At 39.2% G+C, this 144,179-nt stretch overlaps 4 protein-coding genes across 4 annotated transcripts; 2 read left to right on the top strand and 2 right to left on the bottom strand.

The window, feature by feature from the left end:
- Positions 1-2,523: 2,523 nt before the first annotated feature.
- LOC128736855 (uncharacterized) lies at positions 2,524-3,189 on the bottom strand. Its single transcript, XM_053831353.1, has one exon. It carries the CDS (start codon positions 3,187-3,189, stop codon positions 2,524-2,526), a length of 666 nt encoding a protein of 221 aa, XP_053687328.1.
- Positions 3,190-7,489: 4,300 nt separating this feature from the next.
- Positions 7,490-14,254, top strand: LOC128737579 (alpha-N-acetylgalactosaminidase). The gene is made up of 7 exons (XM_053832252.1): positions 7,490-7,822; positions 7,886-8,060; positions 8,125-8,219; positions 8,280-8,441; positions 8,500-8,712; positions 13,874-14,035; positions 14,108-14,254. Exons 1-7 carry the CDS (start codon positions 7,490-7,492, stop codon positions 14,252-14,254), a joined length of 1,287 nt encoding a protein of 428 aa, XP_053688227.1.
- A 6,371-nt stretch (positions 14,255-20,625) lies between these two features.
- Positions 20,626-25,120, bottom strand: LOC128738381 (uncharacterized). The gene is made up of 2 exons (XM_053833460.1): positions 24,995-25,120; positions 20,626-24,125 (listed from the first exon to the last, which is right to left on the bottom strand). Exon 2 carries the CDS (start codon positions 24,083-24,085, stop codon positions 21,245-21,247), a length of 2,841 nt encoding a protein of 946 aa, XP_053689435.1. The 5' UTR covers positions 24,086-24,125; positions 24,995-25,120; the 3' UTR covers positions 20,626-21,244.
- A 29,071-nt stretch (positions 25,121-54,191) lies between these two features.
- Positions 54,192-137,624, top strand: LOC128736854 (uncharacterized). The gene is made up of 17 exons (XM_053831352.1): positions 54,192-54,344; positions 66,744-67,273; positions 80,965-81,092; positions 81,263-81,405; positions 90,125-90,464; positions 90,659-90,712; positions 91,007-91,288; positions 91,498-91,626; positions 92,287-92,360; positions 102,767-102,867; positions 112,015-112,266; positions 112,435-112,544; positions 119,992-120,212; positions 120,449-120,545; positions 121,101-121,246; positions 121,507-121,743; positions 137,454-137,624. Exons 1-17 carry the CDS (start codon positions 54,192-54,194, stop codon positions 137,622-137,624), a joined length of 3,168 nt encoding a protein of 1,055 aa, XP_053687327.1.
- Positions 137,625-144,179: the final 6,555 nt, after the last annotated feature.

The raw sequence follows: 144,179 nt of genomic DNA, 5'->3' as shown, positions 1-144,179 counted from the left end.
CATAACAGAATTAATAGGTAAAAAATGTGATTGGAAAATAGAATTAGAGGGTAAAAAAGAAAAGCGAATGAGCAAAACAAACAAAACTAGTGAAAACAAATGATAGGATATGGAGAAGAAAAAAATGCACAAGCAAAAAAAAAGCAAAAATGTATAGTATACAACCAAAAAAAACGAGTTGAGCCCGCAATCAAGAAAGAACACGTGAAAAAAGTAAAGCTCAAGAAACAACAAATAATGAAAATAATGACAATAAAAATGAAGATGAATATCGAGATATAGAGGAGATAAAAAAAGGCGAATATGATGTTAAAAATGCTTATTATGAAGACTAAGATTATGAAGTGAATGATGATGTAAATCATGATGAAATTAATAATGATGGAAGTGTTGATGAAAATGATAATGGAAAGGATGAATATGGAAATGGTGATGACTGAAAGAATGATGGAACTGATGGTGGCAGTGATGATCATGAGGAGAATAATAATGATGCAAATAATGACAAAAATAATGATGATGGAAAGGACGATAATGGAAATGATCGGAATAATGATAAAGGAAATCATGATGGAACTGATGATGACGGAAATGAGGGTAAAGATAATGGAAATGAAGACGATGGAAATGATGATGTCAAAGATGGTGAAAAAAAGATGATCGAAATAATGATGATGGAACAGATTGTGATTGAAATAATGATGAAAATGTTGATGGAAATAATGATTAAAATAATGACGGAAATTATGATAGCACTGATGATGACGGAAATGGCGATGGAAACACGGTACTACTAGGTAGCCATGTTTTTGCAGTCTAACCATTTGCGTAAATGAAACAGCATGACACTACTATACGTTCTGTTCGTTTCTGTAAAGCCGGTATGCTACCAGATGGGTATTATTTTCAAATCTTAGCCAGGTTTCGGCAAATAATACCCGTACTGGCAGTAGAGGTTGGATACTGTCAAACACAGAGTAGCGATAGGGTTGCCAGTCCCTAGGATGGAAATGAAGACGTCAATGATGATGATGATGAAAATGATGGAATGATGCTTGAACTAGTAATGATGGAAATTGTGATGATGGACATGATGGTTATTGAAATATTGGAGTAAATTTTGATGAAAATGATGAAATGATAGTGATGGAAATAATGATGTTGATGATTAAAATTATGATGCTGGAAAGAATGATGATGGAAATGATGATAGAAGCAATGATATTGGAAATTATTAAAATGATAGAAAGGATGATGTGATTTTAGTTTGTGACAGTTTTAGCGCACTTATGTGTAGTCGCATTTTCAAATAGCGGAATCCGGTTTAGTGAGAAATTCGGTATAATAATGATAGAAATTATGATGGAAATGGTGATGATGAACATGATGATGATTATGAATAGGATGATGAAGTTAATAAAAATGATAAGGATGATTTTGAAGATAATAGTGGAGTAAAATAGTATAAAAGACTGTTAAATAATAAGTTCATTTGATTATTTATGTATAAAATTGGATTTAAGACATTACCAGAGAATGTTCGCATTTAATTATATGGAACAAACGTAATAAACGTGAAAATTCTATTGTTATTGTAATCAGCGGTGTTATAGCGGTGATGCAGGTTACACTGGCATAAAATTATATAAAAATAAGTATATGATTTTTTTTATTTTTATAAACAAAACGTTGCCTTGGCAAATTTTAAGACATCTTTCGCAAAAAGAGTAGAGAAGGGGAATATTGTAGGGATTATAGTAAGGATTGAAATTAACTGAAGTTGAATTTGCAGTTTATTGTGGTAAGTCGTTTTAACGTGTTAATACATGAGCGTTAAATTCTTAACGCAGCCTAAAACATTTGCCCAGTTCCGAACTGGCAGTTCAAGCTGACAAAAGCACACAAGAAGTGAGCGAAAAGTATTGACGCGAGAGCAGCGCAATGCCTTTATAATAGCTGCCAAAGAGAGAAAGGAAATGGCACAAATGTGTAGAGCGAGAGAGGAGCTGAGCGTTGAATAGGAAAAGCGAATGAGGATGAACATTCGACAGGTATCTGGGATTCAGTTGACGATATTTGTGTGAGAAGGATGTAAATGCACAGCAAGAAAAAAAAGCGTCACGACAGGAAGTTCTCCGTCTTTTTCTATTTCGTGTGTAAAGTGTATGTTCCTATGTGTGTCATTCTTGACTGCTAGAACAGTTTCCAGTTCTTCCTTTTTGACTATGCTGAAAACATCGTCGACGTATCGCCACCATCTTGTTGGGAGTGCCTTGTTTTGTTCCAGCTTACTTTCAATGTTAAAACCATGAACAGCTCACACAGGAACGGTGATAATGGGTTACCCATCGGTGCACCTTTTAACTGTTTGTAATAGTGTTTTCTGAATGTAAAGTAATTCTCCTCCATACACAATCGTGTCAGCTTTAAATAACCTGTCTTCCAGGAGGCTTATCGATTCTTTAACGGGTACGCTTGAGAATAAGGCCGTAACAGCGAAAGAGACCATTATGTCGTCTTCTGCTAGTTCTCCCGATGTTTTAGGTGCTCGACGAATTCTCGTGTGCTGCTGACAGAACGGCTCGGGAATTTTATTGGCATTCTTTGGAACTCGGTTACCAACCACTTGGCAATCTTTTCCGTGGGTGATCCGTTTGCCGTGATTATTTCCCGCATTTCTGTTTCTGGTTTGTGTATTTTGGGCTGTCCTTTAATTCTTTGTAATGTAGAGCTTGATGTCCGTAGTTTTCCGATGCAGTCTCCTAACGCAGGTTGGCACTCTTTAATAGTACGATTAGCTCGTTTAACTATTTCGGGTAGTGGGTCGTTTCTTTGCTGTCTATATGGGCCGTTGTTGATTTTATCGAGCCTCTGATTATCGTAATCCTCCTTGTCCATTATAAACACCTTGTTACCTTTGTCTGCCTTCACGTAGTATACTGGTTTTTCTTTCAGTTTCTTGGCGACGCGGACTTCAGGGTTCCTCTTCTTTTGATGATGATAGTGTTCTCTGATGTTTGGTGTCGTTGTTACTGCGTAGTTCAGTCCCATGTTTAGTGTGTTGATCTGTTCGTCGGTGAATTGTTGTGATGACCTGTTGACTACAAAGTTACCAAAGTAGGTGAACCTTGGGTATTTCTTGTCATGTGTTGTTGTTGCGTTGGAGTAGTTGTTGAAATTTCTTCTCATCTATCTTCCTTTTCCTCTCGGATTCACATTTCGCGGCGATTAGTATTGTCATGTTTTAGTCTTGACCTTGAAATGCAGTCATACATATAGATCAGTCTATTTCATAGGAACGGGGCCTTCCCTCGGAAACCCGCGCCGAGAATCGCGGCTAACACACGCTGCCAGACGAACAACGTCACGTGCAGTACCTTGCAAGTCGTAAGGGCCTGCATAGTGTCGTCGTCCTGCCTGTAAAAAACAGTTAGATTTAAACTTCTCGCTCGGTGGTAATCTACAATAGACGTAGGAAGAGGCATTTGTGTCTATAACCCAACTAGACGCGTCGCTACCTTGATGAGTGGGTTTTGCAGTCTCCCTTTGTCCAGCGTCTCTATGGTTCAAAGGTACAAGTACCAGCGAACCGCATGCCCTGGCGGGTGTTGTGGGTTCGAATCCGGTTATAATCTCAGATTATAGCTTGGTTCGACTTATGCAGTCAAAACGACTACTTGTTAAGCGTAGCTACCAATATCCCCCCATCCTCCTCACCTTTCCGCTCTTCTCCCTCCTTCACCAAAAATTTTCATTTCTTTCCCCTACCGTCCCTTCATCAATTGTAGAACCATCGTTTCAAAAAGTATTAACAGTGGGAAGCTATGGGGGTATTCATTCGCCATTTTTGATAGAGGTGATCGCATTCCAAAGTTTTAATGTTCAGCTTCCTATAAAAGGTCTTAATGCTCTCCTTCGTCCACTGCGACTCGATGCGTTCAATAAGGTGTGAATGGGTTGATTTGCTGGCTATAATTCTATGACTAACTGGAGCAAGGTGCTGTTTTAGACACCTCTTCATAAAAGCGCTGCCCTTGTGTAATCTTGCTGTGGCCTTTTTGAGTTCGATGAATTTGTCTGGCTCGGACGCGTCCTAGTCACAAGATATGGCAACATGCTCCTCTTTTCCGAATTTATACCTAACGGTGGTTCCAGCATGCTTAGAGAAATAGGAAATAAAGATTAGAGTATTTTGACTGAGGACCGTGCGGTCACCTTATTTAGCCGAGAGCCGGGGTGGCTCTTGCCGTATCAAGAATTCCTCTTCATTGTACTCGGTTCGTTGCGCGTCTCGACACACGCAAGTCGGCTTCAACCTGTTCGAGCCATCTAGCACGTTGAGCCCCTCTATTCCTGGTGCCGGTGAAGTTCTTGAAGAGAACGAATTTCACTACACAGTCGTCCGGCATCCTTGCGCCGTGGCCGGCCCACCGTAGTCTCCTAACTTTCGCCAAGTGTACGATGGGAATCTCTCCAAGCAGTGCCTGTAGCTCGTGATTCATACGTCTCCGCCACTCTCCGCTTTCCATTTGTACTCCGCTAAAAATAGTCCGTAACACCTTTCGTTCAAAAACGGCAAGTGCACGTATGTCTTCAAGTAAAGTTACTGTCTCAAGTCCACCCAGTGTGAACTGGGAGTGCGCCGTAAATTCTAAAGATAGAGCAATACTTAGTTCAGCAATCTTATGGATAATAATTTACTCTATAAATGCCCCATATATAATATTTTCGAATTTTCGGCTGATGCGTTACAGTAAAAAAAAGTAAAATAAGTTCACTGAGTGCAGGACAAGCCTGGTTACAGCAGTCTAAACGGTCGCCCTTTTTGTAGATGGGACAGACTACGCCTTCCATCCACTCCTCCGGTAGTTTCTCTTCTTCCCAAATCCTTGAAATCAGCCAGTGAAGTGCCGTTGCTAGGGGTTCTTGGCCATTTTTGTAGAGTTTTGCCGGGAGTCGGTTGTTTCCGGCGGCTCTATTATTCTTCAGCAGACCGATTTCTCGTCGGATCTCTTCGAGATCGGGAGCCGGCACACTGGTGTCGTTTGTAGGTACTCCGAGGTTAACATCCATTGCGTCTCCTGCTGCTCATCGAAGAATTGGTTCCACCTGTTGACCACCTCCCGCTCGTTTGTGATTAGATCCCTTCCCTCGTCCCTACACATGTCAGGTTTTGGTGTGTGGGCCTTGCGAGTTTGGCTCACCTTCTCGTAAAACTTGCGGGTGTCTAGCTCTTCACGATCTCTGTCCTCCTTCGGAGCTTTTTCCTCCTCAGGATCGTGGTCAACTAATTCCTCGCTCGTCGATACTTGGCCAAATTCTCTCTCGTGGATATGCTCAGATAGTTTTCCCAAGCTCTTTTTTCCTCTCTATCGCTTCTTGGCATTCCCCGTCAAACCAATCATTTCGCGCACTCGAGGTTTTTACATCTAGCACAGCGGTTGCGGCCTCGTTGACGGCCGAGCGTATCCTACTCCATCCGTTTTCGAGGGTCGAAGCATCTAGCTCCACAGAGGAAGGAGGAGCTTCATCCAGTACGCGCGCGTAGTTTTCGGCAATTCGAGGGTTGTCTAGTTGCCGAATGTTTAGCCGAGGAGGGCGACTTTGTCGCGTGGTATAAACCGTCGATAGTTTTGAGCGCACATGTACTGCTACTAGGTAGTGGTCCGAGTCAATTTCCGCACTCCGTAAGGAGCGTACGTTGATGATGCTCGAGAAAAACCGGCCCTCGATGAGAATATGGTCGATTTGGTTCGAGGTTCGTTGGTCAGGTGATCTCCAGGTGGCCTTGTGGATATCTTTGTGGGGAAAGAAGGTGCTTTTGATCACCTAGCCTCGGGAAGCCGCAAAGTTGATGCATTGCTGGCCGTTATCGTTCGTGTCGGTGTGCAGACTATGGGGCCCGATCGCCGGTCTATACATTGCTTCCCTGCCGATTTGGGCGTTCATGTCGACGATGACGATCTTGATGTCCCGTGGTGAGCAGCTGTCGTACGTTGTCTCCAGCTGCGCATAGAACCCTTCCTTCTCGTCGTCGGGTCTACCTTCGTGTGGACAATGCACGTTTATGATGGTGTAGTTGAAGAAACGGCCCCTAGCAGCACGAACATTGGGCTCACGTAGCACTACGAATTCAGGTACAATTAAACAAATTGTTGTGCAAATTTAAAATTTACTGTTTTGTAATAAGCGCTCCGAAGCATTACGATACATTTGATTGATGAAGTCAGGTTTAAATTTTTTAAATACCCATGCTTTGTAGGTATATAATTTATATCCGTTTCTTAGAATTTGTAGTTCCGCTAAGGGTGGTGATTGGCGACGCTATCGCATTTTTAAAATTTTTGTGTGATTTGTAACACACTAATCAAATCTATGTAACCAGTATGGCTTGAAACTAATATGCTGTAAACGAATGTTAACTGGCTTAGAAAATATAGAAACTCCAAGCAGAAGTATAGCAAATCATTTAAAGCTAAACTCTCAGCGAGAATTACTGATTGGCCTGAAAAGGAGTTTTCTATTTGAGAATAGCAAAGTTCCTCAAATTAACGATCTTGAGTGAACCAAACATGTGAACTAACTAATAGGAAATGTGTTCGCAGTCCTTCAGAAGACAGAAACTTTAAATTTAGAATGTTGTGTAATGAAAATACAGTTACAAAATAAAAACCAAAGCAAAAACATGTTCAATAATGAATCTTGATCAAACCTTAAAACAATTTTGCTTGTAAATCAATCAGGCTCCCATACGAAACACACGCAATCTGTTCACCTCATAAAGACGCTTCTATCGTTCTATTCTATGAGTCGGAATATCAGCCACATTGCTTGTTCCAACTGACGTTTTATAATAGCATAGCTTATTTATCGAACAATAAATTTAGCAGACTCGATACTAAACGGAGTAAGTCAACAACAACGGGCGTGGAATCTGCTGTTCTACAAATTCTTACACTCAGGTTTTACGATGTGTAATCTTTCACTTCAGCAACGTTACTTTTAATCATTACTGAGTTCAATGTATTATCTGTGACCTGGATCAAAGTATCACCACCGATAGTGTTCATGTAACCCAATTGATTTGAGTGGCCACCACGGATGCCGTGGAACGAGGCTGAAGATGCGTTAATGTGAGGAAAAACATGTTTAATTCAGGTGAAAATTTATCAAAACAGCTAATTCGGCATTGAAAAATGGAATCGACGTTACCTCGACCTAATAGCAAGCTGAATAATTTTCGATAGTGTAACGAACTTTGTTCTAAAGTACACATAAGAGGGTCTACAATATTAAGCTGTATCCTATCGTAATCGCCGCAGGAGTTCTATCCATTACAACAGGGCGCATAAAGTACTGAGATAACAGTAATCAGGTTTACTACTGTTGGTGGGTTTTGTGGGCTACGGAGAGAGTATATAAGCTGGTATGGAGAGCACTAGAAGGCTTATAGTTCTGATTAACTGTCGCGTAGTGTGGACTAGTTAAAATGAAGTCAATAATAGTTCTAGTAGGAATAATTCTAATCAGCTCAGTAGTGCTAGGTCTTGAAAATGGTTTGGCACGAAAACCTCCGATGGGTTGGATGAGTTGGGAACGGTTCCGCTGCATTACGGATTGCAAAAAGTACCCCGACGAGTGCCTTAGTGAGCAGTTATTCAAGCGGATCGCCGATTTGATGGTTTCCGAAGGTTACCTGAAGGCGGGCTACGATTACGTGAACATCGACGACTGCTGGTCAACGATGGAAAGAGATTCCACCGGCAGGCTGGTTGCCGATCCGCAACGGTTTCCGAATGGAATGAAATATTTGGCGGATTACGTACGGTGGCGAAGAAAGTGAAAGGTTGGGAAGGTGTTTAAGCTTGTGATTTGTTCGTTATAGATACACTCAAAAGGTCTGAAGTTTGGCTTGTATCAGGATATCGGAACAAAGACGTGCGCCGGTTATCCAGGGATGAAGGACTACTTCGAAATTGATGCTCAAACTTTCGCCGATTGGGATGTGGACTTCATTAAGATTGATGGATGCTACGCTGACGAGTTGAAGATGGTTGACGGTTAGTGATTTCATTAAGTTCATAACAGTGAGAAAATAATTAACGTTAATATTTTTTTCACAAGACTACATTCTATTCGGAAAATTTCTGAACAAAACCGGAAGACCTATTTTGTATTCCTGCAGCTGGCCGGCTTACCAAGAGTACAAAGGAATCATTGTAAGCTTTTCCATTTCCATCACATATTACATTTTTTTTACCTTTGCGAACAATCAACAGCCAGACTATGAGATTTTGAAGACAACCTGTAACATGTGGCGAAACTGGGGAGACATCGAAGATTCTCATAGTTCCGTTGAGACGATCACGAGGTATTTTTCGGACAACCAAGGTCGCATCCAACCGCACTCGGGACCTGGCCATTGGAACGATCCGGATACGGTGAGATTGATTCTTTGCGCAAAATTTGAGCACACAAAAACGAGCTTTTTAAACACAGCTGGTGCTGGGAAACTATGGCCTAAGTTACGAGCAAAGCAAATCACAGTTCGCCGTTTGGACAATATTGGCCGCACCTTTGCTGCTGTCTAATGATCTTGCCACCGTAACACCGGACATTAGGGATCTGCTGCAAAATAGGGCCGTTATTGCTGCCAATCAGGACTATCTTGGAATACAGGGATTGCTACTTAAAACAATGAACAAAATCGAGGTGAGTAACAAACTATTGTTCCATAATCGTTCGAAGTAGATTACTTAACCCAAAAAAAAAACCTGTTGAAAACTCCAGACGTTGCAGTTGGAGCTAAAATCAATTATGAAATTAGACTAGAACGTGAAACTGTACTTGAAATTAGATGAAATTGAACTTGAAACCGAAATTGACTTAGGACATTAAATTAGACTCGAATTTGGACTAATTTGGGCTTGAAGCTTTACTTCAAATTAAACAAATTGGACTAGAAATTTGAAGTAATTTTGACTGGAAGTTTTACTCCGAAATAGACTTGAAATTGGATTTAAATATGACTTGAGATCAGAGTTTGAATTAGACTTAAAATTGAAATTAAAATTGGAATTAAATTAGCGTGATGTTGGACATGGACACGAGATTAGAGACGAAGTTTTAGTTGAAATTAAGATCGGTATATTTCATCTTACTCTCTCATTTGTATTTCCTGTTTTCTATCTTTTTCAATTTTTGTTCCATTTTTTTCCTTTTGTTTAGGGTTTTTTAGTTTTTGCTTTCACTTTGTTTCTTTTTTCTCATTTTCTATCGTTTTTCTTTTTTATTTTTGGTCTCGTGTTTCCTGTTTCATTGATTCGTTTTCTGTCCCATTTTTTCTTACTTCAATCCTATTTTTCCTCTTGCTTTTTACTCATTTTTCGACTTTTCCTAACTCTTTCTCGTTATTGGACTTGGTCTATGCCATTTTTCCTCTTTTAGATACACCGTTTTTCCTTCTTGTTTACGTTCACGTGTTTATTTTGTATCTGATTCCCTGTTTGCCCTTCACTTTTTATTATTTATTTGCTGTTTTTCATCTTTTTCTCTCCCGTTTTACCTTTTTTGGTCTATTTTTTCCTGTTTATATTTTCTTTTTCTTCTGTTCCATTTTCCCGTTTTTGGTTCCACCTGTCCCTTTTATATCCCGCTAAACTTCTTTTACCTCTTTTTCTCGTTTCATCGGTTTTCGTTTGCTCTCTCGCTTTTCGTCTTTTGGTCTCACTTGCTTTTTGTCTCGTCGAGAAAGGAGGGATCTCATTCGTTTCGGGGCCGAAATCGGTGCTTCGTATTTCCTCTTTTCCTTCTTGGTTTTCGTTGTTTCCTGTCCCGTTTCGTCCTATTTCCTGCCGGCTTTCACCTTTTTCCTTTTTAACTCCTTTTGTATTTTGTCAGTTTTGGCTGTTCAGTTTGTCTTCTCATTTCTATCTTCTTTTTTATTACGTTCTGTTTTTCTTTTCCATTTTATGAAAATATAGTTACAACTTAAAATTGGTATTGATATCAGACTTGAATTTGGATTTAAATTTGACTTGAGTTTATACTTGGGATTAAATTTGAAATTAAACTGGAACTGGATAAATTGGACTTGAAATCAGAATTTAAATTTGGCTTGAAATAGAACTTAAAATTAGAATTAAATTAGACCTGAAATTGGATTTTGACATGAGATAAGAGCCCAAGTAACAATTTGGGTTTTATTACACTCTTATGATGGCATTTAAGACCAAAATTGGTATGAAAACCGCCATAAGAGTATAATAAAACTCATATTGTTGCTTGGGAGATGTAGTTTAACTTGAAATTAGCATTGGTATTTTTCGTCTTACTTTCTCACACGATACACCTCTTCTTTGTTCCGTTTTTTGTCTTTGCCAATTTTCATTCAGTTTTTCTCCTTTTCTGTGGCTTTTTGTGGTTTATGCTTTCATGTTTCTTCTTTTTCTCCATTTTCTATCGCTTTTCTATTTTCTTTCACCTGTTTCTTGTTTCATTGTTCCATTCTTCTTCGTTGATTTTTCCTTCTCTTCTATCACGTTTTTTGTTTTTCGTTCCCTGTTTGCCCTTTGGTTTTCATTATATGCTGTTTTTCGTCTATTTCTCTACTATTTTACCTTTTTCCGTTTTTCTTTTCTTTTTATCTGTCTCATTTCCGTGTTTTTTGTCCCATCTTTCTCGTTTTATATCCCGTTTGACTTTTATCACCTTATTCCTAGTTTTCTTCAGTATTTATTTTCTTGTCTCGTTTCTCCTGTATTTGTCTCGTTTTCCCTCCTTTCTCTCTCGTTTTCCCTTTATTCTAACGGTTTCTATTCCTATCATATCCTGCTTTTCGCATTGTTTTTCCACTTTTCCTTCCTGTTTTTCGTCATTTTCTGCCCCGTTTAATCTTACTTCCTTAGTATCCCTTAGTCCGCTTAGTCTTCGTCTGTTCCATTTATTTTTTTAATGGACCGTTTTTTTTCTTCTTTTCTGTCATGTTTATTCTGTTTCTAGTTCACTGTTTGCCCTCCGATTATCATTATTTATCTGCTGTTTTCCAAAAAGTAAAACACTTTTTCAATTGGTCTGTTTATCCTATTTTTCTTTTCGTTTTCTTCAGTCCGTTTTTCCGTTTTTTGTTCCACTTTTCTTCTTTTATATCCTGTTTGACGTCTTTTATCTTTTTTTCTCATTTCCTCGGCATTCGTTTACTCTCTCGCTTTTCTTCTTTTCCCTTTTTGTCTCATTTGTTTTTTGTTCCGTTTTCCCTGTATTTGTACCGTTTCCTTTGCTCTTCCTTTTTCTACCCGCTGTTTCCACTTTCCCTGTTTCTCGTTCGATTTTTGCCTCGTTTTTTTTCTTGTCCGTTTTGTTTTTTGTGGTTTTTTATGGTTTTTTATCCTGTCTCCACTTTTTTACCATTTTTCAGTCCCGGTTGTCATTTTTTTCCTTCTTAATTCCTTTTCAATTTTTTCGTTTTCAACTGTTCCGCTTTTCTTCTTGTTTTTTTTTTTCATTCGTCACGTTCTGTTTTTCTTTTTCGTTTTATCTGTGTTGTCTGCCGATTCAATTTGTTCTCTTCATTTTCTTTTTTTCTCTTTTTTTCTGTTCTCGTTTCTCTTGCTTCTATATTTTCTCATTTTCTTTTCCACCTTTTCTATCTCGTTTTTATGCTGATTTGTTCGCATTTTTTCGTTTTTTCCTCCTCTTTATCTTATTTTTCTTCGTTTCTCATCCCTTTTCATCCCTATTTTGCTGTCCAGTTTCCTCTTTTTCCCTTTTTTCTCCCAATTTCTTCTTTTCAACTTTGTTTCTCTTTCTATATCCCATTTTCCCTTCCATTTTTTAAGCCAATTATTCGTTTTTTCTCTTTTGCGTTTGCTTCTTTGCCTCTCCACATGTATGTTTACTTTTCTCACTCTTTCTTTTATGCTCTTTTACGTTTTTTTTCTCCTTGTCATTTTTTCTTTTAAACTTCTTTTCAAGTAAATATTCAGGAAGACCGAATTCTTCGGCCATAACTCAGAAAAACAACAAATGTGATCATCTAAAAATAAAAAATAAGAAAACTTATCCAATTTAATTCTACTATGTGTTTTTTATTCAATGACAGATACGTATTTCGCCTACGACTTGCAGGCTTCCTCAGTGTCTGTTTTCGAACTGAGGAAGCCTGCAAGTCGTAGGCGAAATCCGTATCTGTCATTGAATAAAATACACATAGTAGAATTAAATTGGATAAGTTTTCTTATTTTTTATTTTTAGGTTTCGTATTCTACTAAGACGCTCCAAAAACTTCAGTCAAATGTCATCATGAAAATTTTATCATCAAAAGATCAGAAATTGACAAACAATAAAAAAAATATTTCCAAAGATTTGCATGTAACATTTGGTCATGTGAAAATTTGGCAATATTTAACATTAATCTGTTTGTAACAGTAAATCTAGATCGCATTGCATGTTTAGTTCTAATTCTTTGAAGATTATTTCCTCATAGACTTGAAACTGTATTTGAAGTGAAACTTTCAAGGATATAAAATTGGACTTGAAATTACTCTTGAATTAGCACTTCAAAATTTGGTTTGGTTAAATTTGGACTAAAAATTGGTTAAAATTAACGGTGGGGCAAATTCCCCAGTATTGCCCAGCCTGGGCAGGCGGGTGTTAATAAGCCATGCTAATTATTTGAAACGGTACAAATTCCGACGGGCTAAATTACAGTGCACTACTTGTGACATACAGAACAAGTATAAAAAACCGATTGTCACGCTTAAATTTTCCGGTTCAAGCCTTGTCACAGTTTCATAAATTAGTCACAGAATTCGATGCGGGTATTTAACATTGAATTTGCTACGGAACATTTTCCGGCGACATTTATGTATATTTTTCCACGCGCGATAAGCGATGTTTGTTTGCATTCCGCGGACTATATGGAGATAATGAACCAAATTGCTGAACATCGATGAAAACGTGGTGATGGTAGTTGGTTATCCACACGATTCAATTAAAAAAGTTATGTATATGATACACTTGCAGGACTAGTTATTATCTACCATATTGCCGAAATAACGAAATAAGTTTTATTCCCAAAGAATATCTACAAACTTTGCATGAAAATATAATCCCGAACAAAGTAATTCCTAAACACATCTTTTTGGTAACATTTTTATAGCCAGGAGAAAGGCAAAAAGCAATGCACACAACGTTCTACCGATCCAGAGTTAATTGAAACGAAAACATTCGTATTTATTCATTCAGTCCATGGTCACGGCCATATGTACAAGATGCATGTTGTTTCGCAACAGATAAACTGTCAAAGATCGGTGCTGTCCATTGGAATTCGTTGGTTTGCACTGGACACCCACAGAAACGCTCAAACGTTGCTCAAAAACAAACATCAAAATGTATTTATTTATCTGGTTGTTTAACAATTTATCCAGCCGAGCAACAAGGCATACAAACAGACCAGTACGGCACGGACGGACAAAGGAAACCGAAATCGTTTCAACAACGTGTTTAGCTATTCCGAAAGTACAAATGTTTCGGCATTTTAAGCATTCCAGCCAGTCAGCGCGCGTGTAGGACCGTAACCTTCGATCCGACGAGAGCGGTCCCGGTTATGAAAGCACAAATTTGAATTACAAAACAGAGCTATCTCTATCTGTCTCGGAACAGCTACTTATACCTCTTCACATTCGGCGTGATGCTGACTGCCGAAAGCCAACTATGTACCTATATTCGTTCGTCCGGAGACGTCATCTCTCTGGAGACGCGACGAAGCAAGAGAAATTAATTTTAGCATCCACCTGCGTAAAACCTGATATCACTCATTAAGCCCCCAACCAAACCACACCACTCATTGGTATGCGATTTTTATCACACACAGATTTGGAAGCGACCGATTCTGCCCCGGGTTAAGGATGAACTGACGCAAGTGATTGCCTTTGTAAGCCGCCGCGCCGACGGTGCGCCCTACGCCATCCAAGTGAGTCTGATCGACGATCTGGGACTTAGCAACAGCACCTATATCAAGGGATATGAAATATTTGTAAGCGTCTATTTTTGGTGGCTAAAATTATTGATGGATTTGATGGATACCTAATGAAATTCGCATTTCTAGGATCTTTTCGATAGCAATCGTAAACCCGTTCACGTTCGGCGGGACGGTCGTTTTGAAACACGTGTCAACCCGACCGGTGCCAACCTGTACCGGTTCGTGCCTAAGTTGAATGTTATTCTTCGCAGCATCACCGATGATGATTATTAAAACCAAAGTTTTTCTTTGTCCAGAATAAACGTTTACACTTTACAGAAAAGTCCGATGACTAATGGTGCGTAGACACCAACATGGTGATTCGAATGTCACAAATATATGATAATTGAGCGGATTCGGGGGATTCCATCTGCATATTTTATTAGTATGTTAATAACTATAATGTTGTATGCTTTGAAATACTAAGAAAATACAGAAAGAAAGATAATTCACTCACGTTTTCTGTCCACGTAAAAAAAATCGGTCGTAAAAAAAGAGGACGTCAATTCAAATTTTGGACGTAAAGAACTGGACGTAAAAAGAAATCAATAGATTCTAGTAACTAACTAAAGAGCGCCAAATGTTCCTTAGTTCCACTTTGAAAACTTGATCCTTCTGTTTGTTATTTGACGCACTTCGCAGCCGCTGTTAGTATACAAGACTTCTGTGCTACTTGTGACTCTAATGGCCTCTCCCAGCCAAGATTCGAACGTCGATTCGAGAACTAGCTTGTTACAAGAGTGGTATACTTCGAGGCCAAGCAAAATTCCTTTGGGTTGTACGAAATGGTGGCACAGAACTCGAGAAACATAATCTGTACTGTTGCTTTTGATTCTTCTATTTATTTTTTATGTCCACCAACGTTTTTTTCGTTACGAATTACAATAAAATCGCTTTTTACACGAAGAATGCATTCCGTGCAAATTGAAACCGTGGCAAAAAAACGCATACATTCAGAAATTCACGTGAACACCACCATAAATTCCGAAAATCGCGTATAACAAGCCGCTTAAATTCCAACCATATTTGACCTTAAATTGGAAGTGACGATAAATGGAGCACTCGATCAGGTTAACGTCACGGCGGTCGCTTTCAAAGTTTATTATTTACTTTTCTATCAAATTTTTGCTAGAGTGCAAAACAACTGAGAATACAAATGGGTTGAAATTGTCACTTGCATCGAACACCTAATCTGCTTCAATTGAAGCTTGCTCGAAAGGTTCAATTGAACAAATGAAACAAATCGCATCAAAAGTGAAGCGAAGGGAAGAGCTACATTTGTTGGTTTCGAAGTTTTTGGGGCCTGCTCACGATAAGCATGTGATTCGAGCATCAATCTTGATATCTATTTACTATGTATTGCGACATTTGCCTCTACTTAGACTACCCCGATTTACACAATTATCACAGTCGAATCTCGCACACGATTTCGCTCTAGGAAAATGAAGTGAAAAAGAAGAGCAAGAAGGAAAAAGAAGTCAAACTCATAAGTTGATTAAACTAAAAGCCACTCTAGTGTCAAATTACCAGTGCAAGGTGGGGTATGCTTCATTAAATGATTATCACAGTAGTCTAAATAGTCATGAAAAGGGGAAATATTTAAGATACGATTTTTACACACAGAAAAATTGGGCTGGTACCGAATGGCCGAAACACAAATGGCCGAAACACAAATGGCCGAAACACAAATGGCCGAAACACAAATGGCCGAATCACGAATGGCCGAAATCCAAATGGCCGAATTCCAACAACAGTCACTACAGAGATTATAGATTATTGAGGATTACCTACGAATGGCCGAAACACAAATGGTCGAATCACGAATGGCTGAAACGCAAGTGGCCGAAACAACAAATGGCATACTATACACTCAAAAATATCGGCACGTCAAGTTTACGTGAAAACATACGTAATTCTCATCCACCACACTGTTCACGTAACGTTCACGTGAATTGTTGGTAAATTGCACTCATACTAACCGGTTTACGTGCGATCCCGGTAAATTTTATCAACTTTCCCGTTAACAAGCACCTGAGTTTCATGTTTTTTTTTCATGTGTGGACTCATTACTGCGACCAGTATAGTTGATCTATTGTAATATCGCCCGGGTGTTTGCTGTATGACCTGCACTGCATTTCTTTTTGTTATAATCGCTATTGAGTGAGCGATATGCTTGTTGAATTTTTTATACGTGCTTGCGTGTATTGGGGTTTACCCTTCCTTCAAAGCTTGATCTACTTTACCCACTTATTCCTCGCTTATACCTTATAGCCGTCGCTGGTGAGGACTCATTCGTACCTCTGACCAATACACTTAACTATAGGAGGGACACTTGCACTGTCAAGAGGCTTCAGAGGGTAAATATAGAATTCAGCACGAAGGAATGGTAAATGGTGGGGCCTGAGAATAAACCCATGCTAAAGTCACTTGACATCGAATGGCTTGATTCTACTAAGATTCGAATCCACGACCACTCGTTTGTCAAAGCAGACTCGGTAACCTTGCGCCTACGGAGCCCCCCTGAGTTTCATGTAAGTTGCTGTACAGAAGTTTACATAATTTTTCACGTGGATGAGGCGTGTCGGTTTATAGAGTGTATATAATGGCCGAATCACGAACGGCCGAATCACAAATGGCCGAATCACGAATGGCCGAAACACAAAAAGCTGAAACACGAATGGCCGAACGTCACATTCGGCCGAAAATAATCACGGCCTTCAGCCTGCACAAATGTTGGGTATATGCTGTCCATACTCGCTGCCGCTCGTTCGGACTTAACTAAGGGATAATCCCTACTAGTCAGTAAACCTAGAAAAATGCATGCACCTAAATAGTAGTGGTTTATGCGGGGCTGCCGCAGCACAAAGATTTAGTTCGTTCTCGATCGCCCGCCCACAAAACCGGCTTGATAACTTCCCACGAATCTACTTGCTAACGACGATAGACGGCGAAAGATTATCTGAGAAAGCACTTTATAGGCGGCGTTGAGAATAGTAATAGCTCGATAGTTCTCACATCCCAACTTGTCGCCCTTATTGTATATTGGGCATATTACACCCTCCTTCCACTCTTCCGATCAGGCTTACCATTTCCTCACTCATTGTGCAAAAAGAGCACCTTTTTGGTTCAATACAATGAGCAGAACTGCTGCCACAAATGAGAAATCCATCCACGCAAAGCGAAACAGGCCAAAAATAAAGAGAAATATAAACAAACTTTAGTTTCTCATTGAGCGAAAAAGCAACTGCACGGGAATTCCAATATTACCATATCTATCATCCACTATCGTCATGTGCAGCATTTTTTGCACTGTTGCCGCTGCAAGAAGTCTAAATAGTTTTTATTCTGAGGAGGAATCATCCCTGTGTTCTGTTTCCCAGATCCTGACTATCAGCCGGTTCAGACAGGTAGGCAACCTATCCGGGCCCATCTTGATAAGCTCCGCTGCGATGCCGTCTTAGCCAACTGCCTTGTTGTTCTTGAGCTGTTTGATGGCTTCGATCACTTCAGCTATTGTGGGGGTCGGCAAATCACCATCATCCGCCGTACTGATGTAGGCATCCTCTTTGCTGTCTTGGTACTCCGTCTCTGCACCATTCAAGTGCTCATTGTAGTGCTGCTTCCTCGGACAAGATCCTTCCGTATCTCGACATTTTTCCAAAGCCTTTGCGGGATACGTTCAGTTTCTTGTAGAATTTACGCGTTTCCCGGGAACGATACAGCTGTTCCATATTCTCGCACTCGATTTCTTTCCATGGATTTGCTGTCTTCGTTTCTGTCTATATCATTTCACGTTTTGATGATCTCCTGCTGCAGCATTGACTGTTGCAAATGATTTTCCAGCTAGATAGGGTATGTGCTGCTTCGTCGTAATTGCCTATTCCCGTCCTATCCAACACAAATTATTAAAACTATCAGCATTTTTATGACACACAATGCCAAACTAGTTATTTCCTAATATTTTAGTTTGTTGTCTATCATACACGATCAATCAAAGTGAGCTGAGATCTATTTAAATGCTTTTTATCATTAAAGAAGTCCAACCAGCCAAATTTCCTACGTTTTTTCGTGCGACGAAGAAGAAAATATCGACTAATTGTTTTAATTTCCGTCATTCATAAATTAAAATAACTCACCCAAGGCATTGTCGTTATTCTACAGCCAGGAAAACTTGTCTGAACTGCGGAAATTTTGCAGAATAACATTTGTCATGCCGTCCTATAAAAATGCATGCGCGTTAGCTTCGTAAACATTGGTGTGATTTTTAGTTCGGACGATGAAAATTTTTGATGGACAGATTTTAAAATGGTACGACGAATTTAAGAAATAAAGTCAGTTGCGTAATTTCAATAATATGCTTTAATAATCGCTTTTCATTGATTTAAAAGTTCACGGATCGACAGGCAAGTGTGTTTTAATCAAATCGACGGGAATTAGAAATAAAACTTAGTTAAACTGGAATATGTTCAAAGGTCTTCTGTTCAAGCATAATAGTTTGATATGATGATCAGTAATTTTCCCATCATATTTAAATTTTTTTTTGTATACAATTTATTTGTTGTATAGTTTATGTTTATATTTTCAATATTTTAAATTAATCTTCTAGATTCAGATAAAATTTTAGTTCAGCTACGTCTACTAAATCACAGATGTGAGACTAATTGGTCTCTGTGCTTTAGGACTTGTCCTGTCACGTTTTCCAGTTTTCGAAATGAAAAAAATGTATCGTATAGTATCAAAATAACCCTAAGCATCTTTTTCAGAAAAGGAACCGTGATATCCTGACACTTTTGTAACAACACTGGATAAATTTCATCTGATCCTGGAGACTTCAAGGGCCTTATGGAATCCACTGCTTACTCAACTCCGTGAAAATAGGAATCGGAAGAGGTATGAATTGAGCCTGGAAACTGTATGTGTGTCTATCATGATACTAAGCAATTCCTGAGAATCGGTTGTAAACTGGCCGTTTTCATTTTTTAGACTTCCGAGTCCATTAGTGTGATCTTTTGAAAAGGCTTTGGGGAGTGTAATGTAATCCTCCAATCCTTTCGTTTAGACTTACGAAACTCTGTTAGACAATCTCTATAACTAGTCCAATTAGAAGTAGACTTGGCCTTATTGAAAATTTGCTAAGCCTTTCAAGGGCGGATGAATCTTCTTACTCGTATTATTATCAGCGTGAACTTCATCGCCGTCAACAGTCACTATCAGCGGGGGGCGACTAGCGAGTTACTAGTGGTTCTTTGCCATTCTCCTACAGTTCTGTCGGGAGTATGCCCAGCTGATTTACCGCCGGATCTCTTCTAGATCGGGAGCCAAAATGCAGTTCTCGTTGTCTGGGTAACTTCCGTTCCATCTCCTTCTGTTGTATCACCATTGAAATTGCCCATCCAAGAACTGCTTCCACCTCTTGTCCACCTCGGGCTCAGTTGTGACCAGCTTTCCCCCTTCGTTCCTACACATATCAGACTTCGGTGTGTATCCGTTACAAGATTGTTTCACCTTCTCATAGAACTTGCGCGTACCATTAGCCCGGAATAGTTGTTTTAGTTCTTCACAATCTATGTCCTTCTGGCTCTAGCGCAGTATTGTGGTCAACTCATCCTCCGATTTCTCCCTCGAATTTCCTTGATTGTTTACAGCATGGTTTGGGTTTCACATTCCTCACTCGCGGGGTTAACAAGAGTGGTATCTTGATCTTGACAAACGATCCTAAAGTAACAAAAAGGTAGAAACGGAATGATTCAATGAATACCTAAATGGCGCCCAGGCAAAGAACCATGGCGGTAGGGAAAGCCATTCCATCTGTGCGACAAACCCAAAGTCAATGAAACCATCGAGCAGCCGAAGAAAACAATAAAGATGGCATCCTAATTAGCGGAGCATATTGTGATAGGTCTTGGAAGGCTGGCCACTTGCCTGCGCCACTGACGGACTGAAAGAATTTGGGAAACAAAATCAACGACGAGTCAAGTCTTCACACTGCAGCAGATCCCTTGCAAAATAGGCGCAAATACAGAAAACCAGGAAGCTGACGGATTGAACCTGTCAATGGATGACACGCAATGCTATGATCGGATTACGAATGCATTGTCGAATTCATTCAAATCCCCTAGGCCGCTTCGTCAAGGTGATGATCTCTCATGCCTGCTGTTCAACAGGATGCTATGAACCGAGCGGACATCACGACGAGGCGCACGATCGTCTACAGTCAGATTAGTCAGCTTCGCCGATAACATGAATATTGTTGGTTGACCATCCATATGCGACGGTGACTGAATAGTACACCAGATAAATAGATCCAAGGAAAAAACGTCGATGCCGCTAAATGACTAACAAAGAGAATTGTTCGTACACGACACGACAAATATTCGAAAACATGCAGAGATCATCACATCACCTACATCGGAAAGGACTGTTTTGAATAAACGCACGTTTCTTCAGTTTCTTCTAGTTGAAAGCAAAGCTTTGCTATTATACTAGTCTCCTTTATCAACCGAGCATCTAACAAGCAACCAAGCTAGTTCTTCTTTTGCATTACAATGAAGGTAAGAATATTCGGATTGTTTAGTACGAACAAAATGCACATTTCCTATCAAAGATCAATAGTATGATGAAAATTTATTGTTTGAACAGAAGATTGCAACAAAGACTGCGAATTTCGTTGTGAGTTTGGTTTCTATCAAATCAATAAAAAAAATACTTCCGCGTCATTCCGGGTTACATCCATATCTCAAAAAATCTGATAAAAACCGACCTGCTACCGCTGGTTTTCCTAATTATTTGATTAAACTATCAATTATTAGTATGTATGCCTAGCTACCGTTAGAAGTGTGTATTGTTTTCTGCTACTGATTTAGATTTTTAACCTGGAATATTATGTGTCACTGATTGCCAGCTATATGTGAAATTCAGATACTAATGACCAATCAGTCTTCTAAAGCAATTATAATATTCAGAATAAGTACCATCGAAAGCATTCAGTGAATTAACATAGATAGATATCGGATTCAAACCATTTGTAAAGAACTAAATAATTTATTACCAAAATTTAAGCTACCCTTCAAACATAACAAGTGCTGTCTCAAAACTGTCTAAACAATGCTCAATCTGCTGCATTTTCAGCGTAAAATATATAACCAAAGATCTATGTATATATTGTCATACTTTCCCTAAGCGCGTTGAACGCCATTCCCATCCGCTCTGCTCACCAGCCCGTCACTAGGAGGTACAGTTGGCATGATTCGTCGTCGTCCTCGCCGGCGGCGTTCGCTCGTAGCAGCGTCGATGCATTTTATCCACCGATTTTAGGTAGTACGTTCCCGGAAACAGAACGTCCACCGGCTCGCTTGGTTCGTACGGAGCCGCGTGATTGTTTTTCTCGCGAACCTCCATCAGGCGGGTGAATTCCTCTGGGGCTACCTTTTGTCTGGCGTTCAACAGTGGCTGAACGTAGCTGAGGTGAGCTTTGAATGCACTAACGGTCGCTGCATCCCGGCTTATGGAGATGGAGTACATCGATGATGCTAACCCTGATCCATAGGAGAAGACGCCCACTTTTTTGCCAGCTAACTCCGTCACTTCACTGTTGATTAGAAGCGATACTAATCCGCCGTACACGGATGGAGTGTACATGTTGCCCACTTGGTTCGCCAGATGCAGGGAGGGTTTCGTCTTAGAATTAAACACTGGGGTGTAGTGTGTCATGAATGCCTTTTCCACCTCCCGATCGAAATAAGTGTCTTCGAGTTTGACGTCCGCAAACTGCTCGAATCCGGGATAAACTCCAGTGCGTTGGTTTGCCGGTGTCAGTACGAAGTCGTTCAGTCCTAGCCGAGCGAGAGATTTCTGTACTAATTTACAGTACGGAGTGTGAAAAATGATGGCATCAAAATGGTTCAGATTAATTGCACTGGTGTTTGGGTTCTGCTCAGCATGTAGCTCTCTGTAAAGCTGATAGCAGTTATCCAGTGCATTCAGGTAGCACTGAATGGATAACTTTCCATCAACGACCGGGTATTCCGAGCTTAGATCCGGTTTATAAAAGTCGTACGCATGCTTCATAAAAGTGGCGCGAAGTCCTCTATCGATAGTTAGCGGTGCATTTGGTCCAACCAACATAGCAATTGCACCAGCCCCACCAGTGGGACGTGCTGATCCCTCCGCATAGACAGCAATATCAGCACAGACAACCAGTGCCAATCGTCCTTTACAGCTTGAAGACTCGACCCAATTCACAGCATTGAACAGAGCCGCTGTCCCACCGTAGCAAGCGTTCGTAGTGTCAATTCCCTCCAGATTAGTCACTCCATTGTCTTCAAACAGCTGCATAAGCATCGTCTTCACACTTTTCGATTTATCAACCAGAGTCTCTGTGCCAACCTCCAGTCGACCAATCCTCGCGTGGGGAATCTGATGCCGCTCCAGCAGATTATTAGCCACGGTTAGACAGAGCGAATTAATGTCTTCTCTATCGGAGCAAAATCCCATTCGACTTTGACCTAAACCGATGGTATATTTTCCCGCAGAAACCCCATCGTACACTTCTAGTTCCGTTTGGTCCACAAATTGCGAAGGGAAAATAACTTCCAGCGCCAAAATGCCCACATCGGTGGGCCACGATTGTGCAGGAACCTTTTCGTGCACATGATTGTCTTCTATGAACAGGTTTAGCTGCTTCGTACGGTTATCTGCGACCGGGACTCGTTCGTACACCCGTCGATGCATTTTATCCACTGAACTGAGGTAATAGGTACCGGGAAATAGCACCTCAATGCTGCCCGATGGCTCGTACGGTGCGGCATGGTTGTTTGCTTCACGAATTTCCATCAGCTGGGTAAATTGTTCGGGTGAAACCTTGCGTCTTGCGTTCAGTAGTGGTTGCACATAGTTTAGATGATCTTTCAGTGAGCTGAGATCTTGCTGGTTGGAGGTTACAGCTATAGAATACATGGTTGAGGCAAGTCCGGATCCGTAGGAGAAAACTCCCACCTTCTTACCGGCCAGTTCGGAAACGTCACTGTTGATTAGCAGTGACACCAAACCACCGTACACGGATGGTGTGTACATATTGCCTACCTGATTAGCGAGGTGCAGAGATCGTTTCGTTTTTGCGTTAAATACTGGGGTAAAATACGTCATGAAAGCCTTCTCTACTTCACGGTCAAAATATGTTTCCTCGAGCTTCACATTTTCGAACTGTTCGAAGCCCGGATAGTTGTTTGCTCGTTGCTCGGTGGGTGTCAGAATAAAATCGTTCAAACCTAGACGTGCCAGAGATTTCTGTACCAACTTGCAGTACGGCGTGTGAAAAATAAAAGCGTCAAAACTATCTAGATTTATTTCCTTGGCACTGGGGTTAATCTGAGCGAACTGCTTCCTATAGAGCTGATAGCAATTATCCAGCGCACTCAAATAGCACTGTATCGAAAGTTTTCCATCAACAACAGGATATTCCGAACTCAAATCTGGTTTATAGAAATCGTAGGCATGTTTCATAAAGGTAGCTCGCAAACCTCTTTCCACAACCAGCGGAGCATTCGGTCCAATCAACATAGCAACAGCTCCAGCGCCGCCCGTAGGGCGTGCCGACCCTTGAGCGTACACAGCAATATCAGCACAGACAACCAGCGCCAATCGACCTTTGCAGCTCGATGATTCCACCCAATCGATCGCGTTAAACAATGCCGCAGTGCCCCCGTAGCATGCATTCTTAGTATCGATGCCCTCCAGATTGGTCATCCCGTGCGGTCCAAACAACTGCATCAGTACAGATTTCACACTTTTCGACTTATCGACAATGGTTTCCGTTCCCACTTCCAGACGGCCAATTCTAGACAGCGCAACATTGTGCCGTTCCAGCAGATTGTTCACCACAGTCAAACACAGCGAGTTGACATCCTCCCGATCGGAACAGAATCCCATCCGGCTTTGGCCCAATCCGATTGTGTACTTTCCAGCAGAAACACCATCGAATACTTCCAACTCCGTCTGATCAACATACTGCGAGGGAAAAACAATCTCCAACGCCAGAATTCCAACGTTATCCGAACTGTTTCTCATATTTGGTTGGTTTGCTACGCACCTCGGCAGATTGATACACCTTAAAAAACGAAACTTTCTTCACAATGGGGCAGCACAAAGCGCGACTAAGCGAGCGATACGCAATACTGGCTGAGCTGAGCTGAGCTGAACTTTCTTTTCCCCTCTTTAACACGCGTCCACGTACATACCAATTTCATTCAAAGATACTTTCTCCGTAATATACAAGAAACCCCGTTATTCCGTCAGTAGGTCACAGTCCTCAGATCCGCTGGATTACTATCAAACCTTGTAAATTATGTAATTCCACATTCACACGCGTCGTCGTTCTTGCTTTTATCGAGTGCGTATCAATGCTTCAGTCGATGCTATCCGTTTTTGTTCCGTCAGGGATTATGTCACATGGAAAAGAGTGTGCAATTAGCCAACTGGTGTGATCACTGTAAGCGCACGACTTCGACTGCACAGAGCGTTCCTCTTGAAACATCCACCTGAACGAACCACGACCAAGCAGTGACTGACTGAAACTGAATGGATGAGCCGAAGAGAAGTGAAATTCTCGGTGTCTAGCGCACCATGAACGAAAAACGGGTTTTCATACTGTTCACCACTGTTCGTCTTTCTTTGCTTACATTAGCAGGCAATCTCAGCAGAAATGTTTTATCAATCGCAGGCCGGACTTTCGTCAGATCGAATGACCGCACAATTGCGCTCGCATTCGCAATGGATTGGATGATCCAACGCGCGGAGAGACCACTTAGTGAGAAGCAGAAGATGCTGTCTGCTGATTCATGTGGTTTTTTGTGACTTTGTTGGCTGACGCTGGCGAATGGGGAGGACCGTGGACGGACGAAGTACGGAACGAAGTGTCAAGCGAAAAGATAATCCAACCAAAACAGCCCATCCGAGTTCGAAGTTTAATTTACTCACCGTTTTGCTCCTTGATGCCGGAGAAAAGTTTGGTGTGGTATGCGACCTATACAATACACAAAGTTGTATTCATTTATATCACTTTTCGCACCCTTTTTCGAACACTTATTCTCCTAAAATTAAAAGATTAAAGTAATTTGCAACATATTTTCTTTCTCGTTTTACGTATTCAACAGCAGCACCAGAAACTGACAAAACAAAACAAAACGAAACTCCTTATCTTGAACATCCAGAGATGCCAGAGACCTTTTTGATATGACATTGAAAAATCGTAAGAGCCCAGGGGGCTGATATGACGTCACATTTTCGTTGCTCACATGAAAAAGGCGGCAAACGCAAAGCGATTTCACAAAACGAATTTATCTAACCATTTTCACAGTTTCATGTATTTCGCATTAATTGTCTGCCTGAAATTGGCTATGTGATGCTAAAACCTTGACTAAAATCGAACTAAAACTAACAAAATTTAACAATTTATACATCCGACTCGGTTGTCAGCTTGAGCCCATCTATGAAGCTGTCAGCTTGGGCCCGCTCTATGTTGGCTACGTTTTTTTTGTATAGGTTGGTATTGGAAGTGTCATTCCCGTGTAAGAGCCTAAGAGCGAATACAAAAATCAGAATATTTAAACATTTGAATTAGGACTCATTTAGGCAGTTCAATAGCGCAAATTAACTAATTGTTCGTATATATGGGGTCCGTCAGAGATAAATGTTATTGATAAAATTTGCAGGCCAAAAACAACCAGCGTGTGCAAAGTGTGCTTTCATCTGCATATCTGGCACCGCTGTGCTCGCAAACAACCGAATGTGCGCACTCTGCCGGAAAACAAGAAAACGGCATGCAGTTGCTGCGGGTTGGAGTACGTGCTGTTTTGCTGGTTTTGCTCCTTATTGTGGGGTACCAATCACGAAGGACGTAACGTTTTTCGGAAAATATGAAACTTTTCCTTTTAATTCTACGATTTATTTAATTAGGTATGCCGATGCTTTATCCAGCTTTTCACGAACCATAATATTTGACAATTTAGTAATACACCGCACGTTTTCATTCCTTGCGTTCCTTTGGTTATACCGTGAACGTGCGGAAATAAAACGTGCGATGTATTAAGGAAATGTTAAATATTATGGCTTGTAATAAGCTGGATACGAGCCATTATACGGATACTAATGCTCCTGATTTTTCAAGATTAGCCTGACATTTTGCATGCTTTTTTATATATACCAAATCTGACTTTAGTTTTCAAAAGGTCGTATAACGCATGTAAAAGAGTTGATTATGCGAGCTTCTAAAAACTAAAGCCAGAAATCTATCATTTTTTGAGTTTCATTATGAAAAAATGATGTTTTCTGATCTGTATCAAAACTGAAAATCATTCCAATATATGAGAATTTCATTTATAGATTTATTTCTCTCGTAAAAAAGTTTATTGTAGAGAAAAAAAATCTAGAAATCAGATTTTTATTTGAATTCCTGGACTGGTACTCTGATTCAGACAGGTATACCGTCCCAGTTAACTTCGAGGTACGAAGTCAGTTGTCGTATATACGAATATCGGTTGGGCAGTGCTGCTAGATAGAATTAGCAGGATCGTTGCAGGTTGCACTACTGTTTTATCTGACTCACTGCGAATGTGCGTATTATTGAAATAAAACGTAACCATACGTCTTATTCGTTTATAACGCATATGCAGTTAATATCGATAACAAACAATTTTTTATAAGTTGTGCTTTTGTTATTGCAATTAATTTGTAAAAAGTTGCATAAATTACAATTCAGTTTCACAATACAATTATTGCGTACTACTGGCACATGAAATATAACGTTTAAGTACGTTATTTTTAGTGATCAAAATTAACGATATTTTCGATACAAGGGCGATATTTTTCGAAACCTTTCGAACCAACACGATCCCGCGAATACAACGCATATTCGCAGTGAGTCAGGTAACACAGTAGCCAGGCTTGGCATACACTTTTCGCTTTGATTTTGCTCTTTTGATTACTGCTCCTCAACCAAGTAGAATTTCAGAAAGTGATGTATGGGGTATTTGTAGAGCTAGTAATTATCTATACTAATACTGAAGAGAGTGAAGTTTTATCTTTTGTATTTACGGCGCTGTAGAGCAGCAATGCGATTAGTAGCAAAAAGAGCGCTCTTTTTGCTACCAAGAGGGTAGCAGCCTCATACCGCCATAAATACAAAACGCACAGTAATGCGTACTTCAGCAATATTGTAGATAATAACAAATTCTACAAACGCCCCATACATCACTTTTTCAAATTTTGCTTGGCTGAGATGCAGTTATCAAAAGAGCAAAATCGAAGCGAAAAGTGTATGCCAAGCCTGACAGTAGCCCAATTCGACACCAACTTTTCAAAAGGGCCAATCTGCCAACCGAGTGAGGGTTGCTTTCCAAATGCTGGTCCAGCAGAAAATAACCCTCAATCGGTTTGTTTACATTTTGCAGATTAGCCCTTTGAAAATTAGATGCCGAATCGTCTTGTACTCAAGCCAGCTGCGAAATCTGTCGATAAATAAAGAAGGATCAAGATTTAGATAGGCGTTTAAAAGCCCAAGGCTTTGCTTTGCTATATATTGGGATCAGGGCTTGAAAAGGGATCGCAAGTTGAATGTGACTGCCGCGAATGCGAACTTTCCGCATTCCAACTCCGCTTTTTGAACGATCATTTGACTGTTTTTTTGAATCCAGTTAATCTGCCGCTTGCGCTGCTGCCGTCTTACAATTCATGCGGCATCTCAGCAAAAGCAAACAGTCGATCTCCCGTTTTGCTTTGCGCTTTGAGAATATAAACTGCAAACTGACTGGAAGCATACGGTGACGTATTTTTTCATTTCTCTTTTTGTCTCCAAATCGGCTGCTCACAGTAATAGTTTGTCACCCGGACGTCGGTCCGACGTAAGCAAAATATTCGTTTGTATTGGACGGAGTCCGACCGACTTCTTCCATGCACATGTAGTGGTTGTTTTTTGTAGTATTGAATCATACCGCACAATTGCTTTTCGTTAGCGTGGTGATTGCCAGTCATTTGACTGTTTTGCAGTCATTCGCTGCACCAAACATTAAAGGCAGCTTGATCGAAACGAAAATGTCAAAAAGCTTTAGAACGCGTTCGTTCTGCTGAGTGCTATCGACGTTTGACTGAGCAAACTGCCAGTTGTGTTATGCATAGCGTTCGTATTCCACCTCTAAACGGACGGTGTGAACTTGAATGCGCGTTGGTGTGACTGCGGTAGAAAAAAAGGATCGGTCGAAGCCCTGATTGGGATAACAAATTAATTCGGTACGTGTTTCTATCATGCCTATTGTAACCGTCCAGTTATACCACCTTTTGAATACTAGATTCGCCACAGAGCTGTGCGAGATCATAGTTCATGCTCCGTTCTCCTCCACTCCGCCGAAAATCGTTCTTAGCACTCGTCTTTCGATAGCTCCAAGCACAGGGCCTCCTCGAGCATTGTGTACGTTTCATGCCCGTAGAGAACAACCGGTCTAATAAAGGTCTTGTACAGGGTACACTTTGTACGGGAGCTTAGTCTGTTCAACCACAATTGCTTATGAAGCCCATAGTAACCACGACTTCCACTGATAATACAACTTGTCAACTACCTCAAATTCATTATCATCGATAGTCTAGTTTGTACCTGCATTGTTTTGGACGTATTTACCTTTGGTCCAATCTTTGCTGCTTCGCGCAGCTGTTCTGCCCATACTATCTATATCATCGATAAAGCAGGCAAATTGACTAGATTTGCCAAAGATCGTGTCCAGCGTATTGATATTCGCTCGGTTCATAACACCTTGCAGCGCTATGTTGAATATCGAACCCGAGAGACCATCACCTTAAGGAAGCTTTCTGTGTGATTCGAATGAACTCAACAATCCACAGGAATTCCGAACATTCTGTGTATTATCCATCGTAGATTGAATTAGTTTCATCAGCTTCCTGGGGAAGCCGTTCTCGTCCCTGATTTTTGTTAGCTGTTTTCAGTCGATGGTATCATATGCAGCTTTAAAGTAAACTAACAAAACAAATGGTGCGTGGGAATTCTGTATTCTCGGCGTTTTTTTGAGGATCTGCCGCAAGGTAAATATTTCATCTGCTTCAATAAAGCCAGCTTGATAAATTCACACAAAATTCTCAGCAATTTGTAGGCGGTATTGAGAACGGTGAACGCACGGTTCTCGGTTCACACAGTCCAACTTCGGTGCGGAGTCTATCATCGACGTGACTTGCGGCATAGGAGGACTGGAGGGTAGACAATGGCTACATTCACAGTGACTATCAGGAGGTCCGCTATGGCGTCGGTCAGATAACGAGGCGGCAGGCGGCGAGTAGAGCCGACACTCCAGCCACCCGTGGATGAAAATTTCATACTTCGATCCAGAAGCATTTGTGGAAGCGATCCGAAGAGAGTGCGGTGATCGCGGTATGCCCGATCCGAATGCTGATCATTTGATTGAGGTACTGTCGCGAGCGTGTGACGCTGCCATGCCTAGGAAAAGCCGACCTAGGTATGGGAGGTCACCGGATTACTGGTGGACAGCTGAAATTGCGGAACTCCGCGGAGCGTGCTTTCGTGCACGGCGAATTATGCAAAGAGCTCGTTCGGAGGAAGGTAGGGCTGAATGTCGAGTAGCACTTGTTGCTACACGCGCAGCGCTTAAAAGTGGGATATAAGCTAGTAAACGAGCCTGCTTTGAAAGGTTATGTGCTAGTGCTAATGTGAACCCGGGGGGTGATGCCTACAGGGTCGTGATGGCAAAGACCTAGGGCGTGATGGCGCCCGCAGAGCCCGCAGAGAGATGCTGGAGCGAATCATCGAGAGCCTCTTTCCGCGCCACGAGCCAAGGCCCTGGCCTCAGGCCGCTGAGTCGTCCCACGGCCGACGTTCCAGTATCTCAGACCATAGCGTAAGATGGTCAGCCTCCATGCCGAACATCCAAACTAACGTGAGCGACGGCGGCTTAGAGATTGGGGAGGAAGCGACGGTTACGAATGAGAAACTCATTGAGATCGATAGGTCCCTAAAGGTGAGCAAGGCACCGGGACCAGACGGAATCCCGAATATGGCCATTAAAGCGACTATTTTGCAGACTTCCGAATTATTCGGAGCAGTAATGAGTAGATGCCTGGAAGATGGCCACTTCTCGGACAGATGGAGGCGACAGAACCTGGTCCTATTGCCGAACCCGGGAGAACCTCCGGGTGTCCCCTCGTCATATAGGCCGATTTGTCTACTCGATACTGCCGGCAAGGTGCTGGAGAGGGTACGTACAGTACACGGAGGGTACAAACGGTCTGTCAAGGAACCAATTTGGCTTCCGAAAAGGCAAATCTACGGTGGATGCCATCTTGTCTGTCACTAATACAGCCGAGGTGGCAATCCAGCACAAGAGGACGGGTATCCGCTATTGCGCAGTTGTCACGCGCGACATGCGAAATGCGTTTAATAGCGCTAGTTGGGACTCCATAGCTAACTCGCTTCGGAACGTCCAAGTGCCATTGTCGCTGTACAGGATTCTGGAAAATTATTTCCAGAATCGTGTGCTATGCTACAACACGGAGGAGGGTCAGAAGTGCGTTCCAATCACCGCAGGGTTCCGCAAGGTTCCATACTGGGCCCGGTGTTGTGGAACGTCATATATGACGAGGTGTTGAAGCTAAAGTTCCCGGTAGGGGTGGTGATTGTCGGCTTTGCGGACGATATCACCTTGGAAGTCTACGGTGGTCTACGGAACACTTACTCTGCAATTGTGGAGCACTGATAGGACGCAGACTGCAGTATCTCAAAAAGGCCCTACTAGAGCCTAGGGAGATCTGGTTTGCGTCGCCGATCAGGACTATAAGGTTTATAAACCAAGTCATCCCTGATTGGCACCTGTCTCGCTCCAGCTTCCAGCCTATCACTTCTTCAATAAGTGATAGGTAAGCCTGAAGCGTACAGCAAAAGAGACAATGGGGCATACCACAATAGTTCAAAATAATGGACGCAGTGGTGAGAGTACCCAACAGAAGAAGAAGAAGAAGAAGTCTACGGTGAATCTATCAGAGAGGTTGAGTTGACGGCTGCCCACTCTATAAGCATTGTCGAAGATTGGATGCGCTCCAGGAAACTGGAGCTAGCGCATCATAAAACGGAGGTTATCGTGGTGAACAACCGCAAGTCAGTCCAGCAAGCAAATATAAGCGTCGGGGATTGCACTATTTCGTCAACACGGTTCTTAAAACTCCTGGGAGTCATGGTCGACGACAAGCTCAAGTTCGGGAGCCACGTCGACTATGCCTGCAAGACGGCTTCCACAGCTATTTCGGCATTGTCTCGTATGATGTCTAATAGCTCTGCGGTATATGGCAGCAAGCGAAGGCTTTTAGCCAACGGGGTCCAGTCCATACTTAGGTATGGCGGACCGGTGTGGTCATCGGCGTTAGGAACCAAAAGCTACCCAGGTAAGCTGGAAAGTACCTGTCGTCCCATGTGCTTGAGAGCGGCGAGTGCGTATCGCACAGTTTCATATGACACACAATCTGCGTCTTAGCGGGTATGATGCCTATTGGCATCATCATCAGTGAGGGCGTTGAGTGCTCCAACCAACGTGGAACTAGAGACATACGGAGTACCACAAGATCGGCCTCGATGACCACATGGCAACGGGCATGGTCTGATTCCGCAAAGGGCCGGTGGAAAAACCGACTTATTCCGGAAGTAGCCGGGCGGGTCGACAGGCGCCACAGCGCAGTCAACTTCCACCTGACACAGATTCTGTCAGGGCATGGTTGTTTTAGACAGTATCTGCACAAGTTCGGGCATGCGGAATCCCCCGCGTGTCCCGAATGCGTGGATGTTGAAGAAACTGCAGAACATGTGTTCTTTATATGCCCTCGTTTCGTGGGCGCGAGAAGCAACATGCAGGCAGTGAGCGGACAGGACACTACGCCGTACAACTTAGTCCAAAGGATGTGTTCTAGCTCGGACGTCTGGGGAGCTGCCAATGCGGCTGCTAGCCAGATTGTACTTGAGCTACAAAACCGCTGGAGAGCCGATCAACGGCGAGTAAATAGCCTAACTACCATAGTCCAGTAGTTGTCTAAGAGGATGCGTTAAGCACAATAGCTCCTCCCTGAAGTAATACCGATAGGTTGATGCCAAGGGGGATTTAGGCTGAAGACACGAGTAGGGTTTTAGTGGGTCTGGGTCCTCACGCCTCATTAGGGGGGTCGGGATACTAAACCCCACTCCCTGAGTTGTCTTCTCAGGTGTCTGATAGTACCGTATCTGCCAAGGTGCTAAGCAGATTTCCCTACTCGTTAAAAAAACACAGTCCAACTTGTAGATGGTAGATCAGGTAGAAATTTCGCGTTTCATGATAACGATATAGCCACGCCAACTCCGCATATTCCTGCTCTTGCAGGTAGCGCCTTTTCTCCTTCGTTGCATCTTCTTCTTCATTTCGTATCCTTGCATGCTCTAACGTGAGTCAACTACGCATCTTTGTCATAATCGGAGCTCTTGCCGACTTGTCGTTATTGGTACTTCTGAGATGAGGGCTGTGCACGTTGATTCCTAAATAAGTACTGCCGCAGGATTTTTACAAATTATGTTTGCTGGGCAAATATTTCCAAACTCTTTCATTACACTTTCATAAGTGGTTATTGAGACGACAGTGGTGCCAGAGCAGACCCGTCAACAGCAGACATGTGCGCCATTGTGGAGAATCCGACTGCATCCCAAAAATGGATCAGGAAACACCTGGGAATCCACCATTCGACAGTGTCTCGGGTTGAGAAGTCATTCGAGGAGACTTAAGGGGGCATAGTACTTTTTCAACTTAAAAAAATCGAAAATTTTTTTATTGATTATTTCGAAAGATTAACATTTTGACCATATGTGTTTCAAGTCAATTTCAATGAATTCCAAAAATTGACAAAGTTACAGCTATTTGTACCGCGCATGTCTGGAGCGATTACACGGCGAATAAAAAGTTCAACGTCGTTTTTCTCGACAGTCAGCACCATAAATATCTCAAGAACGGCTCAAGCAATTCTCATGATTCTTTTTTTGTTTTAAAGCCAACAAAATTATCTAGTGTTTGACCCGTCCTTTTTTTGATATTACTATTTTTGTATTTTTTAGAAATGTTTAAAGTCAATTTTTTCGACTAAAAACCTTACTTTTATGTTTGAATGTCTGCCATTTTGTTATGCGTTCGAATTTTAAAAAAAGGACGGGTCAAACACGAGATAATTTAATATACTTTCATGTTGTTTTGGAATTTTTCAAACACGAGATAATTTAATATACTTTCATGTCGTTTTGGAATTTTTCAATTCGGATAAGACCCCCAGCGCCAATCCATGGTACCGCAAATCATGTTTTTTTCGAACGATCATGTTCAAGGAGCCGTAGGGGAGAGGGGAAGAGGTTCACATATGCAAACAAAATTGTAAATATTAGTATAAAGTGCAATGTTTGGAATGCAAAAAACCCGAATCGATTCGCTTTTCGCGTTATCGAGAATAAAATATTTGAAATAAGGCAAAAAATATGGTGTAAAAAGTACTATGCCCCCTTAAATGACTCAGCGGCGGTCGTGTAGTAGCAGGAAATCGGCGAGAGCTGACCTGGAAGGTGCTTTGGAAAGGTCGGATTTGGCAACCTGCCACTACGCGCGGCCGGCCGGTGTTAACTGGTACAAAGATTAGATGTTGTTTTTATGCCAAAAGTCGTCAACCCACCGAATTCACTGAAACTTCGGAACCCGATTGCGTAGTTTTAGGCCATCATGAAGGCCAAACTTCTTAAAAAACTTAAGGCGTTGAAAAACTAGTTAGCTTTGAAGAAAGAGTGGATAAAGGTATCAAAATAAGTCGATCCCATCATTGCTCAAAACTTTAATTTGAGTAATATCAAGGACAAGGTGCGGGAAAATTAAGCTGAAAGATTTGCTCTTAGAGAATGCATGCGAACAAACTAAAAATATTCCTAATTTTTCCTCCTGTTGCTGATTCAGTTGCAGCACAGAGGTCAGCAGAAATATTAATATGTTTGATATCTGATAGCCAAAATTCGATCACTAAAAGTATGTCCGAGTAGCTCATTTTACATCATTTTCACACTCCCCACACTAATGCTACCTAGTGCCTGCCTATAGGACTACGATTTGTGTAAACAAAAGAATATTATTTGAATAACTCGCTGCTATTTATCATTCACGCATTTCCACGCTTGTTTGCCAGACGAAGTACAACAGGTCGCGAGATCAAATTCCCAGCGGAGAAACTCAAAATAAACGACGACGACGGCGGCAATATATCTACCCGACGGAGCACATGGCGTGCGAAAAAAGACCGGCCGGCTGTGGAAGCCGAACGCACCGGTAAACATAAACACGGACCTGCGTACTTGGGGCCACCGGCGAAATCTGAATGCCGCGACCACGTGCTACCATCCAGCAGTGCTGGCAATTTTGGAAGAAAACAACCATTTTTCGGTGCAACTCCATGCCGAATCGGATGGGAACCGGTGCCGGTGAAGATTTCTCTCGTTCTCCCGCCGAAGAAGTCCGACGCTTCCGGGTGACCACTAAAAAGGAAGCAACGCAGACACCGCAGCTTCAGTTGAGTTCGAGACATGGATATGAACGGTTCGGAACTTGAACGAAAGGTAATTGTGGCGCGCTTGGAATACCGGTTATGAGTGTGAACTCGAGCAGATAGCAGACATTGGGTCATTCATCAATTAATTAGAAAGGATAATTTAGAAACGTGATTCTGCACGACATCTGCCGTTTACGATCAAGTGCTCGGATGCTTTGACAGAGTGAAAATGTGATTCTGTGCTGAGCCTGTTGCATTAGCAGTAGCTGTATCGTGTCACGTGCAATCCACCGAATTGATTGGATTATAAGTGTGATACAAAACAAAAATTGTGTTAGTCTTTTGCTCCAGAAAATTCTCGCCTTTATATAAGAAACAGAAAAGAAGTTGTCGTTGTGTGTGATGCTCTAAATCCGTGGAAATAACGACAGCATCAGTCCGTGGAAATATCAAAATATAAATTTGTGATAAATACTTCGTTTCTTTGTATGTACTATTTTCGGAACGGAACGGACATTCTATTCAACGTTTGTGATTTTAGAGTGAGAAGAAAAAACCGGAATAAATTCCCCCGTTTTAATGTAGAAACGAGGACTGTCGAGTTCCATCGGTTGCAGCTTTTTTGTAATTGAGAACTGCGGTTTGCAAGAAGTGAATGTACTGACAGCTGCAATCATTATTGTGAAACTCTGTTACCCCCGCTGGAACCGCATAAAGATGTAAGTGGAATTTCCCTTTTTTCTCCATTGCACAGACATCTTTTGTTGTATTTGAACAACCATGCGACTCCACCGCCCCACTTATTTCTAGTTCAATAAGATAGGCGCTGTATTGAACAAACGGCGTACTAGGAAAACTCATAACTCACAATCAATTACGCTACAAAAAACACAACAAAGGTTGATTCAATTTCGGTAACACGGCAAATGATTAACTGTTGTGAATTACATCGAAAGCAAACAGAGCAGCGTTAACAAGAATTTTCCGAAATCATAATATGTTTTTACCGCCACCGGCGGTTCTCCCTCCACATTTTAAAATCGCCCCGGCCCGTCTCCAGCAGAATGGAAGACGAAATGAAATATTGTTTAAGTACACCGTTGTTGGTGAAAAGTTACGTTTCTGCACCGGAAACAACACTCGGAGGCTGCTAAACGGGCGGGTCGTACCATCGTGTCCGTGTATCTGCTGCTGTGCCTTTTGTTTGTTATCAGTAGGTACATACCAACTGCTGTTACGGTTTAGCGCGAGCTTTTCCACCCGCACACCTCCTTACTCAGCGGGAAATGAGTTGCGTCTGTTGCTTGCTCCAAACGCGCACGGTGGCCGTAATTTTGAAGCTACAAAATCTAAAACATTTCCTGCTTATACATATTTCTACTTAAGCATTCGGAACAGACAGCTCGCGTGGAAGCTGATTAAAATTTTATTATTTTTCATCCCCGCCGGTTTATGGCTTGCCGTAAGCATATGCAAACCAGTATAGGTACGGTTTGCTCGAAATGAATCGTGCGATACATAACAGTAACAGCTTAATGGATGCTATTTTTAGCTTTATTTATTGCTTTCTGGAAATGAATAGCTTCGCGAGTAAATTTCCCAAAAATTTGAAAGCCGAAATGGAAGCTGTATAATCCTTTGAAAGGCAATAATGTTTAGATTTTTTTTTCTTTCTCACATAAAAAGCGAGCACTCGCAGCAATTGCTCACTTTTTCGCGCTGTGAAACTTTTAAACAGAGACAGCGTGGATTGAAGATAAATGAACTGAGTGTAGGGTAGGGGGGCAAATGGTGGTTCCTGGGGCGACGGTAATCCAATTAATTCAACGGCAACAGTGCATTAAACATAGCCATTTATTTATCCTAACATTCTTTATGATATCATAGATTTCAAATCAAATTTTTCATTTCCTAATTTTGTATAATTTAACTTATCAACCTACCTAGTGAACCTAAATTATACAACTGAATACAGACTTTAAATTATGTTGTTTGTTTTTTAATGAACTGGTTGTGATAAATTTAGACTTTAAGCAAAATGAAGAAAAACATGCTGTTTTCAAATTTGAGTAACAAAAGAACAGTAAACTTAAAGATCCTGCAATGATTTTCACGGAATTAGGAGTAGCAAAAGATTTAAAAACCAAACCTCAAAAAACAGTAACAAGAGTATTTGACGCATAATTAAATTGGTAAAATGCGAAGATACGAAAATCGTGCGAATTTATGCGAAGCAAATGCTTCTATTGCAATATGAGCTAGAACATAGATTTTCTGATTTTTCTCTGGAGTCCCGTCGTGAAAAATATTGTAAATTTTTTTTCAGACAGATTATTTTTCTGAATTACTGAGTAATTTTGCATGCATTTTCATTTACAAAAAATTGTGAATTGAGAACTGTTGAAACCGCGTTTTGTTTTTTTTTTTTGTTTTTGTATAAAAGCGACTTTCAATTTTTTTAGCTGCATAGCTTAGGTAGAGACTTCGAGTTTTTTTTTTTGAATAAAAGTTATTCTAAAAAAATTTTTAGATTGCGGAACCGTTCAACGGAAAGTCGAAAAACTTTCAAATTTTATTATTGTTTTACTCTACTTTTGTGCTCGTTTTTCTTCAATTTTTTCCAAATCTGTCTTAACTTTTTCCTCATTTTGCTACCAAATTTTTTCCAGTTTTCTCTATATTTTATCCTAATTGAACCTTATTTTTGCCGATTTTTTTCCTATTCTATCGTTTTTAATAAATGTGCTGATGTGCTAACAGACTCACTGTGTCTAATTTTCAACAAGTGTTTTGCACAAAGGAAATTTCCGGAAATATGGAAGCAGTCTTTTATATTTCTAATAGCCTGAATCTGCGGAGCGGCAGAACGTCAGAAATTACCATGGCATCACTAGCCTTTCGGCTAGCTCTAAGCTATTTGAGATTATAGCTAGCGGCATCATCCTTTCCCGCACGAACAATTACTTCTCTACATCTCGACATGGACTCGTGCCGAGTCACTCTGTATGTACTCATTCGCTAGAGTTTACTTCACAGTGTATCTTGAAAGCGGAACAAAAAGCACAAATTGATTTCATTTACAGTGATCTATAAGTCACCAACACCACTGATCGTATGGATCACGGAATACTTCTGCGTAAAATTTCGGCACTTGGAGTTTCTTGTCGATTCACTGAATAGTTAGGGTCATATCTACACGGATGAATCTTACACATTAAAGTCGGTGCATGTATATCATCGCAGTTTACCAATAATTCAGGACTGCCGCAAGGAAGTAGCATGGGCCCCTTGCTATTTATGCTGTTCTTCAACGACGTCACTCTATTAATACCATACCAGTCAACTTGATTTTATCTCCAAAATTGGCCCTGAAATTAAGGATCCACACTGCTGGAAAGCTATTTATTGCGCTCTGGTTCTTCCACTACTGGAAAACTGAAATTTGGTTTGATTAGGACTCATTTTTATTCTAAATATTTTCCCAATTTTGTTAAAAAAATTTCTAATTTTCAGTGGATGGAGAATTCGACAAAAAATGATTATTTGAATCGATGAACATCCCTCACATGAACATACACTATTCACCTGCGTCGTCGATAATGCATCCATCTGCTTTGAATTATATCATGAACATAACCTCCATGTGAACATCGGTATTCGTTCAAAAATTGAATATTAAACATTGAGTGTGGCTGATTTAGCGGTTATAGGATGCCCGGGGATGTAGGAAAGTAATCAAAATAATATCACCACGAAAAGAGAATAGTTAAAAATAGTGTTAGTTGGTTTAGAAGCAGCAGAAGGTGTTATTTCGCACTTTGCGTTTCACACGACATTCGTATATTCAGCGATGCTATGAAGCGTGAATGTATGTGGCTCATGAGTTATAGGCGAATTGAACCGTTCGCATCTCTGTTTTCTCATGATAAAATCGTTATGCGAATTTTCCAGCTTCTGCTGATTTTACATTAATTTTGCACCGATGGCTATTTTTTAACATAATTTTGTCACTACTTCTGCTTTAATTTTGTCCTTTGTCCCAATTTGGCACTACTTTTGATACGAATTTATCCTTCTTTTGTATTAATATTATCCCAATTTTGCTTGAGTTTCTAGTTCTTTTTTTCAATATCCCAATTTCGCTTGAATTTGCTCTATTTCACTCTCAATTTTTGTCTTAAATTTTTGTCTTTTTTTAACAAAACTTAATTCTAGTTTTCTCTACATTTAGCTTACTATTCTATTAATTCTATTTAAATTTAATGGAATATTTTACTTACATTTTTTATAATTTGGTTCTTATTGTGACCCGTTTTTTATTGTCCCAAATAGCATAGCATAGCATAGCATAGACAACCGTACATATCATGGGTGGCTGATATGATGTACCCGTAAGTACACCATACACCTGGCCATGTCCTTACGATTGTATAAATGAGTACGTTAGTTGACCACCTACTTTAAGAGGATGCGCAAAAACTCAAGCAATCTTCATAGGTGTTCTTGTACCCAGTATATACGATATCAATAAAATAATAAAAATAAAATGAAATGAAGCATATATGAGCAAAATAGAACAATCTCACCATCAAACCTTCGAATGAAAAAAAAATTGCATCAGTTTCCATCATCCAATATCCAATAACTAATTTAATTTTTCCTTACGATATCCATGTGCATTATTTAAGCTTGTTACGATTAGAGTCTTAATTGTACAATAGTAGGTGCTTGAGCTAAAACGAAACAAATAATTAAAATAACATATTATACTTACCTGCTACCACGGCCGTGTAGCTCAGCCGTCTGCATCTGGGAACCACGCGGCATCACACCTCCTTGCTTAGCTACTCAATAGAGTATTACCGGGTATGGCTACGTGGTGGCGCTAGGTAGGAGCTTGGGCTGTTGGTCGCTTTCTCGTTTGCCTTCCCCATTTCATACCCACCCGTTTTTTATTGTCCCAAATTTATCAATATTTTCCTATAATTGCATTGCAATTTTTCCCCACTCTGATCTATTATCATCCTAAATTAGTACTAGTTTTATCCTAGTTCCAGCTAATTTTGTCCCAATTCGACGTAATTTTGTTTTGATTTTGTTCCAATATTGTCCGATTGTGACTTAGTTTTATTCTAATTTTGGCCTGATGTTAAAATATTTTGTCCTGATTTTTTTATTTCACTCTAATTTATGTCACAATATTATATTACATCACAATAGATCAACTATACGGGTCGCAGTTATGAGTCCATACAGAAAAAAAACTTAATATTATTCCAATTTTGTTCAAATTCAATCCTAATTTTGTCCAATTTTTTGTTGGACCAACTTTTATCCAAAGTTTTTGTCCTAACTTCGCCGAAGTTCAAATAATATTTTCTGCTAATAATGTTCAATTTTTTAAACTTTTATCGTGAACGCATAAAATTCCTATCAGCTCCTAATTCCGATCACTCTAGCCAACTGGTCGATTTTTTGAAAATTGAATCAAAAATCCTAGTCAGCAAAAATGCGCATAATCAAAACATGCATGACTATGATTTTTGATTCAATATTCTAAAATCGACTTTTTGAGTGATCGGAATTGGAAGCTAATACGCTGATGGCAATCTAAAACGTTATGATGGCTAGAAGGGAAGCGACCAGCATGAAACGGTTCCGTTCGCAGCCCTCCAGCAGCTCGACCGTGATAAGTTGGTGAAGCAGTTTACCTCAATTCACACTCAAAGGAACTTCAACCTACCGCTATCGTCTCATGTAGGGGGATCGTGGGAGCAGTTGATCCACACTGTCAAAGAATACCTGGCCGTATTACACAAGTTGCCAACATATGTCTTTGTTTGCTCAAGTCAACAAACGGTTTGCTGGTCACTTTAAGAAATAGAAATTGTTCCGAACAAGCTTGTGTTCCTGCTATCGTCAAAGGAATGAATTTTTTGCCTGCTGCAATATACATCTCACCTGGCAGAAATAAGATTGTCAAGTTTATCGACGAGCTTATCCTCGCAATCCGTGAATTACGTGACAAACGGCCTTCAGACGAATGAATTCTCATTTGCGGTGATTTCTATCTGCAAATTCTTTGATTCAAGGGAGAGGATGGAGTACAATTCTCTCTCGCTACCTGCTGCTAGCGCTTCTGTGGTCGATGGATTTGAATTGCTGAACTTGAAACAAGTGAATCCACTGCGTAATTACCTCGGACGAACACTGGACCTAACTTTCTGCCTTCCTGAACAAGAGATCTCCCTGCTTCGAACCATTTCCTGTCCTGTCAGTTTCGGAGTTGCACCTCTAAACTATCGTCGTCATTGGCGTAGCTAGAGGGGGTGCCTGGGGTACCAGGCCCCCTCCAGAATTTTGTAGGCCCCCTCCAGAAATTTTTCCCATTGGAATTTTAAAACCGGAAAAAAGCTCAGTGTACATGTTCCCGCTGCGTAGATATTTTCTTTTTCACTAGCCTAGCCTAGTAACCACCCCGGGTCATGCTGTTTCAAGCAGTCGTCTCCATTCAACTGCATCTTGGGCCACTCGTCGCGAATTTCCCGGTCTCAGAAGTCGCAAATCACTTTCGACCTGGTCGACCCATCTTGCACTTTGAGCCTTTCTGTTCCTGATACTGGTGCAGTTGTTAAAGAGAACTGTTTTCGTCGCACTGTAGCATACTGACTTTCACCACCTGAAAATGGCAATCTCTCCAAACAGGGCATGCAGCTCGTGATTCATGCGTCTCCGTGATTCAAGGCGCGTACCGTCCACGAAACACATCACTCGATTCAAAGCTCTGATCAGCTGTAGCAAATCGCCAATTTGCCAGTTCAAAAGTCGCAAATCACTTTCGACCTGGTTGAGCCATCTTGCACGTTGAACCTCCCTGTTACTGATGCTGGTGCAGTTGTTACAGAGTACTGCTGTCGTCGCACTGTAGCCTTCTCACTTTCGCCAGATGACGATGGCAATCTCTCCAAACAGTATTTGTAGCTCTTGATTCATACTTCATACGATTCCGCTATTCTCCGCTTTCGGTTTGTACTCCGCTAAACATTGTCCGCAGCACCTTACGCACGAGCATGGCAAGGGCGCGTATCAGTGTCACGGCTTCAAGTCCATAAAAAACAACTGTTTTTCGTATGTTTTATTTCCTTTAAGTCTCTTTCTTTTATGTATTTGGTCTTCGACGCATTCATGTTTAGTTCTCTCCTCCTAGACTCCGCGTTCGTCTTTCGATCATCCCCTCAAGTGCGATGTTGACTAGCATACAAAATAAACCGTCACCTTGTCTCAACCCTCGCCGCATCTGCAAGGAACTCGACAGTGTCCCCGAGGTGCACACGAAACACTTCACTCGATCTAATGTACCTCTGTTCAGTTGCGGAAAACCGTGTTCGTGCACTATCTGCCATAGCTGGTCTCGATCGACTGTATCGTATGTTGATTTGAAATCAATAAAGATGTGATGCGTGAACACGTTGTACTCCCAACATTTCTGCAAAATCTGTGGGATGGTAAACATCTGGTCCGAGATTGCGCGGACCCTTATGAAACCCGCCTGGTATTTCCCTACAAAACGTTATCGGTGACAGCCGGACAAACAAGATGAATGAAATTTTTTTTGGAAGGCTCCCCCTAGGTCCCCTCCAGGGAAATTCCCTAGCTACGTCAATGATCGTCGTATTGATTTTGATGCACTTGTAGAGCAGCTTTCGTCCCTGAATTGGACTACATTATTGGACGAGATCGATTTGGCTGATATGACACAGAGGTTTTACGATACTATTTGCACTTGACTGAACGAAAATGTGTCTAGAATTAGACCTCCTTCAAAATCTGTAATAGTGAGCTGCACAAATCGAAACGGCATCGAAACACAAAGCAGAGACCACTGCGTAATCAATGAACATCGCACAATAAACGTGCGTTCAAATATGCCAGCGACGCACACTTGAATATCTGGCTAAATAGTTCTCTCTAGAAACCATACTACAAGCTTTTGGATATTCGTAAACTTCAAGAGGAAAAGATCTTCCATTCTTTCTAGTGTGATCTTAGGTGAAACGGATTCAGCAACTGTTACCGAATCTTGCGAATTGTTTGCTGATTATTATCGGTGTCCCCGATTGTGCTGTTGATATGTCAGTAGACCAGAATGGTCTTATACGTTCTGTGAAGACCAATTTGATGGATTTTACTACTACCTGCATCTCACATATGGAAGCTGGAACTCAAATTGACGCTGTGTACACAGATATTAAGGCCGCTTACGACACAGTAGATTATAGAATACTCTTACACAAGCTCTCTAAAAACTGGGTGTATCTGAAACACTGACTTCATGGTTGAGCTCGTATCATACAGACCGTACTTTACGTGTCAAGCAGGATTTCACAATTTCACGTGCATTCTGTAATACTTCTGGTGTTCCACAAGGTAGTAGCCTGGGGCCTCTGCTATTCGCCGACAATGCTATTCTGCTGGGTGTTGAGGCCTAAACAGAATGCTGCGTTAACGCATACGTCAGCGTCAATTTGACAGTAAAGCAATGGGAAAACTGTTTGGCCCTTTAGACACCTTTACTGATTGGTGTAATAGAAACAAGCTCACAATAAGTCTTGCCTATTTTTAATAACAAGCTCATGATCAACCAGGCATGGCAGTTTGAATCATTTGTTGCAAACGAACCAAATTGAATATGAGCTGAAATGAATCCGATCATGCCTAATCTATTTGTTTACTCTCTGACCCTAACGAAACGAACCAAACGTTTGCTACTGAGCGAATCTGATCCGATTTTATTTTGCTTTTCATCTTCTCAATCGTTCATGAACCGAAAATGATTACAATCATCATTTGAAAAAGCTTTAATTTTGCTCCAATAAGTTATGTAACTTCTGAATAAGTTACATAGTGTTTGAATATTTGAAACATATGGAGAATAATTACAATATATTTTAATAGCAGAAGTGTGAATACCATAGAGTTAAAACTGAACGATCGGTTCTGATCCAATCAAAATTTTTTCATATCCCTTTTGAATCATTTCTCTTTCGAGACTGATTCGTGCACATCAAACAGCGAAAGCGAATCAGTACAGTTCTGGATCACTGCTGAGCGTTAGCGGTAGTAATCTTTTTACCTTCGGCAACTTATGATCGTAAATCAGCGATGCTCACTTGAGTGAATGACTTTTTCCATCCTTGTGTTCAACTAACATTATACCACAGACAAACAGACATAACTCTTAGAAGAAAAATCAACAACAATTATCGTACCACACATTTTGTCTAAACACTAGTACCATTTATGAACGACATTCCCAAATATCAAGGCGGAGTGTCCCTCGAACTAGCAAGTATTTTTTTAGTGGGGACATCCCCTTCTTTCGTTAAAAAGGCCACTTTGACCAAAACGAAGACAATTCCGATTAAGCCTAAACTTGAAATGACGGTTTAATCGGTACGAGGAATGGAAAACGAGTGTTATGTCTGTTTGTCTGTGATTATACTGACTGCTGTTATCTCTATCCAGCTTTTTACGCGCTATAATGGCGGACGCTATAAATTGTGTTCGTAATATGCGAACAATCTTTTTGACAACTCTGCATCCATCAAAACTGGACACTCTTCTCCTGTAAGGCAGTGTTGCTCTTTCTTTCGTTTACGTAAAAGAAGAAAAGCAATAGTTTTATTTACATTTCGCACATTTTTGCTCTCCTTCTTTGGCGCAAACGAAAGAAAGAGCACGGTAGTGTTGCAAGAGAAGAGGGCCGGATTTGATGTGTGCAGAGTTGTCAAAAAGATTGTACGCATATTACGAACACAATTTTAGCGTCCGCCATTATAGCGCGTAAAAACCTGGATAGCTTCGCAACAACTTCGGTTCATCACAAAAATTTTCCGAGACTTCACAGATTGGTTGTACTGCGCGTTGGTACACCCAGTTTATGAAAATGCTTGTATCATGTATCATAACCTGTGTTAGAAAAACACAATAGAACGTGTCCTGCGAAGATTTGTTTGTATTACCCTGGCGTCTACCTTACAATCTCCACCGCAATGTAGACCGATACCACCTTTTGGGTTTGGAGATATTAGAGAGTCGTCGAATTCAACAAGTGGAAGCCTGACAAGATTTGTTCTAGATTTACGTTCCATCATGAATCAAGTTTCAGATGAATCAAAGAGATACAAGTGCAAATCTTTGGACGATATAATTGTAGACAATCCCAACCCCTCACGGACAGATTCTGATAGCGGTGAGTACGAGGCTAGTGCTGGTGATTCAGTCGAGTTAACCTGTAACTGTTAATGACAGCAGGTGCCCAAAAATGGCTGTCTCAAGGGCAGGGTCATGGCAGTGCATCAAAGAAATGATGAACGAGTGGGTCGAGTTAGCATGCAAACAGCTTCCGCGGATATGAACGACCGGTATTGATCAGAATCCACTTCAAGAAGTATCTTCGTCCATTGGGGGAAGGTTAGTGATGACTGCGCCTTGTTCAGATACAAATCGCGGGGGCCAACCTCCGATTAACAACATTGATCCAGTATCGTAACTTCACCACTCCACTGTGTTTTGTTTAACAGTGTAGTGCTAGAGAAACAAAAATGATAATATCAGTGTGGAAAAATGTCAGAAAAACACGTTCCAACCTTCGTACATGCAGCCAAATTGGTATGACTAAATAGCAGATCAATATGTAGTGCTCTCACAAGATTTAGCGTTCTTTGTTACAACATCAAAGCAAATAAAAATTCAACGAAAAGTAGCTATACTTCATGACAAAATCACATAAGTCATACAACAGGAGTGTTCTATCTTCCTTCAAGCAGAGGGGCCAGCCAACTCGGGATAGGCGATTATTTGAACATCAGCCTTCTTTCATCAGTCTATTGTCAAAGGGTTATAAGTATAGACATTAAGCCTCGTCACTGACCCGAAACTGAGCTACCGACTGCAAGTAGGAGATGCTATCACACTGTGCGAAATATCTAAGTCTTCCATAACCCTTTTTGTTTAGCACTTCGCAGCCAAGTAATTCCTTTCTTGGAAATTTCGGATGGAAGCGTTGAAAAATATTTTCCCCATTCGCTGAATTTCTTTTGAAGCATCGAATAAAAATTCTTTTACCGAACAATAGGATTAACCAAAAACCACAAGCTCTTAACTAAAGTCACAAAAAAGGCATTTTCGGCTTAGTGAGCAAGAAAAGGAATCGATTGAAGGCTAGAAAAAGGAAGGTGTATTAATTCAGGAAAACTATTCTACATGGAAGCCTTTGGACCTCAATATCAAAGTTCTAGACAAGACTGTACCTATGCTTATTTCAAAGCGTTCAAAGCGAAATACAGACGCGTGTCATGATCTAGAAATACAATGTTGACATTCGCGCTAGTTCAGCTACAAAATTCTGATGCGACATCCGAAAAGCAATATAAAACAGCAATGATAAGTGGAACCTGAAAGTAACAATCTCTGATCTGAAGCATGGAAGGATTTTAAATTGAAAAGTTTGAAGAACTTGGTTAGAAGTATGCCCATAAACATTACCCAGGAGCGTCTGAAAATACTCAAAGAACTGAATCAAATATGAATTTAAAACTTAAGCGGCTATAGAAAATATTCATAGTGTATTCTATTATTGAGTGTAGTTAAGCTTAAGTTATTTAAACGCCTTTCTTCTGCACTGTGCATTCTATCCAACGGAAATAAATTGTTTACGTCGACGACGTGCTTCTGTTCAAGTAGGTACTACATACATGATTATTTTCAATCTCGTTTCCCAAGTTAATTTTCATTTTTCACTTTTGTTACGTATTAATTATATGGGTATTCGAGACGTACAACAAATTGAATATACATACATGCAACATGCAGCCGGAGCAGCGAGCGAGCGCAGAAATACACTGAAGTTGCCAACTTTCGCCACCTCTTGTCGCAAGTTTCATTTCTGGCTTTTGCTTTCGCGATATAATACACGATGAATTTCAGCAATTCATCAGTTCAGAGTGCAGCAGTCGTCTCACCTTCATTCGCCATTTCTGCAGCATCTCATGCTCGCCGCTACTGCTGCTGCACTGACGGGCACTGATGATGGTGCACTTGAACATTAAGCATCAGCATTTTAGAGAGCTTTAGCCTGAACCAGAGCGCCGATGTTGTTAGTGACAGTGCACCGGATTCCGGCGTCTGCAATAACTTATAGTTTAATGGTGATGATCGTGATGTTGATGCCGCCGCTGCTGCTGATGATGACGAAGATGATGATGATGATGATGAATCTCTCGACATAATTAATGGCTTTCGTAATTACCACAGCGTGAACACAAAGCTTTCGTATACGATGAGCATAACAAACGAGGGTAGATAATATTTGTCCTGTCGGGGATGTGTTCACTTAGGGAAATCTTAAACGGTCAACATGCTTCGACGGACAATCATTTTACGAGGAAACGTGTTGGAATCATTACGTCAAAAATATGACTTTTCTGTGATTTAACCAACGAAGTTGACATTCTATCCTGCTGTGAAAATTCCCCAACTTTCGGCTATGTACGTTACAGCAATTTGCTTGTCGCCTATCACGAGATAAACCATGTTCAAACATTTGTTTCGTGGCACGGATGTTGGTGGTAGGTATAGAGTTAGAGCAGTGCCTCGCTATACGGTTCACAGCCAAGGTTATCTAGCATCGGATGGAAGGACATACAAGTGTCCACTTGTAATCTTGCTTTCGCGTGGAATAATTGTTTATGATGACATCTTGATGTATGTCACTGTGCAATTGAGGAAACAAGAAGCTGCCCTACAACTGGAGACAGTAATAATTAAATAGGAGGACAATGTTTATACGGATTATTTTTCTTGTATATGTTGGTCAAACTTTAGCAATACAATTTATTCTATAACTCGTTGAATTTATTACAAATTTATCAACAGAATTTTTTTTATACCTCATTGATTTCCTCTCGGAAAGCAGATGATTTACGGACCGACGACGCTATTGTCAATTGAAATTTTACTGACATCAGCTGGAATGAGAAAAAAAACCACGAAAAATTGCACAATTCACCATGCTTCCCCGCTTGTTTCACGCATAACGATTCAATTTACATTTCGGGCATGAAGAAAAAACTATGCCGAATCCGTTGTGCATTTTCTATGCAAATCGAACGGATATAGAAATAACACGACTTTTTCGAATCGATGCTATTCCAGCGGGGGAAATGCATCAGTATTTCATACCCGACGAGGTTTTTCCACCGGTGGTGAGTCAAATTTTCTATTTTTGAAATCAACGCCATGTATCAGACGACGAAAACGAACAGGCAAACAGCTCACCGAAACATGCTGCCAGCCCAAGCACAAGCACAAGCCATTCGACATTGCGTTCCGTGCCTTCAAGAGCCGTTTTCGGTTCCCTTCTGAACGGACGGTGTGGAAAATTTCGCTCAATTCAGCATCATATGTATTTGGCACGTTATGATGTCGAACCGGCGGAACAGCTGCCCCCAGATTCGTCGGGTTTTCGGCTGCCCGAAGCGAGCTCAATGCTGTAGAAAGAATGACTTGAAAATGCTAACCCAACGACTAAATCCAGCATATCGAGCTGATTTCTCTCCGATACGATATGGTGTATAACAGTTTTATTGGCTCCGTCTAATGGTTTTACACAACGGTTCGGATTTTTACTGCCATAACGAAAACAATTAAATGACGTGTGCAGCATCGAGGCGAATGATCTAGGATTGCCATATGGACAGCAATTTTCACTCACATAAATTCGATGAAGTTGGATTTTTCCCCGGCCACATTCACAATGCTGAGTGCTGATAATATAATATTTATTATTATTATGAATGTTGTAACAGTATTATTGAGCATCAGCATTTTAGTGAGCTTCAGTTTGAATTCGGGCGCATCGATGTTGTTAACGACAGCCCGTTGGACTCCGGTGTTTGCAATAAATCATAACTTAATGGTGACGACATCATCATATAGTTAACTACTTCCGGCCTATTAAGTAACAGGGTTAGAGGCTATTGTGAACTGCTCATTAAATTGCCGACTGGTCTTTCAATTTCAAATTGAAATCATCTCAATCCACCACTGTTTTATTGTCGAATTGAATAGTGTTGTCGACTTTTTTTGGACCATAAACCAACATAACCTTCCTGCTATTCAGCTCATCAATTTGAATATCAAAATCACCCTCAACCAGTTGTAAAAACTGATAACAGTGTCCAATTAAACACCGCAGCGCTGTCTTCCCAGATGCGTGCCAAACAATGTAGCATTAATTTTGAATCCTGCATAGAGCTGTCAAACTCGACTTAAAATGGGCCATATATTTTCGCTGGTGTGGGTAACGATGTTTCCTTTCATATTTTTAAAGCTATATGCTTCCTATCGACCACTAGCTGTATAACGACTTTGCAAACGTAAAGTGTTGAAATGTTTTCGCCATTACTCATCACAATCTGTGATGCTATTTGATACCTTAGAGTACCAGATAAAGGCTTGTGAGTGAAATTTGCAATTTAATGAAATAAAGACATTGCATTGTAGGATATGATGAAATATTCAATTTCGAGCACTTTTGCTATAGTACATTATATTATCATAAATCTTCTGAGGATTTGAATGGACGATTTTATCTCAGTGAACTTCAGAGACCTCCCATTTGATTCCGAGGTACGATGCTAGCCTAATAAGCCAGTCGTCGTGTGTCCGAGTCTCGACTTGGAGAGGCTGTTAGAGTCAATAAGATCGTAGCAACTGACCCTGCAATTGTTCTGTACTCGCACAGCTGGCTGCGAAGTCTGTCGTATAAAAACAGAAAGTCAAGTTTCGATAAAGGAATCAGATTGAACAGACCAAGTAGCACATTTTAGGCCCTATTAGTTGAAGCAACCGAATTACGACTGAAATTAGTCATAATTCGGTTACCACAACTACTTTGTAACAACCTTCCTAATAGGGGACATCAGAAGAGTGCTGTTTGAAGTCATTGAATAAGAAATTTTAGATATTAAAAGAAAAACTTGCTAAATTTCTTGTATATCTAAAAACTTGGGCAGTCATTTAGAGCATACTTTGAGTCGCTTCGTAAAGCACTTTTTTTGAAGGTGTTAAGTGTGTCATCAGTCAAAAAACCTGGTTTATCGAAAAAAAAACTACTGAATTAGTTTGAGCAAACCGTTTTCCTGTGGAAATTTGCCGATGAAAATTAATGAAAGTAGACAACTTTTTTCTAGCTTCTGTGCCGTGAACGAGAGAAGCAAGCGCTTCAAAAAGAAGGTTCTTACTAAAAATGGAAAGGGCGAAGATAATCCTCTCTCTCTCTCCCTCTTTATCCTCTCTTTATCTCTGTCTCTCTTTCGGTTTCTCTCTGTCTGGTAGGCTTAGAAATGCACTTGGAGTGCAATCTATTTATATAAGAGGCTTATGTCTCTACCGAAAACCAGGTCTCTGACAGGACGTCATAAAAGGCTTATCGGTAATTAAAACCAGGCCCCTGACAGGACATCTTGTTTTCGTAGCAATGAGTTCTATTCTCAGTTACCACACTGGTCGACTGCTGGACTGCTCGATTACTCAACTGGTTGACTAGACTGCTCGACTGGACTGGTCGATTACACTGCGCGACCGGACTGCTTTACTGAACTGCTCGACTGAACTGTTCGATTCGACTGCTCGACTCAACTGCTTGATTGGACAGATCGACTTGACTGCTTGACTGAACTGCTCGAGTGGACTACTCGACTTAACTACTCGATTCAACTGCTTGACACATTTGCTTGACTTACTACTCAACCCGACTGCTTGACTTAACTGCACGATTGAACTGCTCGACTGGACTGTTCGATTCGACTGCTCGACTGGACTGCTTGACTGGACAGCATGATTCGTCTGCTCAACTCAACTGTTCGATTCGACGCTCAATTCAACTGCTTGATTCCACTGCTCGACCCAACTGCTCGACTCAACTGCTTGACTCGACGGCTCGAATGAACTACTTGACAACTTGACTCAACAACTCGAATCGGCTGCTCGACTCAACTGCTCAACTCGATTGCTCGATTCAACTGCTCGACTAGACTACTCGATTTGATTGCTCGACTCAACTGACAGCTTATTTCAACAGCTTGACTAGACTGCTCGACTTAGCCACTCAACTCGACTGCTCGATTAAACTGCCCAACTCGACTGTTCAACTTAACTTCTCGGCTGAACTGCTTGACTTCTGTTTGATTCGACAGCTCGACTTAACTGCTCGATTCAACTGCTCGACTGGACTACTCGACTCAGCTGCTCAACTGGAATACTCGACTCAATTGCTCGAATAAGCTGTTCGACTGGACTATTCGAATCAACTGCTCGACATGACTCATTGACTGCTTGACTCGACTGCTCGAATGAACTGCTCGACTTAACCGCTTGACCCGACTACTTGACTAAACCATTCGATTCGACTGCTCGACTCAAGTGCTTGACTAGACTACTCGTTTCAACCGCACGACTGGACTACTCGATTTAACTGCTCAACTGAACTGCTCGATTTAAATGCTTTACTTGACTGCTCGACTCGACCACTCGATTCAACTGCTCGACTCAACTGCTTGTAACCAACATGTTAAAACGCATAGAGAAACGTCAACAGATAGATGCAATATATATAGACTTCTCCAAGGCATTCGACAAGGTACCGCATTTATTAGCAATTGAAAAGTTGAAGCGCATTGGCTTGCCGGAATGGATAACCAACTGGCTGTTATCTTATTTAATCGGTCGAACTGCTTTCGTGAACATGAACGGGACTAAATCGTACTGTTCCGATATACCCTCTGGAGTACCACAAGGCAGTATTCTGGGCCCATTGAGTTTTGTACTTTTCATAAACAATATCTGCGATAGCCTAAAGTCCGATAAGTTACTATATGCCGATGATCTCGAAATTGTCCGTACTGTCACAACTGCTCTCGATCGCGACGCTTTACAACATGATGTGAATAGCCTTTTGCACTGGTGTTTCATAAACGGGATGGAGGTATAAATGCATCAAAATGTTCCGCCATAACTTCCTCCCGCCTTCATAACCCTCAACATTGAAAATATCTAATGAACGCACGCGAAATGAAACGTTATAGCTCTGTTAAAGATCTGGGAGTCATGCTTGACTGCACGCTGAACTTCGACGAGCACATTAGCATAATATCGTTAAAAGCGTATATGCTGTACTCGGCTTCATTCGACGAACCGCTTCGGATTTTAATGATATCTACACTTTAAAAACGCTTTACTGCACCTTAGTTCGAAGTATTTTGGAATACGCAGCACCGGTGTGGGCACCGTATCACACAGGGAAAATTAATAAAATTGAAAAAGTGCGTCGTTTGCTTTGGCAGGACCCTACAGCCCTTCCGGCTTACGAAAATCGTTGTCAGTCGATAAAACTTAGTACGCTTGCCCAAAGAAGACGAACGTCACAGAGATTGCTTGTTTACGATCTGCTAATGGGAATTATCGATAATAGTTATCTCTTAGCAAAAATAAATCTGCACGTGCCTCGTCGAATTCTTCGGAATCGAAGGTTTCTCTGGACTCTACCTCATCGAACCCAATATGGCCAGAAAAATCCTTTACATTATTGCTGTAGATTATTTAGCGAGGTAAATCATGTGTTCTATTTTAATGTTAGCAAAACTAGATTTAAAAGTTTGATTGAAAATGTAAATTAGTTTTAAGATACAATTAGTCTGTACTGCCTAGTGCCGAAGACTGTAGAACAATAAATTAAATTACCTGCTCGACTAGACTGCTTGATTTGACTGCTCGACAGCTCGACCCAACTGCTTGACTCGATTGCTTGATTCGATTAGTTAAGCTTCAGCGTCTTCTTCTCCCGCTTATTATATATCTTCTGACGTCTCACTGACATCGCTTTTAACAAGGCGAGTCAGAACATTCCGAAGGGCTGTTGTCGATAACGCCAGTGTTCCCAGATTCGTCTTTTTTTAAGCTTGTTTTAACATTTTCTTTGGTTCGTTTCTTTCTGTGTGCTGTCCCATTTTCCCGAATTGTTCTTTTTCCCGTTTTTTGTCATAGCTTCTCCTTTTATATCCCGCCGAACTCTCTCCCGTTGACTTTTTTATGTCACGATCCTTCTTTTTGTCTCTTTTTGCCTAGTCTTCCCTCCTTTTCTCACACGCTTTTTCCTGCCACCTGTTTCCTCGCTTTCTGTTCCGTTTCTTATCTTAACCTCTTCTCCTTTTCAATGCTGGATTTATTTGATTCTCTCTGTTTTCTTCAGTTTTTTCTTCAGGTTTCCTCGTTTTCAGACCCGTTTTCCCCTTTCCCTGTCTCGTTTTTAGTAATTTTTGTTTCGTTTCGTCTTTTCTGTATTTTTTTCCTTTTTTCCCGGTTTTCGCATTTTTTTCTTTTAATCTCTTTTTTTATCCCGTTCATAATTTTCTTCCGTTCGTTTCTTTCTCTTATTATGTCATCGGATTGGATTTAAATTCGGTTCGGAGATGAAATTTAAATTAAATTAGATTTAAAATTGGATTTAAATTGAACAGCAAATTTACTTGAAATCGGTGTTGAAATTGGACTCATATCATATCATTTGGGACAATTTGCTTTACTTGGTTTTACTTCACATTGAATTAGGAATTAAACTTAAATTTGGAATTCTGGTGGGACATTTGGACTTGAATTTGGACTAGAAATCTTACTTGAAAATGGGCTAAAATGGGACCTGAGATTGGACTTCAGGGTTATACCTTGAGGAGTTTTTTATTCCATATTAAATTTTCTAGAGTAGAGGGACACATGCCCCTGTAGGTTAGTTTCAAGCCAATTCACCTTAGCCAGGCACAATTTATCGTTTACTTTTTAACTAACTTTTTAGCGCATTTAATTACAAAATATCCGTTTAAATTTTAACTTTTCTTACGTTTATTTTCTTTAGATCATCACTTTCACTTTTGTCATGACGTTTTATTTACGTTGCACGCAGCGTAAACGCTGATCTATCAACGTCTGCTTGGGAACGCACCCTGCATTCGATTCTCTATCAGTTGCACTCAGTGCAGTGCTCCCCTGGTCCGAAGGCCGCTTCCGGTATAGCTTTACCATAATCTTCCTCGACTATCTCAGCCACTGCTTACGGCGCAACAGCTCTAAGCCCTAAGTTTTCACCACTCGACTACGAAGACTGGTTTAAGGAAGGGACATATTCCTAAATCTAACCTTTGTGGCAACTTTACTGAATGCGGAGGAGGCGAGACCATTCGCGCTTTGTTTGGCGAAATCTCGCTCAAAAAGTGGTTCACACAAAGTGCTTCTGCTTCTACTATCTTCTGCGGAACGTAGACTAATGGCATTGAATCGTCATCGACTTGTGCAGAATTTCGCTTATTAACCGCTTCCCCTCGTTAAGTGCGTCCATCGCCTGCTTCACCGAACAGACTGACCGCTCCCAAACTCCACCATAGTGGTGGTCCTCTTCGAGGCATGAAACGACCAACGGCCATCAGATAAGACGATGTAGTCAGATTGGCGGTTGGCTTACTAAATGGACAGCTCAGGGTTTTGGAGCAAGGGAACACGGCTATCTAACGCTTTCCGCTGTGCCGGGACGCGGGTACAGCACCGACGAAACTCAATGGTCGTCAATAGAGTTGTAGTCGCTGCAATGGCAGGTGCGGCTCGCACCCACGTTCTTTCGGTTAGTACCCGAATATTTTACTCACCAAACTACCATGCTAAAAACACTCGCATAATATTTGGCAAACCAAGCACATTTAGTAGTATGAAACTGTTTCGTCATTTAAAACATAGTAAACGCGTTTAATATTAATAAATGGCCAGAAATTCATCGGATTACTTTAGAGGCTGCTCGCTCGGTGTTGCACAACATACTTGAGGTACACCCTTTACGTGGTTTTCAATTCCCGGCTGACCAACTTGATCCGGTCTGGTAATGATTGCGTGCATTTCTGATCAAGCTATTCTTAAGCTCTTAGCCTGAAATTTTACTGGCCCCATGCTGTGCATTCGTAACGGACGAGTTTGAGGAACATGTAGTAAAATCCTGGATCTTTATAGTAAAGCTAGCAACTGCTTCATTAGCATCAGCATGATGCCGAATCCTTTGCCAAAAAAATACAAGCCACTTGCTTTTCAAAAGACCTATCGAGGCTCAACGAAAAAGTTCATTGGACAGCAAAATGCAAGTAGAGCAGGGAATGATTATGTTCATTTTTTTTATTTTGCGTTTTTCAGTAGACTATTATTGACGTCGTTCTCCTCTTGATAGTTGGTATATTGGGCCGAAACATGCAGTTCAGAATTATCGCTTCTGTTCTGAGCTCTTAAATTACCTATTCATTCGGAAGAAGATAAGGACGCAAGGCTGTTTGTATGATGAGTAGAGCAGTACAATATGCATTCAGTCAGTTGTCTGGAAGAACGCCCCGTCAATAGTTGAGTTGAATGGCAAGCTACCGAGAAAAAATGGTATGATAAAAAGATATCTCACTAACGGTATCATATGCCGTCATGATACCATACTTTGTTATTGAATAACCTATCTCAACCAGGCAGTCTTAGTTGAAAATAAAACGTATTATCACGTTGCCGTTCACTGACTTGGTTCAGTACATAAACTAACCTAACATCTGTGTAAGTGCAGTCCAAAGACGCTTTGAGACAATATGATTATACATAGGAGACAAAATGGTTAACATGCATACGAACGGAAGATCATTCAACCAGAAATTTGTATCAATTGCTATCCCCATTCGATTTGAACCTGACAAACGGATTAATTCATCATACCTCATACTGGAACATTGTAGCGGATCGGAATTCCATTACCTTTCCGGTACATGCAGAGGGGTTAACCTTTCTCCGGCTGATGACACCCCCCCTTCTTTTGTGAATAAAAAATAAACACTTTATTTCTCCTCTCAACCACTATCGGTATAGGTACGACGGGAGATGAGATGAAATAAACCGAAATTTACCTGCCCGCTGGGAAAATTTGGAACAAGGATACAACAGGATTGTTCAGCAGAGAGAAGAATGTAAATGTCTCATAATTCTCATCATTCCGCATTCTTTCTATACTTCACCCCGATGGTGGTGGTGCTGGTGATGTCTCATTTCCGTTAAAGGAATTGCTTCTGGGGATTTCTGTCTCATTTCGATGTCGAGGAGTTGGAAAGCTGTTGCTCTAGCTTTCGGCTGATGGTTGATTTATGCTGTAGCTTTGAGGTATCCGAGAAAATGAAAAAAAAGAATAATAATGAAAGTTGTAATCAGGGTAGGTACGTACACAATTTTAGCAGTAATGGATAAGCTTTCTGTTCTGATTTTATCACAAACTTAGCATAGTCGTGCAAAGTCCAAACTGTATACATGACTGAATAGCTTGTACGGTGCAATGAATCTTGCATTTTAATTAGCATCGTTAAATTATGGAACTTTGCAGTACAGATAGGGCTGAAATTGAAATCATGTTTTCAAAAAATCTCTTAATTGAAAGTGTGGGGTACAAATTGTTATCCATTTTGTGTAAATATCTGAGTTATACTCCAAAAGGTTGACAAAAAACCGCTTTTAATTTTGAAATGTTCGGTCCATCATAGACGTTTTGTGCAGTCAAGTGAAAGTTGGGAACTTCACTTGAAAACATTAATTTTCAATAAATTACTCCTATTTCGCCCACTGCTATCTATTCTTCTGAAGGTTCTGTTGATGCTGCTCGAAAAGCTTGCACCGAAATCGACAATGAGAAACTTTTCCGGCACTGAAATCACTGTGATGCTGCTTAATTCAACTGACCAACCCCATATAGAAAAAAATATATATAAACGTTAACTTCTACCAAGCTTTCCTGCCCGGCTACTCCAATTTTTCATCAAATGCCGAACTTTTCGGTGAACTGTCTACTTAACAATGGGTGTCTTTCATGATCGACATCACATTGATGTTAGGGTTGTAAGTTGGAACAGTGAAATGTGGCAAAATTACGGTTTATGAATAACACTTTCGAACATGCAGCTGGGAAGTGCTTAAAAGAACAAATGTTCTTACCAATTTTATGGTTAACTAATCAAAAGCTTCTGTAAGTTGCAAAACATAAAAAATGCTATTCGAACGTTTTTTTAATCTGGAGCAGCCATGTAGTTGCACCATCTCTTCACCTCTACAACAACTCGAGACCAACTCTTGCCACTACACGTCAACCTCCATCGGACAATAACCCAATATTTCTCGACTGGACAGTTATTTAAAGGCAATTGCCTCCAAATAAAAGCCGAGAGTCTTTTCTCGATTAAACTCGCCCCGTTTTGCTAGGGTACTGCTAAAGTGTCACTCAACCAGGGAGTGGATTAGCCACCGGATCCGGTCGGGTTGGTGGTTGATTGCTTTCATGAAAATGGAAACGATAATCTTCTCGCAGACAGAGGTGCCGCCGCCGTTGCGTTGGGTGCCATCATAATTTATAGCCTGATTACGATCTGACAATCAGGTTCATACTGAGTGTTTATTGAACCCCGAGCAGTAATAAATACCGACTAGAATAAACGAGAATAATGTCAAATTTGAAAAGTAAGTTAATTTATAGCACTGGAAAATTGGGCATAAAATGAACCCGCAAACGCAATTTTATATTTTGTTCCCCTAAAATTCAACTAAAGTAATGCAAGAGCAATGCCACCTTCGTCCGTACATTTCACAAATTAATCTATTATTCATAAAAGTAAGCGTTAGTTGGTATGTTCCGCAATAACTCCGAAACGCCTGGACGGTTCTTTATCCGAGTTGGCACACATGCTTCTTGACACAAAACAATCAGGAATTTGACGATTGGAAGGTGATCCCTAGCCAGGAGGGGTGGTCCAAACAAGTAAAAAGGGTTGTGTGCCTCTTGCATTGAGACCGATTGCTGTTAGTGAAATGACTGTGAGAAAAGATGGAGGTGGCACCGAGGAGGAAAATATGAAAAAAACCTTTGTTTCGTTTCCGTTATAGGCATGTTCATAGAGCAAACCGATACATAATTAGCTACGTGACAGAAGCGGGAGCTGGCTGGGAAACCGAGAAGTAGGAAGACGAGCAACGTGAGTATGAATGTACATTCCGCCACAGCTCCGGAACTTCTGAACTGTTTTTCATCAAACGTCGTTTGTTAAACACATGTTTGTTTGGCATAAAAGAATTAACACAGGGAGGTTGACAAAAGATGGAGACGGTCTCTTACAAGGGGGACACGAAGATTCAAATGGTTACGTACAAGTGGCTGGATCCCCCTAAAAAGGGGAATAGGGTGGCCATAAACACGGGGGAGGTTCTAAAACGGCTTTGTGTCGATTTATAGGGATTACCGAGAAGAAGACACATCTAAAAGTGGCTGGGGAAAGCAGGAGGCGAACTGACAAAGGGATTAGACACATTCAAATGAAGAAAAAGGGTTTTGTTTCTTGTGTTAAGAGAATTTTCGTTACAATAACGGATGTACAAGTGACTGAGAGACAAAGGGGCCTCGAGTAAAGCCGGGCAATCAGCTAGTTCCTAATATTAAAACGGCCTCTTTGGCAGCCAAATTCCACTTTCGCTTGAACTCTTTCTCGTTGCTTGCGATTCACAGGCAATCTTCCCAACCGTTTAATCTTCTAATATTATAAGCGTCTTATTTCGTCTGTAACCCTGACAGGGCGTCATGTTTTCGTCGCAAGAATCGCAGCTGGCTCCATAAATGCTTTACAAAAAGCTGGAACTAATACAAGTACACGTAAACTCAGCTGGTGCGAGCACCTCATGAACACTCTCTTAACCGGGGTAGGATTTACTGTGGCCCGAAAAAGAAGTTGGTGTTATAAACATAACAATATTCGTATACAGTTGTCAGTGCTCTGGAACACCTGTTTCTTCGCTAGCACTAATTCACACACACGAAAATTGAGCGGCTTGGGATCTCGCCCAGCATAATTGAATGGCTAAAATCATTCATTAGTGGCCGCATTTCATCCGTAAAAATACGTGGTCATGAATCACAATGCTTCACAAACTTCTCGGGCGTGCCACAAGGGAGTGAGCTAGGAACGTTGTTATTTTTATTATTTGTCAACGGTGTTGAGCGCTGCCGCTTTCCAGAAAGAATTTGTCGTCCGACGTTGCAATAATGCAAGCAAAAGTTTCGCTTTTATCGGACGAAATGGTAGCAATCATTTCTGAAGGATCTTTTGATAAATTTCTTTCGCCAGTCCGGAACCTGAACAAGTGTCGCACGTTAAATAGTATTAAGTATTAAGGTGAAAGGTACTGCTAGATGGCGCCAATGTGAGGATATTGCCTCATCTGGGCGCCATTTTTCCGGTCATGTTTGGATTCAGTACCATTTCACCTTAAAGAGATTCCATTTTACCGAGCCTCTGTGGTTCAAGAGGTACCACAGACGTGCCCAAACATAAACAAAAGGTGGGCCACCCGACGTTTCAGAAGAATGTTTTGACTTGCAAAAACAGAGTATGAATTGGACAAAAACAGAGTTTGAATTGGGCTTGACTGCTTGAGGTTAGAATTGAAATTACATTTGAATTTCTTTTACTCTCTCGCTACTTTTCTCTTTTGGTTTCTCCTGTTTACTGTTCTTTCTTTTTCTCTCAAAAGAGAGAAGGCAAAGACCCCTCATTTTCTTGTTATCCACTATTTTGTCTGTTTTTATGTTCCAAAATAATAGTCCTATTCTGTCACGCTTTTCCTCTCGTTGTTCTTTTTTTAAGCCAGTTTTTATTTAATTTACTGTCCGCTGCCTCCTCTTTCTCTGTTCCTTTTCCTGTCCAATTTTTCGCCTTTCCTAAGTATAAATTTCCATTTTGACACGTTTTTCACTGGTGCTCTCTCTCTCTCGGTTTGTTTGTTTGAAAATGTTTGCTCTATACATTGTTTGCTCCATGAGATATGGGTCATTTCACGCGAAGTGTCCGAACCAGATTGTTCGATTTCGATCAGAAAGCAAAAATCAAAAATTTGGTGCCGATCGGACATTCCCTCGATTAATGGGATCACCTACATTTTTTAGGAAAATACCATTTTTTGGCAACACCTCTTATTTTCTTTTGCTTGTATCTCCGGAAGTATTGGGTTTAGAAAGATACTATTTTCACATTTTTAAAGGAAATTACCCAAGAAATTCGAAAAAAATATTGCTTTTAAGCACCAGTGCCGCCAAATATTTTTAAACTCAATTTGAAAACTAAATTTTCATTTTTCTCTCAATGAAGACAATTTGATCTCAAAAATCCCAACTTCATCGTGTTTTGCAGATTTTTCTACATAAGAATCATTTATCGCCATGAGGTATTCTTAGCCAATCCCGAGATACAGCGTTTTAAAGCAAGCGATACCCCATTTTTTATGTAAAACAATAAGCAAAATAACTTTTTCTAAAGCAGTGATTCTCTACGCAATGTAAAACTACTTTGCCATATCGGAAAAGCATTTATACGATACTAGCTGACCCGACAAACTTCGTATTGCCACAAATTAACCTGTGTTGTACATAAATCATGAATCTCGGATGATCTTTGTCACAATCTCGAGTTTTGCAAGCCCTCCAGTGGGCGGCGCTTCCGACGGCGGGTCACCGGCAACACTCGCGACCGTCTCGTCCTGAATGATCTAGTGTTACTATAGATAGTTTTTGTGGTCTTGTATTGACTAATGTTTTATGGAAGAATCTCGAATTTCTCGAGTTCGATTAGTTTTTGAGTTTCGCAAAAATTTCTGTTTTATTTGTATGAGAGTCCATATCCCCCTACCACAGGGGTGAGAGGTCTCTAACTATCGTAAAATAAATTCAAGACTCCAAAATCTCCCGCATGCCCAATTTGGTTGCATTTGCTTGATTAGTTCTCAAGTTATAAGGAAATTTGAATTTCATTTGTATGGGAGCTCCCCTCTTAAAAGGGGAAGGGGTCGTAATTCACCATAGAAAAAATTTCTGCCATCTAAAACTCCCACATGCCAAATTTGGTTCCATTTGATTGTTTAGTTCTCGAGATAAGAGGAAATTTGCATTTCATTTGTATGGAAGCCCACCCTCTTAAAGGGGAGATGGGCCATAACTCGCTTTCTAAAGAAGAGAGGGGTCTCAATTCACCATAGAAAAAAATCTTGCGTCCAAAACCACTTACATGTCAAATTTGGTTCCATTTGCTTGATTAGTTCTCGAGTTATGAGGAAATTTGCATTTCATTTGTATAGGAGCCCCCCTTCCTAAAGTGGGTAGGGGTCCCAATTCATCATAGAAAAAATTTTTGTCTCCAAAAACACCCACGTGCCAAATTTGGTTCCATTTGCTTGATTAGTTCTCGAGTTATGAGGAAATTTGTATTTCGTTTGTATAGGAGCCCCCCCTCTTAAAGTTGGGAGGGGTCCTAATTCACCATAGAAAATATTCTTGCCCTCGAAAACTTTCACATGCCAAATTTGGTTTCATTTGCTTGATTAGCTCTCGAGTTATGAGGAAATTTGTATTTCATTTGTATAGGAGCCCCCCCCTCCTAAAGTGAGGAGGGGTCCCAGTTCATCATAGAAAAAATTTTTGTCTCCAAAAACACCCACGTGTCAAATTTGGTTCCATTTGCTTGATTAGTTCTCGAGTTATGAGGAAATTTGTATTTCGTTTGTGTAGGAGCCCCCCCTCTTAAAGTGGGAAGGGGTTCTAATTCACCATTGAAAATATTCATGCCCTAGAAAACTTTCACATGCCAAATTTGGTTCCATTTGCTTGATTAATTCTCGAGTTATGAGGAAATTTGCATTTCATTTGTATAGGAGCCACCCTTCCTAAAGTAGGGAGGGGTCCCAATTCATCATAGAAAAAAATTTTGTCTCCAAAAACACCCAGTTGCCAAATTTTGTTCCATTTGCTTGATTAGTTCTCGAGTTATGAGGAAATTTGTATTTCGTTTGTATAGGAGCCCCCCCCCCCCTCTTAAAGTGGGGAGGGGTCCTTATTTACCATAGAAAATATTCTTGCCCTAGAAAACTTTCACATGCCAAATTTTGTTCCATTTGCTTGATTAGTTCTTCAGTTATGAGGAAATTTGTATTTCATATGTATAGGATCCCCCCCTCCTAAAACGGGGAGAGGTCCCAGTTCATCATAGAAAAAAATTTTGTCTCCAAAAACACTCACATGCCAAATTTGGTTCCATTTGCTTAATTACTTTTCGAGTTATGAGGAAAATTGTGTTTCTTTGGTACAGGAGCCCCCCCTCTTAAAGTGGGGAGGGGTCCTAATTTACTATAGAAAATATTCTTGCCCTCGAAAACCTTCACATGCCAAATTTGGTTCCATTTGCTTGATTAGTTCTCGAGTTATGAGGAAATTTGTATGGAAGCCCCCCCTTTTAAAGAGGAGAGGAGTTATAATTCCCGTTATAAAGAGGGGAGGGGTCTCAATTTACCATAGAATAAATTCTTGTCACCGAAAACACCCACATGCCAAATTTTGTTCTATTTGCTTGATTAGTTGTCGAGTTATGCAGAAATTTGTGTTTCATTTGTATGGGAGCCCCCCCTCTTAGTGGGGGGAGGGGTTTCTAACCATCACTAAACCTTTCCTGGCCCCAAAAAACCTCTACATGCATATTTTCATGCCGATTGGTTCAGTAGTTTTGGATTCTATAAGGAACATACGGACAGACAGACAGACAGACAGACAGACAGACAGACAGACAGACAGACAGAAATCCTTCTTTATAGGTATAGATATAGCAAAGTTATTCTTAACAGTGTTGCGAGCTTTTCAGTTCTTCGTTTGATTTATAGCACTAGATGAGGAAACGTTACTTCAAAAAGGTGTAAAATATTCGTTAGTTGTTTGATCATTGCCTTGTAAACTGTATTTCATCTCACTAATGAGCTCTTACCTTCCTTGTTTGTTGCGTTTATTGTTGCTAGGAGACTAATATTCTTAATTAATGTAATCATCATTACATACATCATACGGGAAACTGAAAAGTTGGCAACACTGTTAAGAAAAACCTTTTTATATACTGTATAAATGCATTTCCGAGATGCTAAAGTATTTTTACATTGCGTAGAGAATTACTGTTTCAAAAAAAGTTATTTTACTCTTAGTTTTACATTAAAAATAGGGAATCGCTTGCTTTAAAACGCTGTATCTCGGGATCGGCAAAGAATACCTCGGGGCAATGAGTGATTCTTGTGTAAAAAAATCTGCGGATCACGATGAAGTTAAAATTTTTGGGATAAAATTGTCTTCATTGAGAGAAAAAAGTAAATTTAGTTTTCAAATTGAGTTTCAAAATGTTTAGCAGCACTGGTGCTCAAAATAATATCTTTTTCGAATTCCTTAGATGATTTCCTTTGAAAATGTGAAAATAGTGTCTTTCTAAACTTAATATTTCCGGAGATATAAGCAAAAGAAAATAAGAGGTTTTGATAAAATCGGGTATTTTCCTTTAAAATGGAGGTGCTCCCATTAATCGAGGAAATGTTCGATCCGTACCAAATTTTGGATTTTTACTTAGGCTGTGAACCATTTCGCTAAATTTTTAGCTTTTTAGTTAAAAATTGACAGTTCGATGGTTGTTTCTCCTCGAATGGTTAAAATCAGTTCAGAATGCGAACCATTTCAAATTTGACAGATTCATAAGTTGTTTTACTCAATGAGAGCATATATAAGGTGAGGAAGAAGATATGTTTCTATAACAGCAAATTTATTCATTCAGTCCAGGTTGCAATTAGGTTGGATTTGGATGAATTTTTGGTGTTCATTTGCTCCTATTTGATAGATAAAATTTATCTCATTTCAGTTCGGGTTGAATAAACAAATTTATTATATGTTAAACATTCATATATTGGGGAAAAGAGATTCAAGGAAAAATCAGTAAAGCACTTCGAAGCTCTTTCCTTACCTGTGACATATCTCACTGGCTCTCAGAAGCAGGGCTTCGACCGATCCTTTTTTTCTACCGCAGTCACACCAACGCGCATTCAAGTTCACACCGTCCGTTTAGAGGTGGAATACGAATGCTATGCATAACACAACTGGCATTTTGCTCAGTCAAACGCCGACTGCACGCTGCAGAACGAACGGCTTCTAAAACTTTTTGACATTTTCGTTTCGATCAAGTTGCCTTTACCGTTTGGAGCAGCGAATGACTGCAAAGCAGTCAAATGACTGGCAATCACCACGCTACGAAAAGCAACCGCACAATCGTATGATTCAATACTACAAAAAAACAACCACTACATGTGCATGGAAGAAGTCGGTCGGACTCCGTCCAATACAAACGAATATTTTGCTTGCGTCGGACCGACGTCTGGGTGACAAACTTTTACTGTGAGCAGCCGATTTGGAGACAAAAAGAGAAACGAAAAAATACGTCACCGTATGCTTCCAGTCAGTTTGCAGTTTATATTCTCAAAGCGCAAAGCAAAACGGGAGATCGACTGTTTGCTTTTGCTGAGATGCCGCATGAATTGTACGACGGTAGCAGCGCAAGCGGCAGTTTGACTGGATTAAAAAAACGGTCAAATGATCGTTCAAAAATCGGAGTTTGAATGCGGAAAGTTCGCATTCACGGCAGTCACATTCAACTTGCGATCCCTTTTTAAGCCCTGCTCAGAAGCGAACACGGTAAAAAAAGATCACGTTGAAGTAAAGTGATTTACCATTGAATTTGCACTACTTGCCAAACAGTTCAACGCGAAATGCAGATCTCTTGAAATGAATTAATACAAAACATCAACAGAAATCAACAGAAAATCACTTTAATCGAAATATTTTTATACATTGTTGTTCATGTGCTGTGGTTTGAAACTGAACAGTCAATCATGTCAATTAAAATTGTGTTATTTATTATAATTTTTTAATTACATGTGCAATGGAATGCCTTACATAAATACCAACCATGTAATGTATAATGAGGAAGCACCTGTTGCAGTGCACTCTCCGCAAAGACGTTCCCGAATGGTGAATAACGGTGGCCTGTGGGAAACTTCATTGTGGTTGACCAGTTTAGCAGACCGATTGTTGTACTGACGATTGTACTGACATGCACATTTTTGACATTCGTGAAATGCAAACAATTTCGAATTCAATGGGTAAAGACAGTGGTGATAATTCTATTGAAATGCATTATAATTTGATGGTGATTTCTATTGAATGGTTTTCAATCAAAGATGTTTTCATTACAAATTGAGAATCACCTGAAAATCAAAGGTAAATCACTTTAATTTATAGTGCAAAGTGTCAGACTGAATCAAGTGTGAAAGCACTTTAATTAGACGTGACGATTTTTTACCGTGAACCATCGAACTGTCAAAACTAACCATGCTCCCGAGCAGAGTTATTTTCGAAAAACCATCGAACTGTCAAATTTTAACTAAAAAGTTAATAATTTCGCGAAATGGTTCACACAGCCTTACCGACCGAAAACGAACAATCTGGCAAAATTTGGTTCAAATTCGTGAAGGTCGATTACACGTTTGAACTTTTTCTCGGTCACTTGGCATGGAATGACCCATATGCATTTTTGAATTCGGTAAACATTCAGGAAAACCTGACTTCCCTAGCAGCACACTTCCAACGTATTTAGTTGCGGTGACTTATTTCTAACTGTTTCTAGTCATTAATAGGTTGCAGAAACTAAAAGCCATGGAAGTGTGCTACTTGGGTTCATTAATAAGTTAACATAAAAATATTAAGTTCCTCGGAGGTCGCATGCTTTTCATAAAGATCCAAGACAACTTCTACCTTGAATTTTTCAAACCAGCGTTCTTGACGAAAAAAAAACTTTGTACTTGAAAACCTCAATAGTTTTGTAACACATACCAGCATTCAGTTAAAACACCAAACATCGATAGTTTTAGTCGTTTTACATCTTGTGAGATAGAAATGTCCGAAAGAAGTTCTCTATTGCGCAATTAGTCTATTCTAGCTTCGACACTTGGCGGCCTGAGAGTGATTTAGATTTACCGATCGTAACGCAAAGCCGGCGACAAACATTGGAAAAAGTCAAGCGCAGCGGGAAAAATGTTATCCGATTCCGATCCGTTCCAAAACCGAACAAACAACAAACAATGTGTTGCGGCAAAATTGGATTGGACAAGGTCTCAACTCAACCTATAGGTACCTACTCGATGTTGCTGATGGTCGGATAAAGGACCAAAAGTCGTTCACTTTACAGTTCAGCAAGCGTAGCTCTGTAAGCCGATGATTTTACCATCAAGCGCACTCGAGTGCTGTCAAATTGAATAGTTACAGCACCATCCTATTGCTTCTAGGTGGAAAAATGGTATTTCCATTTGTTGATGTTTAAGGAGAAAAGATAGATAAAATAAATTCGATATACTGAAGCTTGTTTTGTACAAAATTCAATTTAGTTGAATTAAGAATAAAATGTCACACCATATTTACCTTCCATTGACTGGGGCAAAGTTATATAAACTGAATATAGCTGTTTTTACTTGCCTGTTTATTAAATAACCTGTAAAGTTAAAAAACATGGAAAATATTAGAAATAATAACACATTCTAAAAGCAAGAAGTTGAAGGTTTGTAATTACTAAGTAAGCAATTTAATAATCAAGAGTTTATTAGTTTTTTTCCTGGACTTTCCTGAATCTTAACGAAGATTCGCTAGCAAAACAAAATCAAACAATAGACAGAAAAGAATATCGGTCGCAAAAAAAACAAAAATTCTACACCACCCGTAATCAACGGACATGTAATAGCACCCATTTGCATAATATCCGCCTTACATTTAGAGCGGAAATTAACGGAATTGACTCAGCTATCTGCGAAAAAAAATTGCTGCTTAATTTTCTCGTTCTACCCGCCTAGGCCAAACGAAACTTCCCCGTTGGGTACACAGCTTCATTCGCATAATCACCCATAATATTCTGAATAGGTACACACCGCGGAAACTCAGCATCAAAATGATTTCAATTAATTTCGGTTATTGTTTCTCTCCGTAGGACACTGCTGCTGCCACACGGCCGACAGGATAATGAATAGTTGAAACGCCAGTGTAATTAACGTGGCATGAAAATTCTGCCTCCGGCATTCACCCAACTAGGTTTCGCCGGCTAGGTCGGTCGACACTTCACCAGTGCGTGCAGCGGCGGGCAGCGAAATGTCGAAAACAATGGGTGAATCGCGCAGATCGTGCTCAGCGTCATCATCGTCCTCCGGCGGAGGAAAATCTAAATCTAAACCGTGCAAACAGCAGTGCAAGCCAATAGACGTTTCTGTCCTGCAACAACCCACCGGACCGGAACACGTGACCGTCGCCGGTGATTACGATAATGATTTTCGTTCCAGCGGCAACAAACCGAGGCGCGACGAAGTATCGGAACTCCGGCGGGCTCTTCGCCATGTGTACTATCTGGTGTTCGCGCTTGTGTGTTGTGTGTTCGGGCTTTCGTTTTTCGCACTTAATTACGTGAACGGTCGGCTAGGTGAAAAAGCTCCGGTGAAAACTACTAATCCACAGCCGGTGCTGAACGACAATCGAGTGGAGGAAATAGTCAGCAAGTGCTTGAAAAATAACATCGATAAATTTAGTCAGGATTTAATAGCCCACGTACGGGAGTCGGTCGATTTCAGGTGAGTGTGGACGAAAAAAAAACGAGCGAGTAGCCTTTCTGATGTATAACAGGTGTGTGCCGATTGGGCGATAACGCTTAAGCTAGATGGCTACAGCCAGTTTCGGGTGGGCGGTTGAGGCCACCAACATCGATGAGCAATATTGTTCCTCCTGTTGCTGGTTGCTGGTATGAAGTGTGATTTAACCACTGCCACTAGGCCAGCAACTCAGCGGTCATCGTGAACCTGGCCTAATGAAGAGACACATGGGGAGCGTTTAATTTTCTATATTGATATTGAAATTTAATATATGGATGTTGGTTAGAAAGTGCACCCGCGAATAAATAAATTGATTGCTATGTGGAGCCACTAGCGTGCCCAGACAGACACAAAAGGTGGAGGACCCGTCCTTTCAGAACAATGTTTTGGCCTAAAAAAAGGAGTAATCATAGAATGGCGAATCCATGATTGCTTATCACAAAACTACCGACCGAAAAAAATTTAAAAACTCTGAACTTTCGGGTGCAATAGGATTTAAAATCAAACTTGAAATTAGACTTGGCACTGGACTAGAACCGTCCAGTTGGGTTCGAGGTACAATGCTAGTTCGGAATACATACTGACTCAAAAACCGGTGTAACCATCTTTTTTCTCGTTTTTTGTCTTCATTTGTTCCGTTTTTCCTCTTTTTGATGCCCGTTTTTTCTTCTCCGGTCTTCATTTTTTTTCTCCCAATGTTTAGTCTTTTTCTCTAGCGGTTTACCCTTCTCTTAAGTCTCTTGTTCTTTCCGTTTCGATTTTTTCTTCTCTCTCGCTACTCCTATTTTCCCTTGATTCCTGTTCAATATACCCTTTCTTATCTCGTTTTCCCTCTTATGCTTTCTCGTTTTTCCTTCCTACTTCTGTTTCCTTTTTCTCTTTTCCTATTCTGTTCTCTTTTCTGTTCCGCTTTTCTGCCTTTTCCTGAGACCTAACTTTCCATTTTTCCTCTTTTTTCTTTCGTTTTCCCGCTTTTCCTAGCTCATTTACCATTTTTTCTGTCCCGTGTTTCCTGTTTCATTGTTCCGTTTTTCTTCGTTTCTTGTCCCATTTTTGCTTATTTTCGGTCCTGTTTTCAACCGTTTTTTGTTATATTTTTCCTTTTCCTGTTTTGAATTTTTCTAACTTTTTTTGTGTCCTTTGCTTGTCGTTTTCCGTCTTCGTTTCGTTTCCATTTCTCCCCTTTTTGATGCCCGTTCTGTCACGGTTATACCGTTTTTGGTTCCCTTTTCTCTTTCATCGCCAATTTTTCTTTTTTATCTCCCATCGTTTTGCCTTTTTCTTTAGTCCCTTTGTCTGTTTTTCTTTTCTTTTTTTCTTTCCGTTTCGATTTTCTCTCTCGCTATTCCTTCTCTTTTCTGGCCCGTTTTTCCTGTTCCTGAGACCAGAGGATCTCTTTCGATCCTGATTCTCGACTTTTGCCGCTTTTTAACTCCTTTTCTATCTCGTTTTTCGTTTCCTTCTATTCTGTTCTTCGTATTATTAAGTCCTATTTTTTTGCTTTTTTGTACTGTTTTTTTTTTTGCTTTTTTGTCCTGTTTTGTTTTCCTTTCCGTTTTATCCCTTTTTTGTCTGCCGTTTCCATTTTCCCCTAAAAATAAAAAATAAGAAAACTTATCCAATTTAATTCTACTATGTGTACATTTTCCCCTTTTTTTCTATTATTCGTTTCTCTCGTTTCTTCATTTTCATACACCCGTTTTAATTTTTTTTGTCCCGTTTTTACTCCTTTTATTCTTTCTTTATTTCATTTTGTTACTCCAGTTTATCCTCGTCTTCGTCCTACACATTTTTCTTTTCTTCGGTTACGTTCATCACCTTTTGTGTCAAGTCTTCTCGTTTTTTCTGTAGTGTTTTACGTTTTTCTTTAGTCCGGTTTTTCCTGTTTTTCTTTTCTTCTTTTTTTCCTTTTCGATTTTCTTTTTTCGCTCTCGCTATTTCTATTTTTCTTTGATTCCTGTTCCGTATTGCATATCCCGTAATTCCCTAGTCTCGTTTTTCCTCTCATTATACTTTTCTCTGCCATTTTCCCCTCTCTCTATTCTTTTCTATTTTTTTCTGTTACGTTCTTCTTCCTCTCCCCGATGTGCTGATTTTCCTCTGTACCGTTTTTGTCTTTTTTCTTCCGTTTTTCCTCTTTTCCTGTCTAGTTTTTTATCATTTTCTGTCGACTTGGTTCTTTTTTTCGATCCCGGTTTTCGTATTTTGCCGCTTTTCAACACCTTCTATCCTGTTTTCCATTTCGGTCTGTTCTGTTCTTCCTCTTGCTTGTCCTGCTTTTCCTCCTTTTCTGTGTCGTTCTGTTTTACTTTTTACTGTTTTATGCCCGTTTTATAACGGCAGACTTTTTCATTTTTCCACTTTTTTCGGAACGATTTTTCTTCCACTTCACCATTTTTATGTGTTTTCTCATTTTCTATTCCTCATTTTGTAACAAGTGTTTTTTTTTTCTTTTCAATCCTCCTTCATTTTTTTTTTCTCCAGTTTATCCTCCTAGTCTTTCTCGTTTTCTTTATAGCTTTTCTTTTTTTTCTCATTTTTCATCTTTTCTCTTCTCTTCTCCGTCTTTTTCTGCTGTTTTCTTTTCCAATTTTTCTCTTTCTGTGTCCTTATTTGTTTTCTCTCTCGTGCATTTTCCTCTTTTTCTATCCCATACGTCCAGTTTTTGTTACCTTTTACTTCGTACTCTTTTTTCGTTTTCTACTCCTGCTATTTCCCAATATTTTCAACTTTTGAATTTGGTAAACATTCATTAGCTTTTCTCTGGAATTTTCACTTGTCACTTAAAATTGGGCTTAAAAATAGAAACGTTTTAACGGTTTAACGGAACGGCCTCCCAGTTGGCTTCGAGGTAAGACGCTGCTGGTCTAATAAGCCAGTCGTCGTATGTTCGAATCTCGGCTGGGAGAGGCTGTTAGAGTCAACCCAGCTAGCACTAACTCGTATATCAATGTCGCATCAAATACAATTTATTAGCATGTATATCTGTACGTAATGCTGATTTTTATCTTTTTATGCGTATGAAAATGCTAGCTGGGAATCGTAGGATCGTAACACTGACCGCGCACTGTCCCGTATTCTAACATCTGGTTGCGAAGTCTATCGTATAAAAAAAGAAGGTCAAATTTCGATGACGGAATTAGCACCCAGGCTTTGGAACTGTTTTAGCAAAGTCGGACTGAAAATTATACTTAAAGTTGGATTTAGTATTAAAGTTGAAATTAGACTTGAAATTAGCCTTAAAATTGAACTTAAAGTAGGAATAATAGTTTTTTTTGCATTTTTACAGATAGATTACTGATGGTTCGAGAAGAAAAACGTGCGAGAGACGTGCATAAAAACGGACGTGAATGGGAGGAAAAACGTGACAAAAAGAGAAAAGAAGGGGAAATGAAGAAAATGGGATAGAGAAAAGGAAGGGAAAACGAAACGAGAAGACTGGAGAGAAGAAGATGAAGATCCGAAGAGAAGAAAAGAAAACAGAACCCTAAACAAAACGAAGAAAATGAGGATTAACTGTGCAGAAAGGTGGGAAAAACGGGACAAAAAAGATGAAAATACGGGATAGAAAAAGAGGAAAAGAAAAGGAGAAAATGCGGGAGCAGAAGGATGGAGAAACGAAATCAGAAAAAGAGATGGTTGGAGAAACGAAATAAAAAAAGAACGAAAAAAATGGAGAAAGATATATAAACAGAAAACAAAAAGGATAAAACGGACAAGAAAAGAACTTAATAGAAAACGAGAAAAAACAGAGCAGATCAACAAAAACGAAAGACGAACAAATGAAAAACGGAATATAAAATGAGTTAAAAAGTAAAATAATAGGTAAGAAGAGAGAGAGAGAGAGAGAGAGAGAGAGAGAGAGAGAGAGAGATTCGCCATCCTACGATTACTACGTTTTACCGGGCCAAAACATTCTTCTAAAACGTCGGATGCCCCACCTTTTGTTTATGCCTGGACACGCTGCTAGTGTCAATGTATGGAGCAATTTCATATTGAATACTGAAGCGCACCATCGGAAATAGGACCTTTCAATCAAAAATCTAAATTCGCGAGTTTTCATTGACAAGGACATTATGCACAATTTTCTCTAATATGCTGTGTATTAAATTCATTCACTTTGTTGCTAATTTTTTTATGAAACCTTTAAAAGGCGAACCAGCCGCAGGCTGAAAACCTCTCTAATATAGAATTAAAAAAAATATGACACCTTTATTATACAACCCAAACCCAAAGTGAAACTCCGTTTCTTACAAATTATTTAATTTTAAATAGTATCTAGATTTGTTCCATGCTCCTTCAGTAACATGTAACAGTAACAGTTCAGTCCTTCAGTAAGTTCTGCTCACGGCATGTGTATATCGTAAAACTACAACACTGCACAATAAACTCCAAACTAATCAAATCTCATCCCGCCGGCGGCCGATGTGAGCGGGAGACAACGTGCCATGACCCGTAATCTGTCAACGCCACGGTTTGTGTTTTTGTTATCGTTTACGACTTTGTTCTGCGGTAGGTAGGTACCTACCAGACCAAGCTCGCTGCTGCTGCTGCTGTTGCTGGTGAACTGTAACCAGATGCCGTTTTAAAATTTCGGAAGTTTATTCCCTATGGAAATCAACTGGTTGGTATAGCTGAAACCGAAGGAGTTCTCGGAACACAATGAAGGCATTAAAACTTTACGACGTGCAACATAATTCTTTTGCAAGCTGTATCTGCAAGCGTCCGTGCTGTGCGAGTGAAAATAACTTTCATGGTGAAAACGTGCACCTTTGATCTCGGCGGGAAAGATAAACCGCTGTAAAGCGGCACGGGATTATGAGATTATACCTTACTGAAGATCACAGTGTCGATGTAACAGGTAATCTACAGTAGGTACACACTAAAACTCGAATAAACTCCCCATTTCGAGGTGTATTTGAATGTTCATCAGTAGTTTTCCGAAGAACGGATAATATGCTTAACGTCATGTAACCGTCTCAGGTGCTAACTTGATACATGTATGCCCGCATTTCTCGTTCAATTCTACAAAGTATCCTAAGCTTGAGCGGATAACTCCCCGACCAGTAGAAGCGAGTAAATTTTCCCTTTTGTTCCCCAAAAATAAAGAAAAATATATTAAGACTTCAACTTTCATATTCACAATATCCGGTTGCAATATTACTCCTACTCGGGAGAGGATATTAGCAAAACCGATCGGCACCTGCGACTTTTTGCCTTACACAATAAACATCCATTGCTGCCTTTATGATAGAGTGCGAGCAAGCAGCGTACGTTTTCTAGAAAGAAAAAAAAAACTTCGCATTGAAAGGCAAACTTTTCAACGCTAGAGCTACATGAAAGCTCAGTTTGATGTTCCCTAGTTGGTTGGAGGGTAGGTTGGTATCGAAACTGCCTTAAAGTGTGGATTATCTTTCAACGTGCTATCCACCCCCCACACATCCCACAGGAGAGAATCTAGTCGGGATAAAAGCCTTTAAAGTGTACGGAGTTAGGTTCATCCGATAATGTAATACCTATTGGGGGGGAGGTAAAGACGCATGGTCGTTTTGAATTTCCGGTGTAAGTCAATTTCAATGGAAAAGTTTATCAGATACATCCTCGCTCTGGCAACATTTTATGAAGTACAACATTGAGACCCAAATTATACGGTTGGGTTTCGCATACATCAACGCTTTTCTAATAAACCATCCATGCTGTTGTAGCTAAAAGCATGGAAATTTACCTGGTGGCAAACTTCAATCGAAATTCTGCGGTCAGGTGCTATTAAAATGCTTTTAAAATAACCATTCGCAGGCCTTAATATATCTGATTGAAAAGATCTCCTCAACAGCAGAGTAATGATATAGTGAATATATAAACCACCTCTACTCAACAAGTGGCTAATTACCTGGAAAAGTTTACCACGGATAATAGCCACCTCCAGCGCTTTAGAGAAAGTGTGATAACGTCCCCATATAAACTTTCCTTTCCTAGAAGGTGTAAAGGGCCAAACAGAATGCTGCGTCAACGCGTCCGTCAGCGTTATTTGGACAGTTGTCCCATGGGTTGACTGGCAAATTGACGCTGACAGATGCGTTTACGCAGCGTTCTGTTTGGCCTTTAAGATTTCTGTTAGTTTGTCGATCTCGGCAAACATAAGATTATATATTTGAGACACTGAAAACGGTAGAAATGAATAGGGAAAAGTAAACTGTAGAATCTTAAGCTTAGAATATTCAGAAATGGGGAACCTTCAAATGAGTATCTTTTGACCATACTTTCAACCGAAAACCCTTCTAAGGTAAAAGTAGGCTGACCAGACGTCCCAGATTCGGATAACTTCTCCTCGATGGTCAATCGTCCCTGAAAGTGTCCTGCATTGATTTTTCTTATCGTGCCGGTTAAATGTTAAAACGCTACAGATGAGACCGATTTTTTACTAGAAGTTTAGATACTGTCAGCTGTATCTAAATAAATTTGGGCCAGGTACTCTACCAGATCCGGTTTCCCCGGAACCAGATATTGCCGATAGCACAAGGTTTCGTAGGGAATTATCAGGCGGGCTTCATGCCCACACATCACATCTTTGTTAACTTCAAAGCAGCATACGATACAGTCAATGGTGACCAGTTAAGGCAGATAACGAACATGGTTACATAGGCGCCCTTGTCGTGTTCGAGCGGAAGGTGCGGACGATATTTGGCGGAGTGCAATCTGAAAGCAGAGAGTGGCGCAGGCGTTTGAATCACAAACTATGGGCAGTGCTTGGAGTAGGTATGGGCGAACGGCTCACGAGCCCTTCAAATGAACCGGTTTACAAGAAAGAGTATTCAAATGAACGGCTCTTCAAAAATAAACCACAGTTCTTGCAGCATACCCGAGGGTGACACGAAGACGAAGTCACACAAAAGAGCCGTTTTCCCACCTTTAGCTTGGAGAGGTTTTTATCGAACATCCGAGGGCTGGACCCCTCGTAAAGATGCCAGACAACAGTGCGACAAAAACCGTTCTGTTCAACAATCGCATCGGCACTAGAAGCAGAGGACCCAGCCAGCATTTTCATACGTATAAAAAAGGTAAAAATCAGCATTATGTACAGATATACATGTTAAATAAATCGTATTTCATGCGCAAAATTGGCATAACCGTACTATTTTGGAGGCGATATACGTGATTACGAATAATTTTAAGCGTTACGACTATATAAGTATTTATATACGATAATATCCGATTAAGCGCGAGTCGCTCCTTGCTACTCTACGATTTTGTGCTGAAAATCGTATGTATGTCAGTCATTATCATTATATACGTCAGAAAATCAACTTGATCCCACTTTATCCAGCTTTAGTTACGATTTCGAGTTTGTTAGGAGATATTTACGATAGTTTTCGTACATTGATATACGAGTTGGTGCTAGCTGGGGAGTCCGACGTGCAAGATGACTCGACCAGCTTGAAAGTGACTTGCGATTTCAGAGACGTGTTGTCTATAATAAAGTAAAATCCACAAAAATCAACCAAAGTTATAGGGTAAAAATTAAATTATATTAAAGCACAGCTGTAGGCTAAACTGTGCTCTAGAAGGAATGTACATTGAAGCAATACCCGATCAGGAGGGCATAACAAGATAACATCAAATTTATAACACATTCTGATATTTATAACACATTGTGTAACAAATCGGAAATAAACTGATCAGGAAGTGAAAACAAAAGTTTCAAGTTTGTAACATATTCTGATAGTTATAACTCATTGAGTTATATAGGACAAATAGGGCTTTGGCCACTACTAAAAATGTTACATATCATCACTGGTGTGCCCGGGAGACACAATGGGGAACGTGCCATACCTTTTATATAAAATGTAACGCAAATTTTATGTGTAATTTCAAATCTGATTTCAAGCCAAATTGTACATGCAATACCAGCCTAACTTCAAGTAAAATTTCAAGTACTATTTCAAGTCAAATTTCATGTTTTATTTGAATTCAATTTGAATTCTAAATTTAAGTCGAATTTAATGTCCCATTTCAAGTTTAAATTTTGGTCCAATATCAAATCCAATACCATGTCCATTTGACATGCAATTTGAAATGAAATTTCGTGTCTAATTTCAAGCGCAATTGCAATCTAAGTCCTATTTCATGTTCAGTTTCAGTGCATCAGAACGAAATAACGATTACATGTAGCGAATTCTTATATCTATCAATTTTGCATTAAGAAAATTTTGTCGTCAATTCTAGACTTCGTTTGTTTGTTTGGATAACAATTTTTTTAAGCATCCGACAACAGCAAGTGTAAGAAATTAAAACATAAACTATTGCAGTTAGAAATATACTCGCTGCAAAATGCCGCTCCTGTTAAGCCATCTTTTATGTATTTTCTGCACTTTATTAGGTTCTAACAACGAATTGAAAGGAACCTTTGTTTTAATAAACAAAAGAGTTATTTTTGAATTGTTGTGGAATCTTAAATATGAGCAAACTAAATTTTTTTTTCATTTAAAGCTACGACCATAGTATTATGATTAAAAAGAAAATATCTCAAACTTTTATTTTGTTGGTAGACGCTTGAAACAAAACGCAATCGAGCAAACACATTATGAAAAAAATAATTAACGATGAAATAAAATGTTTTAGTTTTTTTCTCGGTTTGCGACTTGTTTACAAAATTTAAAAGCAAGAAGTGTTGTCTCCAATTCTTTACCAACAAAACCTCGTATAATTGAGAAATATTTTCTTCCACGCATCACTAAAATCATTAGGTTCATAATTGTTTTTAATCTTTCCTGTGGTTGGTTCCTACCAAAATCAGCAATAACATCTATAGAATCAATACCAGAAATATAAAACTCACTTAAAAAAGTTTGAACGGCCAGGTTCCCTTCAATTTATTTTCTGGTATATTTGAAAGCACATCGTGCAACACTGTCAAAATGGTGCAACACTGATAAAACGGATTCGATTTCTTCTTCTTGATCACGGGCTCGTACCAAAAGAGATCTATTTATAGACAGCCCGAACAGCAAAAACTGACAACCCAAAATAAGCTACGGGTAAATCACATGAGCATTTAAACTACCTTAATCCAAGAGTAGTTTTGGTACAGTGGTTAAGACGATGGTATCGTGTGCGGTATGTCTTGAGTCCAATTCCGACTGAAAGCGTGCGGTTTTTGGAATTGAAAAAATGTAAAAATCTTTTTCTGTTGCTATTTGTAAATGTTCCCGATAAATAGTTGTACTATTTTTGACAATAGTCCGGGAAAATGTCGATATAGCAGACAGAGGTAAAGAAGTTTTTGCAATATTTTAACAAAATTATAACAAAATTTGTTAGAAATATGGTAACAAATTTAGATATAATTTTGTTCAAAACATAACAAACTTTGTTATATTTTCGCTAACACTGCTAACCAGGTTTGTTAGAATTTGAGTTATTTTAACCACTTGCAGTAGCTAATTTATAACAACCGTTGTTAGTAAAAAACCGGTCGAAAAATAACAGGATCAGTTATAATTTTGTTATGCCCTCCTGATCGGGTATACAGCCCTTTCTTGGAAAGCGTCGGGCAAAGAAGGGGTTTCAAGTTCATATCAAGTGGTCTCAAGTAAGTCAGCTGGCTTGGCTAGTTTATATGTTTATTTAAAAAAAAATCATCGGAATCTTGGTGGTCTTTATGGTATAAACACATATGACAGTAAATACATATAATAGTACAATTACAAATTTATCATCTACAAGAAAGTCGACATTAAATGTTATTAGCCGTCAAGTTGAAGTTGAACCAACAGCAGAATTCGTTGAACCGCATTGCCATAAAGCGGAGAGGGTCATACAGCTCGCAGTTTGCATTCCGTCCTTGCAGATGGAAAATACCAAGTTCTGAGGTGTCGTTCAGGAGCATACGAATTCAGTTGATTCGGAAGGTGTCTCCTAAAAGCATTCTGGTCAGGAACGTGGCTTGAGCGTTGGCACGTCGTCTTGCAAGAGTCTCCAAATTAAGCAAACGGTAGCATTCCTCATATGGCAGAAGGTTTCTGAAGTCACGCCATGGAAGACTGCGTAAAGAATACCGTAGGATTCTTTCTGTCCTGCTTCGATTCTAGCGATCCAAATTTGTTGATAAGGACATAAGGATAAGCACGTCGCAGATCTGAATTCCAAAACAGACCTTACAGTGATCGAAAATAGTACAGGAATCCTTAGCGATTTTAACAATAAATCCGGGTTGCTCATTGGCTCTGGATATAATATCGCTGTAGTTTATACGGGAAGTTAGTGCGCCATCCAGGAGGACACCAAGATTACGAGTTTGATAGACACGGTGTAACAAATGGCCATATTTTAGCTAAACGCTATAGCTTATTTTTACCGTGAAAGGAAAGGGCGAAGCACTTTGAGATGCTGGCATATAACTCGAGCACCAATCTTCAAATCTGTTTACAAGGCGTTGCAGTTCGATGCAGTCGGAGTCCATTTCAATTACCCTGAGGACTTTTACATCAACATCATAAAAAGACCGACAGCCAGGTGGCAGGAGCGCTTACAGTTCATTTATTAAAAGAGAAAAGAGCAATGGTCCAAGGTTGCTCCCTTGTGGTGCGTCAGAGATGGTGTAAAACGAGTTAGACAACTTGGACCCGATCACCACACTCACCCTACGGTGTGTTAGGTCCGAGTGTAGCAACTTGCAGACCGATGAGGAAACTGCTAGCTACCTCAGCCTAGCAAGGAGGACGCCGTGATCTTCCCGATCAAACGTTGCTTGCAGATTCGTTTACACTGCATCAATTTACACTTCTTTATTGATGTTGCACAGGCAGAATGAGACGCAATCGCCGACGAAATTTTGTTTCCAATTCATTTGTATCGCCTAAGCCAAGCAGAATTTCAAAGAGTTTTATATGAAACAATCGTAGACTTAATTATTGTCCAAAATATTGGTGAATTAAGCTTTGCCTTATGTTTTGTGTTAATACTGCTGTCGTTCATACCAAAACGAGCCTTTTTAGTAGCTCTGCTTCTTCAGCGACTGCTTGATTTTGTCAGCATGCAATTTGGACAGGAGGCACGTTAAGAGTTGCGTGTCACGTTGTCGCGCGGTACTTTATGCAATTGCCTGCAGACCAGTCTCTTTATCGGCTTGACATTTAAATTCTTGAACTGGCCAGTCACAAAGTGCCGCCGATTCTTGACTGTCAAACCAGGATCGCTGACCACAAATCTCACGAAAACAAATTTAATGTCTGTAATACGACTGAATGACTTATGATTTCAGCATTCAAGTGTATTTTTTATGAAAATACACCATGCATAACAATCATGATATCACGAATTTCTTGCGATATAAAAACAGCACACGATCATGAATTATTCATAACCTTTGGTTGCCTGACACAGTAGTTCTTTATGATTTCAGGATTTGATTCACGAAGCCGGAATCGGACCTGTTCCGTGACTACCCAGCCAGAAATGTATACGCCAAACTCTCGCACAGAAAGTTACCATGCAGCAATCTCGATAGCATACTTGAAGTTCAAAACGGAAATACCATGCTTGTTGGAACGAAATTCTAAAATCGTAGTTACACCTCGTTTTTTTTAATTTTATGAAAAATCGTTACTGTGAAACAAGTACTACTTTTAAAATGTATTTGACTATTGTAATACGAAGTGTATCTATTCAACAAACATGAAGTTTAGTCAGATTTCGAGTAATTTGAATAACATTTACCTATTAATTTTCATTTTGGGTTGAAAACACAACCGTTCGACCGACTGATTTTTTGGATGGAATTAATAAATAATAAATTAATAAATCGAAAGTTCGAGTCTCTTAGGTCGTCAGCACTTTTACCAAAATCCAAGTAGGAGTTGAGAGCCACTACTGGTGGATCGGAAAAACTTATTTGTTTTTTATAAAACGTATCAAGTACCAAGGCTTCAAATATCTCCACTCGCAAGCAAAGAAAAAATACTTAGCTAAATCACTTGCTAGGAAGTGTTTAGTTTAAGAGGCCTATTATGCGAACGACACCAGACGGAAATTCCGAGGCATAGCCTACCAGCCAGACTCGCACTTTAGCAGCAACAAAGTACAGGGTAACGATGACTTCTTCTAACGCTACAATTCTAGGCACACGCTTAAGCAACCTCTATGAGCTCGATCGCGCTCGGTTCCTCCTACTAAGAGATACTTGGTTTTAGACGTATTCACCACTAATCCAACCCGTATTATTATATTTCGCCGTATTTTCAAAACAAATATGTGAGTGATGTAAAACGCTGCTACAAATTTTCAACAAGTAATATCCTCCTGTTGATATCGTATTTGCCATATAACGAAAAATTACATCAAAACCGCCCTAAAATAACATTTGCACATAACTCAGCAACTATGCTTCGTAAGCAACCAAAGTTTTCGTTAGATCAAGCTGTCAAAGTAGTCACCCATCCATGCCAATGTAGAAAATTTACTCGGAATCTGCACCGATAAATTATTGAATCGCACTTTTCTATTCATTTTTTCTTTGCTGTCGCAGGACATCGAAAACTAACATAATTGCTCGAAAAAAGCTAGCATAGAGAGATAAAACTGCGGCTATAATGAAAATTTATGTCGCCGGACTCATATTTCAAATTCAAGATGGGAATCGTGCCTCAGCCTGGGTACGAGGTTAGTGGTTATAGCCTGACTACGGGACCGTAACACAAGTATCACGGCAATCACCGCTAGCCGGAAGTAACCTGGGGAATCGCTTCCGCAACTCTATCGGAAGCATGCCGCATCTGTTGTCCGTGCGAAGTTCAAAATTTCCACTAATGAACGAGCTGAATGTGAGAGCCAGCAAGGAATTACGGACATTAGACTACTAGGCTTGCAATAGTCCAGACGATAAAGAGGAATTAAGAAAACACGGAAGCGCTGTGGCGTTAAAGCCAGCTTAGTTAGTTTTTAGTGGAGCAGTGGTTGGTGGAATCAACTTTCCGGGCCTGCCGGGGATTGACACAATCAGTGATGGACAGATGATGACGAAAATTAAAAATAAAAATCAACTGAGTTCTAAAAGTAACTATTTTTACCAAAAAAATTATCTTCGTTTGATCCCTAAACATTAAACATCGCCAATTTCGTAAAGGTTAAGAAAACTTCTAAACATGTTTTTCTATATAAAACTCAAAAACAGTAAAATGCACTTCCACAAACATTTTTTTCTGCTTTCACCGAATCGAAATCCTTCCACGATCGCTAAAGTAAACGAATGAGTTGAAAATCAAGTTTTGATGCTAACAGTTCTTTTATGGTCCGGCAAAGTTTTGCGTGCAACAGAGTTTCTCGTGCATCCAGTGAAAGGGCATAATGGAAAAAATGTGCAATAATAAGCTACATTGTACTGCTTTTACATCCCGACAATGAGTTGCAGTCTTGCCTTCGCAAAGTGAGTTTTCTCTGTCACCGAACGAGAAACATATTCTACCACGAGGGGTAAATTGTGCGGTAATGTAGAATAAGTACACCCAGCACAGCACATTTAAACTTATATTTTCTTGTATTGCTGTGAGTTTTTCTATAGATTTCAGGTTCAAGATGACATTGAATCAATATCAACACATGACCTGCCAAACCCAATTACCTAAATTTCTCATTACCAATCATGTATACCAACAAGTATATCTTTCTCTCTTTTCCAGTTCGTTCCTGCCTTATTTACCAGCCGGCCAGAAAGTACAAAATGAACGCAAATCAAGCGGACAGCACGAAATCAGACTGAAACGGGATCTCAATCTGTACGATGACAATTTGGTGCCGGACCAGGACGGTAAGGAATTTAAGTGCTTTTTTCTGCTGCCGATACTCTTCGGAAGGAGCGCTCGAACAAAAAAAACATTAAATCATTCGTAGCCAAAGTGGGCCGCCGTACCGGTGCGGTGTCCTGGTCCCGATTGATTTGTCTTCTTTCTCTTGTTTTTTTTTCCTTTCTATTAGCAGGTCCAAATGTTGAATTTTTCAACCCAAAACTGCGTTCCGAGTTGGAAAAGAAAGACGCGGAAATCATCAAGAAGACGGGCCTAAAAGGTGCAGCTCCCGGAGGAGATTCCTGGGTTTGGTTGACGAGCCACTCTCGAATTCCGGTGAGCAAAGAAAAAAAAACGTTCAACATATTTAAACAGACGCTCTATCAGTATGAAGCAAAAAAGAAACACAAAATCAGCGCAATTCGTAACATAATTTTTGTCGGCCCTCCGGTCTTATCTTAATGAGATTGATACACCTCCAGCAGGTTTCTCGAGAAGTTCATTTGTGTCGGTATTATTCATGATCAGAAATCAGGCACGAATTACATTAATGAAATGTGTAATGAATATTCAGCAAAGCCACCGTCCGACCCCCCCTCTCCGCCCCGGGGTTGTCAACGCAAAGCGGAAAGCGGAAGAATAGTCTGTCACCGTCGTCGTCTTGCGTTTGCCAATCGGCGGAAAATAGCAGGAAAGGTTTGACCGTTAAAATACTATCGGCGAAAACCGAATTCGAGTTGTGCTTCTCGTTACTTTCTTGCCATAAAAGTTGATCCTTCGTTAGAAAGGCGCTCGACGGTGTGGTGACTGGTGTTTCTGCTCCAGTGTCCTGTTGCGAAAGGAGAGCGTTGCTAGGCAAAGTTTTTCTCCCCTGTGATGCGCCCGTATACTAATGGAATTTTATTCGATGAATATCAGCAACTAATACTGAGGGCAGAAGTTTTCTTTCTCGCTGCTGTCTAAATTATGTTTGATTCATTCCTAGGGAAATAAACACGCTTATTGAAGTTCCTACGCAAAAAAAAGCTCAGCTGATGGGAATATAAGAATATCCCCACGTGAACTAAGAGGAAAAGTCAGGCTCAGCAGGTACGTACACATGTACGACCGTACTAACGAGATTTATATTGTTCTATTGTTGGCATTTCTATCTTATCATGATATGATGAGCTAGATAGAGGTAACAAATGTTCACGTGGGAGAATATCCAATCGGGTTAGATAGTAACGTGCAAGCAATCACTTAGAATCCCCGTAACATTTGAAACGAACAAGAAGAACAGAAATGCTGACTTTCATTTCACTTAATTTCATTACGGTGGGTACCATTTGTGCTGGGTTCATTCAGTATGTAACGTTTTGTGTTTAAATTTTAAACAATAATCTGCAGTTCCGTTGGTGTCTCTTAAAATTTCCTATCTCTGTATACACTCTACCGAACAATTCCAAAACCTAGACTGCGGACAACTGTTCTTTGTTTGCTCTTCTGTGGTTTTACTGAACTGAAACCATTCTGCATCCAAGGAGAAGGCTAAAAGTATACAACGTACTTACCGCTTCAGTGCTACGATTTAAGCGTTCGCACGAAACATGTTTGGATTATTATAATAATCTTTGTTGGTGTACTTTTGTCTTTAAGAAGAAAAAAAAGTTAGAAGCTACCTACTTTATCTTGGTGTGCCCGTTGTTCATTGTCGCTTGTTGGTGAGAGAGCAATTGCCTATGCAAAAACTGCTCCATTATAAACAGCGGTAAAAACGAGCTAGAGGATTAATAATAAAGAAAACTCTGATATTATTGCTTTCATACTTTAATATGCATGTTTCAAAGTTTAAAATTAGCAGTTTAGCTTTACTTTCGACTGCTTGTTTTTGCTGCATCCACGGTGAACACCAGATGTCCGATCTGCCACGGAGTTTATTTCCCGAACCATTTTATTCGTCACGTTACAGTTGGCAATTACTCATCTAGTGAAAAATACGTCGGTAGCCTCGAATTGATCATTTCTTCTGCCTCTATCGTCAAAGTGAATAAACGTTCGTCATTCGCTATAAGCTGCTACCATTGAGGACTTGACGGAGTAAACCACTCGTTCCCACGAACCACCAATATGCGCTTACTAAGAGACGTAGGCTTATAGTCGTCCGTCGTAGACTCGTAAACAACACCAGATGAACAAATGGGAGTGAAGCCATTCGTGGAACCGTCGACTTTGTGTTCTTAATTTCGCTCCGGTCACTAATACTTCCTTGATTTCTCTGAGGCTGCTTAATTCTAGTTGCTTTCATGGGAACTGATCTATGCAAAAACGGTACTCTTATCGTTTCCTGACCATCACTCCGAAAATAGACAACTGATGACAATGCTTCCCAACTCTTGTCAACACATAGCTGTTTTTCAACATGTGGATAACGGCCAATAGTGACTCCTGGAAAGTAGTAAACGAGAAATCGAAAGCCTTGCTGCATGCCACATCTACGGATTTATCCGTAGTTCTACGGATTTAGGAATCTTCTACGGACCTACGGGTCAAGTGCTCGTATCTGCGGATTTTCATAAACTTCACGGCACAAAAAGACAACGAAAAACGACAAAAATACGACAGAAACAACATGAAAATACGATGCAAAGACGCCAAAACAGCGACAACAAAAACAAAAACATGACAAAAAGAGGTTCAAAGGGGCGACGAAATATACTCGAAACGACAATGAAAGAACGATGAACAGATAGTAAAAAGGTAACATTATTGTTGTGTTGACAACCAGCAGAATGACGAAAATTGACAAAAAAAATTATGAAGAGGCAAAAAACGGCGAAACGACGACAAAATACGATGGAAAGATAACAAAAACGAAGAAAAGATGATGAAAAGACGCTAAAATAGCAACAACAACAAAATCGTCAAAAACGGCACAAAGTAAGAACAACAATACGACAAAGAGATGACAAAAAGACGACGTATACGAATAGAAGAAAACAAAGAGAAGGTGTAAAGGTTCGATACAGCAATAAGATGACGAAATGACTATAAATATAAGTAGAAGAGTCAACGAAGAGACGATAAAATAATGGTAAAACAGGGACAACAATCAACTAAACCGCTACTAAAAGTGACAAAACACGCGAAAAAGACTAAAAGACAGTAAAAAGTCAGCTTTTTGTTGTCTTGATAGCAACCAGGGCGACGATGAAATTGCAAAAATAGACGAAAAAGCAACAAAAAAACGGCGAAGAGATGACAAAAAAAAGCAAAGAGAAGACGACCAAAAGATGCCAAAACAGTAACAAAAACAACGACAAAAAGGCGCCGAAAATGCCAAAAATAAAGCTCGAAAAAAACGACGGATGAAGTGACGACGGAAATAACAAAAAACACGATAAAAAATGTTTAAACAGCGTCAAAAACAAGACAAAAGCTAAAAAAAAACAATGAAAAAATGACAAATGCACGGCAGAAAACCGACAGCAAGATGACCAAAAGAGACTAAAACAGCGACGAAATTGGTCAAAAAACCAACAAAACAGAAAACACAACAAAAAAATCATTTAAAAAGCATAAAAAAACGACAAAGAACGACGAAACGACAGTAAAGAAAACAATGTTTTAGTTGCAAAAGTATATGCCAGAAGAGCATTGTGACGAAAAATGAAAACAGTTGAAAAAACGACAATGCCAAAATGAAGGGGCCAAAACGGCAACAAAAAAAGACGACAATAACGGTAAAAAGCCGTGACGAAAAGAGCAAAAATGGAGTCACGAAATGACGAACAGACGAACAGAAAATGTGACGTAAAGATACAGACAGAGAGATGACAAAAAGACGCCGAAACGTGTTGAAAAAACCACACAAAATTACTAAAAGACGACATAAGAACAACGGAAAGACAGCAAATAAACGACAAAAAGACGGCGAAAAGACAACGAAAAGACGACGAAAAAGTGATGACAAGTAGGCGAAAAACTGATGAAGATAAAAAACGAAAGACATCAAAAATACGATGAAAGGGTACCGAAAAATGCCAGGAAAATGACAAAAAACGTCAAAAACGACGAAAAGATTAAAAATAGTTGCAGAAAAGACTATGAGAAAACGATTAAACGACAAACACCGCAAGCAATGCAAAAACAGAAGGCCGAATCGCGAAAGGCCGAATCACGAATGGCCGAGTCACGAATGGCCTAATCACGAAAGGCCGAATTTTCCCGGAATGCCCAAATCAACAAAATTTTTATTGCTCATTTTGTTAGACCTTACACATTTTGAATGAATTTTTACATCTAGCTCTCTCCGCGAATTTGAAACATCCCCTCGAAAAACCTTTAAAATTTTCCCCTCTATTGCCTATTGTTCCACTAGCAGCTCTGTGATGATCAGCGTCAATGATATGTGAAGGAAAAATGCTTTTCGTAAAATTCTGTACCTTAGTTTCAGAAAAAAAGACATACACATGCGTCTTATTGTTTATTTTGGTAGATATAGTATAGATGATTGATAGTTGCTTCTTCCCCTAAGCGTGAATGATTTACGTTTATTATAGGGTGCGAGGCCTATTGATCTTGTTAGTAGCAAATATTTCCTAGATGATTTAGTGCGAGACGGCCGCAGGCCGTGAGTGTGCGCCGGTGACCCGCTGTCGGAAGCGCTGGCCACTGCGGGGGGTAGCCCCCTCGCAGAAACCACTTCTATTTAGATGTATGCATTTTTCTAGGTTTACTGACTAGTAGGGATTATCCCTTAGTTAAATCCGAACAAGCAGCAGCGAGTTAAGACAGCATATACCCAATTGTGCAGGCTGACGGCCGTCGATTATTTTCGGCCGAATATGACGTTCGGTCATTCGTGTTTCAGCCTTTTGTGATTCGGCCGTTTGTGATTCGGCCGTTCGTGATTCGATCATTAGATATATTATGCCATTTGTTATTTCGGCCATTTGTGTTTCGGCCATTCGTGGCTAATCCCGGAAAAACATAGATGACAGGAGAATGATAAAAGATCAATAACGAAAGTTGAGAGTAACCCAAAAACCATTTTTGTTGTATAATAGCTTATCAAGGGCTGGTACCGAATGGCTGAAACACAAATGGCCGAATCACGAATAGCCGAAATCCAAATGGCCGAATTTCAATAACAGTCACAGAAGGCCGAATCACGAAAGGCCGAAATTTTTCGGAATGCCTAAATAACTATTCAATAAAAAACCATGAATTGGCAATTAGTTAACAAATAACTTTAATCAAACAAAAAACAAACTACTACTATTAAACAAACAAAACATGCTTTACGAACGCCTTTGTTTAGCGCTTAATAAAAGCGCAACTGCGTCCACAAAATTTTTGCTGCTCATTTTGTGAGCATTAACACATTTCGAGTAGATTTTTTCGTCTATTTCTCGGCGCGAATTCGGAACATCCCCCTGAAGAATTCTAAGGATGTTCCCATCTATCGCCTTTTGCTCCACCCGCAGCTCAGTGATGATCGTGGTCATTGACAGGTGATGGAAACCAACAATGGTTGTCCATCGTTGATGCCATGCTTCCAAGCTGTTTGTGGTCCGCGGTAGCTTGTCAATGACGGGGGGGAGGCAGCCCCCCCGCAGAAACTACTACTATTTAGGTGCATGCGTTTTCCTAGGTTTACTGTCTATTAGGGATTATCCCTTAGTTAAGTCCGAACGAGCGGCAGCGAGTAAGGACAGCATGTACCCAAGGTTTGCGCAGGTTGAAGGCTATGAATATTTTCGGTCGAATATGACATTCGGCCATTCGTGTTTCGGCCATTTGTGATTCGGCCATTCGTGATTCCGCCTTTTGTGATTCGGCCATTCGTGATTCGGCCATTTGGTAAATTATGCCATTCGTTATTTCGGCCATTCGTGATTCGGCCATTTGTGTTTCGGCCATTCGTAGGTAATCCCTTATCAAGCACTTGTTCCACGAGTATTAGCTGTAAAATTGTTGAATAAGCTATTCATAAACAAAAATGTTTGTTGGAAAGCATCCTTAATAAAACATCAACATTTGACAAAATAGCGGTTGGTGATCATCTCATGCCTTTCAGATGCCGTATGACCGGTTCCGGGCCCGGGGAAGGTTTCTTTTCTGATTCAAGCACGGAACGCTTTTCGGAGAAACTTGTCCTGGATCTGAAATCGGCCATATGGCCTCTGAGAGACATGAGATGATCGCCAATTGCTGTTTTGTCGAGTGCTGATGGGTTTTGAAATGCGACACGAAATACTTTACTGATGCTGAAATGTCCCTTTATGGGAACCGGTTCCGGATTTATAGTGTCCGCCGGATTCGGATGGCGCGTACCACGGCTCGTAACTGCGGCAAAGTAACTGATATGTCCACAGCCTATGATATGTTTACAAAAATCAACAGATTTCAAACAAATTTTAAATATTTGGCAACTTTTTATCTAAACAAGCCATGTCTCGGTCACCCAACGAACTCCGGAATAACTCCGGGACCTTATGACATATGGCCATTATCTATAGATAGTATGAAAATAGAAAATATTTTCGGGAAAATTCCCAAATTTGGTGTAAAAATATTGAAAGATAAAAAAGTTGCGGCCATTTTAGTGAATTTTCCGGTGCTAAAAATGATGTAGACCTTAGAGGGGTTAATGTCAAATCTCAAATGTACATGAAATCGTTTAATTTAAAAAGCACTAATTTTCTTCAAAGACAATCTAAAACAATACCTATAAGGCAAATATGATAAAGAATGATCACACATTTAACGAAAAAACTCTAGGAAACAGGCAGTACACATCGATATTAATTTACACTTTACGGCAAAATGAACAAACAAATCTTAGCAAATCTGCAAATAAAGCACAAATGTCGGTTGATTTCTAATTTGTACTGAAATTTGATTAAATTTTGTTCCTTTATTAATTTTAAAACGAATGTGTAACCCTTTCTTCGGTGATAAAACTACGGATTTTCCTCAGCAAAGTTTGGCAACACTGGCCATCTCTTAATAGCTCCACGCACTCGATCGTGGTAAATTTGAATTGGGTTCCTGGTCCTTGCGGTATAGAGGGGAATGAATTTATGGATGAACTAGCAAGATGTGCTTCTAACTCTCCATTTATTATTGGTTCGTATCCATTCTGCGGACTCTCTGATTGAGTGCTGAAGAGTGAATTGGAACAATAGGAAAGCCGACAAGTCATGGATAATTGGATGGCCTTACAATTGCTTAACCAATCAAAAAAAATATAATGCCGAGTATGAATGTTACTCAAATGTTGCTGTGTCTCAATAAAAGATATCTCAGTACGTTTACCGGTCTTATGACAGGACATTATCCGACCAAATATCATCTTCAATTTTGGTTTGTAAAAAATAATGTCTGAAGCTTCTGCAATACTGAGAGTGAAACCTCGGAACGACCTACTTTGCAATTGCGGTAGTACTAATAAGACGCAGATTGCAGTATCGCAAAAAGGGTCTATTAGAGCCTGGTTGGTGTCGTAGATCAGAGTAACTAGGTTTATAAGCCAGCCATCTTTCACGGCCCAGCTCCTTCAATGAACTTCTTTATCAAAGCAACGTATTTTGTAGAAAGAAAGTTATTATCAACCGGTTTTCCTAACACAGGAAAATCACTAAAGTGATTTTGGTAGAAATTGAGACTGACAATTTATTTTGTTAAAACATATAGTTTTCGAAAATTGCAAAATTTCAATGGCGCGTTGATTTTATTCAACGATCATCCCAATATGTACGATAAAATTTAATGCGCATATGCTACATACCGACAGAGATTGATGCAAATTTATTAAATATTCTACGGGATATTTTATTATGGTCACTATAAACCAAATCGATCAGAATCGATCAGGACAGTAAAACTTTAACTTTTCTGCTCACGGATGTATTTTCAAGTTGACAAAACTTGCGGGCTGTTTTATCTTTTTACCAGAGCGAAAAGCGAAAAGGTTTATTAAATAATGGCGGTGATACGATTACTAGAGCTTATAACCTGATCCTTAAAGAGGTTAAAAAAACCTTCTATTGAGTGGGCCACTTGGTCGAAAGACAGTTTTACAGCGGTCATCAGGAAGTTCTGGTGGAGCTCATAGTTTTACTAGCGATTTTTTTGGTCATAAAAACTACCCCAGGAACGCAATAAAACTTGAAATTGTTACTTGAGTTTTCAAAGCGCAAAAATGAAATAAAATCAAACGTTGTAGCGTGGTAGGATGCACCTTAACCACCCGGTGTGAGAGGTTGATGATCGCTCAGGTTAGTGGAGAGTGATGACTTCGTCGACACTTGAGCGTGAAGGGGACACAAGCCTTCGAATGTGAATCGAGCATTGCCACCAATTTTACTCAGCAACATTTTCGTTCCTATTACCCCTGCTTCCCAGAGGCCACCGTGGTGCGGTGTTCGTGCAGGAACGAACTTCCACTTAATTTCATTGTTGCAGAATAAGTCTACCCCTGTATCGTCTTGCTATCGTCGGCTTCGGTGGTGTTGGATATGGTCTCTCGCTTGTCTATAAAGAGTGACCTTCAGGATATCAAGTTGACCTCGAAACAATGTTTAAACAATAAAATCGATTGAAGAGAAGGGATGGTTTTGCACTTTTACAAAATCGTTCGTTCGCTTTCAGAATATCAACTTAGTCTGAAGTGACATCTGATTCCGTCTGCGTACTGAAGCGTATCATACTCATTCGGTCGAAAAACTTATAGGACATTATAAGTCGAATTTTAAAAAAGCTTTGCAATGCACTTAGAATATGCTGCGTAGACCCAAAATAGAGTTAGACAGAAGATACTGCTACCTTGCGCACGTCTCCATCCGTAGAAAGCAGAAGGAATCGTCACTTCTATTGCTGACCTATTATTTAGGCTAATTTATTTAATTTGTCGCGCAACTTACTGTTAGCATGACAAACAAACACCGTGCTATAAACAATTTAATAGTCATTACCAGTAATTTCTCTTGATCAAATGTTTGACCTAGGTACGTGACGAAAACGAACTTCATTCAATTTCTTTTTCAATTTATGCTTTCGATTTTTGCAGTTCAACATAATCTCCGGTTTTTGCCGGGCGACGAAAGAGTACTGCCCACCGGGACCGCCCGGTTTGCCGGGTATCCCGGGCCCGAAAGGAAATCGTGGTGACGTTGGTCTGCCCGGTCCCGCCGGCATTGACGGCCGGGAGGGCAAACCGGGCCCACGCGGTCCCAAAGGTGAAATCGGTTATCCAGGTAATCCCGGCCTGGACGGAAGGGACGGAGTCCCGGGTGAACCTGGCCTTGACGGTGTGCCCGGTCGAGCGGGTGCTGACGGTATTCCCGGCCGGGATGGCAAGGATGGAACCCCCGGCATCAATGGACAGAACGGTATAGATGGAAAGAATGGTAAGCAGCAGCAGCAGGACTATTTAAAACGGGGTCGCTTGTGGTGAAACTTTTGCCTTCGACGAAATGCGATGCGATTACGATTGGGCCGTTCGCAGCCCGGTCGGAGAGACCATTGTTCATATTGATGGGAAAAGTTTTGCCGGGTAAAATTCTTTGACGACGGTATAATGAGTGGTGATTTTTCACGACAGGTATTCCGGGACCGATGGGACCCGTCGGACCGCCGGGTGAGCAGGGAACAAGAGGTGAGTTGTTCAGTAGTTGGCGAAACTGTTTTAATTAAGTGTTATGCTAAAAGATGTGCTACCGAAAACTGCACTTGAAATCATTTTCGAAATAACATTAAACGTTAATAATGAGGCAATTCTGGTACCGCAAGTGTTTTAGCAAGCAATTTATCATTTTAATTCTATCTTGCACGGTGCGGATTTTGTTGTTTGAAAAGCTCATTCAATAAGAAAAAGTTAAAACAGAAAATCGTGACAGATTTGAAATTGCAACACTGCGAACGCTAATCCAATTGCATTCCATCATCGCAGGTCTGCACGGACCACGCGGTAAGCCGGGCCGGCCGGGGATTAACGGTACTCCCGGAACACCTGGAATCAACGCATGGAAGATTAAGGTCAACGATACGTTCTCCAACGAGTTGCTCGTACCACCAACGATCGCCGGTGCAGGGACACCGGAAGCGCTGCGACCGATTGTGGTGCAGGAAGGCACGCATCTGAGGCTACGCTGTGCTGCGACCGGGACGCCAAAGCCACATGTTGAGTGGCGTCGTGAGGATGGAAAAACGATATCCAATGGAGCATGGCAAGGTAATAGAACGGAAAACGCTCATCATTCTGTACTTTACCGATAGCTCGGGCAGAATCCATTGACTCTAAAATTGAATTTAAAAATTTCATTTTCCTTTGCCGTTGTTTAACGCTCGACTGCACATTCTGCTGCGGTGCTCACCTGCTATTGTTGGTTGGTTGGTTGGATGGTCTTCCTTAACTCGATCCAACGACGAGGTCACTTGCAGCGTCATCGATGGCCGGACACACTCTCAACATTACCAAAATCAATCGGGTGCACATGGGAGCTTATCAGTGTTTGGCAGACAACGGCATTCCACCCCCAGCAAACCAGACGTTCAACATCGAAGTTCATTGTAAGTTGCGAAACCGTTGCCTGAGAGCAGTAATTTCATCACTTATTTGCTCTTCTTTTGCCTTGCCTGGTTTTACGTTCGGTTTACTCGTTTCGTGCATAGTTTGCTGCCTGCTGTACTAACATCCATTTGGATTGAATTAGCTTAGATTCTCGTCCGTATTATGTGTGAAGTGAGTCGTGTTTTTCGATGAACTTTTCGCTGCCATTAAACTTTGATGTTGATATTATTTCCATTCCAGTAGCGAGTATTTCATTCCACGTACCACTGCTAAATTGATTCTTTTTTACACAGGATTTTAAATCACTTTCACATGCTTTGCCCATTTTCCCTCTACTCTAGCAGCAGGAAGTGAACAACCATTTCTGCACTCTTTAGCTTCCTTTTTTTATTGGTTTGGCACAAAGCAGTGCAATGCATTATTTTATGTGAGCTGACGATGCACTTTCTGGCTGCCGCTCTTTCGCCGGGGCCGGATTTTTAGTGCATATTTTACTGTTTCGGCATGTAGTGTCCATTTTGCAGGAAGCTGCCATTGTTATAATTAATGTTTGTGTTCCGTTGAATAATTTATTCGCCCGGAATGAACAGTGGTTGTAGCAATTAAATCCTAATTCGAGGTATTTTTTTTTTTCATTTGTTGTGATTTATTTTCTACAGTTCCGCCACTGGTACGGGTACGGAATCAAATGGTTTACGCTACAAATGGTTCGACGGCTACGTTCGAGTGTGAGGTTAGTATTCGACTATAGTATCAGAAATTTAATAATTTAAAAAATAAGAGCTCAAAATAGACCGGGAAACCCTAAAAACCTTTAACGACTGGGTTGTGCAACTTTTACAACCTGACTAAAGCAATAACGGAAAGGGTAGGATCATAGAACGACAATTTCCAAAAATACGCATAAAACTTTTCGACCTTTCTGTGTGGCATCCACCGAAAATCGAATTCCATAAATCATTGCGAAACTGACGAAAGATACGCTTGTTTATAGGATATTATTCTCAACGTTCAATTTAAGTTATCCCGTTTCTGCCTATTCTCTCTGCCCATCCTTTGTGGAAATTCACTTAGAATTCTATTTTACAGAATTCGATCAGCCCCAACCTGAGCATACAAAGTAGCAGTTTCTCTGCCCAAAGAATAAATTCAATCGGGTTTACCTCAACCTAGCCCTGCGGGTGCTCCTAGAGCTAAAGTGCTCGGCAGCAGTCATAAATCAAAATAAATGTGGATATCGCTTGATATTTCTATCAACACACACACACACACCGTTCGCGTTTCGAGAGGTGTGTTTGCTTCAAAAGGGTTGACCTCGTAATTCAGTCCCACCACCCACCGACCATCTTGGGCTAAACTAGGATCCTACTAGGTCAGCGACTGCTGCTGCAGCACTGATAAGAGCGTGCTGTACAGTCTATTGTTGTGCATTAAATTATATTTACGAGCGGAGAAATAATGTCGTTAAAGCAACTAACGAAGATGCGCCTTCGCTGAACGCTGTAAACAATCAACAAACGATGATTACCAGATGTCAAAAAGAATTCCTTGGCACACTAAGTACATTCAGCTACCGGAAGCTGACCTTCCGTTGGAGATGGACTTTGCCGCATAATAATTATAAGGCTACGGGGTTCTGCTGGCTTAAACAATTAGTCACGAACTGGTGAAGTACCTACTCGAAAGCTATGTGAAAATTTAATGCCTCACACTGAACTAATTTGCACGTCGGAAAAATTCAGGTGAAACTTCTATATCGGTATTAGGAGATCGTCGTCTTTGTCTTTAAAAATTCAGAACATTTGAACCACTGAACAGATATAACTGATTTTGATAACAAATGAAAGAAATTTTAATGAGCTGCTTAGGAAAAAGATTGGGTTGAAACTTTTGGTACAGAAGTTGCGTAACGTGAGTTTAAAAGTTATACTTTCTATTCTAACAATTAGATACATTCTAGGAAAAGAAGCTGTCACAGTAACGATTTCTGCAAAATTGCGAAAAACGTGCCATTCTTAAAGGGTCATAGAATTATATCTCAAAAGCTAAAAACTATACTGGTGAATAACCTAATCGTTGAAACCACATTGAAATAAAAAAATTAACATTTTAGATTTTGTATCTAAAATGTTGTAAAAAAATTCTCAGCATTCAAATTATTTTTATTTTATAAACTCAGCTACTTTACTCTCATTTGGTATTGAAATTATTAAAATCGGTTCAGTGGTTCCAGAGTTATGAATTGTTGAAAGAAAGAAAAATTGGCAAAACCCTAACTTAGAAGATGGAACTCTAAACGTCAAATAAAAAATACGGATCAAAAAATTTTTGAACAGGAATAAGAAAAGTTGCAAAAAAATCGAAGCTATAAACAAGAAAAAACAATAATTATCCATTGAGGTTTTTTTTTGGAATTTCCTGCCGCCGTGAAAAATCTTGTGAATTACTTTTCTAAATAATATTTTTTCTGAATTTCTGACAAAATTTGTCTACATTATCATGAAAAGAGTTCACAATATCCGTATTTTACGACGCTTTATATTCGAAATAAACGATCTCAAAAAATTGGAAAATTTCCCTTAAAATATTTCGATGATTGACATCAAATTCTGTGAGTATTGTTGTCATTCATAGGTCCATCGGACATTGATAGTGGTTTGATTAGTTTACTACAATTTTTAAACATAATCTGGATTCGATCCGGTAATCCCCATAAAGAAAATGAAACAAAGCTTTTTTCCTCATTAGAACTTCTGTCCTTCTCAGTGGTAACTCCACACTCGTCCATTTCAGACACCTCTTGTTTTAGCCAGATACTTTTACATTTCTTGGGTAGTTTTTCATTTCGACGTATGTATATGACAATGAGAGATTCTCTTTGGTATCCGCCTCTCTTCCGAATATTACGGCGACATAAATGCATTTTAAAGAAAATTTTCTCAACGATTAACTAACAAATTACGCCAGCTTGCGATTCATACAAAGCTGATGGGTGAAAGTGCATTTGCTTCGCCGTAATAGGCGGAAGAGAGAAGACATGAAGAGAATCTCTCATTATCACTTGCATCGAAATGAAAAAGTACCCGAGATTTGTTATCAATTAGGAAATTTGCATAATGCAGAGGACCCCCATTCTGCTAGTCCCCTTGTAGTGATTTTCTTATGTTGAGGAACATGTATGCCAAATTTGATGAAGAGTAGTTCAGGCATTTCGGAGTTCACGGTTTTTGTAAGTACTGATCTTTGGTGGAACTTTGGTGGAAAACGGCCCAGGCGTTCCCGAGTTATAGCGGAACATGTATTCATACAGGGATAAGACAATTTATAATTTCAAAAAGTTGTTTTATATCGAAATTGCAGAACAGAACAATGATTAAAAAATACAAAAAATTCATAAAAATGACAAAAAAAATAAAAAAGGACACGCAAAAGAGACCCCCCCCCTACCAAAATGGTACAAATACAAGAGCCGGTTACGAAGTTTGCCGATAAAAAAAGGATCAAGCCTTAGGCTTTACTTTTTTGTGCCCAAGGCTTAGCTTTTTGTATTAAATATATGCGATATAAAAATGATACACAAATGACTAGAAGAAATGATAAAATATTATACACTCAAGTCGCTTTTTACGCGCAGGATACGTCCCGCGTAAATCAAAACCGCGTAAATTACGAAACCCACGTAAATTCCGAAAACCGCGTAAAAAACAAAACAAAATTTCGCGTAAAAAAAAACTTTGTGGATTTCAACACTACGCGAAAAAATAGACGTTTTGAGCACATCCGCGTAAATTCCGAAAACCGCGTAAATTCCGAAAACCGCGCAAAAAAAAACCGCGTAAATTCCGAAAACCGCGTAAAAAACCGCGTTAAAAGCGACTTCAGTGTACAAGTATAATACAAACAATAGCATAAAAATGATTCAAAAATGACTTAAAATGCTGCAATATAATAAGCATATGATACAAAATTAACACAGAATAAAAAAAATAAATGATAAAACTCTATCTATCTATCTATCTATATATAAAAGTGAGCGTGAGTATGTTTGTATGTTTATATGTTTGTATGTTCCACCATAACTCCAGAACGCCTTGACCGATCTCCATCAAACTTGGCACACATGTTCCTTGATATAAGAGAATCAGAACTGGGGGGTTGATAAAAGAGGGGGGTTCATAACGGAGGGGGGGAAATGCTCCGAAATGCCTGGACCGTTATTCATCAAACTTGGCACACATGTTCCTTGACATAAGAGAACCAGCACTGGGGGGTCAACAAAAAGGGGAGGGGAGGTTCCATAATAGGTGGGGGAGGGTCTCTAATAGGGAGGGGGGTAGGCCATAACTCCGAAACGCCTTGACCGTTTTTCATCAAACTTGGTACACATGTATTTGCTTATTTAAATCACCGTGACACTAATATTATTAGAACTTGTTGATTCTTTTCGGTGAAAATCAAAAACTGTTGATTTGGTGTGACGTTTCTGCCTACTGTTTTTTTTCGGCCATCATCAGACGTAATAACGCGTCAATTCTTCATCATCATTATTCACAACCAATTAATTGGTTGGGCATCATCATCATTCACAACCAATTAATTAGTGGATGATGATACAGAATTGACGCCCATATGACTGTAACAATTTATCCGTACAATAGAAAAAATCAGAATACGAAACACTAAACTGCAATGCTCGCAGCTGTAGATTTGTCAAGTGTAATTATGCACCAAATCAAAGTGACTTGTATAAAAAGTGTTCGATCATTAGTGCTAATTGTTGTTGGCCGACTCTGTTTGAGTGACAGGGCCAATCATTCAAACAGTCCGAAAGAGGAACAAGCGTTGTATTTTTGCATCATAAGCATTTCGTTTACAATAACCGATGTACAAGGCTCCCCGAATAAGATCGGGTACTCAGCTAGTCTATATATATAAAAGTGGTTGTATGTTTGTATCCACGTTAACTCCGTTACCGTCTTAACCGTTTTCCACCAAACTTGGCACACATGTTCCTTGATATAAGAGAGTCAGCACTGGGGAGTTAACAAGAAGGGGAGAGGGGCCACTAACAGAGAGGGAAGCCATAACGTCGAAACGCTTGGACGGTTTTTCAGCAAACTTGGTACATGTATTCCTTAACATAAAAAAATCAAAGCGGAAGGGATTGACAAAAAGGGGGGTGGGTTCATAACAGAGGGGAAGCTCATAACTCCGACATGCCTGGACGGTTTATAGGGATGACCGAAAAGAAGACAGATTTGCAAGTGGCTAGGGGACAACACGAGGGGGGAGCTGACAAAGTGTAGACACATTCAAATGAAGAAAAAGGATGAAGAAGCGACAGAGAGACAAACGAGCCCCAAGTAACATCGGACAATCAGCTAGTGTCACAAAAATTGAATATAAAAATTATACAAAAAATACAAATGAGATAAAAAATACAAAAGTGCTACAGCAACAACCAAAACAGATACAAAAATGGTAACAAAAAAGCACAAAACTAACACAAAAGACCAATCTATCTGTAATCAATCACATCATGATGCAAATTTATATAAAAATAATAAAATAAAAAATCGATTCGAAAATAATACTAAAAAGACACAAAAAGGTACTAAATTAATACAACAAAATATAAGTATAAAAACTAAATTAAAACAACCCAAAAGATATAAACGTAATAAAATCACGAAACAGAAAAATTACACGACTGACAAGCAGGTATAAAAACACAAAAATGATTTTAAAGATTGTACAAAAATTAATACACAATAGCATAAAACAAGGACACAAATAACGCAAAAATTACGTGAAAACGGAAAAAACAAAAATTACAAAAGTATAACTAATGACAAAAAAAATTCAAAGATGACACAAAAAACAGCAGGTAGGACATGGCCCAAGTTAGGCATTAAATTAATTTTTTAAATGTCAGTTTTGCCGATTGGAAAGACGAAGGGAATGGTCGAGTCTCAGAAGAGAAATAGCGTGAAAGGGAAAGAGCGAAAAAATTAGGTAAGGAAGGGTCATTGAAGCAACGCTTGTTTGTATCCGCGGATCAAAACAGCTTTAATCGAAGCCAATTATAACCGGATACAAACCAATTCCTGATTCAAGGCAATTCATGCAGGCCCTAGGAGTCGCAGATATTGGTGAACCTTTAAAATATTTAAAAAGTAGAACTCGTACATTCCTTATGCTTCGTATAACAAAGAAAAAATGAGGTAAAAACAATATAACAACAGCACAGAAATAACAGATAAAATTATCACAAACAGATATGCAGCGAATGAAAAATGATTAATAGATGATATAAATAATTAGTCCAAAATAGCATAAAAATAACACAGAACTAGCACGAAATCGAAGGAAAAACTGATATAAAAATAACACAAATCACAAAGTGCTACAAAGGATAAAAAGGTACAAAAACGATGCGAAAATAATTTCAAAATAACACAAAAATTAAACAAAATCCATATAAAATGACAAAAATAATACAAATATAACGCAAAAATGATATAAAATCAGTGGAGAGGTCTCAATTCACTATTGAAAAAATTCCTTCCAGAAACCCTCACGTGCCAAATTTGGTTCCGTTTGCAAAAATTTGTGCTTCATTTGTTTGGGAGCCCCCTTCTTAGAGGAGGGAGGGGTCTCTGACCATCATAAGATCCTTCTGCGGCCCCAAAAACCCCTGCATACAAATTTTCACGCCGATCGGCTCAATAATTTTCGAGTCTATAAGGTATATGCAGACAGACAGACAGAAATTCATTTTTATATATAAGATAGATAAAAGTAAAAAACCAGCATTACATACAGATACATACAAGAGCAAAATAATATAAAAACAATATCAAACTGTGTTATAATGGTATATTTTGTTATTGAATAGATATGGATATATATTGATAACACATTTTGTTATTGAGTAGATACTTAAAACAGTGGTTGTAAGATGAGTTTAAAAACTGATTTTGTTATCATATCTTATTTTGGGCTTAAAATGACATTCGATATATTTCATACAATTTTTTTATTGATTAAAGAGATTTTAGATTATAAATCTATACCTATAAAGAAGGATTTCTGTCTGTCTGTCTGTCTGTCTGTCTGTCCGTATGTTCCTTATAGAATCGAAAACAACTGAACCAATCGGCATGAAAATATGCATGTAGAGGTTTTTTGGGGCCAGGAAAGGTTTTAGTGATGGTTAGAAACCCCTCCCCCCACTAAGAGGGGGGGCTCCCATACAAATGAAACACAAATTTCTGCATAACTCGACAACTAATCAAGCAAATAAAACAAAATTTGGCATGTGGGTGTTTTCGGTGACAAGAATTTATTCTATGGTAAATTGAGACCCCTCCCCTCTTTATAAGGGGAATTATAACTCCTCTCCTCTTTAAAAGGGGGGGATTCCATACAAATTTCCTCATAACTCGAGAACTGATCAAGCAAATGGAACCAAATTTGGCATGTGAAGGTTTTCGAGGGCAAGAATATTTTCTATAGTAAATTAGGACCCCTCCCCACTTTAAGAGGGGGGGCTCCTGTACCAAAGAAACACAATTTTCCTCATAACTCGAGAAGTAATTAAGCAAATGGAACCAAATTTGGCATGTGGGTGTTTTTGGAGACAAAATTTTTTTCTATGATGAATTGGGACCCCTCCCCGTTTTAGGAGGGGGGGATCCTATACACATGAAATACAAATTTCCTCATAACTGAAGAACTAATCAAGCAAATGGAACAAAATTTGGCATGTGAAAGTTTTCGAGGGCAAGAATATTTTCTATGGTAAATAAGGACCCCTCTCCACTTTAAGAGGGGGGGCTCCTATACAAACGAAATACAAATTTCCTCATAACTCGAGAACTAATCAAGCAAATGGAACAAAATTTGGCACGTGGGTGTTTTTGGAGACAAAATTTTTTTCTATGATGAATTGGAACCCCTCCCCACTTTAGGAAGGGGGCTCCTATACAAATGAAATGCAAATTTCCTCATAACTCGAGAATTAATCAAGCAAATGGAACCAAATTTGGCATGTGAAAGTTTTCTAGGGCATGAATATTTTTTATGGTGAATTAGAACTCCTCCCCACTTTAAGAGGGGGGGCTCCTATACAAACGAAATACAAATTTCCTCATAACTCGAGAACTAATCAAGCAAATGGAACCAAATTTGACACGTGGGTGTTTTTGGAGACAAAAATTTTTTTCTATGATGAACTGGGACCCCTCCTCACTTTAGGAGGGGGGCTCCTATACAAATGAAATACAAATTTCCTCATAACTCGAGAGCTAATCAAGCAAATGAAACCAAATTTGGCATGTGAAAGTTTTCGAAGGCAAGAATATTTTTTATGGTGAATTAGGACCCCTCCCAACTTTAAGAGGGGGGGCTCCTATACAAACGAAATACAAATTTCCTCATAACTCGAGAACTAATCAAGCAAATGGAACCAAATTTAGCACGTGGGTGTTTTTGGAGACAAAAATTTTTTCTATGATGAATTGGGACCCCTACCCACTTTAGGAGGGGGGGGCTCCTATACAAATGAAATTCAAATTTCCTCATAACTCGAGAACTATTCAAGCAAATAGAACCAAATTTGGCATGTGGAGGTTTCTGGAGGCAAAAATATTTTCTATGGTGAATTAAGACCCCTCCCAACTTTAAGAGGGGGTGCTTCTACACAAATGAAATACAAATTTCCTCATAATTCGAGCGCTAATCAAGCAAATGGAACCATATTTGGCATCATTTACCATCTCATATAAACGAAATACAAATTTCCTCATAACTCTAGAACTAATCAAGCAAATGGAACCAAATTTATCATGTGGGTGTTTTAGTAGGCAAGAATATTTTCTATGGTATATTTTCTATGGATTTCCCCACTTTAAGAGGGGGGCTCCTATACAAATGAAAAACAAATTTCCTCATAACTCGAGAACTAATCAAGCAAATGGAACCAAATTTGACATGTAAGTGGTTTTGGACGCAAGATTTTTTTCTATGGTGAATTGAGACCCCTCTCTTCTTTAGAAAGCGAGTTATGGCCCATCTCCCCTTTAAGAGGGTGGGCTTCCATACAAATGAAATGCAAATTTCCTCTTATCTCGAGAACTAATCAATCAAATGGAACCAAATTTGGCATGTGGGAGTTTTAGATGGCAGAAATTTTTTCTATGGTGAATTACGACCCTTTCCCCTTTTAAGAGGGGAGCTCCCATACAAATGAAATTCAAATTTCCTTATAACTTGAGAACTAATCAAGCAAATGGAACCAAATTTGGCATGTGGGAGATTTTGGAGTCTTGAATTTATTTTACGATAGTTAGAGACCTCTCACCCCTGTGGTAGGGGGATATGGACTCTCATACAAATAAAACAAAAATTTTTGCGAAACTCAAAAACTAATCGAACTCGAGAAATTCGAGACTCTTCCATGAAACATTAGTCAATACAAGACCACAAAAACTATCTATAGTAACACTAGATCATTCAGGACGAGACGGTCGCGAGTGTTGCCGGTGACCCGCCGTCGGAAGCGCCGCCCACTGGGGGCTTGCAAAACTCGAAATTGTGACAAAGATCATCCGAGATTCATGATTTATGTACAACACAGGTTAATTTGTGGCAATACGAAGTTTGTCGGGTCAGCTAGTATTCTATAAAATGATTTTTTAATATCACATATACTATAGTATTTGTTATTCAATACCCTAATAATACTAAAATATGTTATTCTAAACTCTGAACACAGTCATGTTATTGCTTTGTTATTCAAATAACACAAGTAGTTATTCTTTTGGCCTTAAAGGAGTAACATTTTGATATTATTTTTTGTTATTTTACCAACTATGTCAGCCAAAACAAGACCAAATTTTGATATGAGTTATTCGATTTCCAATAACATATTTTGATATTATTTTGCTCTTCGCTCCTGCTCGAGTATGCATGCTTATAAATCGTATTTGATGCGCAAAACTGGGCATATCCATACTATTTTGGAGGCGATATACGCGATGAGAAATAATCATACGTGTTTCATCTATATAAGTATTTATGTACGATAATATCCGATTAAGGGCGATACGCTCCATACTGCAATACGATTCTGTGCTGAAAATCCTATGTGTGTCAATTGTTATCATTATATACGACTGAAAATCAATTTAGGAGCAGTATATTAAGCTTTAGCAACGATTCCGAATTTGTTAAGAAATATTTACGATAGTTTTCGTACATTGACGATGATGGTTTGTTCGATTTGGTGGTGGCTGGGTACTATTACTTAGCGATTTTATAATTCGAATGTCCATAATCGGATACCTCTCTAAACATACCCGATTGCGAACCCACATAGATGCACTGGACAAATTCGCAAGGATGTAACGCTCATGCATACTTTTTCGAATGGAACTTTTTCAAGTAACTTTTTACTGGAAGAAAGTGGCTATCAAAAACAAAAATTTGTGACTCTGTGATCTACTATGTATATCAACGGTTATTTGTGCCGTTCAGATGCTGGTGTTTACTGTCGTGAACTGGAATTGAAGGAATCCTACTCACTGGTTAATTACTGCACTATTTTCCACGCTGAAATGAACTATATGCAAAGCTCCGTTTGCGCTTCAGAAAAGGTTGACTTGACTATTGGAGATCTTCTAAATATGAGAAAATTCCCAGAAAACTCGCATTATCGAAAAAAATGACCCATCTTCTTAACGTCGGAATTAAATTTTAAAGAGTTAATAAATATATACTTCCTAATTCCATAGATTGCAATACTATAGATATGGGTAAAAGAAGTACTTTGGCTCTAAGTATTTCCTCGACATTAAATCTAGAGAGCAAGATGAACGACCTAAAACACTAATTGGCTTTAGAAAAAAAATCAGAATACTAAATCCAAACTCCACATCATAAATACACACGTTGAATTCCGCGCCGCTCCACCATTTACATTTTTACAACACAACTCATGCAGATATATTTGACTTGTTTGTAGCATCTAATCAAATACGTAGCAGGGAAAAATAACTCATCTTTATTCAAAGTTGCCGAGACCATTATTAGCATCGCATAACCCAAACTAAATTATCATTCTCTTCCGCTTGACAGGTGGAAGCGTTCCCGGAGGCGCTGAAGTACTGGGAGCGCGTACCGGGCGGTCGCCTTCTGGAGCCGGGCGACAAATACCAGATGGAAACTCACAATGACGGGTAAGAAAACACAAAAGGGGGAAACCGAAATGCATGAAAATTCTCAAAATGTTTTACACCTTTTGTTTGCACACGGGCGAAGGAACGAAAAACGGCACTCCGTACCGGTGTCACAGCCATTTTTCATTGCCCGGCGTATGAAACATTAAATTTTTGTGGTATAATGCTTCCGCTCGGCTGCTATCTGGTTGGTTGCTGCCACCATCACCCACCAGCACCAAACGCACACACCGACCAACGGTTTCGGTACGGCTTCGCATCTGCCCTCAATCGACATTTAATCCTTCCATGGAAAAACCATGGACCAACAGCGGAATGACCGTACCGGTATCACCGTTCTGCTAAGTTGAGATAGTTTTTTTTCTCCCACTCACTCGACTCGACATTAGCACAGCCAGAACAACAGGTTGCTTTGTCTATCTCCCCTATATCGGTCGGTGTGGATGTCTTTTTCCGTGCCCCATCATGGTACGCGCTGGGAAAGAAGCTTTTCACACGGTCACCCGTCGTTCCGTGTTTCTCTGTCGCTTTAAATTGATATTTCTGTTGTTTTTTTCGGCGTTTTAGTTTTTCGTTTGTGAGCAACGAATAATTCTCATGACACGCTTTATCTCTTTGGGGACAATGATCGATTGTTATTTATGCGCTGGAAAAACACATCTGTGTACAAATTGATTTCAAGTTTGACGTAGTTTTGCGGTGAGCAGTATTGACTTTAACAAAATTGTTTTTCAAACGACAAAAAAATGTGAAAATTCTACTGGGTTTGGTGGAACGAATAACAAAGTAATTTATACGTTATTTGTTGCCCTTTCATAACTAATGGTACGAATCAGGGACATATGTCTCAATTACACGAAAGCTATTAGGCTATAATGTGTCACAATGACCATAACAGTAACTGTGTGGATATATATTTTCAGTCACAAGAATTTTCTGAGGATGTATTTTTTATATCAAATCAAATACCAAAAAACAACCAACATGTCCCTTGTTTAATAGATTTTATAGTAATAAGTCGTATTATGACTGTTTTTCATTAGAGAACAATGCGTCTCCATGAAAAACAAAATGATGGAGGCGCGCGGTTATCTGTGAAGAATTCAATTATACAGTAACAAATTCTCGTATTGAAATTCGGTAGCCCTTTTAATTTGTAAATTGAATTACTAATACCCTAATACCTTTCATCTTGAAACTTTCGGTTGGTCTGCTGAGTATCATATGAAAGCCAATTATGTCATAACAGGTGGTCACCGGAGCTTTGTAATTAATGGCATCGGTCGGGTAGAATCGGTGTCGGGGTCATCCAGATATGTGCCATTATATTGCATAAATGATTTCAAATTCTTTCAACCAATAACTGGCAAACAATCAACCGTTATTCGATAACATAATGTATTATCCATTTTATATGCAATGATAACGCCGCCCAAACAACTATGATAATGCGATAATTGACTTTAAAATTCAATTTCAATTTGGCGTGCAAAAATAACAGAACCTGACTGTTCTGTGCAGCGCAGCGGTTCAGTTAACAGTTGTTTAAATCTGACACAAACACGACAATAAATTGACACTCGAACCGCAATAATTCACATTTACTCAATTATTTTACGGCTTCAGCAGTGGACTGGCGGAAATGCGTTTCATATTTCAGACTGAGTTAGTGTTACATATTTATACGGCTTTGGTTAATAGTTATGAATAGGTGCTGATTGTAATATGACGGGTCATATGCTAGATTGTTTTGCATTTTTTTTTTGTGACACTCTATTCCTGCCGACATAATTTATGCAGCTTTAATAAATTTCTAATGAATAAATATTTCATGAAGTTTTTTTACTATCAAAACAAACATGGCTTGACCCTGATTCCCAAAACAGCTTAATTGGAAGTAGTCTTGTGCTTGAAATTGTTCGTTTATCTCAGAAAAAGCTATGGGATGGGCAATTTGCCCCCGTCTCAAGTGACCGAGATATTATGGAAAAATGCATTCGACCATGTTTAGTTTGAAAAAAAAAAATCAATAAAATCAGTAGTGATTGCGATACCTTTCGATATTTGGCATAATTTTTGTTTAAAACCCATTTTTTGCAATCTTATTGATAATCATACGCTTTTCAAATTGTTTTAATTCGACTTTCTGATAATTTTAAAACGACTTTCTTATGACTTTCACACGATATTTAGACGGCCCACAGACGACTATCAGTCGAACTTCAGGCAACCTTTAGACGATTTCAAGAGGGGTTTTAGACTATTTTCAGATGACATAAAATTGAGTTTCAATCTTTCAATCCACTGTCAAATGACTTTTTGTGACGAGTTTTAGACGACCTTCACTGTCCTTTTTCAAACGACTTTCAGGTGAACTTCAGGTCACGTTCAGACGAGTTGTAGACGATTTTCAAACAAGTTTTAGGCCATTTTCAGGCAACTGACTTGTAAATGATCTTTAGATGGCTTTCAGATAATTTTTAGAACAATTTCAAACAAATTTCAGACGACTTTTCTTTACCTTTTAAGCGACTTTAACCGACCTTCATACGATTTTAATATAGTATTCAGACTATAAGAATGCCTTTAAGATGGCTTTCAAGCAACTTTCAAATGTCCTCGGCTTCTTTTAGGTGATATTCTGGTGATGTTTAGGTGGCAGATATTTCGAGTGTCTCCCAAATGCAAGCGTATGATTATATTCGCAGGATTTTCGGTCAATTTTTAAACTATTACTTCCCTTCCTATATCCGATTTATGGACTTAAAGTTGTCCATTTGCTTTCAGACGACTTTCAGTTGGCTTTTAGTCGACTTTTAATCTTCTTTCAAAAGGCTTTCATGCAACCTTCATACGAATTTCTGATTTTAAGACGGCCTTTATACTGACTTCAGGAGGAGACAATATAACAACTTTCAGAAGACTTTCATCCAACTTTCTGATTGCCTTTTTACTGATTTTATACGGGCTTCAAGCGACTGCTAATTGATTTTCAAACAACTTTTAGACTATTTTTAGACAACTTTCAGATAATTTTTTTGGCATCTTCAAATAGATTTCGAACCGTTAGGCGACCTTCTGATAACTTTTATATGATTGAACTTTGCTTTTAGAACAATTTCAGACAACTTTCAGACGATTTTCTGGTAAGTTCCTTACGACTTACTGATAACTTTTAGACGACCTTTAAGTGATTTTAAAGTGGTTCTTAGGTGCTATTCAGATAACCTTAAGACCTTTAGATGGCTCTCAGACAATTTTCAAATGACTTTAAGACGACTTTTGACCGGCTTCAAGTGACTTTCAGGCGATTTTCAGTCACCGAAAATCGCCAAAAATTACCAAACAATCTCAAATTATTTCACACAACTCTCAAAACGGCTTTCAGGCAGCCTTCATACGATGTTTTCTAGATAACTCTCGAACGACTGTCAGAGGATCTTTCGGATCACGTTCGGAGGACGATTCTAGATGGCCTGCGAGTAAGCTTCAAACGACTTTCAGGTGAACTTCGGATGATTGTTAGATGATTTTTAGAAAATTTTTAAACGACTTTTAGATGATTTTCATACAACTTTCAAATGTCCATTAGATTACTTTAAAAAGATCTTCAGATGATTCTCTGATTTCTTACAGACATGTTTAAGATAACTTCTAGATGATTTTTATACGACCTACTGATGAGTTTGATATGATTTTAAGACAGCCTTTAGACGACTTTCAAGCAACTTTCAGGCGACCTTCAAACGATTTAAAGATGGTTTTTAGACGATTTTCAAATGACTTTTGACGATTCTTAGACTAATTTCAAATTTCTATCAACTGACTTTGAGACAATTTCCGAGCGACTGTTAGATGATCCGTTAGTGAACTTCCGGACGATTTTCATGCGGCTCTCAGATTACTTACAAAATTCTTCCAAATGGTTTTCAGAGGGCTTACAAGCAAGTTTTAGATGATTTTCAAACAATTTTTAGATAACTTTTGAAATAGCTTCAAATGTCTCTCAGACGCTTTTTTGAAATCTTGAAACGACCTATCAGAAGACTTATGGAACAACTTTCAAATGTCTTTCATACGACATTTAGATAGCCGTCAGACGACTTTCAAACAAATTTCAGGCTAGTTTCAAACAATTTTACGAATTTCAAATATCTCTTGGACGGCCCTTCGATTACTTTCAAATTTCTTTCATATGGTTTTAAGACGATTTCCGGGCGATATCTAGATGATGTTCAGTATTCAGACGACTTTCTGCTGACTTTCGAATGGATTTCAAACAACTTTCCCTTATAATATTTGGGCAATCTTTACACAACTATCTGAAGGCATTTCAGGTCACGACTTTTAGATGACTTTTTGATGAAATTTTAATGACTTTTAGGGGACTTTAGGCAACTTATTGATCATTTTCAGACGAAGTTTACAACTTTAAAACAACTTTTGAATTATTTTAGGACTTACAAATGACTTTTAAAAGACCGTCAGATGGTTCTCAGATGGTTTTTTAACATCTTATTCAACGGGTTTTCAGATAACATTCCTTAATAGCTTTAGGCAACCTTTATACTTTGAGACTGATTTCAGCAGACACTTAAATGATTTTCTCCAGACTTTCTGATGCTTTTATGACAACTTTTCTAGGTGGCCTGTAAGCGACTTTTAAACGACATTCAAGCAAAACTGAAGGTAAAATTCAGACGAGTTTTATGCCGTTTTAGGCCACTTTTAGGGGTCTTTAAAACAACTTTTAGACGATTTCTAGACATTGACAAAACTTGTGTTTTTTAGTCGTTGACGGTCAGGCATTAATATTAATATTTTTTTGAAACGATAGTTCTACAATTGATGCCCTCCCTCCCTCCAGTTATGATTTTTATGGTGTTTTTGTGATTTCTAATGCGTTTAATGAAGCCGACAAACCTGTCCAACCCTTAAACGACTTTTAGATTAATTTTAAACAATTTACAGATGGCTTTTTAACGACTTTCTGAGTTTAATACGGGTTTCATACGACTTTTAGAGGCGTACTATCAGGTGACCTTCAGAATAATTTCAAACGTCTTTCAGCCGACCTGCAGATAACCATAATATGACTTTAAGACGACTTTCAAACATCTTTCAAAGCGTTCCAGATGACTTCCGGGCGACTTTTAGACTACATTCAGCGAATATTCGGGCGACTTTCAGACGACTCTCAGACTACTTTCTATCAAATGGCTTTTGGAGAGCTTCCAAATTCGGACAACGTTATCAAACCACCTATTAGTGGCTTTCAGATGACTTTTAGACGAACCTCAAGAGACGTTCAAACGCTTTTCAGACGCCCTTTCAGATCACTTTTCAGAAGATTTTTTTACGACTTTCTGATGGACTTGAGGCATTTCAAGCGACCTTCAGGGAGCTTCAGGTAATTTTAGGATTATTTTCAGACGACTTTTAGGGGGCTTTCAAACAAATTTTAGATATTTTTTCACGTCTTCAAACTGTTTCCAACAGGGCCTTTAGGTAACTTTAGAAAGCTATCTTAGTCTTTCAGAAGAATTTTAGACAACTTCCAGACGATTTTCTGAACGACTCCCAACGATTTTCTGATTACTTGTTTATACGACTTTTAGACGGCCTTCAAACGAGTTTCACGTGACTTTCAGGTGAACTTTACACGATGTTAAGGTAACTTTCAGATGACTTTCAAATGACTCGCACTGCTGTATTTTGTAGATGTTGACAGCGGTAACGTCATCTCGGCATATTTCGGGATTTTGACAACAAAGAAAGTCTCCGTTTTCAGCAAAGTAGATCAATAGACCAAGATCATTCGATCGTTGAACAAGGTTTCATAACTTTGTCTCCAGACGGAGTTAGTATTCGAGTGCAGTTTTGTTCGGTTCTAGCAAATCCTGTTAATCGAAGTTGGCGCGAGTAACGGCTTTCATACGATATACCGTATATTTTTCAGGCGACCTTTCAGATCACTTTCGTGTGACGACTTCTAGATGACTTTCCTTCGGCATTCTGATAGATTTATGATGACTTTTGATGACTTTAAACGACTGTCAGGTAATTTATAGATCACTTTCCGACGAGTTTTAGATGTCTTTTAGTGCACTTTTTAACAGCTTTTAGGCGATTTTTAGACAACTTTCCGGTGACTTTTAAAAGAGCTTCAAATGGCTCCCAGCTAGCTTTTTAACGTCTTGAAACGGCTTGAGACAACTTTTATACGACTTTCTGATTACTTTCAAATGGCATTCAAACGATCTTACATGAGATTTAGACAACCTTCATCTGAGTTGCTAATGGCTCTCAGTTGACTTTTACACTGATTGCAGCAGACATTTGCACAATTTTCACTAGACTTTTTGATGGTCTTTTGGCGACTTTTAGACGATCTTTAGGTGATTTTCAAATGACTTTCACGTGAACTTCAATTAATTTACAGGTCACTTTCAGGCGAGTTTTTTCCGACTTTTCGACTCTCAAACAACTTTTAGACAACTTTCAGACTTTCTGTTGACTTTTATACGACTTTCTGACTTTTTTACGTTTAGACGACCTTGAAATGATTTTCAAACGACTTGCAGATTACACGAATTTTTACGACTTCAAAATGCTTTCTGCGAAAAGTTTTAGAAAAAATTCCTCGACAATTTTCAGAACGACCTTTCTACGATTATCTGATTACTTTACGGTTATAGGGCTTTTAAACGGCGTTTAGACGACTTTCAAACGTAACCTGTAGACGATGTTAAAATGACTTTAAATAAACTTTCGGTTACTCACACTGTTGTCTTTTGTATAACGCATATGGGATGTTAACTTCATCTTGGGATTCTTGCAATAAAGAAAGATCATGTTTTCAGCATTGTTTTTCTTGATCAATAGATCAAGATCATAAGTTTGTCACCAAGCGGCGTTAATATCCGAGTTCTGTTCTGCTTTAGTATGTCTGTTAATCGCAGTTTGTGTGAGTAACGGAAGGTTTGCACATAACTTCTGGACGACTTACAGACAGGTTTACTTTCTGTTGACTTTCAGATGACTTTTTAACAATTTTCAGATGATTTTTATACAACTTTCAAGCAACTTATGGGTTACATTTAAATCTCGCATGATTTTTAAATAGGTCCTAACTGCAAATGAGAAATTCTCTTCTTGTCTCATCTCTCACACTTATCACGGCTGCATGATAGTGTTTCAATCCAATTGTTCTTAACGGTTAGTTAGCTCATGATGCCAGATACCATATCATGCGAAAAAGATGCTTTCAAGTGTACGTTGTGATAAGCGTGAGAAAGGAGACACGAAAATAGTCTCTTTGCTGTTAGGGCTTATTCAAAAATCAGGCCAGAAATGATATTCAGATGACTTTGCAACGGTTTACAGACGGATCTCTAAAATTTCATGAAATATTATGAAAGTAAAAAATTTTTTTTTTCTAAATCAAGATCATGGATTTTGCCAGGAAACTTCAACAAAAACTTTCTCGATTTTTTTGGAAGCGCAGTGTGGCATGTTGAGCCGTCTTGTTGAAACCGCAGTTCTTCCACATTAAAAGCACTCATTTGCGACATCAACAAGTCGGTTATCTTGGTCCTGTAGCGGTCACGATAAACACCTTTACCAATTAGTCGCCTCATTTCTGAAGAAAAATGGAACATTAAACTAAACACAAAACAAGTGATAGTGCAGTCAAAATTTCACACTAAAGGTGTTGCCAACTTAGAGCTCTATACCTCTACCACTGTAGTCCTAAAACCACTTTTAAAATTTTTATTTCTTAACTTAACAAACCTTCAGATTGAAACGATTGCTATTCGAACTAAAACTAGACCAGAGTTTATTCTACAACAGATGTTCTTCGTTCTATCCTGTTCAACGGTTGAAGATGTGCTCAGTTTTTGAATTATTCTTTTTCATATCTAACATAGGCTGTAGTGCAGCTTGATCAACTCATTACTATCTATTTCTTTAGAAAGCGAACGAGAGCAGGCATCCTTGAGAGGCGGTGTATTTGAAACTTCATGAGATGAAATACTCTCACGCTAGGCTGGCATAAGTATGCGGAATGAATTTCAGCAAGAAATAATTTCCATTCAATTCTACTAATGATCGCCACGCCGTTGCGACTCCACGGAGTGTTTGCTAAAAATAATAAATGTGTAGCACACCCTGAAGAGGGGCAATGCATAATTTGCTTGCCATAAATAAAGCATCATTGTTTCGATACTCAAATCGACTTACTGACAATCAACTGTCGAATCAATTCCGTATATCTTTTAAATAGACTTCACTAGATAAATGGCGAATGATTGGCAGAAATTGGAAGGTAATCTATGCAACCGTTCTTAAGTCCAGTAGAAGTGTCAGTGGAGAAGCTTGAACAGTTTTGATTTATTTGATAAAAAATAAATGGGCAACTCAATGAATTCAATACGTTTCTTTGTTGTGTTGATTTCGAATATAATTCGTACAAAATCCATAGCGCTCGATAGTTAATTGTACGAGAACGTCTAAAATAATTAATTGGATGCCAGGTACAACCTTATAACAGTTACTTCAGAAAACATCGAAAGTTTTCAATTTAGGTCAGAGAATGGAAATCAAAAAACCAGACCAAGTTGGACCAAAATATTTTTCTTTTGTCGGTGGCTGTGACACACACGACCTCTACATATCTGCCAGACCTGTTGAAGCATGTCACATAGCCTGCAGATGGGGCTCTTGCTGTCGCATGTTACACATTTTTCTGCTTTGCATATTTCTTTCCATTGTGAATGGCAGGAATCTCCTTTATGGGCCAAGCCTAACACGATTGATAAATATGGCATGCAGAAACGTGATATTGAATGCTGTTTACCTACTTTTGTTTCGTTCGGTTCATCTGTCGCTCTATAAAAGCAATAAGATTTTCTTCAACCCACTTAAAGATTGAGGGGGTGATTACTCTAAAAAGTGTAATTCCTTTGCTAAAGCCAAACAAATCGCCTGCCATTAACAAGAGGAAATCGAAAATAATTTAATCACCAGGTAAACCAATCAATTCCTTCGCTCGTGTCATCATCAATCTAAACACCCTTTTGCCCTCGGTTTGTTGCCCGGTTTATGCTGGCATCACATTTGATTGCGTTTGTACATTTCACACAGGTACAAATCGATAATGCGGTTAAACATAACCAACATCCGGCTGGCAGACTTCGGCGAGTACCATTGTATTGCCAAGAACGAGCTCGGCATCACGCAGGCAGAGTTTCACTTAATGGAACCTTCGCCGTACATCATCCACAGACCGGGTAGCATGGGCGAACGAAAGGAATATGGAGAACAGCCACCGAAGGTCGAATCGTACGAGGAAATCTGTGGTCCGCCGACTACGTGCCCGGAGTGTCCCGATCCAAGGTATGCCACGGAACAGTTCTGCCGTTAATAGCGCGTCCGCAACGCAACGCACCGGCAACGGCAAGGTGCAACATAAAAGCCGTTCGGCAGTATTGTTCCTACGAACGGAGCTCCGTTTTGGGGATGACAGACAAATAATTAATTGTTGTATAATTGATTGCTTCGCAGGGACTTCAAATGCAAGGATACGATTGTTTCCTTGTACGATCTGGTGGGAAATCTGGAGATCAAGCAAACCGGAAACGTAAGCTATCCGGGATTGGGAAACCGAACAACAGGTGAGAAAGTTTTAGCTCAACTGAGAATAGGATTTTCTGGTTTTTGTGTAAAAAAAACGATGAGAGAACTATATTTGCTTTCATCATGATTTACTTACTAACGGTTTCCAGCTCTTGTTTAGTAACCACAACAAGCTATTAAATCAGCCAGTCCACTGACGCCTTTTTGACTTTCAATCAATCACGCAATTTATTTTATTTGCACTTGATACTGACTGGATTGACTGTCGCTGGAATAGCTCGATAGTAAATTCATCATAAAACGAAGAGACGCTTCGTTTATTGCTGGCTTTAGATTAGACACTGCAAGCTCATTGATCAGCAAATATTGATTTCTAAGCATTTCATACATGGACTACCTTACCTAGGCAGTATCAGGGATGTCATTGTGCTGACCGCAAATGGGAATCTGTGGCTAGCAAGACAAAGCTAAATCATCTTTAGATTAAGTGTCAAAAGCGTTGTCAGGTGCATTTACCGCAATCTAATATCCGCCTTTCAACGATATATTTTATATTAAACATAATGAAATGGAACTGGAGATATAGACATTAATATATTCGTGTCGGCTATGTAGGACGAAGGTAATCCATTTGGTGTTGGGAAGTTTATCGAATCTATAACGGAGCAGGTCGCACTGGTTTGTGACCACAGACAATGATATGTACTGGATAAACTTACAGTTACTAAGAGATAAAAAGGACCTTCGTGTACTCTACCAGTCACACCTGTTCCGATCATAACTTTCGCATCGTTCAGAATCAAAATGTTTCCTATAATGACCGTTGATCGGAATTCAGCATATCATTTATCATAATTATTTTCTCACTGAAAAACTGATTAATGTATTTTTAACATTCGCTTTATTTTTGATGGGTTTTTCATTAAAAATGATAAAGGAAAGTGAAAAGCGGGTGAATATGGGGAATGAGGTAAAACATCATAAACCAAGGGTCAATTATTTTCCGAGCAGTAATCAAAGTATGGGGCCTGGCATTGCCGTGACGAAACTCCTTTCCAATTGCCAATTCACATTTTTGTCAGTTACGAACATGATCGTTTTTCGGCCACTTCCCGTGGCCGGATCATTATAAAATTAGAATCAAAATAAGCGGAAAAGACTGCAGAATCAAAATCTGAAATAAAAACTTACACAATGGGATTGATTCCTTTTTACCTGCGTTGTATGGACCGAAACCTTCAGATCGACGCTATCTGTACCGATCTGAAGACTATTTTTGACCGTGTGGATCATGGGATATTATACGCCAAGTTTCACGATCTTGGAGGTTCCTTTGCGATAGTCGCATGGCTAAATTGTTACCTAATTGCTGTAAAAATTGGCTGGTCCCAGCCTAACTGGTTTAACAACAACTCCGGTGTCCCTCAAGGCAGCACCTTGGGGTTCTTACTGTTCTCATTGTTTGCTGTTTAACGCATGGCCTTGTCATACAATCGTGCCGTGCATAATTTTATTTTTGATTTTTGTTGTTTTCTATTCAAAGTAATGTGAATTGTTTATATCTGGTTAACCTATGATTGGTATTTGCATTGAAAAGCTGATGCGTTTTTGCGTCGCACAATGGGCAAAAACTAGCTCATAATCCCAAAAATTAGAAGCCGCTGGTTTGGAATCTTACAAGTTACCTAGTCCCATGTTAAAAAATATAGGAAATAGGTTGGTGATGGTTTCATCCTGCAAAGACTTCGGAAAGTGGTCCATTTTGCCCTGTTTTCCTCATAAATCATGATAAAAGCTAACTAAACAGTATAAAAACTTAACTGCCGCCCGTAAAATGAACTCAAACGCTCAAACGCTTCCAAATGTTGTTAAAACATCAGCAGAAACAAATCCCATCCATTCCATACTGTGTGAAATGCAAAAATAGTCCATTTTGCCCAATTCACCCTCATATAAAAAACCTAATTAAAGCTATTTAAACTAACTCAAAGGCAAAAACAGTCTACAAAAAGACGATAACGTTTTATGACATTCTTCGGCAAAATGAATTTATCTTCCCAAGCAGGAGCGAAGAGCAAAACAATATAAAAACAATATCATACTGTGGTATAATGCTATATTTTGGTATGAATAGATATGGAGATACATTGATAACACATTTTATTATTGAGTAGATATTTTAAACAGTGGTTGTAAGATGAGTTCAATAACTGATTTTGTTATCATATCTTATTTTGACCTTAAAATGACATTCGATATATTTCATAAAAAAATTTTTATTGATTAAAGAGATTTTAGATTATAAATATTTTATCAAATGATTGTTTAATATCTCATATGCTACTGCATTTGTTATTCAATACCTTAATAATACTAAAATATGTTATTCTAAACTCTGAATATACAGTCATGTTATTGCATTGTTATCCAAATTACACAAGTAGTTATTCTCTTGGCCTTAAAGGAGCAAAATTTTGATATTATTTTTTGTTATTTTACCAACTATGTCAGCCAAAACAAGACCAAATTTTGATACGAGTTATTCAATTTTCATAACACATTTTGATATTATTTTGCTCTTCGCTCCTGCTCGGGTTAGCAATGCTGCTATAAAATTTTTTTAAACCCATATATTCTGGGATAAGAAATAATACTCTTAAGAAAGAACACTCTAGCATAAACAACTAATCGGTCAAAATGGACGCCAAAACCTGGAGAAAACCTATTTCACCACATAATAAATCAGCAACGATTGATCTTGACACTACGTTGACGTTTTCTTTGTTTATTCTAGAAGAACAAAGTTTATGGTTATCTTGCATAAAGGTTGGTTACCTTACGTAATTCAAACAGGTTTCATTCAAGCGCAACATACGTCTTCTTCGAGCATACAATACTACCGCTACTCGCATAGCAGTCCCATTTTCTATAGAGTTTCCTATATAAATGGGACTGATATGCGAGTAGCGACAGAATAGGTGTGGATAAATTTATCGCACCTTCGGAAAAATCTTCTTTAACTTGCGTGAAAATATTAGCTTTATTAGCGCTTTATAGTAGATTCAGATAATACCACTGGAAGAATGACGATAAATATGGTGTTCTTTAAAATCATGAGTGGTTTAATTCTTTTAAATAAATTTTGGATCACATAAAAAGTTCCTTACCAAAGCTTGATTAAAATTTGATAACCATCAGCTTCTTTATGAAATTATTGAAATAGTATTAAATTAATTGAATTATTCTATAATCTAGCAAAAACAAAAGACACTTTAAAATGTATTTGTATGTCGCAAATGTAACTTTTATGTCACAAAACATATGTCACAAGATAAGAGACAAAAGTGGCAAGAGAAATCTCTTATCTGCAGGCTTATAGCGTGCCCTAAAAACAATTTCAATTTCAATTCGCGTTTTACTGGCAAAGCGCAGAAGGCAAAACGATCTGCTATCTCTCTCCCTCTCTCTCGCTCACTTTCTCACACTCTCATTCTCACTATTTCTTTCACACTAACTTTCTCACATTCTCTCTCACTCAATCACTCTCTCTTCTCACTCACTCTCAGTCAATCAATCACTCTCATTCTATCTCTCACACTAATTATCTCCCACTCACTCACTATCAGTCATTCTCTCTCACTCTTTCTCATACTCAGTCTCTCTCACACATTCTTTCTCTCACTCAAACACTTTCTCACATTTTCTCTCACACACACACTCTCACTCTCACTATCTCTCTCACACTCACATTCTCTCTCACTCACTCTCTCCTTTACTCTCATTCTATCTCTCACACTCTCACTCTTTCTTTCGCATACACTTGCACTCTCACTCTCCGTATCTTACTCCTTCTCTCACTCTCACTACCTGCTTTGCTGTTTTGCTCTACCCCCGAATGACGACTGTCAGTTTTGTTTCATTTTTCTTTTCTGCCGGACCACAACCGAATGCATGCTCTCAAGGTCACGGAGCAAATTTTTTCAGTTTATATAATCCCCCAGCTAGCATTTTCATATGTATAAAAAAGGTAAAAATCAGCATTACGTACAGATATACATGCTAAATAAATCGTATTTCATGCGCACAATTGGCATATCCGTACTATTTTGGAGGCGATATACGTGATTACGAATAATTTTGAGCGTTACGACTATATAAGTATTTATATACGATAAGATCCGATTAAGCGCGAGTCGCTCCGTACTACTCTACGATTTTGTGCTGAAAATCGTATGTATGTCAGTCATTATCATTATATACAACAAAAAATCAACTTGATCCCACTTTATTCAGCTTTAGTTACGATTTCGAGTTTATTAGGAGATATTTACGATAGTTTTCGAACATTGATATACGAGTTGGTGCTAGCTGGGCCGACGTCCCATGTTCTTTTTGGTATTCTGGACAAATAATCTCTATACCCGTAAAAAAGTTTACATTAAGTTCTATGCATCTACAACAGTTTTATAACTATAAAGAGCCTCAAATTCAAATTTTATTCATATTTTTGTTTCTTATTCTATGCTACAGAATTTGCCATATTTCATCATAAATTTGCTGCCTTTTTACCTTTGTTATACTAAATAACAAAAGTTTTTAATTACATTTTGTTTTTTCGCCTAAAAATAACCATAAAAGCACGATAAATTTTACTTTAAATGAAAATTTTTGTTCGTGAAAAACTAGATTTTTTTATTGTTAAGACACTTTACAACCCGTCATTTTTATGGTAGAATCTCTGAAAACCATGAAAGTTATGGGGGACAACAGTATGTTTGGTAGTTTGGTTATCTTTTCTGACGATAAATTTATTGTTTTTACTGTATTTTATAGCCTACTGTTACATTTTTTTTTTATCTTCGTTTTATGGTTATTTTTTTCGGGCGGTTCTTTAGTTAGTAAAACATAAAACAACCAAAAGAGCGTGGGTGCGAGCCCCACCATTGCATCTTCGGTTCATCCAATTAAATCATTCTTCGCATCAGACGTTTCCACCGTTTCCAAAAAAGAATTTACGCTATGACCCCGCGTATAGAGTCATATACAAGTAAATAAAAAGGTACTCACACGAAGACTTGCCGGAACGACCATCGGCAACGCACTGCATGTTTCTATCGCACTGATCGAGTAGAACAGTCTTTCTTCTCGGCAACAGAAACAAAGAGCAGGCATTCAAAACTAATATCGTCGCAAGAGGAGTGTGTGATGCCAAACATTCGGGTACCAACTGAAAGAGCGAAATACTCTCTAGTAGTCACCAGTGTGTGAAGAAAATACTAGCTCTGGTTAAGATTGTGCGCCTTCTGCGTGAGTGGCTGTAAAAGAAAACAGTATTCATGCATCATTCTGAGGCAGTATTTGGGTTGTTGTGAGGAGTAGATGTCTCTGATTCTTTATGGTTAAGGTGAGCAAAAACAAACCTGATTATGTGCTACAAAGTGGATGCTTTTATTTTTAATTTTCATTTACATCCATTGTAGACAAGTAATATCTGTGGATAGTTTTTTCCTTTCAATGCTCATAGGTAGTCAATTTAAAATAAAATTCAGTCTTAATCACTGAAGTTTTTGGAGCGTCTTAGTAGAATACGAAAACTGAAATTAAATAAAAAAGAAAACTTTCCAATTAAATTCTGCTATGCATATTTATTCCCGACAGACGTATTTCGCCTACGACTTGCAGGCTTCATCAGAGTCTGTTTTCGAACAGAAGTGTCTGTGAAGTGAAGAAGTGAAGTTCCAGAAATAAAACGAAAAATTTATGATGTTTCGTAAGTGTTCTTTAGGAGAAGAACAAAAAACCATCAATACTTGTGGTAGTTTTATTATAGCTTTGAACGATTCTCAATTATCGATTATAAATAGATATAAATAGATAAAAGTTACAAGTTTGAAGAGGGCTTTTGAGAACCTCTTGTGAACCTTCCTTAGTGTAGGTTTTGCTAGTTTTATAAGAGTTGTGTGTTCGCTTTATCATGGCTTTGCAGAATTTATATTATAGGTTTTATGAGTGGTTTAGAGGAATAAATGCTACAAACCTCATCAAGTGCACCAGTTCTAGCAGGTTATAATAAAAAGTAAAGCTGCAACAATTCCCGCTTAGATGATTCTAACAAAAACATTACAGAATTGTAGTTCTGGTTGAAATTTCTGTCAAATTTTGTTAGATGTGTGATAGAAAAATTTGCGACACACAAAATGTTATACAAAGATTTTACCCCAGTAACACAGTTGTTACAAACCGGTTGTGGCAACCGATTTATGACTAATTTCAGTCCTAAATGAGTTGCTGCAACTAGAAGTGCCAAATATGTGCTACTAGGGTATCTCGTTCTGTTACTCGTAACAGTTCCAAATTTATTTACATACTTGAAGTATATCAACTGAGGAGTAACCATGTTTATTTGATTCAGATTTGGACAGTTCTTGCTTCCTGTTCGAATCATGATGACTGCATTAGCTACTCTCGCATAATCTGAGAGTAACTAAAAAAAAACCATGATTTTTTTTTGATTATTTCGGCAATTTAGTTATGATTTTTTCATTTTTTTGTATTCAAATTTAAAATTATCTTCGTCTCTTGTTTTTATTCATGATCCATTATTTCAAAGTTGAATTTTATTTAATAATAAGGCCATTGCAAATCATATTTAAAGTTTTTGTCACCCCCCTCCCCCCCCCCCCCCCCTTGGAAATTGGCTTGAAAAATCAGGGGGCAAAAAAATAATTTGTAGGATATGATTCAAATTTCTTTTTATAAAATCAATTGTCTGTGGACTCTACAATCTGAAAAACTCGAAAAATGAGTCTCCGAGTTGAATTAACGCTTCTAGCACGAAACAGGAATGAAAATTCGAACAATGGAATTTCCGAAAATCGTCCAAAAGAATTTTCCTTCGTATTTGTCTTTTTCATATATTTTGCATAGAAAATAATAACGTATATATTATAAGCAAGAATAGATTCGGTTTTCACATTTAAACCTTAAATAAAAATTCTTAAAATCCATGTTTTTCTTTGCTCGATTAAAAAATTCACTTTGTTTTTTTTCGCCCCGCCACCCCAACCCCCCACCCCCCCTATTCAGTGGCCGAACACCAAAGCTTTCAGTGGAAGGACAAAAACTTTATAAAATATTTGTAATGGCCTAATAAAAAAGTAGAAAAAAACTAAACAAAACTTGGCAAAAATGGATGATGATCCCCAACTTATCCTAGCTTATAGACAAAAATTTAATCAAGAGGCTGAATGAGTGTAGTTCATCAGTCGGATTAAAATAGAGTTTTCGAATTAACATCTACACATGCATCTACACATTCTCTCTTTTGAACCTACCAAGAAGGGTACATGTTCATTGTCTAGCACAAAAGCCAAGCGCAGTTCCTTTCAGTTGAGACAGACCCAGGGCTCAGGCCCGGAGAATGCAAACACCTGAAAGCAAGAACAATGACAGTCACAAAGTTAATGGATTGCTTTTTGTGTGCAGATTGTGTATTGTACGCGGTAGGCAAGCCGGTCTACCACAAGTACACCGATCAAAACTACGGTGCCTGGCTGAAGGACGCTGCCTCCCGGAACGATGCCATAGAGAAGAAGATCTGGGCCACGCGAGAAAACGACACGAGTCGATTGTACGAGTTTGCCAATAAAACCACCTACCGGAATAATGTCGCTACGAAGACGTATCGACTGGATAAACCGTTTAGGGTAAGAATCTTTTGTTAATAAAAATAAATATAATCTGCTGAAGTGCTAGATCCAACCACTTAGCAGCTCGCCAGTACAAACAATTGCAAAAAAAAATTCGGTTCGGTTCAGGAAACTCACAACTCGTTTGTCATAACAGCGCTATTATGTACATGCAATTTAACTAAAGGATTACCAACCACTGATCGTTGCTTTTATTTTATTTATTTTTGTTTTCGTTGCCTATCGACAAACAGGGTAATGCTCACGTTGTGTACAACGGATCCTTCTACTACAACGAGCGAAACTTACCACGAATCATCAAATATGACCTCAACTCTGAGCGTCAAACAGGTAAGATGAAAACGGATCGGTAAGCATGGGTCACGTAAATACATACATGACATAAGCAAATAGAAAGAAAAGAACCCAACGAGCATGGGTATGTTCAAATTCTCATACATAATTAGGTGTTGATGTTGAATTTGGTCACGAAATGGTTGTTTAGATGATAAGAGCAAAACCTAAAGGCAAATTCTTATGCTGATGATACTTGATTCTGAACATCTCTAGTCAAGCAGATAAGCAGAAGAATGCCATCCGCAATATCATACTTTGCATTGTTTCGTAAGCCAACGTTTCAGTCCTACTACTAAATTGGAATTGCGGTCTGTCGTTCTACCTGGTAATTCGTGCCACTAGACAAACCGCACACTGTTTTTCTTCGCCGTAATTATGAAAGAAGTTCAAGTTTCCAGGAGTTGCTTTCATACATACCCATGACTCGTACATGACATCTTTAACAGCTTTAAAAACAAAAACAAAAAAACAGCATCAGCAGTAAATGCAATTCCATGAGTTACGAATCCTGCTTTACACTTTACTGCTCTTTCCCTCGAACCATTGCAGCGGTCAAGGAGATCGAAGGTGTAACGACGAATGGCTCGAATTATCTCTACACGACCGAGTTCAACTATATGGACTTCAACGTCGATGACAACGGCCTCTGGGTTATCTACAGTACACCGGAATCCAACAACACTATCGTTGCCAAGGTAATAGCATTTCGATGCTGCTCTTTCGCCATCGCATCTGTTTCCGGTTGCGATTATTACACTTTTGACTTGTTCCGCCAGCCAGTCAGACTGCACCGTGAAAAAACAAAATTCGATAATCTGACTTGCTACTCTGTACGCTCGGCATATCTCTCGGTGTGCTGACCACAATGCATTCACTTCCGGCTGGATGAACTGTATAATTGGATAACGTTCGCTTAGTGATGGTTGGCATTTCTGTGGTACCCGTTTTCTTTCAGCTCAACGAGTACAACCTGGATATACAGTACAGCTGGAACATTAGTGTTAACCATCACAAGGTTGGGGAAATGTTTATCGTATGCGGTGTGCTCTACGCCATTGACTCGGTAACGGAGCGAAACACCAAGATTAGACTGGCACTGGATTTGTATCACAGCAAACTGCTTGACGTTAGTCTGACGTTCACTAATCCGTTCCGGAAGACGACAACCGTCGGCTACAATCCGAAGAACAAGGTAAGCTGGAAATGTGTGTTACCGTATCACCGAGCTATCCTTTTTTTGTAAATTCCTCGTAAATTCCTTGTATTACATATTTAATTTACATTCATTCAAATTCTTGTTGATTAACTACAATTTGGTTGGTTATTTTCGCCCTGCACCATCATTTTCTTTACTATAAACAATGCGTAACCCAGAGAAATAGGAGAAAAATTACTATCGTAATTCAGTTTCGTTATTTTTACTATGCTTTTTTGACTTTTCAGTCTGTTACGGAAATTAGAACTGGCCTGTTTAATTCGTTTCGACGTTTCGACCCTACTACCCTTGTTGAATCTGATTTTTCAAATTTCACACACTAACTGTTTCGCTGTTTTCTAACTCTTATTCCGTAACAACCTGAAAAAGCTAAAATAAAAAGCATAGTAAAAATATTGATTGCTTTAGCAAGAAGTGGCATTTAAAAAAAACCGACTCAACTAATAGTTTTCCGAATCCTAAAATAGCATTCAACTGCATATCTCAATTACAAAATTGGATGTAGAGGATGACGTACTCAACTCAGGGTTGAGTAACCCGGTTTAAATAATACATTCTGTAGTGTTTTACAACTGCATGCCAGTTAACGAACGACACGTTTTTGCTATGCAGTGAATCAATTTTCTTTACTACTTTAGAAATAGCTTACATCATAACATTATGTGAAAAATTCTTACAAAAGTACTAAAAACCAAATCGACAGCTTTATTAAGCAGTAGCATTCGCAAAAACCAGAGTCAACTAGTCAAATCTCAAAATGATGTTTTGCAGCATAACTCAATTGCGAAAACCTTTCTATTGAATTTTAAGCAGATTCCTTCTGAATTGCGGTAAACGTGTTTTTATTAAAATCAAACTATGCTGGAGATATTCCAATTGGCGCGGATACAAGTACAAATTAGAAATGAACGGTAAACCTTGTCCCATTTTCAACCTGAAAAAATCTTAAATCAGATTGGAAAGCAAAACTTTATTTCACTGGAAAGCTAGCCAATCGACACCACTTTTGTCACCCAACCACTCATACATTTGTTACCGGTCCGGAAATTTGTATAAAATAAAAGACAATGCCATTTTGCCTCAATCTTAAATCCCCTCCTATGCTGAATCCCTTATGTTAAGGAACATGTATGCCTGTACCGTCATGTATGCTTACACCGTCCAGGTATGACGGAATATACAAATATACATTGACAGCCAGAACCTGAATCCCAGGAATGTACAGTGTGACACATATATATTCGAACAAAAACCATTTTATGCTTGCAACGGCATATGCAATTAATACAATCAAATCAAATGTTTCGTTAGGTGTACACGTACTGGTGTTCGAGTTAGGTCGTTGATAATAAATAAATTCCGAAACGGTACTGCATGCAGCACTATTTTTCGTGACCTCATCATCACCTCAGCATCTCGTCATAAAAAGAGGATTTGCATACTATACAGTAAAAAATTTGTCGAGACGGGATCTGCTAAAAATCGTAAAAAAAACTTTATTCACAAAAACATATGACTTTGTTATTGTTCGAATATATATGTGTCACACTGTAAAAATTGATTTATGCAATATTAGCAGAAAACTCCGAGTGAGTTATTCGAAAAAACTTAGAAAATCTCGATTTTTCCCGATAGGATGCGACTTTTTCCCGACGATTTCTTTTTTTTTTTTTTGCTTTTCAGCGACTCAAGTCGCTTTTACGCGAAGAATACGTCCCGCGGAAATCAAAACCGCGTAAATTCCGAAAGTCGCGTAAAAAACCAAAATTTCGCGTAAAAAAAACTTTGTGGATTTCAACGCTACGCGAAAAAATAGACGTTTTGAGCGCATCCGCGTAACTTCCGAAAATCGCGTAAAAAAACCGCGTTAATTCCGAAATTCGCGTAAAAAAGCGCGTAAATTCCGAAATTCGCGTAAAAATAGTCGCGTAAAAAAACCGCGTAAAAAGTGACCTCAGTGTAAGTTTAAACAGGTTTAGAAGGAAATAAACTTCAACCTGCTGGATATGACTCTAGTTCTCCATCTCCTTTCCCAGATCCTTTCTACGGAATTTCTAACTGAGAGCTGTAGAGAGAGCTTAAACAATGGAAAGCCGGAAAGTCACGGCAATTGCCTAATCAATCAAGAAAAAAAATCAGAGGGGTTGTGTACAAGACACGACCGCATATATAGGTGACGCAGGACTACGTAAGTCTCTTTGTAGTGATAGTAGCATGTATTCATGCTTGTAATCATTCGATTCTTCATGTATACATGCTATATGCAACATATATACATGCTACATGCGTTGTATGTAACATTTATCAAAGTAGTAACATGTATGCACGTTCAATTCTCAAAAGATTGTGCATTTGAAAACAATTTAACAAAATCAAGAACACAAACTATTACTTTCCTGCTACCTTACTGAAATTAAAGATTGTTTTTATTATCCATGGTTTCCCACGTTGAAAGGATTTTACCAATTCAATCCCATCAATAGCACATCTTTTCACTACAATTCTAATGAAACGGCAAGCATGCGTATTCATACAGAGCCGTATTATAACCGAACACTACAGCTGTAGCACGTTTTTCCAACACAGATATCAAATTCGCCGAGGTTTAATCGTCACGCAGTAAAGAATTTGCGATCTGTTGTGACGACGAACGACGAAGAACACAAACTATTACTTTCCTGCTACCTTACTGAAATTAAAGATTGTTTTTATTATCCATGGTTTCCCACGTTGAAAGGATTTTACCAATTCAATCCCATCAATAGCACATCTTTTCACTACAATTCTAATGAAACGGCAAGCATGCGTATTCATACAGAGCCGTATTATAACCGAACACTACAGCTGTAGCACGTTTTTCCAACACAGATATCAAATTCGCCGAGGTTTAATCGTCACGCAGTAAAGAATTTGCGATCTGTTGTGACGACGAACTTGTGTTATTTTTTCTGGCACACTTCCCTTACACAGACATCAAATTGGACTAGGTTTAATCGCGTTCGTAAGAAATCTGTTGACACGAGGGGGCTTTGTCACTCTCTCTGGCGTACTTCCCAAGCAAGGACATCAAAATGGTCTAGGTTGAAGCGCGGTGTTAAGAAATCTTGTTGGAATGCGGAAGCTTTGTCACTTGTTTTGGCTTACTTCCCAAGCACAGATATCAAATTGATATAGGTTTAGATCATCGTAAAGAATCTTCCAACCAATCACGAAGCGAGAATTCTGGTAAAACATAGGTTCATTATTTTCAAGTTTTCAATAGTTCAACATCAAGAATCCATACTTTTCTTCATTTGGGTCAATTCTTAGAAGATTTTCCGATCGATTGGTGTAAGAATATTGAAAATCGATTAGAAAACCGCTGAGCTATTAGCGCTCAAAACCTTTCATTTTTCGTGACGCTCGCATTTTTTGATTTTTTGGAATGACACCCTATCTCAAAACTTGCCGTAAGACGTAGTCCTACGTCAAAACCTTGTATTGGGTTTACTCGAAAGTTGCAGACTCTCAACTATACTAACAAGGAAATATCACTCTCACTGCCACGGGCTGCATCTATAGCCTATGAAACTTTTTTGAGAAAATTTAACCTTGAAATTTGTATGGGAATGTGAGTCAATGGAGGCGCATGGTACATTGTGAATATCCAGAACACTTAAGTAACAGAGCCAAAAGAAAATGATATTGTTTGAAAAAAGATGATTTGATTACGCCACAAACATTTCAATAATCTCTTTTTTGTCCACCTGGAAGTGTTATCAAGGGTTGGACCCTAATCTGGAAAGTCGGCAAAATCGAGTTTTTTGCGTCTTCGAGAGGTTTATACCTTCAGAAATGTCATGTCAAAAGGATTTTTTGATATCTGATCGCGTTGAAAAGTTGCGGCAAAAACTTTGGGGTCAACTCGAGGGAAGTGCATCAGTCAGATGTGAGGATACTAAAGAAACGCCGGAACCCCGTTATCTTCAGCTGTCCCTCAGCTGTGTTCAGATTCGAATCAGAACAACGAGAGATGTTTGCTGCTGGAGGATCAGACATCAGCGTCGATAATGTTGTCCAAAGAATATGCTAGAACGAAGGGGTATGGATAGCAGTAAACAAAGTTATAACGAACGTTATGACAGCGCTACAGAAAAAAAGGAGGGAGGTAGGATTGGGCAAAATTCCCGAAAGTATCGATAATTGAATATCAATATCAAATCCGCCGCTTTATCGATACCGTCGATATATCGCTCGTGAAGCATCGATATTAGATTTATCGATACTATTTAAGGCGGCATTCTGGAATTAGGAAATGCTACTCAAAAAAGGGATTCATAAAAATTAATCAATAAAAAACATGTTGAGCAAAGAGAGTGCCCCCAAAACACGCACGCAACACATCACTCGCTCTAGTACATCTCTATTTCGGACACGTCGCTTCGTATGAAAAACCGCACCACAGCTGTTCACGCTCGACTGAATCGTACGCTGCCCCGGAATCCACAAAAATATGATAGGTTGTACTCCCGACACATCTAGATGACATGCCGAAGAGTAAAAATTTGATCCGTAGTAGCACGGGCCTTCAAAAGCCCACCTGGTACTACCCTACGAACTCTCCAGCCACCGGGGATAGACGACGTAACAAAATCTGTTGGTGGTTTTGACCAGCGTTATGCTGCGGGAATTACAGCAATCTATCCGATCGCCCTTTCTGTAGATGGGACAAACCACACCCTCAATCCACTCATCCGGCAGCTCTCTCCCAAACCCCTGAAACCATCCAGTGATGTGTCGTTGCTGGCGGTTCTTGGCCATTCCTGCAGAGTTCCACCGGGAGTTGCTCCTTTCCGGTTCTAGCTCTGCTCGATCTCTGTCCCACCTCTGCCACTTTCACCGCTATTATGGCGCGTAAAAAGCTGGAAAGTCTTTGTTAATGCCTTCAACGCCCAATACTACTCTATGTGCTCTCTGGTCAGTTTTGAATTGCTGAAAATCGCATATCGTACGCACTTACTGTTCAATAAGCGTTAAACATGTAAGTGACATTGTTCAAGGTTTTACCTAAGAGTCAATTCCAAGGCGTCGGACATTCAGCACATTGTGCCGTGGCACTTCAAAGATATCAAGCGGCACATCTCCGGTTCAATTTTACATATGAAATGGGAGCACCGCCAGGTGTCAAAATCATCTCGCACGGTTGCCAGATCGATAAGATTATAACGAATTTAACAAATCTTGCAGTTCGGCACTTGTACCGAAATCGGCATAGTTCGGCTCGTTTCAAGTCGTCTAACATAAAAACGGCTGTGCCGAGGTCATCTATACCTATAAAGAAGGATTTCTGTCTGTCTGTCTGTCTGTCTGTATGTTCCTTATAGAATCGAAAACTACTGAACCAATCGGCATGAAAGTATGCATCTAGAGGTTTTTTGGGGCCAGGAAAGGTTTTAGTGATGGTTAGAAACCCCTCCCCCCACTAAGAGGGGGGGGCTCCCATACAAATGAAACACAAATTTCTGTATAACTCGACAACTAATCAAGCAAATAGAACAAAATTTGGCATGTGGGTGTTTTCGGTGACAAGAATTTATTCTATGGTAAATTGAGACCCCTCCCCTCTTTATAAGGGGAATTATAATTCCTCTCCTCTTTAAAAGGGGGGGCTTCCATACAAATTTCCTCATAACTCGAGAACTAATCAAGCAAATGAAACCAAATTTGGCAGGTGAAAGTTTTCTAGGGCAAGAATATTTTCTATAGTACATTAGGACCCCTCCTCACTTTAAGAGTTGGGGCTCCTGTACCAAAGAAACACAATTTTCCTCATAACTCGAGAAGTAATTAAGCAAATGGAACCAAATTTGGCATGTGGGTGTTTTTGGAGACAAAATTTTTTTCTATGATGAATTGGGACCCCTCCCCGTTTTAGGAGGGGGGGATCCTATACAAATGAAATACAAATTTCCTCATAACTGAAGAACTAATCAAGCAAATGGAACAAAATTTGGCATGTGAAAGTTTTTGAGGGCAAGAATATTTTCTATGGTGAATAAGGACCCCTCCCCACTTTAAGAGGGGGGGCTCCTATACAAACGAAATACAAATTTCCTCATAACTCTAGAACTAATCAAGCAAATGGAACCAAATTTATCATGTGGGTGTTTTTGTAGGCAAGAATATTTTCTATGGTATATTTTCTATGGATTTCCCCACTTTAAGAGGGGGGGGGGCTCCTATACAAATGAAAAACAAATTTCCTCATAACTCGAGAACTAATCAAGCAAATGGAACCAAATTTGACATTTAAGTGGTTTTGGACGCAAGATTTTTTTCTATGGTGAATTGAGACCCCTCTCTTCTTTAGAAAGCGAGTTATGGCCCATCTCCTCTTTAAGAGGGTGGGCTTCCATACAAATGAAATGCAAATTTCCTCTTATCTCGGGAACTAATCAATCAAATGGAACCAAATTTGGCATGTGGGAGATTTTGGAGTCTTGAATTTATTTTACGATAGTTAGAGACCTCTCACCCCTGTGGTAGGGGGATATGGACTCTCATACAAATAAAACAGAAATTTTTGCGAAACTCAAAAACTAATCGAACTCGAGAAATTCGAGACTCTTCCATAAAACATTAGTCAATACAAGACCACAAAAACTATCTATAGTAACACTAGATCATTCAGGACGAGCCGGTCGCGAGTGTTGCCGGTGACCCGCCGTCGGAAGCGCCTTCCACTGGGGGGCTTGCAAAACTCGAGATTGTGACAAAGATCATCCGTGATTCATGATTTATGTACAACACACAAGGGGTCGGTCACTCGGCACAGCCGTTTTTATGTTAGGCGACTTGAAACGAACCGAACTGTGCCGGTGCTGTACCGAAAGTGCCGAACTGCAAGATTTGTTAAATTCGTTAAAATCTGATAGATCTGGCAACCGTGCGAGATGATTTTGACAACTGGCAGTGCTCCCATTTCATATGTAAAATTGAACCGGAGGTGTATAAAGCCCTATAAATGTTATTTTTATAAGGCTTTAGAGGTGTGCCGTTTAATATCTCTGCAGTGCCGGGGCACTATGTGCTGAGTGTCCGACCCCTTGACAACACAGGTTAATTTGCGGCAATACGAAGTTTGTCGGGTCAGCTAGTTTCCAATAAAGTAAATTTGAGAATTAAAGCGGGGTACGCTGCTGAAAAGTAATGGGTAAAAAGATAGGACAAGAAATGCTCAAGAAATCGATTTCGTTTACGATTTCTTAAGCAGTACGCACTTCATAAGAAATATTATTTCACGTTCAGATGGCGCAGTTTTACATGCAGGTGAAAAAACGTCACTTTTCCGTACGGAATAATATCCGGCGCAATTATTACCACAAGAAAAAATGACAGGTGGTTGCTTGCATTGGAGTTGTCAAAATTTCTTCGGTAAATAGCAAGATTTTTTCTTGAGCTGTTTTCTTTTCAGCAGCGTACCCCGCTTAAGCTTAGTAGTTACCTGAAAAGAAAACAGCACGAGAAAAAACCCTAAAAAATTGTTTTTTTCAGCCTTTCCTGGCCTAGTTTTAGTCTATATTTTTTCAGCTGCATATCCCGCTTTATCAAAACAGTATCGGGATGAAATTATCGATTTATCATAATATCGACGTCGTAAGTATCGATGAAATATATCGAAATATCGGCCTTCGAGTATCGATATCGCGGGTATCGATACGGTATCGCCCAATCCTAGAGGGAGGATCAAAGAACACACTGAGCAGTGTGAAGACACAGCCTCCCCCTAAAGTAATACTTAACGATAGTTCCGTAGGGGGGGGGGGGTTTGGCCAGGTGCCCGTGAGGTTTTTAGTGAGTTAGAGTCCCACACCATGCCACGTGATGTAAACATGCATCATTAGTGTGTCAGGCATTGAGCGTTTCCTCACGCAAAAAAAAACTCACACTCACAAGGAGAGCTTAAAAAGCGTCGCCCGGTTTTCAGATTGGCGAGGGATGCATTAAAACAGGAGATAAAGCAGAGCAACCGCAACTGTCATAAGCAGCTGTGCCGATAAGCTCACGCCAACCCCTGAAATGACGTCCCAAGCAACAATGTGAGTTTTATTATACTCTTATGATAGTTTTTATGACCAATGTTGGTCTTCTATGCCATCATAAGAGTGTAATAAAACCCAAATTGTTACTTGGGGTGTACCGCATTGTAATGGCGAAAGCCAAAGGCCCTCAGACAACCAGCAAGAAGTGCCCGGATAAGCTGAAGGCTATCGTGAAGGCACGATTTGCCGGCGCACGAGCCTACGATGTGGCCACCAACACCGTACAGTGTAGAAGAGAGGGACAATGCCGATGCCGACGGACTGCAAGCCTCTAACAATGAACCAGCAGCAGGCTAAAAATCAAGAAGGTGCCCGGTCACTAACGTGGCCCTGAGCCCTACAATACAAGCATTCCCGGATATGTTTCGGACAGTGCTGCAAAGATGCTTAGAAAATGGTCATTTCCCGAACCAATGGAAACTCCAGAAGCTAGCCTGTGGAAGATTCGGGGTCATAAATATGGGGTCCAAAAATATGGAAAAGCTCTTTTCTAGTACCTATCTTTAAATCAGGTCGGAAATCTGACGTACGTAATTATCGTGGCATTGCCATAATCTCTTGCATTCCAAAACTTTTCGAAGCAATTATTAATGAAAAATTATTGCTGCAAATTAAAACCAGAATTACAGAAATGCAACACGGTTTCTTCAAAGGACGCTCGACTACTGAAAATTTACTGGAATTTATTGACTATTCATTAAATGCAATGGATAATGGAAACCATGTAGAAGCACTTTATACGGACTTTAGCAAAGCATTTGATCGCATTGACATACCAATGCTGCTTTTCAAATTGCAAAAAATTGGAATTCAACCAGGGCTCCTGAAATGGCTTGAATCGTATTTATCTAATCGCCAATAAATAATTAAATTTAACGGAAAGAACTCGAATCCAATTCAAGTCACTTCTGGGGTCCCTCAAGGCTCTCATTTGGAACCTCTTCTTTTCATTTTGTATGTAAACGACATTTCCTTCATTCTCAAGAAACTTAAAATGCTAATATATGCCGATGACATGAAGCTCTTTTTGGAAGTAAAAAATTAATAAAATATAGGCAATATAGGCCGATATATCTGCTGCTGAACAGGCCAACGAGGTACACAGAAAGTGAACACGATCTGTCGAACATGCAGTTCGGGTTCCGGAAAAAGAAGTCTACTGTAGATGCTATCTGGACAGCAGTCGAGCGAGCCGCGAAGTCGACGTAAAAAACGCCTTCAACTGTGCTAGCTGGAAGGCTATTGCCGCGTCGCTGCATAGAATGCAGGTCCTGGAATATCTGCGCAGAACTCTGGAGAGTTACTTCCGGAATCGGGTGTTTGTCTACGAGAACACCAAGACGTGTAAAATGATAAACATTGAGTCGGGTGTTCCGCAAGGCTCCATCCTCGGACCTATTCTCTGAAACTGGATGTACATTGTACAATGGTGTATTGACTTTGAAGCTTCCCAGAGGTGCGGTAATCGTCGGTTTCGCGAACAACATCGTGTTCTCGGTGGCGAGTCACTGGAAGAGGTGGAAATACTGGTGACAGAGGCGGTTGGAAAGATTGAGAGTTGGCTATCATGGGGCAAAGCTACGAATTTCTCACTATAAAATGACGATTCTACTGGTCAATTTGAACCATCAATTTTTTATTATTGCCTCCCCACTGCAGCATCCTTGTTTGACAAGCATATTTTCAATAAATTTACAATAAAGTACAGGATAATTATGATTAAAATATAAATTTGCGTTGGACTCGTAAAATTGCTGCACGGCACAAGACTTATAAAATGAATAGGGGAGTGTCGTCGTGGTTGGGCCACGTTTTGGAATTCGCCCATAACTTTCGTTTCAAAAGGAATTTTGGAAATCTAAATACATCGTTGCAAAGGTCTAAGAATAAGGTATATTTCCGGAAAGTTTTGAACTGGTTGCTTGAAAAATAAAAAAGTTATAGGCATTTACGTGAAGACAAAAAATGTTGTCATAGTCGGGCCATGTTGTACAGCTTGGACCACCGCAGAAAATGTAAGACATACATATTGAAATTCTATATAGAGGCATGAAAAGAATGAATTCCATGAACAACGACTCATATATGTACACATACCCTATTTTTAATTACATTTTTGCGAAATTTTGGCGATCTTGTAAATTCAGTATTGCTACAATCGCCTTTTCCGAATTGTACAACTACAATGAAATAACAACAAAAGTCTAAGTGCTTATCGTATTTATTTTGCATCATTTTATCACATTTTACGTGACTGACATTCTCTAGTGATTATTGCGCTTCTGCGCTTAAAATTATGGTGGCCCAACCATGACTACTCAAGTGACCCGACCTGCACAAATAGCGCTTTTCTATTATTTCACCTTAGCCTTCCCAAACACCTTACTGGAGGGGATTTTTCTATAGTCTACGTGTGCAGCACAACACACTTCATACATTTTCAAAATTTATCTCGATAATTGCATTTCATGAATCATTTCCTGAAGAAAAGTTCATTGCGCGTGGAAAACTTTTTTTTGGAAGATTTAGTCACTGAATTCAGTACGGGTGTTTTGAATACACGATTGAAACTCACAATATTGTGAAAAGTTAGCTATCACAGTAAGAAGTTTTACAATGATTGTATCATAGATATCATGAGTTACTAAAACTGTAAAATCGTGATGGCCCCACCATAACAGTGGCCCGACGATAACGACAATACCCTACTTGTCGTAATAGACAGTATGTACAAAGTAAGTTTGCATGTTTACGATGTTATTTACTCTTCTGCCATTTCCAGAGAAGTTGAAAATTGTGAAAAATTCCACGTGCCTTCATTTTCACGAGATATCTTTAAAAAATCGATAGATGCATCTAGTACCTGTATTATTACTGCCAATACACTTAAATTGCCTGAAAATATGGTACGTTTGGCAGTTTAAAATCAAATTTTTATTCATGAGGAACGTAAAATCAGAAAAAAATTGCAAGGAACCCCATAGACAAGGTAACATGCAACGCCCTTATTGTCCGCTCTTTCTACAGATTTATTTAGTTGCTATTTTTTCTCATAACCATAATTCAAAAATACTATACACTATACAAGCTTTGGCTACACCTAGACCGAAGCGGTAACCTTTGAGAGTTATACAGGGTGCTCTACCTTTTATGTCGGTATGTAAACGCTGTATAACTTTCACATTTACCAACCGATTTCTTTCATTAGATATGTTTTGGAAACGCCATTTCAGTACAATTTTGCCGACAGACCGTCCACGTCGGTTAGAATACGGCCAAACAGTCGCTCGAATGGTTGACGCTGAGCCTAATTTTTAGAATACAATTTTGATGACTGACGAGGTCAATTTCAACCTCTCTGGCGGTGTTAATAAACAAAATTGTCACATTTGGGGAACGGAGAATCCTCATGAGATTCACGAAATGCCCTTGCATGACCGGAAAGTAACTGTGTGGGCTGGGATTTGCGCCAAAACCATCATTGGTCCATATTTTTTCAAAGAAAATGAAACTGTCGATGGAAATCGATATCGGTGGATGTTGGCTCATTATGTCTACCCACGAATGCGCGAAAAAGGTCTAGAAGGTTACTGCTTTCAACAAGACGGTGCACCATGCCACACTGCGAATTCAACAATTAAATTCCTGCAACGAAAATTTCTAGGACGTCTGGTGTCAAAAAGAGGCGATATTGACTGGCCACCCAGATCACCTGATTTAACCCCCCCGGACTTCTTTTTGTGGGGTTATCTGAAAAGCAAGATTTACGCCAACCAGCCACACACTATTGACGAGCTCAAGGCAAATATTCGTACCTACGTAAAACGACGCTATAACACCCGAGATGCTCAAAAAGGTAATGGAAAATGCGGAAAAAAGGAGTCAATTTGTAATTTCTAATAAAGGTGGTCACTTAATTGATATTGTTTTCAAAAACTCAACCAAGAAAATTTTAAGGAACCAAACTAAATAAAAATGCATTACTAATAGAAAGCGGTTGTTTTTTCTTAAAGTTATTCAATGTTTTCATACCGACATAAAAGGTGGAGCACCCTGTACCAAGTCAAAGTTAACAAGCGTTGCAAGAATCTCCATATGAACGTACGCTAAAATCTGGTGAAGAGCTATCGATGGACACTCTTTCGAATTTTTTGTTTAATCTTCAAAAATTCAAAAATATTTATTCACTTTTTTAATGGGGCTTTCAACAGATAGTTGGTTCGCCCGAAATAAAATCAAATTCTACGCATCATTTTGAACAAATTAAGCCATATAAACTTTTTTCAAATTTGAAATCTAAAAATGAGATACTCTTAAGCCTTATTTTACGTCCACTGTTGAGGAGCCGGTCGTTAAAAAAACGTTAATTCGAATTTTGTACGTAAAAAGAAAAGACAGTAAATTTTCGACATTGGCATGGATGGGTGACTACTTTGACAGCTTGAATTTAACGTAAACTTGGTTGCTTACGAAGCATAGTTGCTGAGTTATGTGCAAATGTTATTTTGGGGCGGTTTTGATGTAATTTATACGGCAAATACGATATCAACAGGAGGATATTACAAGTTCAAAATTTGTAGCAGCGTTTTACATCACTCACCTATCTGTTTTGAAAATACGGTGAAAAGACTTTACAAAATATATTTCGCTTTTCCGTAATTTGATTTAACCCCGTCAAGCGCTTAGCGGGGTAAAAGTGCGATTCACGGACGGGGCAAAAGTGCGATTCATGGATGAGGCAAAAATGTATAGCTAATTATATACAACTTTAGGCACAATATTACAGATACTTGAAATGGAAAAGCGTGTTGGGCGCTATATCTCTGCATATTAGCGTTGATAGGAGGAAATGCTTATCAACTTAGGAACTATATGGGCTTGTTTCATTATGCCTGATTTTTGTTTTCAGATATAATAAATTCAAATTTGTCACGAGGTTTTCGAGTCACTTTAAATCTCGCATGTGCATAATATTTTTAGATATAAATTATCAAATTATGGTTGTATATGAGCACCAATGGCATTATATTAAATTTATTAAAAGGTATTTTTTAAAGGTATCTTAATTTTCGTAATTACTGGCTTTACCAGAAAATTTTTGAATAGTCAGGTTAGTCTCATATAACTCCCCCCATCTACTAACAACAATTCCTTTCCCGAAATACTTGTGAAGATGCAGAGGATTCCCTGGTCTTTAGTAGCAACAAGTATTGGACTAACATTCCTTCCCATCCCTCCAGGACCCGCATTCGGACGTGGCCGGCGTCGGTATTGATCAGCATGCAGGGACCTGATAAGGTTGCACAATGAGGAATAACGTGCTGTCCCAAGTATGCTCTTTCCAGCCATCATTTTGCAATTTTCATCGGTTCTGGTCAATAACGGAGTAGCAGCACACGGGCGGTATCCTATGCTTATGCTTATGCTTATGCTTATGCTTAATATTACAGATACTTGAAATGGAAGATCTGGAGAAAACTGTGTGCTATACAGATGTTGGCCGAAGGAAAACAATGGTTTTCCGCTGATGAAACAAAAAACAAACGTTTGGAAAAGTCTCGATCTGACGGAGGCTACAATACACCAGCGCAAAATAGAAAAGGTGCAAATTGAGAATATTCCTTACCAAAACATACCGCAGATTAGAGATAATATGGTTTTGTTAGCTACTGTTGTGCTAATTTCATGAATTCGAGCTTCGCACTTTTGCCCCGCTAGTGGGGTAAAAGAATTTAGAATTTATTTTGCCAAACACTATTACCGCAGATGATTTATAGTTGAAATTGACATCAATGAAAGACATTGAGTTACTGCATCACTATAAAATATATTATTTGGTTGTCCTTCTTTATATCTCACGAAAATTGATGACAACTTCAAACATCGCACTTATGCCCCCCCTACTCTATTGCAATTGGCGACTCGATACCTACATTTTTCTGAATTGAATGCTGTACTTTTTTTATTATAGTCACTTTAACAGCTTAGGTCATTCGAGACTTCTGCGGGGTTAGGATTTGAACCCGAGTCCTCGGCGTGAGAGGCGTGAATGCTAACCACCACGCCGGGATTGACACAAATGCTGTATTATTTCTTTTACTTCCATTGATAGCTATATTGTCACCAATAGAAAATATGGAAAATATGACCACCAATGAAAAATCATTAACAAAACCGTTTCTGCAATATTCCTGATTATTTTCGGTCACAGAAAATGTTATATTAGAAGTCATTTTTATGTAAACGAATCGTATTTCTTTTTGATTCTATAAACCATAAAATCGAATAAATGTAAATGAATTTAACTGAGTGATTGCACCTCTGCTGCCAGAAACTTCTAAATAGGTTGAAAGTACACACTTAAAAAAGCACCGAATTCGGTAAAATTTTGCTGAAATCTCAACAGCCGAACGTGGCCGAAAGCCACTGTCCACAGTTTCTGCTTATGTAAATGAGGATGTTTTCATCGATTTAAAGTGATGTCGACACTAATAACTGAATATCAAATAAATTGTTAATAATTTAATTTTAAGATTTAAGAACTAAATGGGTGTAAGTTACTATGTCAATTCTTTTATTAAAGCTTCTTTAGCTAACGCCCCGTCTTGTATCAAATATCTTTATGACCGCAACCACTCACATCCATCTTACAATAACATCGCAACAAGAATTAATAGGAAATGTTATTACGTGCAAAATGGAAAGCAATATGCTGAACTTTACTAAAACCAATCCAATTACTAACTTAAAAGGCAAATAAACGGCAACACCATTGCTTTTAGGAACCCAATAATAATTCTTTTAATTAATGTATCAGTAAATATGTTTTGAACGGCAGAGTTTTGTGCCGTGCATTTGAAATATATTTTTTTTTTTACTCTATTAAAAACTGAATCATCAGGTCCCACACTGTTTGTACAGGAAGAAAAAACAAGAAGTTATTTGCATTGGTTGGCAAGGTGATTTCTAGCAGTGCATTTTGTTTGAAAGCTAACAATCAATGTATGCAATTGCAGCATCCTATTTTACGGTCCTGCCTATTGAATTTTCAATACACCATCGGAACGTTATGAAACTAAATTTTAGAAGTCTTCATTCAACATCATCAATGCATAATTCCCTAAACGAACAGCATTGGTCAACGGAATCCGGAATAAGTTACGCCTATGAACAATGGAGAAATGGAACAATAAGAGTCAATGAATGGCGGTGTTCTATCAGGAAAAAACATTGAAAATCCTTTAAGGACATGCTTTTTCAATGCCCTTAAATTACTTCACAGCTTAAGTGAAACTCGGACATCCTACCTACTTTACCAAGCAGATTTTCCGTCAATTTAAAGGATTCCTAATGGGTGTTAACATGTTTAAAAATTCAGATTTGAACCCCGACGAGCGAAGCTTTCATCGAATTGAAAATTGAATTCCCTCATTCGCAAATGAACTATTCAATTTAATTGAATTGTCACTGACCGAGAAGAACGATCCATCAATCAATGCCAGACATGCTTTTTTCCAATTCAAAACATGATTTTTTTTGTTTTCTACCTACCACATCTAATACTGTACATTTGTTCTAACCTATTGTCTATCTTGTCACTTGCAGGAGCTGTACACCTGGGATCGCGGCAATCAACTAACGTACCCGATTCGGTATCACGTAACCGATTACAACATAACGGCCGTGGAAAAGCCGGACGACGCTCTCAATCCGCAGATGCAAACGGGCTACGATATTTTTCACGATCATGATAGCGACAACGATGGCGGTCATTAGAAATTGCTTTTCGGTGTGAAACCAAACAAAAAGAAAAAAAAACACCCATTTTTCATTTACTATTTTCACAAACCAATACCTGTTGTTGTGTGTGCGTGTGTATGTGTACAGCATTTGCGGTAGCTTGATAGTATGTAATAGATATAACACAAGCGTCAGTTACAGTTTCCTGTAAAATAACCGAACAAAAAAAAACAAAGAAGTTGAGTAATATAATATCTGTGCTATTTTTTAGTCATATATTAGTAGAAATAAACTTGTTTTATAAAAAACATTTTAAGAGTTGCTGGTTTTTTTTTCAACAATCACCACCTAATCTTCTGCGATGAATACAATTTTATAAGAATGCTTAAGCTTAGGGTATGCATTCCCTGTAAACCAGCAAGCTGCAGAGGGTGCGAAAATGAGTTTTCCATCGTTCTTTCGCACATATTACTTTGGAAATATTACAGAAGCAAAATGTAATCGGTAAACGAGTAACCCCTTCCCTTCGCTTTCGCTCTACTTTCACTCACTGCGGAGAATTATTCGACGTAGGAATTTATGTTTCGTCAAAGGGTCACACAAACGACGCCGCCATACATAAATACATGTAATGAAATTCAGACGAACGCGCTCGCTGCTTCTCATCGTCGCACCACGCCGCGCCGCGCCGCGCTACGCCGGCCGCAACTGTGGAGTGCACTCGAGTAGGATAAATCCGAGTTTAAATTGGATTTCTTTTGTTGCGGAAGATGCAGTGAGTCGTTGGAACATGTTCAACACGTGTGTGCCGGAGCATTGCTATTTTTTAATAAAAACATCGTTACTACCCGATGTTTGAAGTTACTTTCTCCTCACCTCCCCATCCCCCGTATAATGTTTACTTACAATGTTTGTGTTGCTTTTGCTTTACGTCGATGCAAGATTTGAGTGCACATTCATTCAGTGCTCGAAAATATTATGTTTCTGTTTTTTAATTATATTTCTCTCTTCTGGGTATCATTTGTGAAACAAAAACTTTCACTTATCGTTAGCCAAACGTTAGCAAAATTATAATGGATTAAAATAATGAAAGAGGCTCAGATCGATGTGTACTTTCGAGCACTGGCGTGCCCAGACATAAACGAAAGGTGGGGCGCCGACCTTTCAAAGGTATGTTTTGCAATGGAAAAATAAAGTAATTTTAATAATTTTTTGCATTAAGTGACACAGAATCGGGGCTTAAATTTGATTTTCTGTTTCATTTGGTCCTAAATGCTTGATCTTACTCGGGACCCTTTGTCGCTCAGCCACTTTTTTTATTATAGTCACTTTAACAGCTTGGGTCATTCGCGATTTCTGCGGGGTTGAGATTTGAACCCGGGTCCTCGACGTGAGAGGCGTGAATACTAACCACTACACCGAGACTGCTCCCTGAGCGCTCAGCCACTTGTATATCTGTTATTGCATCGAAAATTCTCTTAATACAAGAAAAAAACACTTTTTCTTCATTTGAAGCTTTTACCGTTTGTCTGCTCCCCTTCGTGCTTTCCCCCAGCCACTTGAATCCGTCTTCTTTTCGGAAATCCCTATAAAACCCTTTTTTACATGTCTGCTACTCCCGTTTGTCAAGGGCCGACTTATTCCGCTCTTTCAGAAATTCCCTCTTGTCGTCCAAGCATTTGTACAACTGCTATCGTTTCAAATGCAAGAGAAACGCACCCTTTTACCCATTCGAACCTTACAAGGGGGTAAGAGATTGCCTCCCCCTTTTGTCAACCTCTCCCCTTGATACGCTGATTCTTTTATGTCAAAGTTGGCCAAGTTGGATGAAGAACCGTTCAGGCGTTCCGGAGTTATAGCGGGACATACATTCGTACTGACATTCTTCGTCCCCCTGTTAGCTCCTTCCCAGTAAGCTCCCACCTCTGTCACATAGCCAATCATGGATCTGTTCGCTTTATGAAAATCCTTATAACGGAAGAAAAGCCTTTTTTCCATAAATCCCTCTTCGATGGACACTCGTCCTCCATAACACCCTTCGCCCCCCCCCCTCTCATTAGCGTTCCCAGCCATAAGCAAAAGGTGGGGAACCCGACGAGGTAAATGTTTTGGCTTAGAAAAACGGGGTAATCGTAGAAGGACGAATCTATTATTACTCATCACAAAAATACCGGCCGATTAGGTTGAAAACTTCGAACGTTTCCATGCAATTTGATTTTGAATTAAAGTTGAAACTGGACTACAAATTAGAGTTGAAATTGGAATTGATAAAGGACAATAAATTAGACGTTAAACTAGACTTAAATTACGCCTATGGAACAATTTGGGCTTATTTGGGTTTGAAGATTTCCCTCATATTGAACTAGAAATTGGACTTGAATTAAGAGTAATTTAGTCTAGAAGCTTTACCCCGATTTAGATATGGAATGGAACTTTTTTTATTTGAAAGTGGAATTAAACTGGACTTAGGAATATTTGAAATTAAAGATTCAATTTGACTTGAAATGAGATATAAATCGGATTTCAATTGGACTTCAGATTAGACTTCGAATTACATTTGAAAAGATACTTTAAATTGAACTTCAAATTGTACTTGAAATTGAACATGAAATCAAGCTTGAAATGTGATTTAAAATTGGTGGAACTAAATTACACTTGAAATTGAGCTTAAAATCGGACATGCAATTGAACTTGGCATTAAATTAGACTGGTATTTTGACTAATTTGAACAGCCGCATGGGCACTACTGCAGGATACGATCGCGCCGTTTCAGCTAGGACACAGACGCCTCCAATTTCGTGATATTATGAAGCCAGCGTTGAGAGGAATCAACTGTAGAAATAAAGCATAAGTTTTGAAAAAAATTGCAAATTATATAAATTTTATCGATAAAGCTAGTAATACGATAGATATAGGTACTTTAAGATTCGAACTACAATTTGATCTGTAAAAACTAAAATAGAATAAACTTTACTATTGACAACACAAAAAAAATTGGACTTGACCAAACTCGTATTTTTAGTCTTTGACCTTGAAATGCGGTCAGGGATTAATATTAATACTTTTTTTGAAACGATAGTTCTACAATTGGCACGGCTGGTACACGGGTACCAGTGAGCCACACGCCCTGGCGGGTGTTGTGGGTTCAAATCCGTTTATAATCTCAGATTATAGCTTGATTCGACCCATGCACCTTCCAGCAATGGACAAAAAGTAGGACCCCCCCCCCCTTCCTTTCCACTATTTCCCCTCCATTCCCAAAATTTTCATTACTTTCCCCTACAGTCCCTACATCAATTGTAGAACCATCGTTTCAAAAAATATTAATTTGAACTTGATATTCTACTTCATTCCGGACATGGACACGAAATTAGGCACGAAGTGTTACTTGAAATTAGAATTGACCTTTTTTGTTATATGAGAGAGATGATTTTCCTCTTTTCTGTTCCGTTTTTCCTCTTTTCCAGTCACGTTTTCCACTTTTTGTTTATTTTTCTCTTTCCCTGTACCGTTTTTTTTTGGCTATTGCTGACTTTCCTTCCTCTTTTTCTGTCCCGTATTTTCTGTCATTATTCCGTTTTCTTCACTTCCTGCCCAATTTTTTCTTATTTTCAGTTCTATTTTTACTCAAGTTTTTATTTTTTTTTTTTTGTTTTTTTCTTTCCCGTTTTCCGTCTTTTTTATTCTCATTTTCTCTTTTTAGTTTCAAGCTTTCGTCTTTTTCTAAATCTTTTTATCTCCTTTCCTTCTTATTTCTTTCTTTGTCTGTACTGTTTTTCCTCTTTTTATTACCCATTTTTCCGTATTTTGGGTAATGATTATTCTGTTTTTGGTTTCCTTTTTTTCTCTTCTGGTTTAATTTTTAATTTAGTCCGTTTTCCCTGTTTTTCTTTTCTTCTTTTTCTGTGTCCTTTTATGTCCCGTTTGATCGCTTTTTCTGGTTTTCCTCGTTTCCTTTCTCTGTCTCGCTTTTGATTTTCCCTTTTGGTTTCATTTGTTTTCTATCTCACCTTTCTGTTTTCGTTCCGTTTTTTTCGATCCTAGTTTTCGCCTTTTTCGCATTTTTGCTCTTTTCCTATCCCTATTTGCATTAGTCCGGTCTTCCTCTTATTATGTGCTACTTTTCCTCCTTTTCTTTTCCGTTTTAAATTTTTCTTTTGTCTTCCGTTTCTCGTCATTTTTCATCTCCATTTTTTCTGTCACATTTTTTCTTTTGCTCCTTTTCTATCTATTTCGTTTTTCTACTTTTTGTCTCGTTTATGCTCATTTTCTTTTTCGTTTCTTATAGTTTTCCGTTTTTCTCTATTATTTTTCTTTTTTCTCTTCAGTTCGTCATCTATTTTTGTCCAGTTTCCTCGTTTTTTGCCTGGTTTTCTCCCTATTTTCTCTCCCGTTTTCTTCTTTCACACTTTTTTTCTCTTTTTATATCTCGTTTTCCCTCTCATTCTGTCACGTTTTTTGTTTCGTATTTCCCTTTTAACGTCAGTTTTTATGTTTTTCTCTCTGCGTTTTTCCTCTTTTTCTATTCCGTATTCATTTTTACTCCTCCTGTCTCATTTTTCCTTTTTTGTTTCATTTTCTGGAAAACATCAAGTGCCGGACTAACTCTAAATCCAACGGTAATCCATCCAAAATAATCCATGAGAAGCTGTTTGCTCTACGTTGTTTGAGAGATGAGATATGATTTTTTGAATTTTCAGAAAAACCGCGCTTTTCAGTCATAACTCAGGAACCAGAAAAAGCGTTAACAAGAACCGCAATCAGTCTTAACCCAAGTAACAATTCTAAAGCCACTTGGTTTTACTTGAATTTCGTATTAAGGAGAAACCGAGAGTGGCTCACGTTATTGTATTAGAGTGACAAACACTGTACTGTACATCTCATGTGTTCGTTGAAAACCTAAACGTTTATTTGAATGTTGCATTAGTAACATATGTCAGCATAGCATAGCATATAGCAGAGCTTGCAAATGTAAACACAGCTGATCCGCAGCCAACGGCACCGACTACAAACATCCCGAAATATGGTTTGTTTTCTTTATCCAGACATTCCGATCCATTAAAGATTTCCAGCAGCAACTGAATAATGCATAGGATCAATAGGATAGTTAATTAATCCGTTTGCATTGAAGGCCAGTTCCGTGTGTTTACTTTACTCTAAGCTTATCTATGCGGCAAAAGCTGAAAGCTCTGTAAAAGCTTATTGATGTGGCGAAACTTTGAGACCGTGGTGCAGTTTTTTCGGAAATCGCTAGTGCAACGAAATTTGTGCGCAACCAAATATCTATTAACTAATTCCAGATTATACGTTTTATGAACACGTAATGATCTATATGATCAGTTAAATTTATTTTCCTTTAGCAACCCTTTAAAACAATTTTTAAACCCAGATTTATTCTGGTCAACTTTTATGTTCATAGTGTTCTAGAAAGTTGTTTATCTTGCTAAAATCAACGTTTTTGTAGAACATTATTATACGCGATTTTCTGCAGTTCCGGAGATTTTGAGCATTTCAGATGAAAAATAGTACTACTTTGAGCTTAAATATTTCCCAAGGTGGCAAATGGTGGTAGATCAAACAACTCGTACTTAAAAGTACAACAAAAAACCTTTAAAAGTAAGTGTCAATTGTCTGTATCCGTTTGTATCTTCAAAAGTTATAGTTGTTTCAAAAATCCATCTCAGTCATGTTTATAGACCAATTAAAATGTACTTCGGATGCAATAAACGCCATTTTGTTTACGCTGACAATCTCTTTCTAACAAGTTGAGTTGCCAGCAATTTTTTCGCCTATTTTCGAGTCGAAAAAGAATGTAGACTTAAAATTATTTGACGCAATTAATAAAAGAAAAACTTTCAAATAACTAACTTAAGTCTATTTTGTTCAATACCTTCAATTGGTGTCTTTTCAAAAGATCACACTCATACCGAATGGCCAAAACACAAATGGTCGAGTCAATTTCAACAACAGTCACAGAATGCCGAATTTTCTCGGAATGACTTAATAACTATTTAATTAGAAAACACGAATTAACAAGCAGTTAACAGTTAACTTTACTAAAACCAAGAATAAAATAAGCAATACATCTTTTTGTTGTACTAGTACGAGTTGTTTGATCTGCCACCATTTAGTACTATTTTTCATGAAAAAAGCTCAAAATCTCCGAAACTTTAGAAAATCACGAATAATATTGTTCTACAAAAACGTTGATTTTAGCAAGATAAACAACTTTCTAGAACACTATGAACACATAAAAGTTGACCAGAATAAGTCAGGGTTTAAAAACTGTTTTAAAGGGTTTGTCCACGAATAACACTTCATAGATAATTTCCATGAAGAGATACAAGTATGGTGTCTTTGACAAAGTTGTTTGCATTAATATTTACTACAACTTTGCCGAAAGTACCAAACCTGAATCTCGAATGTACGAGAAAATAAATTTCGTATATCATTTTTAAAGGAATTAATCACCCAAAGATTTCTCTCACAAGAAGGGGCTTGTTATACCGAGAAATGTTCCTAAAGACACTATATGCCAAAAACTTCACGTTTTGGCACAATATCAAACGATCACGTATTTCGCTGTTTGGA

Source organism: Sabethes cyaneus, chromosome 2 (assembly GCF_943734655.1).
Source record: "Sabethes cyaneus chromosome 2, idSabCyanKW18_F2, whole genome shotgun sequence".
NCBI lineage: Eukaryota > Metazoa > Arthropoda > Insecta > Diptera > Culicidae > Sabethes > Sabethes cyaneus.
The sequence above is the reverse complement of the archived record's forward strand: the minus strand, read 5'-3'. Positions and strand labels throughout refer to the sequence as shown.

What these genes read in the sequence shown, in the direction of transcription:
- LOC128736855 (XM_053831353.1), bottom strand. Translation starts at nt 3,189, where the DNA reads ATGAGAAGAAATTTCAACAACTACTCCAACGCAACAACAACACATGAC.
- LOC128737579 (XM_053832252.1), top strand. Translation starts at nt 7,490, where the DNA reads ATGAAGTCAATAATAGTTCTAGTAGGAATAATTCTAATCAGCTCAGTA. An exon ending in CGAGTTGAAGATGGTTGACG is followed by an intron (nt 8,061 to 8,124) that starts GTTAGTGATTTC and finishes TTTTTTCACAAG; the next exon opens with ACTACATTCTATTCGGAAAA. An exon ending in ATTGGAACGATCCGGATACG is followed by an intron (nt 8,442 to 8,499) that starts GTGAGATTGATT and finishes TTTTAAACACAG; the next exon opens with CTGGTGCTGGGAAACTATGG.
- LOC128738381 (XM_053833460.1), bottom strand. Translation starts at nt 24,085, where the DNA reads ATGAGAAACAGTTCGGATAACGTTGGAATTCTGGCGTTGGAGATTGTT.
- LOC128736854 (XM_053831352.1), top strand. Translation starts at nt 54,192, where the DNA reads ATGGACAGCTCAGGGTTTTGGAGCAAGGGAACACGGCTATCTAACGCT. An exon ending in CGGGAGTCGGTCGATTTCAG is followed by an intron (nt 67,274 to 80,964) that starts GTGAGTGTGGAC and finishes TCTCTTTTCCAG; the next exon opens with TTCGTTCCTGCCTTATTTAC. An exon ending in ACAACACTATCGTTGCCAAG is followed by an intron (nt 121,247 to 121,506) that starts GTAATAGCATTT and finishes GTTTTCTTTCAG; the next exon opens with CTCAACGAGTACAACCTGGA.